Genomic DNA, 144,179 nt, shown 5'->3' on the forward strand with positions numbered 1-144,179 from the left:
GAAAGGGGGAGTCAATGAGGCCAAGTTGCAAATTCTAACAAGTAACAAAATTTTGGTGATAGCAAGGAGTGCTAACATTGTGGTCAGAAAGGCCGCATTTTTAAAAATTACTTTAAAAAGAAGGCTAAATTTAGAAATGGAAAAAAGAAGCAAGGTAATTATGCATCTAGTAACAATAGAAACAATGATGACAGCTATTGGTGGTGCATCAAAGAATGATGTATGCTATGTAGATTTAGGTGCCTCTAACCACATGACTTCTTATAGAGAGTGCTTTAGAGAGATGTGCAATCTAGAGTCTTTGGGCTATGTGGAGGATGATACTAGCTCACTCCATTACTTATGTTTAAATATTCATTTGGGTATGCAAGATGGTAAAACTAAGTACTTGGTTGATATGCTACATGCGCTAAATATTACAAAAAACTTGCTTTCTATTGGTCAAATTGGAGAACAGGGATTGCAAGTTCGGTTCACATCTAATGGTTGCTATGTAAAAGATCTCAAAAATAATTGCACATTGATTGCAAAATGAAAATGTGTTGGCAAATCGTTTACTCTCAATGCAAGTCTACCTGAAATAGATGCTGCCATGTTTGCACAAGGTTTAGGTATTGTAGTTGATATTGAAATTTGGCATAAGAGAATTGGTCATGTGACTGTGCAATGACTGAAAGACATATAATCAAAACAAATTGTGGATGGCTTGCCCAATTTTAGGGTTGATGGGATGTATAAAGTATGTGAAGCATGTCAAGTTGAAAAGGAAGCAAGACATGCACTCCCACATGAAAAGAATATATGTAAGAAGCTACTTGAATTGATACATTTTGATGTGTGGGGTCCTATAAAGGTGCAACTTTGAGTGATTACATGTATTATGTTTCCTTCATTGATAATCATACTCGCAAAGTCTAGGTATACATTCTGCATGAGAAAAGTGAGGTGTTCACTCGCTTTAAAAGATTTAAGACTTTGGTTGGGAACAAGACATGGTTGCATATTAAATATCTAAGGTTGGATGGAGGGAGAGAATATCTTTTCGACGAGTTTTCTAATTTTTTGCATAAAAATGGTATACAAAGACAATATACATGTAGATATACTCTGTAGCAAAATGGAGTTACTAACTAAAAAAATAAGCATATTGTAGAGGTGGCTCATGCATTGATGTCAAAAGAAACTTGTCTCGTTACTATTTGACTGAAGCAATTGCTTCTATTGTATACATTGTGAATAGGACACCCATTGCTATTATACATGGTATGAAACCTAAATATAAGTTTATGGATAGAAAGTCAAATCTATGTCATTTGAAAGTATTTGAATGTATTGCTTATGTGCATATTCTTGATGAGTTGTGCAATAAATTGGATTCCAAAGGAGAAAAATGCATATTCGTTGGATATTCTCTTGAACAAAAGAGATATAGATGTTATAACTTGGTTACATGTGAGTTGAGAGCTAGTAGGGATATTATTCTTTATGAAATGAGTAGTTGGTAGTAATGTGAAGAATGCAGTTGGGGTTGATGACCATGAGTGTGGCTATGCAAAAAATAGGTTAGTAGTCATAAACATTAAGTGGACTACAAGAGTATCCTAGTCATGGTTCTGTTGATAAACCTTGGAGTAGCAAATTGAGGTCGTTAGTTATCCACCAAGTAAATCATAGATGCCTTCATAAAGAGAAAGTTGAGGGCTCACCTATTATGGCAGATGTATCATTAGGTTTCTCTCATGTTGATGCTTATTCAAATGGCTTTGAGTGGAGCTTGGATGAGGAGTTTGGGATTTCATCTATTTAAACACCTGGTGTGCGGAAGGCACAAGAGGGTGCTAAAGCACTTAGTAGTGATCCAAGTCCATGCAAGTCAAACAGAAAGCCAACGCAACAATTGACATATGATAGCTATGTAGCTCATCACTATGCATACATGGCTAAGGTTATGGAGGGTGTGAAACCCACTTGTTTTGAGAATACAATGGATAATGATTATTAGGATCATGCTATGGATGAAGAAATGGTTGCACTTATGGATAATGACATGGGAGTTGTTACCTTTACCTAAAGGCAAGAAAGTTATTGGTTTTGCAAATGGATTTACAAGGTCAAAGCATAAGTCAAATGGATCTATTGTGCACTATAAGGCATGGTTGGTTGCCGAAGGATATGCGTAGACTCATGGTATTGATTATGAGGAGACTTTTGCTCCAATGGCTAAAATGGCCACTATAAGGGCTATTATAGTAGTGGCTACATCAAAAGGTTGGATTATAGATCAAATGGATGTTAAGAATTCCTTCTTACAAGGGGAGTTCTGAGAGAATGTTCATATGGAGTAGCCACCTAGTTATGTGAATGAGAATCATCTAGATTATGCATGTAGGGGCTTCATAAGGCCTTATATGGGGCTGAAGTAAGCACTGAGGGCATGGCATGATAGGATTGCAAAATACCTTGTTAGCATTGGATTTTATAAAGTGTAGGCTAATCACTCACTCTATGTCATGGGAGTGATACATGTATTATGGTTATTATAATACATATGGATGATTTGATCATTGTGGACAATAGTGAGACAAAGATTGACCACATAAAGGGTCTCCTTAAGACTAAATTTGAGATGAATTTATTTTCTCTACATAGATATAATCAGGACTCCAAAGAGTATATGGTTGTCACAGAGATAGTATGCATTGGATATGTTAAAGAAGTATATTATGGCTAATTGCAAGCCTGTTTCTATATCTTTGGATGTTAATGCTAAGATAAGTGCACATGAGGATGAATTGGTTGAGGATGTCATTATTTTTTAGAAGATTGTGGGCATCTTTATCTAGAGCTTCTACGGAAGCCAAATTTGGATGTAGTGCAACGTACATTGCGCTATGTCAAGTCCATATTGGACTATATATTATTCTATGGTATAGGTATACCATTGGACTTGCATGGCTACATAGATACAAATTGTGTGGGTAGTATTTTAGATAGGAGGTCTACCAATGGTTTTATGTTTTCCTTTGGCACTGCTGCTATTGTTTGGAGCAGCAAGAAATAGCCAACCATTGCCTTGTATAGTACAAAGGAGTACAAAGGTACTGTAATTGCAACATGTGAGAAAGCTTGGTTATACAAGTTACTTGGTGATTTGGGGATGCAGGTGGATAAGAAGGTTATCATTTACAGTGATAACCTTAGTAGCATTCAATTGGCTAAGAACCCAGTCTATCATGCGTGGACTAAACATATAGAGGCCCATTATCATTTCATAATCAGAAGTGGGCTCTAATAGATGCTATTGACTTAGTTTCTGTCAGCATAGAGAATCAATCTACAGACATTTTCACCAATGCATGGGAGCTGAGAAGCTTCAACGCTTTAGGACGATGCTTGGAGTTCATGAGCTCATGTTGAGCTTAAGAGGGAGTATTGAGATGTCGAGCTCTACATGAGCTGGCATCCACTACATGCCTTGGTAATCTGGTAGGATATTATTCACTAGCATGCTAGGTGACCGACATGAGGATACACCAATGATTCTACAATTGGACTATACCCATGTAGTCCATCCTTGATTATGGCACATTCATAGTGCCACATTTCTTTCCTTAATAGGTTCACACTTAGTGAGACTGCATGTACATATGTTGTGGTACTTTCATATTAGTATTTTATCATGTTATAGACTTACTTCTTTGTGTGAAAGAAGAAGAAGAAGAATATTTCAACCCTATCTCTATGTGCTATCGATTCTATATTGCTTTTGTGTGTGTGTACCCTTGGGTCCTTTACCTCTCTCCTCTCTTGTATATTTTCAAGGACATACTCAAGCTGTTGCATCGAACATACACAATACACACAAGAAGAAGCTCATTTAATAACACACAAAGAGAGATAGAGGTCAAAATTTTTTCTTTCTAGTTTCTTCTTCTTCTTTTCACACACTTTTCAATGTACACAAAGTATAGATAAGATACAACATAAATAAAAGTGGCTTATTAAGCCAAATAATACATAACATACCATATTAATCAACCGATACTATAACTATGCCATTTGTAGATAGGTGTAACAAATCAAATATAATAAGTGATAAGTCAGTAGCCATGTAAGAGTCACAATAACCACCAATGTGCTAAGTATAGATGTGTAGACCCATCTAACCAGGTGGTCCATCATCAATGTTCGCACGTGTTGAGCTTGCCATCTCAACACTCCCTCTTAAGCTCAACTGCATCTCTACAACTCTAAGGAAGCTTTGCAACTTTCATACTTGCAAGTACCTTCCCTCTCATATAGTGGTAATGCACTTCATTATGTTTTATCCTAGCATGGAGCATAGGGTTTCTAGCCAATTTTATGCTACTCATGTTGTCACAATGAATCACAACTAGACTATCTACTTGCACATTCAAATCACCCAATACCTTCTACAAGCATACCACCTCACATGTTGCTATAGCAATACCTCTATACTTAGCCTCTATACTTGATAAATTAATGATAGATTGCTTTTTGTTGCTCCACATAAATGTTGCATTACTAAGAGAAAACATGAATCCGTTTGGTAGATCTTCTACCCAAGATGCTACCAACCCAATTTGCATTTGTGTATCCAAACACCTGTATATCCTTGCCCACCTCATAAAAAAGCCTATAATGCAAAGTGGACTTCACATACCTCAATATGCATCTAATTGCACCCAAACGAGGCTTTCTAGGCATCTGCATAAACTAACTAAAAAGACCAATAACATAGCTTAAGTTTGGCCTTGTAATAGTCATGTAAATCAAACTCCCTACTATCCTCCTAAACATAGTAGGGTCTCCTATCTCATCCCCAACATTAGCACTCAACTTTACATCTTGCTACAATAGCATTGAAAGAGGCTTACATGTTGTCATACCATACTTGGATAATATTGAACCGAATTGATTATGCTCTTCATATTCCTTATAGAATTCATTAAGAAACCATAAAGATACAAGAGTATACACCACATACCAAGAAAGTATCTTAGCTCACCCAAATCCTTCATCTCAAACTTCTTCTTTAAAAGGTCCTTGACTTCAGCAATCCCACTATCACCTATAATAATCAAGTCATCCATATAGATGATTATAACAACCAAACCTACATCTCTCTTTCTTACATAAAGTAAGTGATCAACATCAAAAACATAAAAGCCAATATTGACAAGATACTCTTTGATCTTGTTAGACCATGCTCTAGGTACTTGCTTCGGCCCATACAATACCTTCTTTAACTTGCACACATATGTGGAATGCTCTAAATCCTCATGACCTACCGACTGCTTCATATATTATCTCTTCTTGCAATTCACTATGCAAGAATGTATTCTTTACATCCATTTGCTACAAACTCCAAACTTTGGTTTTTGCCAAGCAATCACAATACGTGCTAACAAACCCATCTACATGATACTTGATTTTATAGACCCACTTACAACCAATAGTTTTCTTGCCCTTAGGCAATAGTACTAGATTCAAGTCTTGTTGGCCTCCAATGTAGCCATCTCCTTATCCATTGCTGCATCCCAATGATCATGACCAATAGCATCCTTAAAATAAGTGGGCTCAATGTCCTTAGCCACCTTTACTATATAAGCATAATGGTGACTTGCATAACTTTCAAAACCAAATCTTTTAATAGGGTATCTAACCTTGCTAGACATGAGTACTATTAGATCACTTAGTAGAGTCTTTACATTAATATGTGCTCTTTGTAAACCTAGTGTCACGACTAAAGGAATACCTCATCATCCAAGCTCTCTAAACCATTAGAATCTCCATTGAACCCCAAGTGCTAGCAAATGCATCATTTCCATCCAATGCCTTCTTCTTCCCTTTGTCTTTACCTACAATACTAATAGATATAGCTGAAGATATAAGACTACTCATTAGTCTCCTAGACCAAGGGCTGACTATAAATCTAGTACCAAATGATGTTTTTAGTCCACTAAGAAATTGTGATTTTTGCTTTTCTTTTTGCACATGACTACCATCATCATCATCATCATCCAATGCATTACCACTATATGCCCATCTTATCAAAATAACATCCTAACTCACTCTGAACTCACCTATGATAGGGTTATAATAGTGATACCCTTTTTGCTCTAAAGAGTATTCAACAAAAATACATATTTCAACATTTGGATCAAGCTTATTTTGTAGTTGTGGGATATACGTGTAAGCAAAGTGTCTCTTTATCCCATGAGACCTAAATAAGCCATTGAACTCATTAGAGAGGTACTCTTCCCCTCCATTTGACCTCAAGCACTTAACTTTCAAGTCTATTTCTGTTTCAACAACATCCATGAAAGTTTTAAAGTACTCAAATACATCACTCTTTTCCTTCATGAAATACACCCACAACTTTCTTGAACAATCATCAATAAATGTGACAAAATATTTACTCTCACCTAGAGATATGTTCTATATAGGTCTCAAAACATCTGAATACACAACATCAAGTATATTCCTACTCACATCTCTATCATACAAAAAAACTTGCATGCTTACTAAACTAACATGCTTCACACACTTTATGAATTTCTGCAACTCTAAAAGTGGACAACCTTGTAACCAACCATTTGGATTGCATTAATTTTAACCTTTGTATATTTGTATGTCCAATACATTTGTGCCATATTTTAATGTTTGTAACTACTCCTTTTCCTTTAATGTACATAGCAACATTGTTAACCCTCAGACAAACAAGATGGAAAATCCGAAAAATCTAAAGCAGAGGACAAGGCCAAGGAAAAAGTGAAACGGAAGACAAAGGCACAAAAATAAGAAGTGTAGAAAAGTCCTAAATCAAGGAGAAAGGCACACAATAAAAAGCGCAAGTCAATACTTTTGTAAAAGAGCCAAGACGCACCATGATTTATTTTAAGAGCGCGGGCTCTCACCTGTGAAAATTATAAAGATAGATAGGCAGTAGGAATGAAGCTAGGAAGATAGGAGGACAATGGGAAAAAGAGCCTACTCCAAGGCCGGCCATGTAAAAAGGGGATAAGGGGATGACCATCCAAAAGGGATTTAGGATTTTGTATATAAATTTGAAAAGTGAATGAGAAGCTCATTCTTGTGTGTGGTCAAAAGTAGCTCTCCTCTTCTTCTTCTTCTTATTCTTGCTTGCTTGAGCTTGTGCTTGAGAGAGGGAGTGTGAGAGTGTGAGGGAGTGAGTGTGTGAGGGTGAGGGACCATGGTGGAAAAGCTCTCCATCTTCTCCTCTCTTCTTATCTTCTTCTCTTCTCTTGTCTTGCTCGCGACAATGGAGCTTGGAGCGTGGAGCTTGAGGATGGAGCTCGCTTGAAGCTTGCACTTGAATCATGGAGCTATCGGAGTGCTCGAGAGAGGAAGCAACTCGATCGGGCATAGAGGTAAGCTCACTACACTCGTAGAGAGAGATAGCGTGTTAGCTATGATGTGAGAGATAGCCATTAGTGCTCGACTTGAAACGCTTGAACAATAAGCATTCCGTGGGTCTTGGCAGTTGACTCGCCCCTACATTTTGGTTCCGTTGTGCCGAGACCAATGGATTTAAGCCTTGAGTGCTTGCGCACTTCGAATCGAGCTTGAAGTAAGGTTTTCCTCGAACTAGTGCTTGAGGTAGATAGGTAGGAAGCGAGGGAGTTTGAAGAGGTATTTGATCTCCTTAGCAAGCAAGTTTTTAATTTTTTGGATTTGGAAAAGCATGTTGGAGTAGTGTAGATAATTGCTTTGTGAATTGTATGCATTAGGGTAGGAAAAAACAAAGAAAATGAAGGAAAACAAGCATTGGGTTTTCTGCTGTCATAACAAGGAAAGAGGGTTTGATTTGTTTGTCGATTTGCATTTTTAGAGTTTATTTGCTATTCCAGATATATACAACTCTTCCCCTCTATCCATAGCTTTGATCTGAAGGTGTGTGCGATAGACCATGACCTAAATCGTGTGATTCGGGCGATTTATTGTTGCATTAGCCAAAATCGTGCCGTGTCCTGTATTCAGCCATTCGGCCCACTACCACTCAGACGCCCACCACTTGGCCCATCTAAATCGACCATTCAGACCAACTTGGCATTCGACCCACCTGACTCAGCCCTTGGTCGTTTGGCCTGAACCCATTCGAACAAACCTCTTGGCCCTTAATCTGGTCGATTTGGCCCACTATCGTTCGGTCATTCGGCCCTTGGACAACCACATTCAGACTGTCCAAATTCAACATTCAGACCAATTGCATTTGGCCCTTTCTCATTCAGCCCCCTCGACCAACCCTCGACCATTCGGATGGGCTGAATCGGACATTCGGCCCCTACAATTCAGACCTGCTAGGCTGAATTTGGATTTTTTTTAAATTTTAACTTGTAGACCATGAAACCAACCCAGAGACTATATAGAGCCAAAAGCATATCATAGATCTATCACTAGATTGAAATCTAGAGCAAGTAGTTCAAAACTTGGCTACGAATGGTCCTTCAAATTGTGCATGGTATTTAGCGTAACAGCCCTACGGGCTGGGGGGATTGCTCCCCCTCCCCCCCGTGGACCCCCGCAGAGGGGGCTCTACCCCCTCCACACCTCCCCCAAGTAGGCTGGAGATAAAACATGCATTGTGATAGGTCCTCCAAATAAGATCGTAGTGTAGTAATGACTCCACACAAGCATAGATTCTCGCTTGCAAAACATAAACTAAAAGCCTATACCCAAACAAAGACAAACAGAGACCCTAGAACCTCAATGGGCCAATCTAGCCAACAAGGCAAAAAGGCCACACCACAAAAACATGTATATGTTGCATTTGGACTGCATCTAGTCAAAGTGGAATGCAACAACGTCAAGCAACAACTGTGAGGATGACTAGACATGAGAGTCCTGAGGATAGATGTGCCTTGAACGACACTGCTACACAGACGACCCAAGGCATGAGTGGAGAATCCACATCTATTTGTGCAATTGGGGACTCAGAAGCATGCATTAGAAGGCTTGAATTTATAAGCCAAGACCCGGAAGATGAAGACATAGTACCGCCTGCTTATCTTAGGGTCAAACTCACCGCAAAAAGAGAGCACTGTGTCGATACTCTCATTAATGAAGGAGTTGATTTTAATATCTTGATCTATGAAGCATGGACTCTACTAGGCCAACCAGAGCTCACATCGACTAATGCAACTCTTAGTCCTTACGAGGGACAGCCACAAGCACTTATAGGGAAGTGCAAAGTCCTTGTAACTATTAAAATTGAAAGCTTACATATCCTATTCCATGTTCCTCCGAATAGTGCTAATTGTGGAAAGAAAACCCTCCTAGGAAGACCCTTCAAAAGGGCGACGAAGTGTGAGGCCGATTATGTAGCACAGAGGATACACTTGACACTATCAGGTGTGAGGATAATCACAACCTTTAGCAAGGGTGACCTCATCAAACCTCGAGGAAAAGACAAGGAATATTTTGACATACCATGCAAGCCTAGTAACAAGAGCAAGGACTTGTTGAAAGAGTTGATACAAGCGCATGTTGAACAGAGAGAACCAGTGAATGAGGCCATGCTTGAAACAATAAGGTTAGGAGACAATGCCAAGGATAGGCTTTGGACTCACAAATATTGTAGAAGACCACAAAAAAAGCCCAAGCCTTATAGATGAAGGTATCAATGGAGAGCCAACACAACACCGCGATGGATATCCAAAGCGTTGCTATGTGCTCAAGGGTATTATGTAGGTAACCAATGGATTTGGGTACCAAAACCCCCTGCTAAACCACCTCTGTCAGCTGAAGGCCAAATCGTATCAAAAGCAAAGAAGCGCAAGAGGAAATCTAAACAAAAATCCAAGTCTCGAGTCAACAACATTGGAATAACTGAGCTCTTCACGATTGAAATCAAGAAACCAAACATGACTATTCGAAAGGTAGATCCTCAGCCTAGCATACTTGACAAGCAAACGTCCGATGTAACCATCGAGTATGAACATAGACCATTGGTGCCCAATGAGCCTTTGAATTGCCAAGAGGATAATAAGCACCACAGGTGCAACACTGCTCATGATAAGGCTGATTGCTCAATAAAGCAAATGGCAGAATCGTCTAACAGCCACAAGCAAATCTTCTAGCCAGTGCCAAGTCCACCTAGGAGTTCCAAATCTCCTACACCCTCTTTCTCGAAACGGACATAGGAAGCACAATAGTAGTCATCAAGTACATCTACTCAATCCCAATCTCTATCTCCATTTGAGCTTCCAAATGTCCAAGATGTGGGACATGACACCACCCCTAATTCTCAGCCTAAGGATATGCATGTGCAATCCATCGTGACTAGTTGCTCGATCTGCACAAGTGAATTTGCAAAGGACAAAAAAAGAAATGACCACTTCTGATCGGCCTAAGGACTTGACACTACAATCCACCAACAGTAGCCAGTACATTGAACTAACTGCTACTACTTCCAATCAAGGATCACAACGGTTATAACCTTTGGCCATGACGACGCCCCTTGCGGAACGTGTCCTTAGCAATTCACCTATGGAAGAGGTGTCATAACAAACATCCTTGACACCTCCAATACTTCTGAAGCACCTAAAGCTTAGGCTTGAGGAGAAATCTCTCGTAGATTTGGCCAAGGAGATGGCACATATGACCAATGAACTAGGTATGAAGTGCTCGGTGAAGCTCGATCACAAGCTAACAACCATCACGTGTGCATATGTCCATGTGGACATTGGAAGGTCAACATCGTAGCGCACAAAGCTCATAGCCGAACCCCTGAGGTGGAATGAGTAGCAACATTTTTGCCCCCGCTATGTAGCTATCGCTGAAGAAGTCATAAAGGATATTCCAAAAGCCACAACTAGAGAATTGCACTTGATATCCTCACTCTATACTACTCAATGTGAGACAAACAAGGAAAAACTTGAAGCAATCAAACGAAAAGGGAAAGGACAAGGTAACTTTGTGGAGAAATGGTACTCCAACCATAGTTTGGCAGCCAAAATTGGCCATTGATTAATGACGCTTGATGAGCAAAGGAAAGCCGTTTGGACATCAATATATGATCCCACGTACGTTACCCCGACCTCATTAAGAGTATTGGCAACGGTCCATGATGTCCAACTTTTTGCCACTGTCCAAAAACATCCCTTGTATGATAAACTGCTTCTAGAAGAAGATCTACATGTGGCTAGCGGGTTTGGAGTAGGGAGCATGGTACTTGATGTTAGCACATATGTCTTCTACCTCATTCAAGACCCTGCAATCCTAGATCTCTATGCTTCCCATCAATACAACCCTGACTTCTTCAGCTGGTTTCATCCAAGCCTATGTGAGAGAAACCCTAAACCATCTCTCTGTTCTACACTAGAGTCACCCAAATCTCCAGGGCAAGAGAAAAATAGCTCTAAACACAACACCCGCTCTGATAAGAAGCAATGGAGGCATGTTCCAATGGGTAAGGACAAGAGTCTAAAGCAGATGCTTAACCAGGAGCAACTACCAATGCAATCAAATGAGCAAGTAAACATAGGGGAATTAGTTGAAGAGCTAAACTCTCCAAAAAGAGAGGTAGTTGTACCCTCATAACCTAATGAGGCTATTCAGCAGGCCGCGGCTATGTCTCATGAGGACACACCAGAAAAAGAGAATATTGAGGCCCAACCAAGCACATCAATGGCTGACCTAGTTCAAGGTCCTAAGTCTTTAAAGGATATACCTCAGTTGCCCAAGAAAAAGAGGAGAAAACAATGAAAACAACAACAGTTGCAAGTGGTGATAGACGCCAAGAAGATTGAGACCAAGGGTGCTGAAGAACTGAGGAATGAAGCATAAAGTCCACCCTTGAATGAACCCATTGCCATCTCTCCTAACAACAGTGAAACCTCAGACACATTCGTGTGTTCTGATTAGTCAAAGAAACCATTACCATCAACAGTTGTTGCTGGCAATACTCAATCCATCGACAACAACAGAACTTGCATTGACCAATCAAGAGTGGATACAACACTGTCACAACAAGATGACAAAAATATATCAGTCACATCTGAGGAGAACCATGGGACAATAGCAGCAAATCCTCAAGAGAAACATGAAAACCCTGAGGACATAAGCAATGCTAGCATTGACCAATCTTGCTCATATAGGCTTGAGGCCCCAACTATGCTAAAGCCTAGGAAAACTCCAAAAACCTTGCATGAGATGGCAACTGAGCAAGCCTTCATAGAACATAGAAGTGTCAAAAAGTGCTTGACCGAGTTGGAGGCTAAACTCAAATTATTTGCACGTGCTTACGTCCTTGCGGACATAGGCACATTCCCTAGGGAGCAGCTTGAGGAATATTTATCATATCCGCTATTCTGGGAAGAGCAAGAATATCTTAACAAGCACTATGACAAGCTCCTATATGAACACATGCAACTCATCTTAAACGAGGAAGCTGACGAACTACGCTTAACAGTGACATTCAACAAAGTTCTTTGCCAGCCAAACCTCTTTGAGATAGAGAAACTAAAGCGACAATCAGAGGGTCGAAGTTAATTTGAAAAACGTTGGTTTGAAAATCGTGCTACAATGGCCGAACTTGGAGCCCAGATTATGATAGTCTTAGAGAAGCGTTTGACCAAATGGCTGTCTCAAAGAGACCCAACCTATGTGGCACCAACTTCCTTTCGAGTACTAATTGCCATTCGGGGTATGGACTTAGCCGGAGCTAGCCAAGAGAACTCTTTGATTGAGAAAATTCTCATTGAGAAGAAGCTACATGTTGCCAGTAGTAGACTCGGACAAGGTACCATCCTACTCGATGTTGCAAAATATTTGTTGTTATTGAGTAGGCTACCACGAGTGCTAGATACATATGCCACACTCTAGTACAATCCTAAGTTCTACAATTGGTTTTTATCCTCACGAAGTGACATGGATTTATAAACGTGTATATAAATAAATAATGTGTTTTGTGACTGTGTATAGATAATACCAAAAAAGCAAAGCCAGCACACACACAAGCAATGATAATCAATTGCAGGTGATATGCATCGAAGTCAACACCACGGGATTTAGATAACTGATGCCTCTCTGAGCTGTACCTATTCATTGTGGTTGAAGCATATGACTTGCATATACTCTCACAAGTTGTCAAGTGGATACATGATGATACAAGTCTCTGTACGAAAGCGTTCAATGTCCAAGTCACCACAATACCACCAATCCCACAAAGAGCCATTACAAAAAGCAACATAAATACCGAGAATAAAGAGCCATGATGGAAGCCCCACTATTGGAATAGAAAATCACCCTTGCAAAAAAAGCACACATTACATTTGAGCATAGCCCAAAGCATAGTCTTGGCTACTCTCTCTTTCTTAGCCAAACTCTACATCTGGCTAATTGTAGTTGCTACCTCAATTGTACCGATGTCTCACATGTTATAAAGAGGTTTGCAAAATCTCAAGTGTATCTCTCCATCTCAACAACTGTTCCTCTAGCATCGAGGCTAGTAACACAATCATCCTTATCCATTTTTCACAACCTTTGGATCTTGACATTTCTCAGTCCAAATGAAAGGCTGATAGCCTCAATGCATTGCATTGGTTGTATTCATTTTATTTTATTTTTAAGATGAAAAAGAGGGAGAGAGAGAAAAAAGAAGAGAAAGCAAAAAGAAAAGGAAAAAAAGAAAGAAAAAAACTCACGATCACATCACAAAACCTAGGGGTCCTCAAATTGGGTACGTCCAGTGACCTTAGTCGGTTGGCTCTGTCCCTAATCCCCTAGCCCTTTACACCCCCCCCACAATTGTTCAGGGCACATCAAGGGCAGGACATACCTAGGGAGCTCATCTCGCCTATGGTTAGACTTGTCACCCCGAACCATTTGCACAATTCTTTTTCGCACTCCATCTCAATGCCTTTGTAATCAACAGTGGTAAGAAAGGCATGGAAGACCATGGAAAGTATACGGTACTCTTCAACTACTATAAGTAGCCACCAACTACAAAAAGCTAAGGTGTCAATGAGCTCAAGTATGCTACGTCACGTTGTCAAAATCGCAAATGATGTCTCAAGAAGCCTTTAAGTGTACTTCTCCTCAACATCAATAATTTTTTCCACCCAATTGAACCCTTGCTTCATCCATGGCAAACCACAACTTCTCCATGGCAAACCACATCAGTCCCTTTTAACCACGTCTTTGGAGCATGCCAAAGCCTGCTATCTACGACAGAGAGTGCCATGGGACTGGCACTCATCTAGGAGGGGGGTGATGTTAATCCTCAGATGAATGAGGTGAAAAATCCGAAAAATCTAAAGCAGAGGACAAAGTCAAGGCAAAAGTAAAATTGAAGACGAAGGCACGCCAATAAAAATAAGAAGTGCAGAAAAGTCATAAATCAAGGAGAAAGACACACAAGAAAAAGCACAAGTCAATACTTTTGTAAAAGAGCGTAGGCTCTCACTCGTGCAAATTGTAAAGATAGATGGGCGGTAGGAAGGAAGCTAGGAAGATAGGAGGACAATGGGAAAAAGAGCCTAGGCCAGGGCTGGCCACATAAAAAAGGGAATAAGGGGATGACCGCTAAAAGGGATTTAGGGTTTTGTATATAAATTTGAAAAGTGAATGAGAAGCTCATTCTTATGTGTGGCCAAAAGTAGCTCTCCTCCTCCTCTTCTTCTTTTTCTCCTTCTTCTTATTCTTCTTATTCTTCTTGTTCTTGCTTTCTTGAGCTTGTGCTTGAGAGAGGAAGTGTGAGGGTGAGGGACCGTGGTGGAGAAGCTCTCCATCTTCTCCTCTCTTCTTCTATTCTTCTCTTCTCTTGTCTTGCTCGCGGCAATGGAGCTTGGAGCGTGGAGCTTGAGGATGGAGCTCGCTTAAAGCTTGCACTTGGATCGTGGAGCTATCGGAGTACTTGGGAGAGGAGGCAACTCGATTGGGCATGAAGGTAAGCTCATGACTCGTAGAGAGAGATAACGCGTCGGCTATGTAAGAGGTAGCCATTAGTGCTCGACTTGAAATGCTTGAACAATAAGCGGTTTGTGGGTCTTGGCGATTGAGCTTGAGCTTGCCTCTACAAACATTCATAGCAAGAATTTCATTATCTAAAGTAAACATGTGGCCAACTCTACTTTCTTTTGCGACCAACCTGCACTTATCATTAAAATCTTTCACAAAATAACCTATTGCATTAAATGGAACCTACAGTCCTTGCTCTACCATTTGACCAACAAACACTGAATTTTCAGTGATCATGAGAGAGACCAACTCATCAAAATAAAAAAATGGCATTCATACATACACAAAAGTAATGAACGATTTTCAAGTCGTCTCATTATTAAGGCCTCCCAAAGTAGATGGTACCAAATCATCATCATTAGGCATTGCATCAATATGTGCTAAGGAATTTGCAATGCTTTTCACCTTCAAAACATACTCATTTACAAATATATATCCTTTTATTAAGGTATTCAACTCTTGGTTGAGTTGAATCTTTCGTGTCTTTGTATTTACTAAAAACATATTCTTGAGAAGATTGTCCAAGTTGCATATGAAGTTTTAGCATTTCTGATATGCTTGAGCATAGTATTATCAATGACTATATATAGCCAATACATTACCTTTTTGCCTTTTGCATTCTATTTTTTCCATGGATTTCATTCTTCTATAGTCGGAGGATTACTCAGCTCTAGTTCATTTTCTTCACTTGAAACAAACTCGAAGATACCTTTTTCAATAAGAATGTTTGTCACGTAAAACACACTGAGCAGCATTTTTCACTGTGACTGCTGAACAATATATGTAATATGCAACCTATTTGCAGATAAAACTTGTGTTTGCCTCTTAATAAACACCTAAGAACTTGTAGATTTGAAATCTATAAGCTGTGCATCCACTTTTGGTCAACACAATCAAAGTCACAATATACATTGAAATTGTTGTCTGCATTTTGATAGAAATAAAGCATTCTACTTGATAATTTATTTGTCTCTTCCACGCTCCATAGTGTGATCAGGAATGTAAATAGTGGTAGGGGTTTAGAGTTGTACTCAATTTTATGAAGTGTGCCTTGCTATGTGAAGTGTCCTAACTATTACTAAGGGCCCAATTACCCTCGCAGGGGGGGGGGGGGGGAGAGTGGAGGACATTTCCCCTAGTCACCCCTAGTGCGATACAGAAGTGACGTGGGTGAGGAGGATTATCTAAACCCTATCTTTCCCCATTAGCATTGATATAAAACAAGGTTTTAGTAGTGTGCTAACGGGGTTAACCCTATCAAATGATTCCTATTAGTCCCTGAATGCTCCTTTCAACTTTTGTGTTAACAACTCATACCTATTCACCCAATCATAGGGTCTTGTTTGACAACTTGCATTGCTTGTGTTGGAGTGTGACCACTTTGTTTGTAGGGGTAAGATAACCTACAAAAATACATTTTGTTCACTCTATTATAGTTGTTATGTGACCTGGCCCCAACATTGGTGCAAAGCATAAGGAAAATAATGTGTGATAAGAGAATCTAGGCACAGACTGCCTAGTAAGATTGTAAAATGAACATAGATGAAGCGAAATTGCTATGCAGTGCGGTTGACAATCCATTTCTCCTATTTCTCTATCTTCTTTTCCCTCTTTATTTCTAATTTGTTTCTTCTTCTTCCTCTCTCTCTCTCTCTCTCTCTCCTCTCTTTTTTGCCTCTCTAAAATTTTTCAAAATGAAATTTTCTCTCTCCTTTTTTGTTTCTGTCTCCTATTTTTGCCCTCTCTCTCTCTCTCTCTTCATTTCTCTCCCCCCTCTTTTTACCTCTCTCCCCCCCTCCCTGAGAGAGAGAGAGAGAATTGCACATATGTCAGGGAGAGTTTAAATTCAAAAATTTTCAAATAGGTTTGGGAAAGTGTTGTAGGTTCAAGAGGCCTTCTACAAGTTTGGGGTCTCCCCAACCTACAACAAAAATAATAGATGAAATTAAATTTAAATAGATTTAAAAAAATGTTGTAAGTTTGAGAGGCTCTCTAAAAGTTCGTGTGACTACTAAAAAAATAATAGATGAAATTATTCACATTGATGATTGCACAGCCACATTCTCAAAATAAAAATTTGCAAAAAGCCTGATTGCACGTGTCGTAGAAGTTGTTTCTCTCGACAGACACAAATGTTGGATTAGCGCAAAAGCAAGGTCCTTACATTATCTCGAGAGCTCTCTCTCTCTCTCTCTCTCTCTCTCTCTCTCTCTCTCTCTGTGTGTGCACATCGCCATTTTTCTCCAAAAGGAGGAGAAGAAGACGAATCTGTAGAAGTAGAAAGAGAGGAGGGATGGAGGGTTTGCTTTGTTAACCCTCCTTCATTTCAACCTTTCGGAACCTTCCTACCTGTATGCCTGCCATGTCTCTTGTTTGGCGCTCTTGCCTCGTGTCCTTGGGTCAGGAAGGCCGCGGCTGTTGCTTATCAGCTCTAATCAACAATCACAACGCTTCGCCTCTGATCCGGACTAGCAAGTTTGCAGAATCGGCACGAGTCAACTCATCGTTTACACCCCATATCCCCGCACCTCCGCGGAAAAGGATTGTCTCCAACTGCGCGCCTGCTGAGGGTCCTGTAAACGGCTCATCTCCATCCTCTGCAGCTGATGGAGCTTCTGTGGTAAGTGCTGTTGACTCTTTTGGTGTACCTGTCACTCGAACTGCGTGCAATGCTTTTCCAGATTTTCATCGTTAAAAAGTATTGTCAGATTCCTCGTGGCGATACATAGCATTCTTGCAGTGTTGGGGATGATAGCTAACATAACACCTCTGAAAAGAGCTCATGCATGCCAGTGTCGCTAACCACGTCCAAACGGCATATTAGCCATCTCATAGCATTTTGCACGTATCAACACACAGTCTGATTACTTGAGGGAGAGAGATGGTGGGTAAGGAGGGGGGTTGTTGTGAGGATGGAGAGAGTTGGAAGGAAAGTTACGTCCAAACTTACCTATGAGACTTAAGAGCTATGGTGCTGTTAGATATAGTTATATTCAACAAGCCAGAACATAAGAGGGACAATAGAGGAACTTCAATCCAAAGTGCCCTGGTCCAGGTGCTTTTCATCCACAACCATATGTGAGAAGCTCACGTGTCTTCGTAGTACATCTAGATCCGAAGTTGACACATTTAGAGTTGGTAACAAGGTCAATGATTGCATCATGTGGTGTGCTTAGGCTCCTTATCAGATTCACTTTTCAAACAACATCGAATGAACACTCTTTGGGCACAATAGAACAAGTATAACACAATATTTAATCTAACTTTTGTTCGCAACTTGTGTTTTTAGTGTCTTATTTTTGAGGTTTCATCAGATGCATACAATAATAATCTTTCTTTGATCACACAATCATAGCGTTCATGTAATGGATAAGTTGTAAGAGGCCCGGTGTCCTAATTGCAATTGCCTCTACAAAGTGCTCAATTATTGTCGCTTTGAGTTACAATGATAAGTCCACATTTTTGATCTGGGGACTGAGTATGTGGCACAATGACTAAACATGTCATTGATACTACTTATAGGAAATTTGACATTTAAAGATGTAATGCTTCTTTGTCTCCAATGTGTTTTAGAATTGGATATGGTTAGCATTTTGTATATCATGCATGCTATCTCTTGGTTGTGAGCTCCATTAGACTTTGATAGATGTTAGAGATTGGTCAGTTCTTGTCTAGTCGTGTTGCACATTTGGTCAGTTTGTGGGCAAGATGGCCATTCATTTTTTTGCTGCAGCCATTAGTATTGTATAACTTTATTATTTTATTGTTATTATATGGCAAGTGAGCCCATTTTATAGGTCCAACCTGATGTTGGTTTGCTATATTTATTGCTTGTAGTTGTGTGGTTCGTCATTCAGTTAGTCTATGAGAGATTCGGATGGTTGGTGCGAGGTCTTCTACTAGAGATATAGAAACACATACCCTGATACATATTCTGCCTTCATTATTGAGTATTCTACATTCATATTCTGCCGGACAAATTGCTCGTACACTGTGTTTGTTGAAGATGCCCGTTGACTGAGAGGAATAATGAAATAATGCCCTCCAAGAGTACCGCCGAGAGAACTGATTGCACCAATGGTAACCTGTCCCTCAGAACTTGGACGTGGCATAAGGCTCACGGATCTAGAGTGTTGTCGTAGAAGAAGCTGAGGAAGCGCCTTCGTAAACAAATTTGCAAGATTATCCTCCATCTTGCAGTAAACCACATCAATGGTCTCATCCAAGATCTTCTGCGGAATGAAATGGTATTGAATCTCAATGTGCTTTGACGTAGCATAAAACATTGGGTTCCCTGCCAAAGCAATGCAATTCTCATTATCACAATGAAGTGTTGTAGGACCTAGCTAAGGACAGCCAAGCCCCCGTAGTAATCTTCGAGGCTCGTCTCACATGTGGTAGAAGACATTGCTCTATACTTTGCCTTTGTGGAAGAAAGGGCAACAGTGGGCTGCTTCTAGCTACTCCATGAGATAACACCTGTACCCGCCCCTAAAGTAAAACAATATCTTGTCGTTGACCTTTGGTGGTCAACATCTTTGGCCTAATTTGAATCCGTTCAGCTTGTAAGAACCAAAGGGGAATCTCGAGTATCTACTAGATAATAAATATCAAGATCGAGGGTCCCCTTGATGAACAGCAAAATCCTCATAGCAGCCTGCCAATGTACCATCTTGGGTTTACTCATGAACTCGGCCAATAGACCTACAACAAAGCACAAATCAACCCGAGTGTTAAGAAGCCAAATCAACGATCCAATCAATTGTTGGTAGCGGGGAGTATCCACTGCTAGAGAATCAGCATGGGTTGTAGCCTTCTAGTTCGGATCCATAGGAGTAGAAATTGCCTCATATCCCTCCATCTCAAACGTGGCCAAAAGCTCTTGCACATATTGTTGCTGGGAGATGAAAATGCGCCTTGGAGTTTGGTAAATCTCATGGCAAAAAGAAAACAAAGAAGGCACATATCCGTTAGCTCGAACACCTTGTGAAGTGCCACCTTAGTCTCCTTGACTTGCTTGGCATGGCCATCTGTCAAAATAAGATCATCCACATAAAGCACAAACAATGCGTATCCTCCAGCTAAGTTATGGACATACAATTGGGGATGGGAAGAGGAATGTCGATACCCCAACTTCCCTTGGAGGAATGAGTCTTATCTTCTCGTTCCAAGCATGTGGAGCCTGTTTGAGGCCCTTTAACGAGGAAGAGCTAGGAGGTTGCTCAACATATATCTTCTCCTTCAAATCACCATTTAGGAAGATAGATTTCACATCAAGATGATAAACTAGCCATCTTCTATGGTTGGCTAAGGCAAGAATGGCTCTAATGGTAGCCATCTGAGCTGTAGATGCAAAGGAGACGTGGAAATCCACCCCTGGCCATTGTGCGAAGCCCTTTGTAATAACGAGCCGTGCCTTGTGCTTATCCAAAGTACCATCACTGTGCTATTTGGTCTTGAAGACCCATTTTACACCAATCACCTTCCTATGAACAGGTCGAGATACAAGATCCCAAGTGCCATTCTACTCAATAGCATCCAACTCCTACTCCATAGCCTTCTTTCAATGCTGGGACTGCAAAGTCTCCTTCATGGAGGTGGGTTCCCTATCCTGTATGGCATGGGTTATCATGTTAGCCTGCTCGTTATCATTCTCAGTCTGTCATCTCCTGGTTGTGAGCTCCTGTCAGAGTCTGACAGGAGACAGAGGAGCTCTGTCAGTTCATTTCGTGGCTGTCTTTGTCAGCCCAAACTGGGCTGTTTTTCAGCAGTTGGCCCATTTTCTGGGCAGGTCGGCCAGATCTGGCCAAAGTCGGCCAGATCTGGCTGGTCGGCCAAATCTGGCCAGGTCGGCCAGATTTGGCAGGTCGGCCAGTTTTCTGGCCTGGGGGCTATATATAGCAGCCCCCCCAGTCATTCCAGCATTGTGCTCTGCAGGTTCAGCACTGCCTCCGACATCTCCGTCTCCGGCATTGGTGCTGCCATTGCTTCCAGTCTGTTCTGGTGCCCTCACTGACGTTCCGGGCTGCGTGCAGGGACTGCTTTGTCCATTTCAGTGTATTCAGCATTCATCTCAGTCAGTGCAGACTTTCTTCCTTCATTCTCTGCTTTCTCTCTCCTCTCCTCCGTGTTCGTGTTCTTCCGTTGCGCACTCTCACATGGTATCATCGCCTGATTGAGAGCACGGAGGACATACCCTCAAGAGTGAGATACCTTACTGCTGTTGCCATCTGATCAACAACTGCCAGGCGACTTCTTCAGGAGGCCCTTCAGCCTGCGTTTTGCTGCCCACGCTGCCTGCAGAGGCTGCCACGTCATCCAGCAACGCAGAAACCCTGCGTTTACCACCAGGCTGTCCCTCCTTCTGCTGGGCGACCTCCCTACAGGCTGCGTTTTGCTGTCTTGCTGGTTGCTTTCACTCCAGGCGGCACATTTCCTGCTGGCGACTTCTTTCCTGGTGCTGGTGGTCTCTTTCCTGGTGATCGACATCAGTTATCTTTGCGTTTTGCAGAGCCAGGTTTTTTTAGGCACTCTCTGCCTGCGTCTTGGTGGTTGGTGACCACATCGTTGGTCCTATTTCGACAGCGGCACAACTTTCTTTGGTATTTTGCAGTTTGGAAGATGTCTTACCAGTTTTCAGGCTTTGATGACTCAGAGGATGAACTTCTTTCTCATCATTCCTCTGAGCGGAGGTGGGATTATCAAGAGGTTCGACGTCGGGAAGAACCTCCTCGCACTCGTCCTTCTTCAGTCCATGCATCTCAGAGGGTTCCATCTACTGCGAAGGTTTCTTCCGTGAAGACTGCTTCAGATGTGCGGATGCCTTCCCTGATTCCCTCTATTCAGGTGCCGATTCTCCCTTCCTTTCCGAAGGAAGATAAGTTGGATGGTTCCAACTACTCCCTATGGTCATGCAAGGTGGCCTGCATCCTCGATACCTTTGACCTTTGGGAGCTTGTTTCTTCACCCATCGACCGTCCCCCCGTGGATTCGTTCGATGGCACCTCTATGGACCGTGCAGCCTTATGGGATAGGCTCAACGCTCGAGCCCGTTCCTTTCTTTTTATGAGTCTCCATGATTCTGTTCTTGTACATGTTCATAGGTTACAGACCGCGGTGGAAGTGTGGAAGAAGCTTACGTCTTTGTATCAGCACAAGACATTTGCAAACAAGATTTACTTGGAGAAGAAGTTGCGGATGCTCAGTCTTGATGGTTCTCCTTCCATGAAGGAGCACATCACGAAGATGGAGGATATGCGAGGCGAGCTAGCCTCTCTTGGTCGTCTGATATCGTCTGAGGATATGGCGATGATTCTGTTGACTCAGCTGCCATCACCCCGTTATGATGTCTTCTACACCAGCCTCATCACTTTGAGGACCCGTGAGACACTCCTATGGGAGGAACTTTTCCCGCTTGTCTTGGAGCATGACGAGCGACTCCAAGAGGTGGGAGCCAGTGGCTCCACCAAGGCATTTACGGCCGGCACAGGTGGCGGCAAGAAGAAGAAACAAAAGAAGGAGAAGGCCAAGGACAAGAAGGAGGAGGACAAGAAGGATGCGAAGGAGAAGAAGCCCAAGTGTCCCCATTGTGGGAAGGGCACTCATCCCGAGGAGAAGTGTTGGCAGAAGTATCCCCATTTGAAGCCTAAGGAGAAGGACTCGAAGGCAGCCCCAGCCACAACAGAATCTGCGTTTGTGCATGTCTTTGTTGAGGAGGATACAGCCCTAGCTTCTACCACACAGGGGAAGCCGTGGCTCGTCGACAGTGGAGTATCTTCACATATGACCTTCCATCAGGATTGGCTTCAGGATCTACGTTCCAGAGGGGGTACCGTCACCATTGGTGACAATTCTACAGTCCCTGTTCGAGGTGTGGGGACTTTACCTATATTTTCTGACAGGCGGTCTTCCTCCGCCCAAGTTCTCTATGTTCCTGATTTGGGTTTTAACCTATTATCTGTGCATGGCCTTACTCAGCTTGGTACCCGAGTCGTTTTTACGCAGGATGCAGTCACAGTGGAGGATGCTTCTACAGGTGATGCTCTTTGGACAGGTACACAGGAGGGTGGGCTTTATACGCTCACAGCCTTGGCTGCATGGACTTTCCATGAGCTTGGGCTGCTTTGGCATGCTCGGTATGGTCATCTGAACCTCGATTCTCTTTGTCGGGCTTCTAGGAGGAAGATGGTGGAGGGACTTCCTGATTTCCCTCCTCTTTACACTTTGTGCCCTAACTGCTTGAGGGCAAGCAGCATCGGCAGCCTCACCCACAGGTTGCCTCAAGGAGGGCTACTTCTCTGCTTGAGTTGGTTCATACCGATCTTTGCGGACCTATGGGCACGGCCTCCCTTGGGAAGGCCAGGTATTTGATGCTGATTGTGGACGACTTTAGTCGTTATGTGTGGCCTTATTTCTTGGAGTACAAGAGCGAGGCGTACTCCCGTTTCTGTGAGTGGCAGGTGTTTGTGGAGACCCAAACAACTTCCAAGGTTCGTGGCGTTCGAGCTGATCACGGTGGCGAGTTCACTTCTCACATTTTCTCTCAGTTTTGCAAGGATCATGGTATTCGGGTGGAGTATTCCCATCCGAACACACCATCAGAGAATGGTGTGGTGGAGCGTGCGAATCGGACCATGTTGGAGATGGCCCGATGTATGCTGGAGCATAGGAGTCTTCCTCATTTCCTTTGGGGTGAGGCGGTGGCTACAGCGGTGCATATTCGCAACCGCTCTCCGACTTCGGCATTACAGGACATGACTCCGTATGAGGCTTTCTTTCGCAAGAAGCCTTCCGTGTCCCATTTTCGCATCTTTGGGTGCGATGCTTTTGTCCATGTGGACAAGAAGAAGAGGAAGACGAAGTTCGACTCTAAGTCGCGAAAGCTTATCTTCGTGGGTTATAGTACGACCACGAAGGGATATCGGCTCTACGATCCGACGACGCGGAAGGTTGAGGTGAGCAGGGATGTGATCTTTGATGAGGCTTCGGCCTCTGAGGATCCGATTGATGGTTCCATTATAGATGTTTCTTCGTCATCGACGGACCCCCCCCCCCCTTCTCTCCCTTCACTTCCTTCCAGGATACCCCTTAGCACTCCCCCTATTCCTCCTCCTTCGGCTTCCCTTTCCCCTTTGGTGGATGTGACTTCGTCTTCTACGAGCTCTTCCACCGCCCCTTCGGGATCTTCCCGGGATACACAGCCTTCTTCTGATGCGGAGGATCTACCTTCACTCGGTGAGAAGGAGTCCCTCTCCGATTTGGGTGCTTTGCAGGTTCCGGAGACCCCCCGGTCTCCCTCACAGCCGCAGGAGTCTCTCAGGATTCCTTTATGGTATCGCCGGCTCATGCAGGATTCAGGTGTTACTCACTTTCCTGCCTCTTCTGCAGGACCACGTCGATCAGCACGTTTACAGGTCCAGCGGGATAGTTCACTATGTGTGAACTATGCTCTTATGTCACAGATTCTTCAGGATTCCGAGCCTTCCACTGTGGAGGCTCTTGCACAGGATATTTGGAGAGAGGCTATGCAGGCCGAGCTCGATTCCATCGAGCGAAACCATACATGGGAGCTTGTTCCGCATCCCGCGAAACGGAAGGTGATAGGTGTGAAATTCTTGCAGATGGCTCCTTGGACAAGCATAAGGCTAGGCTTGTTGCCAAGGGTTTTGCACAGCATGCAGGCTTGGACTACTTCGAGACTTTTGCTCCTACAGCCAGGATGTCCACCATTCGAGTTCTTTTGGCTCTTGCTGCTCACCACCGTTGGCCTGTTTATCAGATGGACGTCAAGTCTGCTTTCCTGAATGGCATTCTTGAGGAGGAGATTTATGTTTCCCAGCCTCCTGGTTTTCTTGTGCAGGGGAAGGAGGATCATGTCTACAGGCTGCGGAAGGCTCTTTATGGCCTGAAGCAGGCTCCTCGTGCTTGATACCAGCGGATTGACCGCTTCTTTCTACAGAGTGGCTTTGCGCGCTCCGCTTATGATCCCAACCTCTACTTACGGGTTGTGGATTCTCTTTCAGTGTTCCTTATCTTGTATGTGGATGATCTTATCATTACAGGGAGCGACACTCAGCAGGTGGAGCATACATGGTCCATTCTTTAGCAGGAGTTTGACATGACGGATCTAGGGATCCTTCACTTCTTTTTGGGCCTGGAGATCTATCAGATGGCACAGGGCATTTTTATCTCGCAGCACAGGTACATCTCCGAGCTTCTTTCGGAGTTTGATATGGCTGAGTGTCGGCCTATCTCATGCCCCATGGACCCCGAGTCCAAGCTTTTGACAGCTGGAGTTCCCCTTCCAGATCCCACCCGTTACAGGTGCCTTATCGGCTCTCTTATCTGGCTGCTTCACACTCAGCCGGATATCTCTTTTGTGGTGGCTTTATTGTCTTCTTTTATGGAGACTCCTATACAGGATCATCGGCAGGCAGCCTTGCGGGTTCTTCGCTATTTACAGGGGACTCGATCCTTCGGGATCATGTATGGAGATGGGATTACTCTTTCTGGATGGAGTGATTCTGATTGGGCAGGTGATGTGGATTCGAGACGATCCACTACAGGTTATGCTTTCACCCTTGGATCTGGTGCTGTCTCTTGGAGCAGCAAGAAGCAGCCTACAGTGGCACTTTCTTCTACAGAGGCTGAGTATCGGGTCCTATGTTCGACCGCTATGGAGGCAGTTTGGCTCCGTCGCTTACTGGCGGAGATTGGCTTTTCCCAGACCGGACCTACGGAGCTGCGCGTGGATAACCAGAGTGCTCTTGCTCTGGCCAAGAACCCGGTGTTTCATGCTCGCACGAAGCACATTGAGGTTCAGTATCACTATGTTCGAGAGCGGATCGTGGATTCGGAGCTGGTGGTGGTCTATTGTCCTACGGCGGCCAATGCAGCTGATCTCTTTATGAAGCCTTTGCCTCAGGCTTCTTTGCTTCATCACATGCGGTTCTTGGGTCTTCAGACTCTCCCAGGATCTGAGAGGGGGTGTTAGCCTGCTCTTTATCATTCTCAGTTTGTCATCTCCTGGTTGTGAGTTCCTGTCAGAGTTTGACAGGAGACAGAGGAGCTCTGTTAGTTCATTTCGTGGCTGTCTTTGTCAGTCTGCAGCCTCTAGGTGTCATACAGCCCAAACTGGGCTGTTTTTCAGCAGTCGGCCCATTTTCTGGGCAGGTCGGCCAGTTTTCTGGCCTGGGGGCTATATATAGCAGCCCCCCCAGTCATTCCAGCATTGTGCTTTGCAGGTTCAGCACTGCCTCCGACATCTTCGTCTCCGGCATTGGTGCTGCCATTGCTTCCAGTCTGTTCTGGTGCCCTCACTGACGCTCCGGGCTGCGTGCAGGGACTGCTCTGTCCATTTCAGTGTATTCAGCATTCATCTCAGTCAGTGCAGACTTTCTTCCTTCATTCTCTGCTTTCTCTCTCCTCTCCTCCGTGTTCGTGTTCTTCAGGTATCCTATTTCAGCATCAGGCCTTGCGTTTGGAGCATCTTCCACTTGTTGTCACCATCATCTACTTGGTGTCAGCACCCTTTTCCATCAGGCTTCACCTTCACCTGCGTTTTTCAATCTGGAGGCCTTCTCCTTGCCTGGCGTTATCATCTCTAGCTTGGCGTCAACATCCTAGCCTCTGGCGATAGTCTACATCATCGAGCATCAGTGATTTCATCACAGGGGATCATAGGGGTTGTTAGGACCTACTTTTTTGCAGCCTAGCTCCTTTTCCATCACTTTGTGTCACTCGTCTGTCACACAAAGGTTGCTGGGACTTGCATTTTTGCAGCCCGACTCATCTTCCATCATTTGGCGTCATCATTATCCACTTGGCATGAGCATCTGAGCTGCTCTCCTTGCGTTTGACAGCTCCGGCACTCTAGGATTTGTGTTTTGCTGCCCAAGTCACTCCTTGGCATCAGAGGATTGCGGATCGCTCCCTTGACAGCTGGTCATCTTCCACATCTCCGACAGCAGCAGTCAAAGGATTGCGGTTCACTCCCTCGACAGCCGTCCTTTGTCTTCCATTGATTACTTCGATAGCCCATTGCACGGAGAATTGCGTTTTGCTCCTTTAATTGTGTAGAATCCCACAGGTGCTGTCGCGTGATTCAGATAAGGCAATGCAATTATCTTTTGAGCTTCGGCTCCGTTGTATCAGCTTTTCTTCTCATAACATGATTTAGTGCATCATCACCATATTCTTATGTTTCTGAGTTTCTCCTCTCTCAGTGTTTGTCGTACACACTCTATGTTACTTCCTGCAAGCCCTACTCTCGTTGCACCGTTGCTTATTTTGACATGGTATCAGAGTATACCTGTTATTTTTGAGATGGTATCATAGTGCAAGAGCTCAGAGAGCTATAGACCCTCTTCATTAGAGAAGACAAAGACATGTTGCGGGTTCCATATCATCTATTGATTTCCCCTTTCATTTCTACTGCATCACCATGAGATATAGATACCCTACTATTCCTCTCCCCACCCACCCTCCCTTTTATAGGTTGACACTTTGGTGCTATGACTTCTCCATAGGCAGATGGATAGACCACTGGGTGCTCCTCTTCGGGCATCACTGGACCCCACTGATGCTTGCCGCCCTGAACCTTTACTCCCTATACTGTCAGAGTATATGTGTCTATCCCTAGGCACACGTTGTGCCACCCATCCCTTTTGGGCCATAGAGTTCACCTCAGCAGTTCGCTTCTTTGAGAGAGAATGATTCTTCGACCCCTTATATTACTTTGGCTCCATTATCCGCTTCATTGAGAGACGGTGACTGTTGCCCACTCTTGGCTCCACATGAGCTTCACGTTTCCCCACCCTTGACTACTCAGGTTCCAAAGGCCACCTCTAGGCATTTGACACTTGAGATACCTTCTTTGGCACAACCGGCGGCACTTGCTTTGTCATCAGATGATTTGGAGTCCATGATCCATGAGTTTTTAGATTCCCTCTCTCTCATAGAGGGGGATTCAGAGGGGGCTATACTCTCTTTGCCCTTAGAGGGGGCTGCTACTTGTTCAGCTTCAGAGGAGGGCCTTGCACCTCCATCCTCAGGGGGGGCACCTCCTCATCATGATATTCGTTACATCTTCACTCTTCTAGGAGGGTTGTCCTTGAGCAATCATTTCTCCTATTGATACCCAAGATCTTCACAGACCGCCTAGATTGGGGCCTTGGAGGTTTAGCTGCGATTGTTAGAGTGAAGCGATGTAGAAGCGTATGACCAAGATTGAGAGTGAACAGAGAGAGAGACAATGGAACTCAGAAAATTTGCAATGAAGAATGTTGTATAAGAAAGCATATATGTACATGGGCACAGAGTGTACGTCTGCGTTTGTCTCCACCTTGAAGATCTCACGGGCTGTGAACCTCGAAGTATGTACAGCAGTCTCCACGATTAGCAATTTGGAAACCTGTGATTAGAAATGTGTGCAGCTGGTTTTGAAAACAGGCAATAAATAGCCTGAGGAAAAATGATGAAAATATGCTGTCGGTTACATTTTGTTAGCAGTCATGTTTGTCATGCCTTGTCATCTCTTGCTTGTGAGCCTCAGTCTGAGTCAGACGAGGACTTTAGGAGCTCTGACTTGTCTATCACTTGTTTTGATAGAGGAGGTAGCTCATTGTAGAGCACTTAGTTTATTGCATTTTAGTGCATTTTCTCCTCTAGTCGGGATTTTATGTACATTTCGTGGGGCAGTTTTTGCATTCTTCAGCCTGCCTCACCTGTTAGACATTGTCCACCCTTTTCGGGAATTTTCTGAGCATCAGGCATTTTTACTAGCATTAAATGCTGGTGGGATATATTTTGGGCCCCAAATTTTAGGTCAGCTAGTTTTTGGGATTTTTGGCTATTTGTAGCAATTTCCCACTTGGCAGTTATTTAGATTATCATCCTCCGTCCTTCCTCGGCAGATGCACACTTCGACTCTGTCATCTTCCTCCATCTTTGGTGCTACTGTCATGATCAACTTGATTTGGTGCCCTCACTGACGTTGTGGGCTGCGTGCAGGGATTGGTCAGTCCTTCTCTATTCAACATTTGTTCCTTGTTCAGAGCAGGTTTCTTTTCTTCCTCTTTTGTAGATTGTCTCTCTCTTCCTGTGTGTTTGAGTTCCTTCTTCTGTAGCGCACTCTCACATGGTACTAGAGCATGGTATCATTGCGTTAGAGTGACACATAGCTGACTTCTCGCAGAAGAGACGAACTCAGACTGCTAAGCGGCCTTGCCACATCGGTGTTTTGCTGAAAACAGAGCTTTTTGCTTGGAGGCGTCAACTTTTCTTGTACAAGGTACCTGCTTTGCTGCCCACTTCCTCTCCTACAGGAGGCGATAGGCTTCCTCAGTCAAGTGATAGTCTTTTGCTGCAAACGCAGTGTTCCTTGGTTAGGCAACAACTCTTCTCAGCAAACGCACAGTCCTTGTGCAGGCGACAGTCTATCTCCCCTAGGGAGACCCTCTACATCGACTTCCTTGTGATCCTGTAGTTGTTTCCTCTTGTTTCGGGGTTGTCTACCGCCAAAACGCAGATTTCTTGTGGGTGTCTTGCAGGATATGAAGATGTCTTATCACTAGTTCTTTGCTGACTCAGAGGATGAGGTATCTGTTCCTTCCTCTGAGAGACAAAGAGATTTTCGTGCTAGTTCATGCGACTGACTGAAGGTCACCTAGCCCGTTTGTACGAGATCTCTCTCCTCCCGGTTCTCTCCATGTTTCACAGAAGGCTCGTTCTGCTGGCCTTCATATGCCTTCCATGGTACCCTCTATACAGGTGCTCGTACTCCCTTCTTTGCCCAAAGAAGACTGGCTTGATGATTCCAACTACTCACTTTGGTCATGTAAGGTGGAGTGTATCCTTGATACCTTCGATCTTTGGGAGTTTGTTACCCACCCTATTCCTCATCGCCAACAGTGGAGGATCCCACCGTTGGATCGTGCGGCCTTATGGGATCGACTCAACTCAAGAGCTCGATCTTTCCTCTTTATAAGCTTACAGGATTCTATCCTAGTGCATATGCACAGGTTGTGGAAAGCAGCGAAAGTGTGAATAAAGCTTGCTTCTTTGTACCATCAAAAGACATTTACCCATCGGATTACTCTCGAGAGAAAATTATGGATCCTCAATGTTGACGATTCTCCTTCCATGAAGGATCATATCAACAGGTTGGCGGACATGAGGGATGAGCTTCTGTCCCTTGGCAGGATGATCTCTTCAGAGGATATGGCCATGATTCTTTTGACTCAGATGCCATCTCCTCGGTTTGATGTCTTCTACACTAGCCTTCTTACATCAAGGACCCGTGAGAAGCTTCTATTGGAGGAGCTTGCCCTGCTTGTTTTGGAGCATGACGAGTGCGCCAAAGAGGTAGCTAGTGGATCTACCTCCACCAAAGCTCTTGTTGTAGGTTCAGGAAGGGGGACACAAAAGAAAGGGAAGTCACAAGCCAAAAGACAGGAGAGTTCTTCAGGTTCTGACTCCGACTCGGAGAAGCCTAAATGCCCATATTGTGGGACGAGGACACATCTTGAGGAGAAATGTTGGAAGAAGTACCCTCACCTTCGTCCAAGAGCAAAGGATGGAGCTAAAACATCCGAGCCTTCTACCTCTACTCCGACAGTTACCCATGAGTCAGTGTTCCTTCATATTGTTGACTTGGAGGAGCCTTCTTCAGTGGTTGCCTCATCTTTTGAGAGGCCTTGGCCGGTCGATAGTGGAGCTTCTAGTCATATGACTTGACGAGGTGATTTGTTGCAGGATCTATGCCCTTTCGAGGGTTCAGTCATCGTTGGTGACATTGTTTCGGTGCCTATTTGTAGTGTTGGCACTTTGCCTTTATTTCTTGACCGCGCATCGAGCTTCCTTTCACAGGCTTTTTATGTTCCGGACTTGGGCTTTCCACTCCTCTCAATTTATGGCCTTACAAGGCTCGATACCCGGGTTGTCCTCATCGAGCAGGCCCGTTTGTATTGAGGATTCTTCTACAGGTGCTATTATCGCGACAGGTTGGCAGGAGAGCGAGCTTTATAGGCTGCATTCCCCTTCTCTTGTGCAGGGCCCTTCGAGGCAGTGGTCTATTGCTACACCCGATTCCGCTTGTGCACCTACTTTTCCAGAAGTTTCTTCCAATCCCCTACCCTCTCCTTCGGTGGTTCCTTCGTACCCCCCATTCCTTTTAAAGGGGGACGATCTCGGTGATGCGGCTGTGGATTCTTGGCCCCTACTGTTTTAGAGGGGGCTTCCCAGGATTGTGAGGAGTTTCTTCATCGGCAGTCTTCATCGACGGACTTCATTGACATTGGCATTCCTCTTACCACTCCCTTGGCCTTCCACCACATCCAGGATCTGAGAGGGGGTGTTAGCAGTCAATTGCCATGCCTTGTCATCTCTTGCCTGTGAGCCTCAGTCTGAGGCAGATGAGGACTTTAGGAGCTCTGACTTGTCTCTCACTTGTTTTGACGGAGGAGGTAGCTCATTGTAGAGCACTCAATTTATTGCATTTTAGTGCATTTTCCCCTCCAGTCAAGATTTTATGTACATTTCCCGAGGCAGTTTTTGCATTCTTCAGCCTGCCTCACCTGCCAGACATTGTCCACCCTTTTCGATAAATTTTTGATATTTTTACCACCATCAATGCTGGTTGGACATATTTTTGTCCCCAAATTTCAGGTCGACCAGTTTTTGGGATTTTTGGCTATTTGTAGCCATTTCCCACTTTGCAGTTAGTTAGATTATCATCTTCTCTCCTTCCTTGACAGGTGCACACTCCGACTCCGTCATCTTCCTCCATCTTTGGTGTTGCCGTCATCATTAGCCTGATCTGGTGCCCTCACTGATGCTGTGGGCTGCATGCAGGGGGTGGCAGTCTATTTGTACTCATGCCATGTAAGTTCATATCAACACTGTCTATCTCCCTCTATTGCAAGCTGTCTTGAAGACTTCAGAGCTAGTCTAGGATATTGGTCTTTAGGGAGCTGCCATATCCTTTGGCAGAAAGTAATTGTTTGGAATAATGCCTCAACTACCATGGGTGCAACGCCCAATTCTGCCTAGATGATCTCTTGTGGTACTGAGGCTTTTGCCCTTATCATATATGCTATCATCATGACCAGCGGTCTTTCCATGTGTTTCGAGCCATCATAGTGTTGTGCTTCCGGTCCATGACAGTCAAAAAGCCACAATTTGGTACGAGGCTGTTGAAACTGTGTGCGCGCACACTGCCGGTCTAGAGTATCCAAAGTTGCATATGCTCGTGCAAGGCTAGCCTCTGAAGTCTCCTTCCATGAAAACTGTGGCCCTTTGAAAGTGACCCCGAGATATACATATTGTCTAACCATTTCCACAGGTTGACTGTCATACATAAAGTGGTGCTCTGAGCATGTCACCCAAGTTGCTGAGGTGTTAAAGACTATAATTTTAGTCTTTCCAAGATTAACCTTGAGACCTTTATCTTCACAAAACACATGCAATGCATCCAAATGCCGTTGTAGTCCCTTTGGTGAATTTGAGATAAGCACCATATCTTCAGCATATAACAAAATTGGTATCAATACCCTAGCCAAGCTGGCTCCCATACCACCCCATCGGTGCATGTAATCAAAAATCTGTTCAATGTACAATCCAAACAGCAAAGGAGAGAGGGGACAACCTTGTTTTACACCCACCGTGCTAGACACTGAGTTTGTTGTGCCTCGAGGCACTCGTACTCTCCCTGTCACAGTTTCATACAATGCATAAATACACCACTGCATATCCTCTAGGACCTCAATGACTCGGAACCTTTGCATGAGTCTTGCACGTGGCACAGTATCAAAGACCTGCGGAGGTCCACAAAACAACAATAGATTTTTTTGCCTCCGTGATTGCTCCTCCTCAATCAAAGCCCTTAGCATGAATATATGGTCTAGCGTATTGTATCCGTGGCAGAAGCCAGCGCGTCGTGTAGACCGCATTTTCTTTGTTTCAGCCGCCCAACTCAACTCATACTCCACAATAGAGGCATACATCTTTGCTAGCATATGGCCAATCATAATAGTGCGGTAGTTGTTAGCGACCGATGGATTTGCACTCTTAAAAATTGTCACTATTGTGTGGTCACACCAACTTATTGGAAACCCCTCACATATGGCTCTATTAAAGAGATTTGCCAAGATAGGGGCCAGTGCATAACATGCATGTGCAAAATGCTCTACCATAAGGCCATCTTGATCATGTGCTTTCCTATTCTTCAACCTCCAAATGGCATCTCTCACCATCTTTTCCGTAAAGAAACCACACTGTTGGCCTAGAGTTTGATGGACAAGGTATCTGCTCTTGTGATGGAGAGAGAGAGAGAGAGAGAGGGAGGGAGGGAGGGAGGGAGGGAGGGAGGGAGGGAGATGTTAATGTCTACAAAATGCCAAATTAGTCTATGAGACAAAAATAGATACTGCGAAGTTTGAGGAAGTGTTATGCTTTCCAAGCACAGTAGAGAAAGCGTAATCTAAAACAGAATATCTAGCTAGGAAACACCAGATAACTCTAGATACTAAAAAAACACTAGAGATGTAAGGCAATCCTAATCTAATATGGATATTAGTATCATCCTAAGGTCTCTCTCATGGGTCTATCCAACAGGGTTAAGCTAAACGGGATAAAGTTGCTCAATGACATACTAGTATTGTCCATATCTTCCTGTGGTGCTAGTGCTCATTGGTGCTAGCATCACCACAGCCTGGTGGTCTCATGTAGCAATTTGTGATGCTACTTGTTATGCTCGGTATTTGGCATTCACTTAGCTTGGATAAATTGTTACTTCCCCTGCTAATGTTTGCCCTCATTCCATCCCTAGTAAGGCACCTTGGAGAGCTAAAGTTCCATTAGAGTTCATACAATGGATTTGTTTGAGCCCATGTGGCAAGAGTTTCTAAAAGGGAGCAAGTATTTCACACTCATTCTTGATGATTTTAGTAGGATTGCATGGGTTTTGTTTTAGTAGCAGAAGTCATAGACATTCTTCCATTTTCGCAACTGTTTGATCTTTAAAGAATGCAATTTGGATGAAAGCTGAAGGCAATTAGGGTAGATAAAAGTGATGAGTTTACTTTCCATGACATGGCTTGAGTTTGTACGGATCAAGAGATTCATCAACCAACCCTTATTAAGATGTATTGGCTCAATGTTTAAATTAATTTGATGCATGTAGAACTTGAAAAGTGATTTGTATTTGTATTTTAAAAATTTGGTTAAATGTTTATCTTTTCAGTGAAGGGTGACCAATGGCTAAAACTCCTTGTAATTATATTTGGGTTGTCATCGACAAGATGCCCAAGAGAAATCAAAAGTTTAGTTGGGTAGTCAGATTGACTAGAAAGCCCAAATGACTAAGAATGTTTCTCTCAAGTAGTCACATTGACTAGAAACCCACATGATGATTTGAGTGGTTTTAGAAAGCAAAACTAGATGCTCATGATCAAAGAATTGGTGAACATATATAATTAAGCTCTCCAGAATCCAAATTTGGCGACTCTTAAAATTTAGGAGTACTATTTATGAGAGTTGCTCAAATGGAAATTTTTGTTCACATCAAAGGCTTCGGAATTTCGCAAGGAATAAATTTATCTTCAATAACTATCTCAAATTGTTAACCATTTGAGATATTTTAGAGTAGAAAGTTTAGAAGCCTCTTTCTCCAAACATGTGGCATCTAGAATAGAACATGTGTCATGTTGAAAGTTGCAAGTGTCCCCACACTTGTCATTTTGCTCAACACATTATGATTTTCAGGAAACACTTATCATTTATAAGCTCTACTTTTCACTTTTGAGCACCCAAGCCCCATAGCTATATATTGGAGGTCTCTCTCTTAATTTAGAATAAGCTCTAATATTGAAATTTCGGCCACATGCTTTATACTTTTCTATCTATTACTCATTCAAAAAGCAATTTCTACTTAGCTTAATCAAATCCAAGCATTGTAGAATAAAATGAGCTTATTGCTTGAAGTATACTGAAATTAGGGTTTTTAAACCTTGCTTTTCAAACTTGTAGCAAAATCAGTGCATTATATATGGTTCAGGCATTTGGTGCCTGTGGTTTGTTTCAATAAAATTCGGTAAGATGGAGGGGTTGGATTCCCTCTTAACGTGGTGTTTTCTCTCTCTCTCTCTCTCTCTCTCTCTCCAAAAAAAAAAAAACATGGACTCTATCTTTTTAATGTGAATGATGGAGAGCTCTGATGCCACAAAATACTAGTCAACCAAACCCTAAACTAGCGCAAAAAACACGTTAGCTAGTACAATAAATATCAGGCATAAAACCAAAAATGCACGCAATTGCATAGACTCACATCTATGAGATATACTCTTTCTAAGAGATGGATCCAAAGGTCTCACAACATTTGTTGTGGGATACAACTCCTAGTCAAAGGGGTATTGGCTATATGATCTAGAGTCTTGTGCCGTCTACGCTAGCAAGGACGTGTGCTTCATTGAGTTTCCAATTTCAAAGGGGGGTGAGGAGCACCCTGTTCTTGGAGATTGAGGCAACAAGTGGTTAGCGTAAGAGTATGCAACGGAAAGAGAAAAGTGAACATAGAGAGGAGGAGAGAGAACGAACAATGTGACTACAATGGTTGAAGGTACAAGGCTACAACAATCAAGCTCAACATGCAACTCTATACCTTAGTTTGGACGTCGGATGGTAGCAGGGGGGATGAGAGAATGAGGGGGTTGGTTGATCATGAAGGATCAATGATGGATAATGAAAGTGGGAGGGCAGGCCGCCTATATATAGGCAAAAAAGTGGCAAAACCCTAAATAGGGTGAAAAGTGCCCAGAAAGAGATACATGGATGTGTCTCTATCTGAAGTGTCTAAAACACATAATTTGATACACAAATACAATGTCACAGCTCCTAACATCCTCGTCTGACAAGGCCCACATGAAGGAGATGATCACACAAGACACACATGATTGCTTACACCCTCTCTAAGATCTTGGATGTTGCGGAAGGCCAAAGGAGATATGGATCTAAGGGTGGTAGGAAGAGTGTCAATGCCGATGGAGTCTATTGATAAAGAAAGCCAGCCAAGGGGCTAGATTCCCTTTCTGTAGAAAAATCCAATCAAATGGAAGGCCACCAAAGAATAATGAAAACGGAGAGGCCTCAAATAGATCACTCTTGAAAACTTTATTTGGGGATGGGTGAGTGAAGCCTCGAAACCAACTAGGAGACGATAGTGAGGTTCTATCGAAGGTGCCATAAGTTGCATAGAAACAATAGGGACCAAGGGCCAAGCGGCATGGGATGGTGGCTCAATGATGAAGAAATGAGATAGCTGTATAAAATAAAGGCCCAAAATAGAGTGAAAAGCCTAAGACAACTCCTTACGATCATAGGAAATCCCCTTTGAAACACAAAGGGCTAAGAAATCCACAGCCATATCATCAATGTCATCCCCCTCTGAAATGAATGAGAGGTACGAGTGAACCATGAGAGGAGATGGTGGGGGATGGGATGGAACTTGTGGGATAAATGGTGCATAAGTGGGAAGAGGTGCTGCAATAGAAAACTATCTTGGAGGGCCTTGCACAAGGGAAAGGAAGTGGAGCATAAATAGTCTCCTCTTGGCGACCTTTCACAAAAGTGGCCTCCTGTAGAAGAATCCTCAACAAAGACGGCTGGCTCCGTTAAGACAATGTGGGTCTGGAGTCTTGGAAAGCCAAAAACTAAGAGGAGAGAGAAGCCCACGTTTGAAACATGTAGAGCCTTAGAAATGGAGCTCGATGGATGGTCAAACAATAGAGGCAAGGTGTCAACACCACTAATACGCATTGAAGAGATGTCACTAGTAGTGACGATACCATTCGACGGATGGAGATCCTACAACAAATCACCGCGGGGAGTCATACGATGCAATGCATCGCTATCAATGAGCGAAGGCTACTTAGAAGATGAGATAGTCGAAGAAGGCTCCTCTACCTGATAAATGTATAGAAACACGGACTTAGTGGTAATAGCGGGCAATGAAGTAGAGGTAGACGAAGGCTTCGATGTAGATCCACCCTTCACTCTTGGATGAAGGTAAGGGTATATCCTCTAGCACTTCTCTACAGGGTGAGAATATGTTTCATTGTGATAGTGTATCTTGCTCAAGCACCAATGTGACTAGCTCCTCCCAAGTGATAGTCTCTTGGCTACCAGAAGTGAGAAGACTGGTGTAGAACACATTATATGTTGGTGACGGAAAATGTGAGAGAAGTGTCACAGTTAGGTTCTTCGACGAAATGTCCATACTAAGGGATGCAAGCTCATCTCGAAGCTACTCCATCTTGTGGATGTGATCCCTTATCCTACGGGAATGATGCGATAGAAAGTTGTCATAGCTTCAACTTGAGATAATCGATGCCCAAATGTTTGGATTTGGAAGAGATGCCAATCTTTGCCAAATGTTGTAGTTTCAACTCGAGATAATCGAAGACAAATGTCTAGATTTGAAAGAGAGATGCTAATCTTTAGCAAACCTTTGCAGCGGTGTAGATATGTTTAAGATGCATGAGCACAGAATCTACACAATTAAAAAAGAGAAAAGAGCGGCTATGGCATTCAACCGATCCCATAAAGTTGTTGAATCTGTGGTCACACCATCGTGAGGATCCACGGTAGGTCAAGGTATAGGGACAGTAACAAAATCCCAAAGGTCACAGTCGTTGAGGAGGCACTCCTTATGGCATGACCATAGAGGGTAGTTTGTCCCATCCAGATTGTTGAATGTGGATAGAGAGGAACAATTGATATCTCGGGTCTTGGGTCGCACCCTGTGAAATAATTAACTTGCACCTCACATGTGCAAGTTGCATTAGCACATTTGATTAACTTTTAATCAAATGCTAAGCAAAACAATAAATTTTCATATCCTTGTGATAGCTGCCCAATTTTAGATGGTCGGCTAGGTCAAAACGCAAGTTTGCCCTGATAAATGCAGCCTTAGAGTGCTCTCCATCTCCCACGCGTGGTTTGCAGCACGTAAGGAATCAGGATGATGCCTGGCAAGTTTCATTTCAAATAGCATGCTTCTCTTCAAGATCTCCATCTCCCACGCGTGGCTTTGATACCATGTGAGAGTGCACAATGGAAAGAGGAAAGTAAATAGGGAGAGGAAAAGACAAAGAGAACACAAGAGAGAGAAAAAACAATGTGACTGCGATGATTGAAGGGACAAGGCTGCAACAGTCAGCCCCAACACACAGCTCTACACGTCAGTGTGGTGCGAGACGGTAGCAGGGGGATGAGAGAATGACGAGGGCTGGCTAATCATGAGGGATAACGAAAGCAGAAGGGCAAGTCACCTTTATATAGGCAAAAAAGTGGCAAAACCCTAAATAAGGCAAAAAGTGCCCAAAGAGGAATGCAGTAATGTGCCTTCTATCTAAAGTGTCTAAAACACATAAAATGACAGACAAATACAATGTTAGTGCTCCTAATGCCCCTGTTTGACTCAGATTGAGGCTAACAGGCTTGGAGATGTCACGAGGACGTGAAATTTTATTGCGTTGCTTAGCATTTGATTAGAAGTTAATTAAATGTGTTCATTTGGCTTGCACATGTGAGGTGTAAGTTAATTATTCCATGGTGTCAGACCTAGGACCTCGAAATATGAGTTGGTGCCAGTGGCAAAAGTGTGGGAGATTTAAGAGGCCAGCCAACCAATATCAGATTTGGGGCTAAATTTGTCTTTCAAGGAGTAGGGTGAAGGCCAATCCCCAAGCAAAGCAAGGGGTAAGTTAGTTTGAAGGCTTGTTGATCATTTGTGACAGCAAGGGGCATTTGGATTAGTGGACTGAAAGGGGCACTAGTTTTGGGGTCAACAAGGTGTCCAATGTCCAAGATTAAAGTGGTAACATTTGCATTTTCAGTTTATGTGAATTTTATGCTTGCTGTATTGTAAAATCATGTCATTACCACTCTCTCTGAGGAGGAAGGCTGGTTTTAGAGATGACCACACAGGACACACATGATTGCTAACAGTTACAACCACTAGTGTAGCATGAGCTTGTAGAGGATGAGGCTCAGGTTGAGGATAATTCATTGCTTCTAGTTGCACACTTGGTATAGTTTGAGATTTAGATCTAGAGATAGAGGAGCAAGAGCTTCGGCCTCCTTGATGGCCTCGTCACACCCTCAAAGACGTAGACATTGAGGGTATCTAAAAGAGTGGGAGTGGTAAGATGGCCCACGACAATCTCATTGGTTTAAGCTCATTTTGGAGTGTACTTGCACACAAACACCCGTGCCATGGCAGATAAGGACTCGAGTTCCATCAGAGAACCTATGTGCCACAGGGTCATGAGTTTTAAATTATTACTTAGGTTTAGTTATGTTGTGCACATGTGCCACTTGGCAGAAGGTGAGAGAACATGCTATGCAAGGTTGTCAGATGCCATTGGGGGACTGGCTGAGAGTTGAGACTTAGGGAATGTCATTCCAGGCTGGCTGATTGCTGTCAGTGAGGTTTTTAACTATCAAGGTGGACTGTTTTTGCAGGCCAGAACCATTTTGGCTCCTCATCAGGAGGTGACAGCTGATTAAGGACTCCTTGGGCATTAGGCCAACCATTCTCTCTCTTCTACCAAATTTCTCTCTCCTCAGCAGTTTTGAAAGTATAGAGCATTGTTTTGCTGTAATTAAACTCAATTATTGCTGTAATTAGGGTTTCTCAGCCTCCTTGAGAAGGGTGCCCACTAATTGAAGCCTTGAGATCAAGAAGATTGCTTGTAGGTCTAAAGAATTTGCTGCAGATTGGAAGGAGATTGCCTGTCTACAACTTGGGAACCCACAGACAATTGTTTAAGATCCAATTTGTGCCCAATTGTGCTTCGATGCTGGTTGCATGGATTAAGGACTTTGAAGGCTATATGAAGGCTTTAGGGTGAGGGTCTTAGTGTAGAAGGGGGGATGCAACATTGAAATCTTGTTTGGATGTGGCAAGAAAGACAATAGTTTGGGTGGTTTATGATATGTATAGCACATGTACCAAAAAGTGCGCTTAGCTAAAGGGATGTCCCAAAGGCTCGCCAATAAAATGCACATGTAGGAACATTTGATGTAAAATTCTCTGCTTATGTTTACTTCTGGCTAAAGACCATGCCAATGTTTGTGCCCAGACAGTAGATAACAGGTTAGTTGTTGTGCTTTAGCTTTTTGATGATTGTCCTTTGAGCTATACCTTTATGCTATGGCCAGCTGTATCTCATTTTGAATTTACTTATATTTGTGTTTTAGTTGCTTATTATATAGTATTTTTCACTTCTTGGGTTTGACATGCTTTTGTCTTCATTTTGTACAGTATACACACACAGCTTGCATATTTAGTGGGTATCTTCGTGTTATCCGAGAGTAACTGTTATTTGTATAGTTTGAGTCATCATATCACTTTGTTTTGATCATGACAACTGTGTTGTCTGCATGATTCTGAGAGCAAGTTTTCATATCAGAGCTTCGTCTTGACACTCACCATGTGTAATGACTGTTGGGCATAGCGTATGCATGCACCCTGCAAGCTGCCTTAGAGCAGACAACTGCCAAGGCAGCTCTCTAGGTGGGCCACAATTTCAGAAGCCTTGCTGTTGAAGATTGGGATTTCTGTAAACAAGGCCCATAAGAATTTACATTTCAAAGCTGAAATTTTTAATAGGGAAAAATTTCACTTTTATGTGTTTGGTTTTGGCAGTCAAAAAGCCGAAGGGATATGTTATTGGAGTATGTAAAGACTGTTCAGCCAGAGTTCATGGAACTTTTTGTGAAAAGAGCCCCTCAACAGGTTTTCTTTCTATAAATTACAAAGTTCTAGACATTTTATAATTTCTTCTGAGTGTTTCTTTTTGAACTTGTGCAACTGGGTTCAAATTTATTAATGTCTTGGTGGCAGGTTGTAGAGGCTATGCGTCAAACTGTGACAAACATGCTGGGGACCTTGCCACCACAGTTCTTTGCAGTTACTGTTTCGACTGTAAGTTGGTAACTAAGTAGGCGCTTTCAGTTAGTTAGATTATGATCATCATGGTATTTGTAGTATTATTACTTTTTAAAAATTTTCTAAAGTTAAAACCCCCTATTCCTTTTCTTAAAATACCCATTAAAGTTTATCTAAATCCCTATTCCTTTTCTTAAAATACTCTAAAATGTGATTTGTAAGATGTAACAATAAGCACTGAATTTGCCAGTAATAGCTTGCATCTGTTCCTGAACTCAATGGTCAAATGTTACTGATCATCTCACAACTCAATAACTATAAGTGCCTGTTATTAGCTTTAATGAGCTTCAACAGTTAATGTTAGCATTGATGTGCCATTGTTTCTCTGGCAGGTGGCAGAGAATCTGGCTCAACTTATGTACAGTGTGATGATGACAGGCTATATGTTCAGAAATGCACAGTTTCGCTTGGATTTGCAGCAGAGCCTCTCTCAAGCTGCACTTCCGAGTGGGAGTTCAGTGAAGGTGCTTCCTTTGAACATGTAAATCCAGACTTATGAATTGCCTTCTTTTCTGTGAAAGTTAGATGTACTATGAATGACTTCACATTTTTCTTTGTTGAAAGCTGGATGCCAAAGTAAGCATGCCTTGCCATTCTTTCATGATCAATATAACATATGCTAATCACTGCATATGTATGTTGAAATGAGAGCTCTGCTTTTCTAGTACGCTAGTACAAGATTTCTGTTTTGGGTGGATTATTGAGATAGTAAAATGTGATCATTCAAGCATCAATTTTACTTTATTGAGAGCTCTGCGATTAGGGGGCCAGGGGAATTGAATCCTTTTTGCAACTTGCTAGTTTTGTGGCTGTCTCCAATTCTCTTTATAATGCTTGATCCTTTTGTTCTATTCACAGTACTTGCAAAAGTAATTGTAGGATGTTAATGGGTGGAGTTCCTTTGCAACCTGTTAGTTTGTGAAGTTAACCGGAAATGATTGCAGGATTTTCTTCATGATGGTAGCTTGAAACAATTGTTTCTTGCTTTTGAGAATATTATAGTGTGCGGTCTTGAGGATCTTCTAATAATAGAAAGAGTAATGGCATTTGGCAATTTGAATAGAGAGGCCTCAATAGCTAATACAAGGAAAATAGTAGAATCTAGTCTTTGAGATTCAGCCATTTCATTATTCCACTGGGTGGCTGTGTTTATGGCCGACCTATTGGGCACTTGGACATTGGCTGATCTGATCCTCTGGGGTCTCCCTCACTGCCGCCTTACATATAGGCTTGCACTCCTATTTACATCATCATAGCATTGCTGGAGATCTTTGGAGAGAGGGAGATTGTGTTGTTTTTGTATGTATCATGTGCTTCAGGCATTGTGCTTATCCTTCAGTTGGGTGCTGGACAGAGGCAGCAGGGCGGCCCATTTTAGAGTTTCTTCAGCTGTCTCGTGTTCCACCCTTGGGCTTTTAGGGTTTCTTCACTTGTCTTGCATCTTGCCCCGAGGCTTTTATATATGCTCCACATTACTCTTGGTGGTTGTATCGCATCACCTGCATCCTTGAGGGAGGCTGGAGGCACTATGGCTGCTGGTCATCATTGTGCCAGTGCCCTACTGGCATTGTACTGCACATCTTGTGCTTCATCTTATAGATTCCATTGCCTGTTTGTTCTGAGTTTCTTATGTTCATGCATTCTTTTCTTTCTATCAGTGTTCATGCTTTCCTTTTCATGCTGTGCCTTGGGGTCTCTTTTGGCTTGAGTTGAGAGGGGATGTTAAACTACAAAAGGTTAATCCACTTTGATCTCCTTTATAAGCTTATTAAAACATACCCAAAACTCAAATATTAAATGTCCCAAAAGTGTCAAAGCACCCACTTTAAATCTCCTAAAAGCGTTTGGGTGCCACCTTGAGAGTGCCAGGCACCACCCTAGAGAGCTGGCTCATGTGTCTATAAATAGGGATTTGTCCAGCCACTCTACATATCCTTGCATGCATCTGTTGCACTCTCACCCTTGCTGTCTACTTGCTGCTGGCTTACCCTTGCTGCCAAATTTGCTGCCACCCCCAAATTGGCTGTGTTTGCTGTCCAGCAGGCCGTCTTGTTGCTGTACAGATGGTGCCTTGCTTTTTTGGAATCCTAAATGCAGTGACCTGTTTGGAGCCATTTGTCCAGTGTTTCCAACGTTGGAACAGCTGCTTTTTGGTGCTGTTCTGACTGACCTAGCTGATGTCATCATCGGGACAATTTGCTGCTTGCATTTTTTCATGTTGGTGCTGGTTCTTGCTTCCGGGATCATCCAGACAGCTGTGTTTTTCCCCTAGGATACTGCGTTTGCTGCTGCCCACATCTTTGGGATTGCTACACCTGCACTTTCTTCTTCTCCAACTGCAATGTTGAGCTGAAAAATGCATTATAAACTGATTAGCTGTTTAATACATCCCTAAAACATGCTTATTGCTGAACGTTTGTTAGATTACCAAATTTTCCTAGGGAGAGTCTTTGTTCCATAAGCGAAACCCGAATTTGGGAGCATCCACATCTATAAATAGGACTTTGTCCTTCCACTCAGTCTATCTCATCCATTGCATATTCTCCTTCAATTGATGCCTTCTCTCCACTGCTGTCTACATTGTGCTCATACCTCCCATTCCTTTTAGTAGGGGATGATATCGATGATACAAGTGTGGATTCCTTGGCCCCCTAGTGTTTCAAAGGGGGGTCCTAGGATCCCGAGGAGCTTCTTCATTGGTAGTCTACATCGACAGGCTTCATTGGCATTGACACTCTTTTTGTCACCCTTGGGTCGGCCTCTTCTTCAATCTTCAACCACATCGAGGATTTGAGAGGGGGTATTAGTTTTCATGTTTGTTATGCAGAGTGTCAGCCTTAGTCTGAGTCAGATGGGACATTAGGAGCTCTGACATTTAGTTTGTCATGTGTTTTGATGGAGGAGGCTGCTTTTTCTAGAGCATGCATTTTCTTTTTAGTCAAGTTAGGTGTGTTCACATTGTGCAGTGCAGGTTTCCAGCTATTTTTGTGGGCCGCTAGCCTAGGACATTAGTAATTTTGCTCAGGTCGGCCACAATTTATACCACGTTAGCATTTTTGTCCCTTGTGTGTGCTCGTCGGCCAGTTTTGATGAGGTTGATTGCATTATTTTATTATGCAGCTATTTGTCGGCCATTTCAACCACTTTTGGCATTGTATAGCTATCCCCTGCAATTTGGGCAAATCATTCTACTTGGCCATTCTTCTTTGTTATTTGCAAGGATTGTTGACTGCACACTCTGTCGCCAGCATTGTTATCATATTCATTGCCATCATTGTCTCTGGTGTTGTCATCATTTTCTAGCTTAACCTAGTATCCTCATTGAAGCTTTGGGTTGTATGCAGGGGGAGAGAGAGAGAGAGAGAGAGAGAGAGAGAGAGAGAGAGAGAGAGAGAAGGTTGCTGATCAGAATTTGCTGTTGTGGAGACATTTAGGAGGCTGCTAATTGCTGCAAGAGACCTTGGTGATGTAGGTGACAACATTTATGATGCCTATAGATGCAGTTGATAGCATTTAATGCAGGTGACAACAGCAGGGTTCTTCCCTTGCTACATGCGACAGTAACCTGGGCTGATCAGAGCAGGCAACAATCAATTTCATCCATTTCCGGCATGGAAATCAGGAATTTCTCTCTTCTTTGGCCTTCTCTCACATTCTCTAGTCAATTCTCAAGAGATCTCAGCATTTCTCAGCCATATTTGGTGGAAGTAGAGGGATTTTTTGCTTTAAATTCTAAATTTTTGTAGAAATTAGAATTTAACAGCCTCCTTGGGACTCATGCCAATAGGAGAAGGCATCGCACACTAAAATCAGCACTTGCAATTTTGTTGTATTGTCAGGGATTTCAGATGCCCAGCTATTCCATTGCAAAATTGGGGTAGCATTTGACCAGTTGGGGTTGAATTAGAGCAAGTCCTGGGTGAAATTCAAGGGGCGAATTGCCCAATCTGTTTGTTGATTGTTGGATAGTAGGGGGATTTTGGATTAACCAAGGAGATTGTGGAATCAGAATGCGGGGAAACCGATTTCCTCCGAAGACATGGCGATCACACTTTTGTCCCAGTTGGCGCCACGATTCGGTGCTTTCTACTCCGCCCTTATTGCTTCGGGGCGAGAGTCTACTCTTCGGTGGGAAGAGCTGGTTCCTATGGTCTTGGACCAAGAGGAACAACTGAAGGGACAACATGCTTCCAAGTCGGAAGCTTTGACAGGTCAGGCCTCTCAGAAGAAGGGGAAGGATCAAAAGAAGAAGGAGGACAACAAATCAAAGAAGGACAAGGACAAAGAATCCATATTTGTGGAAAGACTGGCCATTGGAAGAAGGATTGCCCTGACAAAGACAAGGAGGACACCAACAAGAAGGACACGAAGGATTCTGGAGCGGTGGCTTCACCCTCATCAGTTGCGTTTCTTCATCTAGCTGTCATTGAGGACTCTACATCGAATGCTTCTGATGCTGCGATGACAGCTCCCCAGTCTCGAGAGTGGATCGTTGACAGTGGTGCCTCCCGGCACATGACTCCTTCATCAGTTGTTGGTGTTGCCCAGTTGCGACCTTCGCGTGGGTAGATTCTCATTGGAGATAGCTCTTCGGTGTCTATTGCAGGACGGGGTGAGATGCAGCTTATTCCAGATGGATGTGGTGGTACCCATACCTCGGAGGTCTTGCATGTGCCAGGTTTAGGGTATTATCTACTTTTGGTTCATAAGATTTGTTCCCTTGGACTTTTGGTGGAGTTTGATAGTGATTCGGTGCGAGTCCTTGATCGTGCGTCAAGGAAGGTTCTCTCATCAGGATATGAGGAGAACTGCATCTACAAATTGATGTCTTCTACCGCCCTCCCTACTCTTCTTCTTACCTCTCAGACACAGTCAGAGCTATGGCATGCTCGGTTTGGTCACCTCAACTATGATTATCTTCGGAGGGCGTCACGTGGTCAACTTGTTCGAGGGTTGCCGGACATAGTGGTGAGCCAGTAGCCATGCGTCTCCTGCATTCGTGGGAAACAACATAGGGATGCGATTTCCAACAAAGCTTCGCGGCGGTCTACTTCACCGATGGAGCTTGTATCTACGGATCTTTGTGGCCCTATGAGGAACGAGTCCTTGAGAGGAAGCTCGTACTTCATGTTGATCGTAGATGACTACAGCAGGATGACTTGGGCCTATTTCTTGGCGTTGAAGTCGGAGGCTTTCTCCCACTTCAAGGATTGGCTTCTCTTTGAGGAGAACCAATCAGGCCGGCGATTGAAGACCTTGCAATCCGACAAGGGTGGTGCATTTGTTTCTAATGAGTTTGCTCGTTTCTGTGTAGATAAAGGTATTCGCCAGGAGTTTGCTAATACCAACACTCCTCAAGAAAATGGCATTCTTGAACGGAAAAACCGAAGTGTGATCGAGATGGCGCACACCATGATGGAGCACCGATAGACACCTCAGTTTCTGTGGGCCGAGGCTGTGGCTATTGCAGTCCACATCCTTAACCGTTCCCCCACTTCGGCCGTTGATGGGATGACACCTTTTGAGGCATACTTTGGGACTAAGCCCGATGTTTCTTATTTTAGGGTTTTTGGGTGTGATGCCTATGTTCACATTCCCAAGGCTCATCGTGATAAATTTGAAGCAGCTTCCCGAAGACAGGTGTTTGTTGGCTACAGCTCTCAGTCCCATGGCTATCGTTTGTATGATCCCGTCAAGCGGGATGTGTACACCAGTTGAGATGCGCGGTTCGTGGAGGTTCCGGCCATAGCAGCGGGTGAGGAGCATCCCGTTTTTGGAGATCCAGGGGAGAGTTGGGCTCCCGAGACAGTTTCTTTGGAGCCAACGCCTTTTGATTCCGGTTCTGTTTCCGATACAGAGTCTACTGTTCCACCGGTCATCCCCGAGGAGTTACCACCGGTGGATCTCCCAGAGTCTTCAGCTGATGGAGAGAGACGAGGAGAGGTCCGGCCTCCTCCTCGTTGGGCCTGTGACACACTCCGTGATTCAGGGATCGAGGGGGTCCCTGAGGAGTGGGGAGCGCAGGATGGTCCGCGGCGGTCACGGAGGCACCAGGCACATTCTACGGAGCTTGTTTGCTCTAACTATTGTTTGATGGCCCGTGTTATGCAGGATCAAGAGCCCACCTCTGTGAAGGAGGCTTTACAGTCCGCACCATGGAAGAAAGCTATGGAAGCCGAGTTGGAGGCTATTGAGAGGAATGGCACTTGGTATCTCGTGCCTTGCCCCCCGAATAAGAAGGTGATTGGCGTCAAATGGGTCTTCAAGACCAAGTACCTTAGCGATGGTTCTTTGGACAAGCACAAGGCTTGCCTTGTTGCTAAAGGTTTTGCACATCGCCCAGGGATTGATTGTCATGACACTTTTGCCCCCACTGCTCGTATGGCGACTATTCGAGTTGTTCTTGCCTTAGCTGGCCATAGGAGATGGCGTGTCTACCAGCTGGATGTGAAGTCGGCCTTCCTCAATGGTGATTTGAAGGAGGAGATCTATGTCGAGCAGCCTCCTGGCTTTGGATCTTCAGATGGGAAAGTCTACAGGTTGAAGAAGGCCTTGTATGGCCTCAAGCAGGCTCCGCGTGCATGGAACGAGAAGATTGATTCATTCCTTCAGTCACAGTTGGGATATCGGCGTTCCAAGGCCGATCCGCAGCTTTATGTACACACTTCCGAGGCTGGTTGTGTGCTTTTTGTGTTGTATGTTGATGATTTGATTGTCACAGGTGATCATGCACAGAAGGTCAAAGAGACAAAGACAGCTTTACATTAGATGTTCGGGATGACGGACTTGGGTCTACTGCATTTCTTCTTGGGCCATGAGATTTGTCAGTCTCAGAGGGGGATTTTCATCTCTCAGCAGAGATATGTACAGGAGCTCTTGGTTTCTTTTGCGATGGAGGATTGTCGGACCATTTCTACTCCTATGGATCCGAACTGGAAGGCCACTTCACATTTAGCTTCTCCCATGGCGGATGCTTCCCGCTATCGTCAGTTGATTGGATCATTGATTTGGCTCCTCAACACTCGTGTTGATCTTTGTTTTGCTGTTGGGCTCTTGGCGGGGTTCATGAGTGAACCTCAGACGGTGCATTGGCAGGCTGCCCAAAGGATACTTCGGTATTTGAGGGGGACATCTGACTTAGGGATTCATTATCTAGCAGGCATAGGTGGTTCAGATCTTGTACTTGCAGGTTGGAGTGACTCGGATTGGGCTGGTGATGTGGACCACAGGCGGTCTACCACAGGTTACTGCTTTACCTTGGGTGCAGGTGTTATCTCATGGAGTAGCAAGAAGCAGCCCACGGTAGCCCTTTCCTCTACTGAGGCGGAGTATCGGGCCGCGTCTTCCACCACATGTGAGGCTGTGTGGCTTCGAAGATTGTTGGAGGAGCTTGGTTGCCCCCAGACTCGTCCTACTTTGCTGCAATGTGACAATGAGAGTTGCATTGCCTTGGCACGGAATCCTGTTTTCCATGCCCGGACGAAGCACATAGAGATCCAGTACCACTTCATTAGAGAGAAGCTTCTGGATGAGACCATCGCGGTGGAGTACTGCAAGACGGAGGACAATCTTGCAGATTTGTTTACGAAGGCGCTTCCCCAGGCTCTCCTTCGGCGACATGCCAGATCCCTCAGGCTTCTGCCCCGCCCAGGCTTTGAGAGGGGATGTTAGCGATGTCAGATTCTGGTCTGGCCAGTCGGACTGCCACGTGGCAGTCCGACCTGTTACTACACCAGTCGGCTGCATTTAATGCCGCTGACCCGTCTTTTCTGGCGCCTATTCTGTGGATATTTATAGCCGATATCCAGCAGTCTTCTCCCACTACTGATCGCAGATTTCAGGCTGGAGGCTCGTGCAGATTACATCTCTGTTTGTAGATTTCAGGTTGGAGATCGTGCAGACTGCAGCGGACTTCGAGGTGAACAGCAGGTTGCATCGTTGAGGTGGAGATGCGCAGTCCCACGCATTGTGCCCATGTACATATCTGCATATCTTTGTATATAGCACACTTTATACAACAGATCTTCATCTTCCACTGTCTCTCTCTCTCTTCTCTCTGCGTTCTCTCTCTCTCAGTCTTGGTCCCACGCTTCCGCATCGTTGCACTTTGACGGTTTCATGTACAGCTCTTCTTCTAGATCACCATTTAGAAATGCAGTTCTAACATCCGTCTGATCAAATTCAAGATCCATAGATGCCACAATGGCAAATAACACTCGAAGAGTGGTCATTTTGACAACAGGAGAAAACACTTCTTGAAAATCAATGCCCTCCTTTTGTGTATAGCCCTTAGCCAAAAGTTTGGCTTTGTATTTGGGTTTGCCATCCACACATTTGATTTTATAGATCCATTTGTTAGGAATGGCTTTTCTATCCTCCTTGGGCAATGTAACCAAATCCCAAGTATCATTTTGATACAATGACTTCATTTCTTCCTGCATGGCTAGCTCCCACTTTTTCTTTAATTCACATGATAAGGCCTCTTTATACGTAAGAGGCTCACCTTCATCTGTGAGCAAAATGCAGTCCAAAGAAGGATCAAATCTTTCTATAGGTCTTCTGACACGTGTAGACCTTCTTACCCAATGATTTGTGATATCAGGTAATGGATCCACATCCAAGGGAATGCCAATGACCTCATTGTTTGGATGCTGAACTGCATGTTCAGGTTGCTGTAATACAATTTCAGGCTGCTGTAATTCATTTTCAGCATGCTGATTTTGGTGCTCAAGCTAATGTTCAGCATCCCCTTGCTGCCCATTTTCATTTGGCTCAATAATGATATGCTGATTGTCATAATCAGCATCAAAAGGAGCTGAGTTTTCAGTGGTTGATGGCTGTTCAAGTAACTGAACATGCTGAAATTTAACTTTCTTTTTGTTTGAGTCATTAGATGTGACATTTTTCACCAGCTTTGACTCATTGAATACCACATCCCGGTTGCGTAGCACATTTTTTATGCTTGGAACCCAAACTCAATAGCCCATTTCACCTTCATCTCCATAACCCATGAAGATGCCTCTATGAGATTTCATGTCAAGTTTGGTTCTGCTATCAACAGGTATATGTACATAGCATTCGTAGCCAAAGACTCTTAAGTGGTCACATGAAGCAGGTTTGCCAAACCAAACCTCTTTAGGGATGTCACTTTCAAGTGCATGATGTGGAGATCGGTTGCAAATATGCACTGCGGTTTTAAGTGCCTCTCCCCAAAATGATTGCAAGAGATTAGCTGTGGACAGCATGCTTTGAATCTTCTCACATAACGTGTGATTCATTCGCTCAGCCGCACCATTAGATGATGGATTGTAAGGAGCTTTAAGCTCTCGTTTAATCCCATTGTCATCACGAAACTTATTGAATTTTTTAGATACATACTCTCCCCCATTATCTATTCTTATGCATTTTAACTTTAAGCCTTTTTGAGTATTAACAAATGCATAAAACCTTTTAAAAGCATCCAATGCCTCACTTTTCTGCTTAAGCAAGTAGATCCATAGCTTCCTAGAATGGTCATCAATAAAAGACACAAAATAATGGAAACTACTATGAGTTTTTATTGGCATGGTGCAAACATCAGAATGGACTAAATCCAAGATACATGCCTTCCTAGAGGCTCCATGAGAGTATGGACTCTTTACATATTTACCAAGAACACAGTCATCACAAAAGTCAGGCTTTGAGCTTTTCACATCAACTCTTCCAAGCGAAGAGAGTTCTTGCAAACCCTTTTGGCTCATATGTCCAAGACGCTTGTGCCATGTTCAATAACTCCATGTGTGATTGTACTTCAGCAACTGCAACAAACGCTGCAGGAAGTGCCTTGCAATAGAGATAATACGGTCTCCCCTTCTTACCACCTCTAGTGACTAGCATAGATTCTTTTGGATTTTCCATATACCACCACCAAAAGTAGTGAAGTAATCTTTGCTGTCTAGCTACCCAACAGAAAGCAAGCTTTTCTTGATGCCAATAACATACCTAACATTATGAGAATCAATTCCTGACCATTTTCTAGAGCCAAGTGTATGGTGCCCATTTCTTCAATATCACATGCATGATTGTTGCCAAGGTAGACTTTTCCAAGATTACCTTCTGCATAAGTAGAAAAACACTTCAGAGATGGAGTTACATGAAAAGAAGCACCGCTGTCAACAATCCACGATTGTGACAAATCATCATGAGTTGACAACAAAGCATCTATCACATCAGTTTTAGTGACATACATGTCCTCCACTGTCATAGCAAGTGGATCTGAAAATGCAACCAGCAAATCGGCATCTTTATCATCTTCTATTTCCTCAATAACAACACTAGATACCACATTTACTTTTTCTATCTCTTTAGGGGTGGAGTTGCCATTCTTGTCATTCTTTTTGTCTTTTGCATTAGCCTGCTTCTTACGTTCTTGTTCCTTGTTAAAATACCTGCAATGGGGCTTTTTGTGCCCTTTGCGACTACATTGATAACAAGTTACATCTTGCTGTTTTTCCTTGCTTTTGCTGCGATTTTTGTTTTTATTTGCAGCATTATATCTTTTTTCAGTTCTTCCTCTTACATTGTAGGTTGATTCACTGTTTTTCCCACTTGCCTTGTGTCTAATCTCTTTATTCGGAATAGAACCATGCACACCATCAAATGCCAAGTTGGGGTTATTGCTCAATGACACAACCAATGCTTCCCATGAATTGGGCAAGGTCATGAGCAAGAAGATAGCCCTCAATTTAGGATCAAAAGCTGGCAAACTTGCATCCTGTAACTGACTCAAAATACTAGTGAAAGCATTCAAATGCTCTGAGTGAGATTTGGACTCATCAAGCTTCAAGTTGACCAACTTCCGCATGAGATGTACGTAATTGACAGGAGTTGTATTCTCATAAGTAGCCTTGAGTTTCTCCCAAACTACATAGGCAGTATCAAGCCCCTTTATATCAACCAAGATATCATCTGTGATGGCCATTTTAATGTAAGTAATGGCCTTTTTATTCATTTTAGCCCAATCCTCATCTGACAAAGCAATAGTCTTATGTTCTTCTAAAGCATCCTTTAGAAAGAGTATACCTTGCATACGATCTTTCCAAAGATCAAAACCATTTTCGTAAAATTTAGGAATCTCAAAGAGATTCTTTGTGTCAGATGTAGATGCACTGCTAGCCATCTTCAGCAATACACAACTGCAATAAAGGGCTGAATGCTTTCAGCCAATAGCAAGGTTTTTGAATTGTAACAACAAGTACACACTCTTGTACTTCCAAGGTGTCCAAGAAGCAGATGTTTAACTGCAAATTTCAGTCTCAAGTACTGATTACAACATATGCACGAATCAAGTTTGATATCTTTGCATTAGGGATAGCTTCGACTTCAGTAGTACATCACCAAAATTCCCAAATGCAATGACCCAAATGCTGTATTTACCACTGTTTCACTCCATAATGAGTATTCAGCAATACATGTACCAAGAGAAGCTGCCCTTTTTCAACATTTGAAGCATCCAAAACTCTAAAGACTCCCACTCAGCAGTGAATCTGTTGCAAATTTCACTGTCCAGTCTCAAAATGACTCAAAAATACATCAACGATGTAAAAAGCCCCAAAATTTCTGCAGTGAATCTGCTCCAATTGCATAAATACATCTTCCCGAGCATCAAGTGCGGGCTAATGTTGCAGAAGTTTCATGATTTCTGCAAATCCCCGAATTTTGGGATCCAAGAGTGCACAATTTCCAAGAAATTGACTCAACCAAGCAAAAATTTCACTTGCATTTGAGAATCCCCAAAAATTTCTGAGGCTTGTGCACTCAATGTATGCAATTTATGGTCCAGAGGTCACTGCAATATGTGTCAGGCACCAAATTTGGGAAAAGCCCCAAATTTTAAGAAACAAATTTGCACTTTGTGCTTGTATGTGTGAACACCCGATAGAGAGGGGAAAATAAGATGAAGTAAAATAAAGAAAAATAGGCCGTTGATCTTCTGCCCACGTCGTTCATGCGACGTGATGACCTGTCGACTGTCACATGACAGTCTTCCGTCGCGCTGCACGCCTCCAGTTCCGTCGCGCAGCAGTCGCCTCCAATCCCGTCGTGCAGTAGTCGCTTGTCAAGTTGCCTGACACGCTGTAAGCTGTCACGCGCCTGACACACTGTAAGCCATCACGCGTGCAGATTCGTCCGCCTGCATCGTTCGACTGTTGACACACTGGCCTGTTAGCTGCACCCGACCAGTCAGTCGCTTGATACCTGATCGCCTACTCCTCAACGGCCTGACAAATCGATTGCTTGCTTGCGTGAGCCATTGGCTTTGATACCAGTTTGCAGAGTTGAAGCGGAAGCAGATAGAGAAAGAGAGCTGAGAGCAGGCACAATAATCGAGGAGTTCAATGACTCAGAGCTGAAGAGTGTTGACAGTGATAGTGTGAGAGTGAGTCGTCGGATAGGTGTGTACCAGTGTGGTACACACAAAGAAGAAAAGAATGTATTTATACTTAGGGTACAATACACTTACACTTGTTAGGGTGGGTTCACATGTGTGAAGTAATATATACACGGGAGAGCCCATAAAGGGCCTTTACACCCAACAATGCGGACCTTGAATCCCAACAAGTCTTCTTCGATGCGGGAGCATGTGAAGGTCTCACTTGGGGGATCAATATTCTTTGGTTGTTTTGAGTCTTGGGGGGGACTGAATGCACTGAAGTGTTTTCTTAGTTAATTGCGCAACTTCAATGGAGGGGGCTTGATGAGACATGGTTGGCTGGAAAGCAGTGGTCAAACAAGATCAAGAAGTTTGGGTAAAGGTTGTTTCTATGATTGGGAAGAAATTTAGATTTTCCATGAGGGACGTAGACCAAAAAACAGGGCAAGATCTCCTCCCCATGAAAAGGAGCAGTTTGGATGAAGAGGCAAATCCTTCCAGTTCCAATCACCTTCCTTCTACTAGGGAAGGCCTCTCAGGTATAACAATAACAGAGGAAGATGATAGAAGAGATGGGAGGCTAAACAATTCATTGCATTTGGGGTTTTGAATGGGAGGGATTTGTCAGAGTGCAGTGATACGGAAGCATATGACTGAGAGAGAGTGAACATGGAGAGAAGAGAGAGAGAGAGAAAGAGAGAGAGGAACTCAGATCTGCAATATGAAGAATGCTGAATAAGGAATGCAGATATGTACATGGGCATAGTGCGTATGTTTGCGTATCTCCACCTCAATGATGTCTCCCTGCTGTACACCTTGAAGTCTGCTGCAATCTGTCCGATCTCAGCTCGAAATCTGCAACTGCAAGTGATGGGAGTGTGTGCTGGAGCCACGCTGTATATAGCCAAAAGAAAAAGACAAAAAAAAGTAGGTCGGCTGCATTAAATGCAGCTGACTGGTACCGCACCCTGTCCGACTGGCTGCTTGCCACTTGGCAGCCTGCAATCTGCCACACGTGCCTGCTGATGTGGCACACCTGTCGCCTGTGCTGACGTGGCACTCTGCTGCCTGCGACTGCATGCTGACATGGCACCTGACAGATCTGTCAACAGATCTGTCCACCTGCTCTGCACACGAAACTGCTCTTGAATGGCTGCCTGGCAAGGAAATGCATATGTACACAGCCTCTCTTTGAGAAATGCCTGTCTAGGGGATGACAATTGCTAACACCCCCTCTCAGATCCTACACGGAGCATAAGGTTGAGGGATCTAGAGTGCTATCGGAGTAAAGCCTGGGGAAGCACCTTCATAAACAAATCTGCTAGGTTGTCCTCTGTTTTGCAGCAGACCACATTGATCGTCTCATCCAAAAGCTTCTCCCGAATGAAATGGTACTCTATCTCAATGTGCTTCAACCTAGCATGGAACTCGGGGTTTTGGGCCAAGGCAATGTAACTCTCATTGTCACAATGAAGTGTAGTAGGACTTGTCTGTGGGCAGCCAAGCTCCTCCAATAACCTCCGAAGCCACATTGTCTCACATGTGGTAGAAGATGCTGCTCGATACTCTGCCTCAGTAGAAGATAAAGCAATGGTGGGTTGCTTCTTATTGCTCCAAGAAATAGCACCTGCATCCAAAGTAAAGCAATATCCTGTCGTGGACCTCCTGTGGTCCACATCACTAGCCCAATCTGAATCACTCCAACCTGTAAGTGCAAGATCTAAACCATTTGTACCTGCTGAATATAAGATCCCTAGATTGGGGGTCCCCTTTAGGAATCGCAAAATCCGCATAGCAGCTTGCCAATGTACTTTCTTGGGCTCAGTCATGAACCCAGCCAATAAACCTACGACAAAACATAGATCAATATGAGTATTGAGGAGCGAAATCAATGACCCAATGAGTTGCATGTATCGGGTAGCATCCACCAAAGGGGAATCAACATGGGCTGTGGCCTTCTAGTTCGGATCCATAGGAGTCGATATGGACTTGCATCCCTCCGTCTCAAACGTAGCCAAGCCTTCTGCACATTCTTCAACTTGTATACCTTACCATCTGACGATCCGAAGCCAGTAGGCTGCTCGACGTAGATCTTCTCCTTCAAATCCCCATTCAAGAAGGCAGACTTCACATCTAGCTGATAGACTGGCCATCTCCTATGGCTAGCCAAGGCAAGAATGGTTTGTATGGTAGCCATTTGAGCTGTAGGTGCAAAGGTATTATGGAAGTCAACTCTTGGGCGCTATGCAAAACCTTTAGCAACAAGGCAGGCTGTGTGTCATCGTTCAGGTCGTTGTGAATATTCAATCATGCAATGTCCCCAATTTTGGGGCATTTCAGATCAACCATTGCCCCAGATTTGGGGCTTTATTCAGCAAGGATTTGGGGCATGGAATTAGCTGCAATGTCCCCAAATTTGGGGCATTTCAGATCAGGGATTGCCCAAAATTTGGGGCTTTTTCAGTAAGGATTTGGAACATTGGACTTGTTTGCAATGTCTCCAATTTTTGGGCATTTCAGATCAAGCATTGCCCCAAATTTTGGGCTTTTTCGGCAAGGATTTGTTGCATGGAATTGGTTGCAATGCCCCCAAATTTGGGGCACATTGAAATGGGGCATTTTCAATGTGTTGACCGAATTTTCTTTATATTCCTGGTAACTATGGTCCTGCCTGCCTCTATTATACAAGAAATCCTTATTAATAGATTTGCTAGTAGAGGTAGTAATGCTTGGCTTGCCTCAAGTGTGCAAGAAATCTTGTTGCAGATTCGCATGCAGCATCGACACAAGAAGATTAAGCCTATTTATTTTATGCTAAAGGTGCGCGCACTTGAGGCAAGCCAAGCATTACTACCTCTACTAGCAAATCTATCAATAAGGATTTCTTGTATAATAGAGGCAAGCAGCACCATAGTTACCAGGAATATAAAGAAAATTCGGTCAACACATTGAAAATGCCCCAAATTTGGGGGCATTGCAGTCAATTCCGTGCCCCAAATCCTTGCTGAAAAAGCCTAAAATTTGGGGCAATGCTTGATCTGAAATGCCCCAAAACTGGGAACATTGCAGCCAAGTCCAATGTTCCAAATCCTTGCTGAAAAATCCCCAAATTTTGGGCAATCCCTGATCTGAAATGCCCCAAATTTGGGGACATTGCAGCCAATTCCATGCCCCAAATCCTTGCTGAATAAGCCAAAAATTTGGGGCAATGGTTGATCTGAAATGCCCTAAAATTGGGGACATTGCATTCAAGTCCAATGCCACAAATCCTTGCTGAAAAAGCCCCAAATTTGGGGCAATCCCTCATCTGAAATGCCCCAGATTTGGGGACATTGCCACCTGATTTCAGGGAACGGCCATTCCAAATAGGGAATGGCTGTTGGAATGGTACAGAAATGGGGTTGGAACAGGCAACAACATTCCAAGTGCGTTTCATCTGGTAGACACATGCTGGAACACGTTAATCCGATCCTAAGGGCTGGAATGGGTGTTCCATGTTTCTATGGGTAAGACAGACATTACTATCTCTACTAGAAAATCCTTGCACGACAAAACCTATTAAAACCAGCCATCTATTGAATTGAAATGCAAAAGTATGTTGTGTATGCTACCTTGACTTTGTTTCCTGGCTTCTGAAAGGTGTTGGAAGCGATAGGGACATAGCTTGAGCCGGAGTGAACTAGTGAGTGTGACGACTTGAGAGAGTGTGAGCAGAGTGAAAGTACGAGACGATAAGAGTGTACCAACAATGTGTTGGTACACAAAGAATAAAATGTATTTATGCTTAGGGTTAGGGCACGTAAATGGTGCGTTCACACATACAATGTGCGTGTTCTTAAGATGATGTGGAAGCAAATGCTATGAAGGGAGTTCCTTATGCATCAACTTGTTGCTCTGTTATGTATGCTATGGTTACTACTCGTCCAGACATTGCTCATGCAGTGGGAGTTGTTAGCAGGTTTATGTCAAATCCTGGCAAAGCACATTGGGAGGTTGTCAAGTGTATTCTTCGATACCTTAAGGATACAGAAAGAAAAAGTATTTGCTATGGGCAGGGCACACTTAGTTTGTAGGGTTATTGTGATGCAGACATGGCAGGTGACTCGGACACACGTAGGTCCACGAGCGGGTATGTCTTTACTGTTGCTGGTGGGGCTGTTTCTTGGTGTTCCAGGTTGCAAAATATTGCTGCACTGAGTACCACTGAAGCTGAATACATATCAGCTACTGAAGCTTCTAAGGAAGCTATATGGTTGAGCAGACTTGCAGATGATCTCGGCATGTCTATGGGTACTACAGTTTTGGGATGTGATAGCTACAGTGTTGTGTATCTGGCTAAGAATGCCATCTATCATTCATGCACAAAGCATATAGATGTGCAATATCACTTCATCAGACAGATTCTGGAAGATGGTCAAATCACATTGACCAAGATTAAAACACAAGATAACCTTGCAGATGTTCTCACTAAAAGTCTAAGCAAAGCTCAGTACGAGCATTGCATTCGACTAGTGGGAGTTGGTTAGCTAGAGGTTCATATCGGACCTTTAAGTGGGAGGTTGTTGGGATATAAAGGCCCAGTAACCTCCGTGTATAGTACACGCACATTGTACATGTGAATGCATCCTTTACGTGCCCTAAGTATAAATACATTTTATTCTTTATGTACCAACACATTGTTGGTACACTCTTATCTGTTGGGTATTTGACTCACGCCTCACGCCTACGCTCATATGGGAGTGTCGGTGATCAGTAGGACACTGGGGCACTTTTTACTCTCGGTAGGAGAGGTTTTTCCCCCAGACTTATAGTCTTATTTTCATATGTGCTTATGTACTTATGTTACATACTTACGGGCACTTACTGTGTTCGGGTGTGAATACCCCCTACAACCCTAAGGTTTAAGGGTTGTACTTTGTACTTTCATTACACACTCTTTCAGACTATTCTTTTTGGGTGTCGTGCTTCACTCTGTCGAACACACTCACATTGTCTACTGCACTCTCAGCTGCACCCCGATTCTCTCACCTCTCACATTTGGTATCAGAGCTCAGCTCTGAGCTCAGCCACTTGTCTGCAGTCTGTCGCCCCCGATAGTACCTTTTGTCCCTCCAGCCGTCACCAGCTGCAGGCGCCGCCACCAGTCTACAGGCGCCGCCAGCTCTGCTCTAGCCGCCAGCTCCCGCCGCCAGCGGCGCCGCCAGCTGCAGGCGCCGCCAACTCTACCCAGCCGCCACCTGTCAGCGCGCGCCAGTCCTGACTGCGCGTGCCACCTGTCCGCAGATGCCGCCTCCTGTACCTACAGAAGCCCGCCACCAGCTACCGACTGTGCAGATCCGCCCCTGTTTCTGCAACCAGTTGATGAGTGGGCCTCTGTTCGCCAGCCTGTTCCTGTGCGCAGACATTGCTTTGGGATCAATGCCCGTCGTCAGTCAGCTGCAATCATTCTGCAAAGGTAACATTTTGCATTTTTTTATTTCAACACAAGAGTTCGTGCAGCAGCAGGATCAGTTTTTTGCATTGGGACACGTGCTTGTGTCCGTGTGACAGAGACACATTAAATGCACATCTTGGGGTATTTGTGACAGAAATTTTGGCAGAAATTTTGGGGATTTTGACATTACAGTGTTGCTGAGCACTGTTTGCACCTTGGGAAGCGTGCATTAAAGACAGTTCTTGACAGAGTATACCCTTGCACATTAATTGCAGAAGTGTGCTTGCTGCAATTTCTGGAAATTTGCAGATTTCCAGCCCTTACTGCTTTGACATTGCTCATTTGTCTTTGGAAATTTGTCATCATGGCAAATCAGGGAGGTGATGTATTTACATATGTATCCAAGGAAGACAGATTGGATGGAAACAATTATTCGCTATAGTCATTCATGATGAAGAATGTATTAGTGGCTAAGAATTTATGGGATTATGTCAGTGGAGAGGAAACTAGACCGGGAGTTGTAGCTCCCGCTACTCCTCCTCAAGGGGGACATGGACAACGGGGACCTCAGCCCGCTCCACCTCAGCCACCTCCTCCAAGAACTGCATCTCAAAAAGCTTGGGATACACGAGATGCACAGGCTTTGTCGCTGATTGCTTTGGCAGTTTAGCGGTCCATCATCCCTCACATTCGTTCAGCATCTTCTTCACGAGATGCATGGCTGACTTTGGAGCATATGTTTGCAGGAAAGAATGAGACTCGAATCTCTTTCTTGAAGAAAGAGTTAGAGACTTTGAAGACGAATGAGGGTGATTCTATGCAGGATCACTTGAATAAGATTTAGGACTTGCGGGAGCAGCTCATGAATGTAGATGAGCACTTTTCGGATACACAGTTGATATCCACCACCTTGAATTCCTCACCTCTCACATGACTCCTTCTTCTTCTCTTTGGCGATGCGCTTCTTGCACTCAGTGATATAGTGGCCTGGCTTCTTACAATAATGACATTTTCCCTTTTTAGCTTGCGTGCCCCCTTGTGTCTGATTCTGTGATGTGCCAGAAGTACCAGAACTCTGTGGAGCATTTTTTACCTTGCTGTTTTTGCCTTTCTGTCTTGCCACAAAAGCTTGCTCAGAGACTATAACATCCACACCACTATTTTTCCCTGTTTGCTCCTTCTCTAGAAGCAAACTAACCAGCTGAATAAAAGTGAGTGGGTGCTCGGCAATCCTCATGGTGAGGTTCAAGGCAGTATGAAAAGACAAGTACGAAGGAGGTAAGGAATGTCTGTTTCTACTACTCCTTCCACTGCTAGTGAGTTCGCGTCCTTTGTTGTAGAAAGGGACTATTGTTTTTACACTTGCAGTTATGACATCTCTTGGGTTGATAGAGCACTTAGCTCTACCGAAGATGCTGACACTTGGTTCTTTGATAGTGGTGCTTCTAGGCATATTACATCTCGCAGAGATTTGTTTGCTTCAGTTAGCGCACCTCCCGTTGGGAAATTTGTACAGTGTGCCAATAATGCATCATACCCTGTTCGTGGTATTGGGGAGATTCAGCTCACAGCTATTGATGGCTCTATTCTCCGCCTGCAGGATGCTTTGTTTGTGCTTGGGATCAAGAAGAATTTGCTATCTATTTCTTCTTTGGCACGTTGTGGTTTGCAGGTCACATTTGATGATGACCGTTGCATGGTTAGAGATAAAGAACACAGGACTTTGGTCTTGATAGGATCTTTGTGTCATGGTTTGTATGAGTTGGATGCTCTTTTAGTAGATCAGTCAGCATACTTGACATCCACTCTTACTCGTGCTATGATACAGGCGGAGTTATGGCATGCTTGTTTGGGGCATGTAAACTTTGGCAGCTTGATGCTTTTGCAGCGTACTCAGATGCTGGATGGCTTACCTCTCTTGGAGAGACCTCCTGAGCACTTATGCGAGGGATGCATTTTGGGAAAAATGCATCGTTTCTCATGTCCCCGTGATGTTGCTTTCAGAGCAACAACCAGATTGCAGTTGGTGCATTCAGATGTTTGTGGGCCTATGCAAACAATGTCATTGGGCGGTTGTTACTATTTTGTGACATTCATTGATGACTTTACACGTTTTTGTTGGGTCTACTGTTTGAAAAAGAAGTCAGAAGTGTATGATGCATTTTTGGCTTTCAATGCAAGAATCGGTCACTCATGGAGATGGCCAGATGTATGCTGAAGGCAAAGAGCTTGCCTCATAGTTTTTGGATGGAAGCAGTCATGTGCGCTTGCCATATTTTGAACAGATGCCCTACCAAAGCCTTGAAGACCATCACACCTTTTGAGGCTTGGAACAGCCGTAAACCCTCTGTTGGCCACTTCCGTACCTTTGGGTGTCTTGCCTATGCCCATATTCCACAAGTACTTAGAAAAAAGTTGGACAACAAGGCTGTTAAGTGCATTTTTATGGGATATAGCAGTGAGAGCAAAGGTTACAGAATCTATGATCCCATTGCAAAGAAGGTTTTTGTCGGCAGGGATGTTGTTTTTGATGAAAAATCAGAATTATCCTTGGTTGGTTTGGACACATATCAGGCTGCCCGTGATGTTTTTGAAGGGCTGCTGCCCATTACTTTTGGTGATTCAGTTGGAGCTTCAGAAAATGAACCTAATGTTCAGCCAGCTGCTCCTATGGAAAGTGCAGAAATTCAGCCATTGGCTGATCGGAATATCCAGCATAATGCTGAAACTGAAATTCAGCAAGAGCTTGCACACAGTCAGGAAGCTAGACAGATACCTAGATGGTATTTGCAGACTATGCAAGATAGTCATTTGGATGCACCCATGGCTGGTCGTACTAGAAGGCAAACTCGTTTGCATGATTCAGCACATACCATGGAGTTTGTTATGGCAGCAAGTACTTTTGATAATGAAGAGCTTGAATGTTTTGAGGATGTATAACACAGAGTGCATTGGATGGCAACAATGCTAGCTGAATTAGATTCTATCACTAAGAATCAAACTTGGGATTTGGTGTCTTTGCCATTTGGGAAGAAAGCCATTGGAACGAAATGGGTCTACAAACTGAAAAGGAAAGCAGATGGATCCATTGATAAATACAAGGCATGGCTTGTAGCTAAAGGCTACGCACAGAAAAAGGGCATTGACTATGAGGAGACATTTGCTCCTACTTCTTGTATGACGACCATCAGGTCTATGATTACTTTGGCTGCACATTATGGTTGGACAGTGCATCAGCTGGATATCAAGACAACAAGCCTAGCCTTATGACGACCATCAGCTGGAACTTCAAGAGGAACTTTATGTACAGCAGCCCATTGGTTTTCCAGTTGAAGGCCCAGAACATTTGGTTTGCAAGCTCAAAAAGGCACCATATGGTTTGAAACAAGCTCCTAGAGCTTGGTATGCAAAAATAGATGCTTTCTTGCTTGGTCAGGGGTTTCTAAACAGCTCATTTGAGTCTACCCTTTACGTATGTAAAGAAGGGGGATCTATGCTGATTATATGTCTTTATGTTGATGACCTTTTGCTCACTGGAACACATGCTGATCAGATTTCAGCATTCAATCAAAATTTGCAGCAAACTTTTGACATGTCTGACTTGGGAATTTTGCATTACTACCTGGGCATCCAGTTCATACATGATGCTCACAGTATTGGGCTATCACAGTCAAGGTATATTGGGCAGCTTCTTGAGAAGTTTGGCTTACAGGATTGCAAGCCAGTTTGTACCCCCATGGAACCTGGACTAAAACTGTCATTACATGATGACAGTGACTTGTTTGATATACATACATATGCTCTAGTAGTTGGATGTCTTATCTACCTATGCAACACTAGGCCGGACATACAGTTTGCAGTTTCAGCCTTGAGTAGGTATATGCATCAGCCACGTATGTCACATTGGCAAGCTGTCAAGCGTATTTTTAGCTACTTGCAGGGTACTAGATCTCTTGGGTTGCTTTATGCCAAGGGGGGACCACTGCAGTTACATGCTTACAGTGATTCTGATTGGGCTGGTGATTATGATTTACGTCACTCCACTAGTGGCAATTGTTTGTTTCTTGGCTCTTCTTGCATTTCTTGGCTTAGCAAGAAACAATCCACTGTTGCCACATCGTCATGTGAAGCTGAATACAAGGCAGCTTTCACTACCACAGTCGAATGCGTATGGCTTAGACGCTTGCTAGCTGATCTGAATGTATCTGTTACAGAGCCTACTCCTTTGTTCACTGACAGTCAGAGTGCCATTGCAGTGGCACGGAACCTAGTGTTTCATGCACGCACGAAACACATTGAGATCCATTATCACTTTGTCAGAGAGAGGCTACATGCAGGTGATATCAGCCTTGTCTATTGTCCTACCACCAGTAATGTGGCAGACATCTTCACCAAAGCTCTTCCTCGTGACAAATTTGAAGCATTTCGCGATGCTTTAAATTTGATATCCTTTGGTGGCGGATGATCCTTGTACTCTTGATCACTCTTCACTCCAGGGGGGTTTGTTGGGTATTTGACTCACGCCTCGTTTACGCCTACGCTCATATGGGAGTGTCGGTGATCAATAGGACATTGGGGCACTTTTTACTCTCGGTAGGAGAGGTTTTTCCCCCAGACTTATAGTTTTATTTTCGTATGTGCTTATGTGCTTATGTTACACACTTACGGGCACTTACCGTGTTCGGGTGTGAACACACCCTACAACCCTAAGGTTTAAGGGTTGTACTTTGTACTTTCATTACACACTCTTTCAGACTATTCTTTTTGGATGTCGTGCTTCACTCTGTCGAACACACTCTCACACTGTCTACTGCACTCTCAGGTGCACCTCGATCCTCTCACCTCTCACATTATCGTCTCGTACTTTCACTCTGCTCACACTCTCTCAAGTCGTCACACTCATTGGTTCACTCCTGCTCAAGCTGCGTCCCTATCGCTTCCAATTCCTTTTGTGCATAACCTTTGGCTACTAGCCTTGCCTTGTATTTGGGTTTCCCATCAACTGTCTTGACTTTGTACACCCATTTGTTTGGAAGTGGCTTCCTTTCCTTTGGCAATGACACAAGATCCCAAGTATCATTTGCATATAGAGATTTAATCTCTTCCTGTATAGTTAGCTCCCACTTACTGCTGAACTCACATGACTTGGCCTCTTTGTATGTAAGAGGCTCACCCTCATCTGTAAGCATCACATAATGCAAGGAGGGGTCAAACCTACGTGGTTGCCTTCTTACACGTGTAGATTTGCATACCCAATGATCAACATTTTCAGGAATTGGGTCTACATCTGGAGGTATATTATTTTCAGCATTCATTTGCTGCGGTAAACCATTTTCAGCATGCTGTTCATGCTGTACAGCACCTTCATCTTCATTTCCAGCACTTGCATTTTCATAATCAGCAAGCCTATCTTGCTGTCCATGACCTCCTTGTGCTTCTATTTGGTGTCCATCATCATTTGGCTCAAAAATAACCGGCTGTATTCACCAACTTGCGCATTAAATGCACTTGATTAACAGGTGTGGTGATCTCATAAGTAGTTTTCAGCTTCTCCCATATTGCATAACCTGTGTCTAAACCCTTAATGTCTGTCAAAATGTCATCAGTGATACCCATCTTTATGTAAGCCACAGTCTTTTTATTCACTCTGGCCCAATCTGCATCAGACATTAGTGCGGGTTTATCTTCCTGCAAAGCATCCTCACAATCCTTTAGGAACAAAATGCCCTACATACGGTCTTTCCAAAGGTCAAAGCCATGACCATCGAACCGTTTGATGTCCATCAAACTCTTGATGTCTGAACTGGAAGAAGTTGCAGCCATTTTATCATGAACACAATAGTAAATGCACCAATATGCAAAAAACACAGCTGTACCAGCAAAATGCACTGTTGTTCTTTCTCAACCAGAAGTAAATTTCTGTTGTTTGTACATGAACTAGCCAACAAACAGGCAAAAGATGCAAAAATTTACCAAATTCTTTGCAAATCCCCAAAATTTGAAGTCCAAAATTGCATGAAAGTCAGCCAATCTGACCTAACTGAGTAAAGCTTTGTCAATACATGAAAAGCCCCAAATTTTTGGGATCCAATGTCAGGAAATTTTGCCTAGAAGAGTGAAAATCCGACAAATTTGGTAAAATCCCCAAATTAATTTGGGTCACCTCCCACAATGTCTGCAATTTTTGACTCAGAATTTATTGTAAGGCCTAGATGGGATCAAATTTAGGAAAAGCCCCAAATTCTCTGGCCTGATTTGCACAGATTTTGAAACTGTGCCTGTGGTGTGGGAACACCCGCCAAGGCAAGTGGTAATTGAAGAGATTGAAGGAAAAATTTTTGATTAAAAAAAAACAGACAGGGGGTCCGTTGACCGTCGTGTTACTGACAGCCGGTTGGGGTCCGTTCCATGCGCGTGTCTCACGCCCTGCAACAGTTCTCCATGATGGCCCCCTCCTTCGCGACACGCCGTCTCCTTGCCAAACACGTCAATAGCCTCACGTCTTCACCGCGCGCAGTAACATGCGCTTGGTCCACGCCCGCTGCCCAATGCCGCCTGGTTGGTACACGCGAGAGTAGTTGCCGCTTGGTTGTTCCACGTTCCCGACGACCTGTTTGCACGTCTGCTACCAGTCGACTCTGCCTGTCGCTTGCCTGCTGAAGGTCGCCTGCCTGTTCCACGCTGCGACTATTGCCTACTCGTCGCCACACGCTCAGCACCTTGACTGATCCTGGTCTCGCTTGGTCCTTCACGTCGACTTGACGGCTGCGCCTAGCTCTTGTCAGCTAATCTTGTCAAGTCAGGCCAGACTTGTCAATCTTGGGAAGCGCGTGGGACCTGATGCTCTGATACCAATTGTTGGAAGTGATAGGGACGCAGCTTGAGCAGGAGTGAACCAATGAGTGTGATGGCTTGAGAGAGTGTGAGTAGAGTGAAAGTACGAGATGATAAGAGTGTACCAACAATGTGTTGGTACACAAAGAATAAAATGTATTTATACTTGGGGCACGTAAAGGGTGCGTTCACATGTACAATGTGCGTGTACTATACACGGAGGTTACCGGCCTTTATATCCCAACAAAAGGGCAGCAACAACATTGCGTACTGCCACAGGATCAAGGTCCGGGTAGGTTGTAGAAATGGCATTGATATTTTCCTCAATGCTGAACCATATTAAAGCTGGCATCTCTTCAGCAACCCGAATACCCAACTTTACTATATTTCTGTCATGGTCAGAGAATTCAAGGAGATTGCTCCTCACATCGGCAATGACAGCCAGTGTCCTGTCCTTTGACAGAGAAGAGTTAGATGACTTGGGCTAAAAATCTTCTGAGTTCTGTCTTTTATTACCCCTCCTCATGACCAACGACCAAGCTACATTAATGAGACTTGCTCGGTCCAAATTGCGAACCATCGAGTCCACCGAAACCTGATTCTTGGCCTCTTGCTGAATCACGAGTCTTTTGGATTGTCACCTAGCAGAGGAGATTGGCGATTGGTCCATGGGAGCCACCACAACCAGAGCAAAGAACAGGCATGGGAGAACATTAAGGGCATACGTCTGTGCACACAAATACTTTCCATTATCCAACATTAGGGGCTTAATGGTAGCAACCCTCCACAACTTGAATTTTCCTCCTACACATCTTCGTCTCAAAGGGTTTTCCCTTACATCATTGAAGCTAAAAAGTACTTTCGGTCAAGACTAAGAAGTGGATTAAGAGTGTTGAACTAAAAGTTCTTTGGGACAAAATCGAGAAGTGGATTATGAGTGTAGCAAATTTGATCAATGTGGAAAAAGGTTTTTTGAGGGGGGATGACGTGCCATGTTGTGGTGGGGGAGTAGGGTCTTTTGGGGTTGGATGGAGCGGGGTTGTTGGGAAGGAGGGGGGAAGGGGGTGTGCCATATCGTGGGGCGGTGTTATTTTATCTTCGTAGTCAGCTTCACAATACAATATCGGAACTTCTATGACAACACATATCGAATCATTCAAGAACATTATCAATCAGCTTGTTGCTGTCGGTGATGGTATTCCATGAAAGCAATTGGTAAAACAACTTCTTGATACTGTAAAGGTTCTTGCTTATGATAATATTGTTACCATATTATCTAACAAAGATGGGATTAATTTTGATCAAGCTTGTATATCTTTGATTGAATATTCATAACGACATGAATGACGACACACAAACCAAGAAACAATCATGATCTCATAAGAGGACACATAGTCAAAACAAATCAGCCAAAGCCTTACTTGCTCAAAGGTGTCCCTTTCCACGCTCTACACGTAGGAGTCGTCGTGGTGGTAACTTCTCTCGTCTCAAGTTTCCTAACAGACATTGTTCTTATTGCAATAAAAATGGTCATGCTATATATGATTGCCTGGGCCATGGTATTACAAATAAACAACCACGTTTATCTAGAGATTATTCTCCTTGTGACTACTGCAAAAAGAGTGATCATCCAACCCATCTATGCTTCAAGAGGCGTTTTGATTTAGATTATAATAGAGCATATGCTACTACACATGACAACATTACTGAAGAAGCAAATTGTGTGAGTTATTTTCTCTCTCCTAAAAGGATACTTCATGTTCGTGATGGATCTCTTTTTATTATTGTTTCTAGTGTTACAGGAAACATGACATATCAATGCCAATGGTTGCATAATTATCATTCTATTCCTGTCAAGAAATTGGTTTATCTTGCTGATGAAACAACTTGCCAAGTCAAAGGTATAAGTGATTTATATCTCGGTACTCTTTCTTCAACAAGAATTTTGCGTGGAGTTTTACATGTCTCAGATCTTCAAAGGAATCTTCTTTCAATTACAAAACTTGTGGATCTTGGTCTCTTTGTCGGTTTTGACCATACCAAGTGTCGATTGAGAAAGATGGCCAAACGATAGCTGTTGCTCCTCGAAATGGTAATCTTTTTGAGTTATCTTTAAATGAAGATGTTGCAAATGTTGTTACAGCTCTTGACAATCTTAACAACAAAATATGGCATCATCCTTTGTTCACTTTGATTTTTCTAAGATGGTCAATCTTTATTGGCATGACCTTGTTCAAGGTATGGAATTCAAAGCTCATCCTCATATGGGTAAACCCTTTTTCATTTCCACCACAACTCATTCTAGAGTTTTGCTTGATCTTATTCACACTGATATTTTTGGACCCTTTTCTCCATTAAAATTTCAATATCGATATTTCATGGCTTTTATTGATGACATAAATCAGATGCTTTGTTATCTTTTAAGCAATATCAAAAAGCTGCAGAACTTCATATACTGGTCGTCACATCAAGAAACTTCGCAATGATAATGGTGAAGAATACATTTCAAATGATTTTGATGATTATTGTAATAATCAAGGTATTCATCATGAATATATGGTTTCCTCTCAACAGAATAATATTGCTGAACGTGAAAACATGACTATTCTTAATACCATGCGATGTATGCTCATTCATTCTGGCTTATCTTGCTGTTTTTGGGTTGAAGCAATCTCCTCTTAACTGCAGTATTTGTGCAAAATCATCTTTCTACAAGTGCTCCTTTTGGTAAAATACCGATTACTACTTGGAAAGGTGAAACTCTTCCTGTTTCATATTTTTGAACTTTTGGATATATTGCTTATATTCATGTATCCAAAGAGACTTGCAGAAAATTTGATCCTCTTGGTTTAAAAGTTATTTTCATTGGATATTCAACTTTTTCTAAGGGATACAAGTTTTATGATCCATCTTCCAAGAAGGTAATCATAAGTCGTGATGCTATTTTCAATGAGCAACTTATGGGCAGTACACACTTCTTTTTCTTTTGTATATGATGATGAACCTCCTTCACGGGATAATATTGACTCTTCGAATCAGGATTCACAACCTATATCTATTATTGCTGATGATGACCTTGGCGTTGATCTTTATGTTGATCTTCCAATTGATAATGATCATGGTACTTGTCATGTTTATGATGGTGATATTATTGAGAATGCTCTTGATATTTGTGAAGACCTTGTCTCTTATAGTGATGCCATGTCATCCCCACAAAAAGGAACAATGGCAAGAGACCATGGAAGTGTTAGATATGCTCAAAGCCCCACCCTCATCAGGTGCCACCAATGATCCATGGTGCTCAAAGTTGTAAGGCCCCCATTATGAGGAGAAGCCAAATGTGAGCTCGGACATTGGTTGAGTCTTGACTTGTATATTAGATGAGGTCTATGTGACCGGATGGCAAAAAGGTGACCATTGTGGGTCTAATCTTTGGGTTGGACCGAGTAGTCAAGCTGGTAGCAACTCGAGGCACATTGCATCGAGTTGCGGGGTAAGGGAGTTAATAGGGGCCCCTATTTTGGGGTCCGGGGGCCGCGGAAGCAGCCCTTGGCTGGGGGGTCCCAGGGGGGACCAGCGGCCCTCCTGGCGCGGGTTCGGGGGTAGCGCCCCAGGCCCAACGGTAAAGGGAATATTCCCTGGCCGACTAGTGGAGGCTCATATGGTAGGTCAGTCATGCCGACCTAATCGTCTTCACGGGCTATAAAAGCTAAAACCCTTCACCCAATCAGAGTTGTTCCAGCTAGCCTTAAGCTCTTCACCTATCTTCTGTGTAGATTGCCATCTAAGCTTCACTATGGAATTGCACGGGTGGACAGAGCCATCTCTGTATCAGTTGTTTGGAGTTAAATAAATTTTCTAATTTTCCTCTTATCTGTTGTGTACTCTCTATCTCTATCTCTTTCTCAGATTCTGTTCGCTGTGCCGTGTAATTTTTACAGGAAGTTGAGTATGAATCTCTTCTCTCTAAGGGTAAATGGGTTCTAACAGAGTTACCACCTGGACGTACTGCTATAAAATGCAAGTGGGTTTATAAGACTAAAACAAAAGCAGATGGAACATTTGACTAATTCAAAGCAAGTCTAGTTGCCAAAGGTTTCTCACAAATTGCAGGAGTTGATTATCAAGAAACTTTCTCACATGTTGTTCATATTACCAGTATTCTGGTCTTGTTAGTTTTTGCTATTGAGTTTGATTTGGAGGTTCACCAAATGGATCTGAGAACTGCTTTTCTTAATGGTGATTTAAAGGAAGAGATATACATGGAGCAACTAGAGGGATTTGCAGTCAAACATAAGGAAAATCTTGCTTGCATACTTCATCGGGCACTCTATGGTCTCAAACAATCTTCACGAGCTTGGTATCCAAAGATTGATCTCCTTCTTACAAAACAAGGTTTTATCTCTTGTTCTTTAGATCATCCTAACTTATATGTCAAGCTGCAATGATAGTTTTATTATTCTTGCTCTATATGGGATGATACCATACTTGTTTTTAACAATCTCAACTTCCTTCAACAAGTAAAAAAGGTTTTATCTTCTGCGTTTGAAATGATCGATCTTGGAGACATACACTCATGTCTTGGTATTCAGATTCAATGCTATATCGAGAAAAGGGTGTTTTATTACTTCGTCAAACAAAGTTCATTGAAGATATTATTCAGAAGTTTGGTTTGGGTTCTACACATCTTGCTAGTACTCCTTGTCTTGTGAGCTCTACCAAAAACTCTCACTTTCTGCAGAATGATGGACAATTAGCATTACATCAACCTTATGCTAATCTTGTTGGATGTCTTCGATTTATTAGCTTAAGTTCTCGCCCTGACATTCTTTTTGCTGCAAATTTTCTTGGACAATATCTTAGTTCTCCATGTCTTAAACATTGGACTGCAGCTAAACACGTGTTGAAGTATTTGAAAGGCACTTAAGATTTTGGGTTGGTTTATCGGCGCTAACAAAACTCTGATTCTCTACATTCACTTTAACTTTTGGATTATACAGATGCAAATTGGGCAAGCTCTCACTTATCTATGTGTTCTACAAGTGGAAATTGTTTCTTTATCAATGATTGTCTTGTTTCTTGGACTAGCAAGAAACAACGTTGTGTTGTTATTTCCACTAATAGAGGCTGAATATGTAGTTGCATCTTTAGCGCTCGAGAGTTAGTATGGCTTTGACAAGTTCTATTAGATATTGGCCATCCTCCTCTCTCCAGCGCACACCACTTCGATGTGATAACCTAAGTGCTATTAGTCTTGCTAAGGCTATGTTCAACATAATAAGTCTAAACATATTGTAGTGCATTATCATTATGTTCTATATGAAGTAAAGAAAGACACGATCATGATTGAACATTGTCCAAGTGATTAGATGACTGTAGATATATTCACTAAAGGACTCAATGAAGCACGGTTCACTCTGCTACTGTGCTCGAAACTTGGAGTTGTCTCAACTTCAATCTGTGGGAATTAGTCTACTATGACATTGTAGTGCCATTGTACATACTCCTTGTAGGCACTTTACACTTCACACATGCACATACACCTCAGAGCTCTTCGCCATCTTTGTACATACATATTTAGTCTCACTTCACATGCACGGATTGTCAAGGTATATTCTCACTAGCTTTAATTTATGATATACTTTAGTTGAGTATACTCTTGCTAAATTGGTGTCAGGGTGTAGTCTTGTCACTGTGGTGTTAGGGTATACTCCCGTTAGATGTGCATGTGTATGCTTTGAGAGTAAAGGTGTAAAGCTAGGAATCTCATTTGCTTTTCACTCTTGGTTTGAGTCATAAAATATCTCAAACTTTGATGGTCCGTTCTTAGGATAAAAGGAGTTCCCAAAACAAATAGTGCTTCCAGGCACTCAAGGCATGAATTGATGCTGCTAATAACTCCTTTTCATAGACTCCCAAAGTCTTTTCTTGCTCATTGATTCTCTAGAAACAAGTCTTAGCCTTCAAGCCATAGAGGGCCTTTTATAAGCTGTAAACATGGTCCTCCTTCCCCTGCAAAAGAGAATCAGGGGGCTTCGAGACATATATCTCCTCGTCTAGGATGCTAAGGCAAGCCTGGCTTCTACTAGAAGATAGACCAACTGAGGATGGGATGCAAGAGCCAAGATAGCTTGAATCGTAGTAGACATCTGAGTTGTTGGTGCGAAAGTCTTGGAATAATCCAACCCTACCCTCCTCTGAGCAAATCCCTAGGCAACAACAAGCCTAGCCTTATGCTTGTTCAAGGAGCCATTAGTTTTTGGTCTTAAAGATCCACTTTACACCAATCATCTTCCCTTCCGTTGGGATGTTTGTGGTGATTTACATGTGAAACGATCATGTTGTGCACTTGTGTGATAAGTGCTAGTAGCATTGACAAAAGGAAACAAATGTGTGTGTGTGTGTGTGTGTGTGTGAATGCTTGCATGTGCATGGCTATGTGTGAGGATATGCCTTGAAAGCGTTATCCTAATAGGCCCTCAAAAGGAACAAAAAGAAGAGGATTGCCGAGCTGGTAATAGAGGATTGGTCCACACTCCCCACGAACGGTTATGAAAGTTCCACCGCTTATGGGGTGAGGGAATGGATACCATGTTTGTGGGAAGAGTTCCCACTACCACGAGCGAAGGCTTGTGGAAGAAGCAAGAGTTGTATAAGCTGTAAACATGGTCCTTATTACCATGCAAAAGAAAATAGGAGGCTTTGAGACATAAATCTTCTCCTCTAGGATGCCAAGGCAGACTTGGCATCCAACTAGAAGCTGCCTTGGCATCCAACTAGAAGATAGACCAGCCGGGGATGGGATGCAAGAGCCAGGATAGCTCGAATCGTAGTAGACATCCGAGTTGTAGGTGCAAAAGTCTCAGGATAATCCAACACTGCCCTTTGAGCAAATCCCTTGGCAACAACAAGCCTAGTCTTATGCCTGTTCAAGCCTAGTAGTTGGTCTTAAAGACCCACTTCACACCAATCATCTTCGTTTTTGTTCGGATGCTCATGGTGATTTATATGCACTTTGTAAGTAGCATGTTAGTTCGTGATGATGCCAAGGTTTATCATTTAGCATTGAGAACCATGGAGCTCGATGTTGCCACACCGATGAGGCACATGTTTGAGGCACCACATTTCTCTCCTTAACGCCTAATGGAGACACAGGTTGACCACCATGACGCAACGCCCTCACAAGTATTCTTCACATAAGTCCGTGTTGCAAGATGATTGGAGGGGAAAAGATCTTTAGCTCATCATGGTTCATGATTGTAGCATGTGATAGTTTATGATGGTAGCATGCGATGATTCATGGTTGTTAGTTCCTGATGAATGGGATGCAAGAGCCAAGATAGCTCGAATCGTAGTAGACACCCGAGTTGTGGGTGCGAAAATCTTAGAATAATCCAACCCTACCCTCTTAGCAAATCCCTAGGCAACAACAAGCCTAGCCTTATGATTGTTCATCGAGCCATCAAATTTTTGTCTTAAAGATCCACTTCACACCAATCATCTTCCCTTCTGTTGCGATGTTTGTGGGGTGATTTACGTGTGAAACGATCATGTTGTGCACTTGTGTGATGTGCTATTGGCATTGACAAAAGAAAACAAATGTGTGTGTGTGTATACATATCTAAATGCTTGCATGTGCATGGCTATGTGTGAGGACATGCCTTGAAAGCGTTATCGTAATAGGCCCTCAAAAGGAAACAAAAAGAAGAGGATTGCTGATCTGTTAATAGAGGAATGGTCCACACTCTCCCCCACGAACAGTTATGAAAGTTGTCACCACCGATGGGATGAGGGAATGGATGTCATGTCTGTGGGAAGAGTTTCCACTACCATGAGCCAAGGCTTGTGGAAGAAGCAAGAGTTGTATGAGCTGTAAACATGGTCCTCATTACCTTGCAAAAGAAAACAGGAGGCTTTAAGACATAAATCTCCTCGTCTAGGATGCCAAGGCAGACTTGGCATCCAACTAGAAGATAAACCAGTCAGGGATGGAATACAAGAGCCAGAATAGCTCAAATTGTAGTAGACATCTAAGTTGTAGGTGCAAAAGTCTTGGAATAATCGAATACTGCCCTCTGAGCAAATCCCTTGGCAACAACAAGCTCGTCTTATGCTTGTTCAAGCCTAGTAGTTGGTCTTAAATAAAGACACACTTCACACCAATCATCTTCGTTTCTGTTGGGATGCCTATGGTGATTTATATGCACTTTGTAGGTAGCATGTTAGTTCGTGATGACAAGGTTAATCATTAGCATTGAGAACCATGGAGCTCGATGTTGCCATTGATGAGGTACGTGTTTTTGAGGCACCAGATTTCTCTCCTCAACGCCTAATAGAGACACATGTTGACCACTATGACGCAACGCCCTCACAAGCATTCTTCACATAAGTCCTTGAAGACGATTGGAGGGGCAAAGATGCTTAGCTCATCATGGTTCATGATTGTAGCATGTGATAGTTTATGATGGTAGGATGCGATTATTCATGGTCATTTTAGTCCTTGATGATAGCATGTGCTTGGGTCTTTATTTTGTTCATGTTAGTCTAGGGTTCATGGTATTTAGTTTATGGAGCCACTAAAAGTTCCCATCCTCACGGCGGAAGGAGTCTTGCATGACCCTCGGTGCTCCTAATAAATCATGCCATACTTTTAGATGAACCAAGTGCTCAACTGCATTTCATGCTTTGAAGATAATGCACTAGGGATCCATGCCATGCAGTCTAACACACTATGCCCACATGATCTGTAGGCTCGAGGATGGAGAGCTTTGGAGAGGGAGTTTCTAATTCGAGGGGGCGACCTGTTTGATGAGAGAAGAGAGCAGCAAACTATGTGGAGAGAGAAGCTGCTTGCTACTACAGAGGGGAGCCTATTGGATTTGAGGAGGAATTGCAAGCTTTGTGTTTTTTGTTTTGTTCCATTTATTATCATTGGAGATCTCTTGATTATGGGAAGCAGCTGGCTCAAAGAATTGTCTGAAAGTCGGCATGAGGAGGTTGAACGCAACTATTCCAAGAGTGCCATAGTGGCTTCTCTTTTTGGATAGCCTTTGGTTAAGTGAACAGAGGCCAACAAGACTTTACCAGTTTGTGGAGGTAGGGTCATCATGCTATGTAGTTGGTGGTAGCGAGCTTAATGAAATTAGACCATGCTGCTTTCGAAGCACATGATGGGGATATTCAAAAGGTGGCAACTTTCTAAAGAGGGCTCTGCCGAGTCATGAAGTTTGGTGAGGCAGAGAACAGGAGGGAGGAAGAAGAAGATAGCTGCAACACACCATGAGGACTGCGTGTTTCTGATGGTGGAACATCTACTTGAGGAGGCCATCAACAACAGTTATAGTAGCTATCGTCCACTGAAGAGAGGGTCTGCAATCATCATATCTATTCGAAGATTGTATGTACTTGTGAAAGTCATGAGGCTGGCCTATTGTTGTTTGAAGTCTTTGGCAATAGTCCCATCTTGTTAAGGATTCCATGGATGGAGCATTGATGGATCGAACAATCTCGCATGTGTTTCAACATCAGAAAAGAATTTGCAAGATGCAATGTACCATTTCATTCGAGAAGATCTTGGATGAGACTGTGGATGTGGTATATATTGCAAGACACAAGATAATCTAGCAGATTTGTTTTTACGAAGGTGCTTCGTCAAGCCGTTCTTCGACAACACTCTAGATCCCTTAGCCTCATGCCACGTCCATGATTTGAAAGGAGGTGTTGGAGATTTGGTCATCCCTTAGATGTGCACAGGCTGTGTACATCAGATTTGGGCAATTTTCCATGTATTTCCTGTTAGTCTGGGCACTTTCTTGTAGTCGCTTAGCATGTATTGTGGAGTTAACTATTTCACATTTAAGTAGATCCAGTATTGTGTAGTTAACTATTTCACTTTGTCCATCTGTCTGGGGATGATATGCCAAGGAAAAATTAAGCTTAGTCCCCACATTCTCAAACAGTCCTTTTTGAAAGAGACTTGTCATCCTTGGATCTCGATTGGAAACTATGGTCTTAAGGAAGCCTATCTCCAAACATCCTATGCAAGAGTCTCGTCAACAGTAGAAGGCTTAGAATCTTGAAGAATCTGAGACATAAGAGCATAGTTCACACAGCGAACCATCCCGTTGGGCCTGTAATCAGACTGATTTGTGTGGACATGAAGGAGTAGCAGGAAAGTGAGTAACACTTGAATCCTGCATAAGCTGCCTGTACCATCGAGGAATTCGAAGAGACTCCTCCTGCTGCGAGAAGACTGAGTAGCCTCCGGAACTTGCAAAGAACCTGTTTGTGAAAGAGACTCCTCCTCACCAAGAGATGGTAATGAAAGTTGTCACCGCCAACTTGTGGCCTCCTTGAGAGAGCATCTGCCACAGGATTTTGCTTACCAGTAGGTACATGAGCTATGTGAAAATGAAATTGGGACAAGAAGTTGGTCCATCTCATTTGCTTTTAGGATAAAAGGAGTTCCCAAAACAAATAGTGCTTCCAGGCACTTAAGGTAGGAATCAATGCTAATAAATCCTTTTCATAGACTCACAAAGTCTTTTTTTGCTCATTGATCCTTTGGAAACAAGTCTTAGACTTCAAGCCATAGAGGGCCTTTTATAAGCTGTAAACATGGTCCTCCTTCCTCTACAAAAGAGAACTAGGGGGCTTTGAGACATATATCTTCTCGTCTAGGATGCTAAGGCAGACTTGGCTTCCAACTAGAAGATAGACCAGCTGAGTATTGTGACACTATTAGGGCCTAGCATTAGTTAATTAATGAATGCCAGTTTGAGGGTCAATAGAGATTGGGGACCACTCCAGGTTGCAAATGGCCTAGCTAATTTAATTGTGGATGGGTACATTTAATTTTGGGAAGGGTTAAAAGGGCCGAAATTGATTTTTAGAATCATTTAATTTTAAAAATTAATTTAATGGTTGGATAATGCTAAAATATGGGTTTAGAAGGCTGCCACTTGGCAAAAATGTCCATGCAAACCGGAAAAATGCACTTTTTCCTTTGACATCTCGTGATTTTCTCGGGTCCGGGGCTCGTAAATTTACTCTAACCCTAGTTGCACCTGACATGTGTAACATTTACTTAATCATGTGATTAAAAATTAATCCACATGTTAAGTGAGGTTTCAAAAATACATGTCCTCATGACATTTCCTTCTCATGTCGTAGCGGAAATAGGAGGGAATATGAGTGTTGTTGATTCCACAACATTCATCTTCACTGATGACGAGGAACTTTAGCTCTTTGAGCACCTTTGCTCTGATACCATATAAAGAATCGGTAGTGTTTGCAAGGAGAAACACAAGAGTGTACGGCAAACATTGTGACAAAGAAACTCAAAAACATAGAAGAAGAAGAGGGAAGAATGATGAACATTGAATCATGTTGATACAATGGAGCAAAGGTCTGCGATGATTGCACTATTGTGGCTGATCATGCAACAACACCTGTAGACAATTTACATTGTGAAGCGAGCGAAATGTAGTCCTCTGGGGAGTAGGATATTGAAATAGATGTTGTAGAAGGAAGGAGAGTCAGCTATAGAGGGAGCGAAACAGAGTCCTCAGGGGCTGTGGGAGTGGAGAAGATGATCACCAGAAGTAACTATGTACTGCTAGGGGTGAAACAATAGAAAAGCTTGCTAGGATGTAGGGCTCTCGTAGAGTGTCTCAAGACTGGCTAGGGGGTTGTACATCATGTCCTCTCTATCCATCATCGTGATCCCACACAATAGGTGGATCTTGAGCCACTACATCATCACCAGCTGCATGCTGTCTAAGTGGGGCTAGTTGTAATGTAATAGGAGGCTCCTCTTGAAAGATTACCCTCCACACCCCGATCACCAGCTATGGTTGCTTATATAGCTGCAGCAGGGTCTAGTAGAGCAAAACACAGATTTGCGTAGGGTGTAAATTGCCTGTAGGAGCCACATGTGATACTGGGAAGCAGCTGGGACAGCAGAATGCAAATCTGCCAGCTGAATGGTCTCCAGCAACAAAACAGAGGTCGCCAACATGGAGAAGAGGGTCGCCAGTCAGTCAGGGGTGGAATGGCAGCTGGGTGGTCAGATCTGCCATGTAAATGCAGTCTGTTGTAGAGAAAATTGGGCACCAACAGCAGGCAGCATCATAGAATCCTCCATGAACTGCAATGTCCTCTGTGTTGGGGTGTAGGTAGAAGCAAAGAGGCTGAGGAATGACTGGGAGAATGAAGTGGAGAGGCTGAGGAATGAAGGCAAGAAGAGTGTGTTCGATGAAGAGAGTGTGATATGAAGGATGTGTAATGAATGAAGTGTGTGCCCTAATTATAGGGGTTGGACAGTCTCGGGTAGTGCCCCAGAATATGAGGACCCAGGATGTAAGTGTGAAACCAAAAGGGAATCAAGGTAAAAAGTGCACTTAATGATTGGGTTTCTCAATAGGTGGTGGAGGATGAGGAAGAGGTGGAGTAGGAAGAGATGGAGGGGGAAGAGGTGATGGGGCAAGCCTGGAGGAGGCCATGGAAAACATGCAGATTGTAAAAGAAAAACGGCTTGCACCTTGTTTTAGTAAAAGAAAACCTTGAAATAACTTTTTTTTCTTTGCGACCTCATTTCATGAAGAAATTGTGTAGGAAGAGATGGAGGAGGAGGCGATTAGGTGCACAAGGAGGGTGTGGAAAAAACACGAGTTGTAAAAGATAAGCAGCCCACATGTTTTTTTTAAATATAAAAGAAAATGCTAATAATTTTTGTCATTTGCGACTGGGCTTCATGAAACGAAATGAAATGTTTTGCATGTATGTTGGTTTTGTTTTTGTAGGTTAGCACAAGTGAAGAACAATGGTAATTTAGATATTGAAAATTTAACGATTCTCCCGAGTGAATGCTTGTTGCTATAATTTGATGGCACCAGCAAAGCTACCTTCCAGGAATCTTAGGTGCTAAGGTTCTTTTTAGCAGGACCTTCCTCATATGGTCATTGTGTTGGTTGTGTTCAGTCTATTTAGCTTAGGATACAAGGGCATTCAAATAAATTTATTAAACATACATATCTAAAATGGCTGCCTTCACAGTTGGGGCAAGACAATCTGTCACAAGCATCATGGGTGTTTTTAGAATAGTATCCACTGTATCATCAAGGGATTTAAGTGCATCCATTAACTCCTTGAGTTTGAGGTCCATTTTGTCCTTTACTAAAGTTTCTTTTCAAACGTTCCTCAATATTTAAACAAGTCATCAATGTTGTCCTCAAAATGTTGATATAGGGTGATATTTTGCAGATTGAGAAAAGTAAAATTCTCTCTCTCTAGTCTACCATCTCATTAGATTAGCTGGCACTGAAGATGGAGTATATGTTGGTGTGTTGTGTGGTTTGTTCATTTATAGCTCAATATTGGCCACTGAGCTTGTAATGTTTTCAATATCAACTTCTGCTGGCTGTCCATTGTAGATAAATTGGGTCAAGGTGGATGTGTTGCATGAGCAGTGGTGTAACTTACATGTTTACTGTGCTTTGTGTGGCTACTTTTAGGCTGATCCTCATTATGCACCTGGTGTTCAAAAGAAAGTAAGTGGGGAAGTAATCAGATGGCACAATGAAACTGGTCCCGAGTCAATGGAAGCATCTAAGTACATAGAGCTGCTAGAGAATGAGGTTATTCAACTCCAAGAGCAGTTAGATCGAAACATGAAAATTGCAAACGGTGGAAATGAGCTTCTCGATTATTTGAAGTCCCTTGAACCGCAGAATTTACAGGTGATAGTTTATTTAGCTCCTTACTTTCTGTTTGTCTAGTGTAAAGCACCTGCCACTTGCTTGCTTTCCTTGCAGTTGTTGTGTTGATAATTGTAGTCAAAGCCAGTATGATCAAGAATTGCTTGTCAAAGAATGGTGGAATCTGGATACTGGAACAGTTACCAAATCCCATTACTTTACATGGGAGGCTATACATGCTCTCAGAAACAGTGACCATCACTAGAATTTCTAACCTAATGAAAATTGGCAGGTGTTTTATGGTTTTGGTCTTTAGTTATGGGTTGAACTGTTAAGTGGTAAGTATCTGCTGCTGTATTTTTCCATTTATGTTACTTGATAGTACATAGCAGTATAAAATACTTCCATAAAAGGATATTGTATCTAACTTTCAAACAAGTGTTTGGTTAAAACTGATGCTGAAAATGGTCTGATATATGGAGTTTCACTCGGACTATTCTTGAAAGGTTTTGCTTAGTTTGCATGTCCTCCTGTTGTATGCCTTTCCTATTTTGGCTGCTAGTTTGTCTTTGTTAGTGAAGTGTAATAGTGGAGAAACTGTCCGATTGGCTTAATTTCTGAAGTTGATTGAATTGAGGGTATGACTCTTTAAACCAGGAATTGACGACCAGTGCAGGAGAAGATGCACTTGAGGCCATGAATACCTTTATTCAGCGATTGGTTGGGATATCTGATCCTGTACAGTTAAAGGTAACTTGACATTGCATCCATGGCTGTTACAATATGCAAATGTAGCTGTTGTAACGTGCTTTGTTTTTTCAGATTGCTTTCGTAGCAACCTTTGGGATGAACAAGTGTTTTGGCAATAAACTGATGCTTGTTTAGTTTTTCAGCACGTTTTCTTTGATGGTGTTTGGCTGTACATCCTTGCTTAGTGCATTGGCAAACCAGGAAAAACCCCTTCCCTGCTGTTCCTGGTGTCATCTCCCCAAAAAAGAGAGAAACTAAGATACCAACATCCAAGTGTGGTCTAAAAGACATGTACTTGGGGTGTTAACATCCCAGCTTCGCGAACTTTTGTAGCTTCTTCCATCATCAAAGTCACTGATCTACTAGATGTAACCGATGCATCTTTTAGGTAGCCACTGAGTGCTCCAAAGACATCCATGCTCTAGAACCTTGTGAAGGTGGGTAGAATGGCACCCTTGTAGGCCCCGGAACCTGTTGAACAAATAATACTGCCCTTCCAAACTGTAGGCTGAATGAGGTTGCCCTTCTGACTATCGTGTAGATGGAAGGTGCAACTGCTGTGGAGTCCTGAAAGGCCAAAAGCAACTGATCAGTAACCATACCTTAATTCCGCCGAAGACACATGCATGTGGAAACTCAAATATTTCACTTGCACTAGAGCACTGCCAACTAGAGATAGACCTGGCTGAGGAGATGAATAGATAGGGTATCATTGCCATCTGGATCTTATCCGCTGCCTGAATCTATGCTTTGTATTGTCAAGGGCATTTTCAAACATTAAGTAGATAGCACCTGGTCAGACCTCTCAAGACCTTTTAGTTCAAGTGGTGAGCACTTGATCAGACCTCTAGTGAGTCTGAGCGAGCAATTTGTTAGCCAAAAGTAGATAATCAAAAAAATTTTGAAATGAAAATTCAATTGTGGTGTTATTTAAGTGTTTGTGTTCCTCAAGTGAAGGGATACATATTTTTTCTTTCCCAGGAAAAGAAATTTCTATTTATGACATGGAGGAAAAACTTGAGGTAAAAAATACAGCATGAGGAAGGCCCTGAAAAGGTAGTTAATTAGGTCATAAGTTAGCTGTCTTATGAAATACCATCTTGAGTGCTCTCATCCATAACCTCCTGAGCTCTAGGACAGTCCCATGATGCCTTTGGGTCTTGCAAGTGCCATTGGTACCTTGCCATAACTGATCCATGGACCAATTGCCAACCTCCTATGAGCTACAAGGCATAGAAAGAGAGAGATCTTTCTAGGCTGAAGTGTCCATGTAATGCCCTCTTAAAATCTGCCAAGAAGGGTCTTAAGTTACTCTATCTGTCCCAATGAGGAGTGGCTATTGGCTTTGCCTTGATCTTTACCCATGTGTGTCCTCCTCAGCCTGGTGGTATAGCTAAAGAAGGCCACATTGCATGGTTTGCTAACGAGTGGAACTCTTTAGACCCTCTCTCTTGGGTCCCATTGTAATCTCTGTAGGGGCATCATCTAATAGGCATAGTGTTTCCATCCATCCATTCTAGGTTCAGGTCTAGGTACCATCTCCTATCATAGTGTGCAACTACTCTGATCACCTCAAAACTCTTTCCTAGCTCTATGGTCCTGACCCCTTCACAAATCCATGGATGCCAGGCTGCCATCATCCTTGCAGTGCAGGTGTAATAGACTATAACCTCCATATCAATAGTTGCTCCTGAGGCTCCTCCACTCGAAGAGCTTCACTACTAAGGCTCTACTCTAGCTGTCTCAGCATATGATCCCCAAACTATCTCCTGGCTCTAGTTAAATAATAACATCTCAAGCCACCTTTGCTTGAACCGAGCTTTTCTCTCCTGATCAAATGTAGTTCTTGATGAGACACTCACTTAGCCAATGCAAGACCTTGAGAATGGACAATAGGGAGTAATATATTTCATGGTCACAAGTGATTGGCAACTACCACTCTCCTTGCTAACAAGAGCTTGCTGCTTTTTGGTGCTCAAAGAAAGAGCTTTTGCCTTGATACTCAAGAGAAGAGGTGAAGTGCTGCTCTAAGGTAATGTCAATCGCCACATGACATCCAAGGTATCTCACTATGGTCTCGTGAGGAACCGAATTGAGATCCTCATGAGGTTTGGAGTGTGGTTGTCTCGTGTCATGTAGCAAAAAGGGCCATGAAGTTGCTCTCATCCCTATCCAAATAAGTTGCTTTGTCATCTACAAACTCCACATCGAGGAGCTCCTCAAACTCATGGTTTTGTTTATCCAAGAGAAACACATGGCCTCCGCAACAAATAAAACAAGGGGGACTAGTAGATGTCCTTGTTCATTGATATTTGAAATCTAAAAATCCTCTAATCCTAACAAGTACTTGGCTATAGGTTGAAGAATAGAGAGCTATGACTCCTTTGATCTATTGATCTGGAAATCCCACTCCCTTGCATGGCGCCCTCAAGAACTCCCAACCCACTAGGTCATACGGCTTCTTGAAATTGGGAAGCACAATGAGATCTTGGTTCCTTGGATGGGCAAGAGTGGTGACTCCCAAAGATGGAGTTGCTGTCCAAGATGTTGCACCTTTGAATAAGACTTAATTGAGCAGGATGAATAATTTCAGGCATCAAGGGTGGCTATGGAAGACTGATTCCTTTGCAAGGATCTTAGAAGTCATTCCAAGTGAAGTGACCAGTCTTCATTGTGTAATTTCAATTTGTTGCATGTACTTTTGCGAATGAGATGAATCAATCATTTGGATAGTCTCTCTAGCATGTCCCTTGAGGTTATGATCTCTTGAAAAGCTCTGATTAGGCCTGTACTAATAAGATCCCGATTGCTAAAAAAAAAGACTTGTCCAATCCATCATCTCCTGGACACTTGCTTGAGAGCAAGGCTAGGAGTGCATTCTAAGTTCTCAAGCTCCTTAGTGAAAATAGCCATCAAATGCATGCTCATTCTATCAATGACCACCCTTTTGGTGCTTTGACAACCATCTCTCTCTCTCTCTCAGTCCGTAATAGGTAATTGTATTAATCATGAAAAAAGTACATGATCACAAGATCACAAGATGCAGGATGGCTCTGGACCATTGAGCATCATGAGATTATGAGATCGATCTGCATTCGCCATGTTACATGAGTATGTATATATATATATATATATGTATGTATATATATATATATGTATATATACACATATATATATATATATATATATATATATATATATATATATATATATATATATATATATATATATATATATATATATATATGGATACCAGATGGGGACCGGGTTATCACAACACACAAAACATTATATTATAGAAGGTTTTATCTATCTTATTAAAGCTACAGTGCATTGTGAAGGTTTGGACTGCTTATCAAAGTTCATCCCAAGATTATGCGGAAAACTAGAATTCATTCTTCTTATGGTTTGAGCAGAGAGATTTTGTCGATAATCTTGTCTTAGTATCTATCCTATCTATTCATCCTTTCATTAACTTCTATTATTTCTTTCTTAGTAACATATTTACATTATTACTTTCAAAACCAATTTTTGAGCAAAGTATCGACGTATCTACCTGGCGTAACTTAAAACCAAACGTCTTCTTGGTGTACTGCAGGTTGAAGTCTCGCGACGCGCTCCCCTTTCCGCGATAGACTTAGTCGATACGCACCACAATCCTTGATTGATTTCTTTACACAAGGATGTACTCGGTTCCAAGAGTAACAAGGCAGATATATTTCTAATCCAGAGAAAATAGATACAGAAGAGATAAAGGACTGAATATAAGGATAGATGACTAAGGGATTATGACTATCTCCTTGCTAGGTAGGGACTAGCCTGACATTATGAGGTTATCTCCTCAGAGCTTCCCCAGAGTGTTGGTGTATCACTCCTTCGTGCTTGAGGTCTTTGTTCTTCACAAGCTCCCAAGAGTAATGGTGTGTTACTCTCTCGTTCTTGTGAGAATACTCTTCCTCCGAATACCTCCTTGTGAAGGTATGAGGCTCTTATATAGGCTTTGGATGAGAATATATGACTCATCACTTTACAAAAGTAGATTTGACGTTTATGCGGTCCATAGTTATAAGGGTATGGCCGACAAACTTTTTACATTATTGGATCCTGGGACCCGTGGGTTACATTTCAAAAGGCGAAATGCGATGGATGCAATTTTTGCAATCCTTTTTATGATTTTCTTTACAGTAGATTTCTCTACACTTTTCCGAAGATTCTTTGTTTTCTTCGATTTCTTTTATAATGTCGGAAAGTATTTTGATGTCTCTTTCCGTCATTGGTGAGAGGTCTTGTATTAGGATTGTGACATCCGCTTGGTCGTAGACTTTGCTTACAACCTTTCCTTTTTTCTCTTCGAGTATCTTTTTCATCTGACGATGAATCACTTTTAATCCTTGTGCCCGTTTGAAGGGTAAATTGAATATTTCTAATTTGTTTTTACTGTATTTTATCTCTGTTGGGTTTATAGAGATGGTCTCAATTTTGTTGACTTCTCTTAAGATGATAAAATGATTTCCTCGATGCCATTGTTTTTCTGGTGTGGCATTAAAGAATTTGAAATTTAACTTTGCAGTTAAATTCTTCTCCATCACATAGTTTGCACTATAGATGAATATCTCTGGTAACTGTTGTAGTTCCATCAGGTCATTGCAGGTGTAGATCTGATCAAGGTATCCGAAGTAGAATAGTCTTCTAATCCATAGCGGATCAGATTCTGGTAGACAAATTACTCTTGGATACATTGCTTGATTTATCTTGATGCTATTATGTTGTCGAGGTTGAAGCTCGACCACTTCTTGTGTTATCTTCTGGTATTCTTGATTGAAGTCTTCAAATTTTATGGCTTCATATTTATCTGCAAATGAAATAGGATTAGCATTATCTGCCACTCGTTTGGTCGGCAGTGAATTATAGTCTGGACCTTTCGGTCGAGGCTTGGTTATATTTTCCGTCTTTTGGACTGGAAAATTATTATAGTCTGGTCCTTTTTCAGGACGAGGCTTGGTTATTCCTTCCGGTTTTAAACCTGGAAAGGTCTTATCCGTACCGAGGAGCACCGGTATGACAATCTCCTGCTCCTTGTCCTTCGTTCGCTTATTGAAATCTATTATAATATCCTCTAGCGAGGTTTTTAGCTTATTGACTTCTTGTAGAAGTTTATATAGTCGAGATTCCATATTCTCCATTATCTTTCAGCTGCTTCTCTTGTCAAAATGTCAGCCAAAACGTTAGTAGCACTTTTAATATGAATTATATCAAAATCATAGAATGAAAAGAAGAGTTGCCACCTTTTCAGTCTAGCGAATTGTGGAAGGTTTTTGAGATTATTGTTTATTAATCCTCTTACTTGTGTGTTATCAGTTCTTATAATGAATTTTCTTGGTAATAAAAAGAAATTGAATTTCTCTATTGTCTTTTTTATTGCCAATACTTCCAATTCATTTATATGATAGTTTTTCTCTGTTGATGTGAATGTTCCACTTGTGTATCTACAAATATATTCTTTATCTTCTTTATCTTTTTCTTTCATCACTCCCCCCCAAAAAGCTTCTGAGGCGTCAGTTTCTATTATGAGTAATGTGTCTTCGGCAGGTAATCTTAGCCGAGGAAGATTTTTGCTATGTTCTTTTATTGTTTGCACACTTTTGGTGTGATCGTTTGTCCAATTCCATTTTATATACTTTTTGAGCAGTTTTTGCAAAGGATTTCTTATTTTAGCAAGATTTATTATGAACATCTCTGCATAATTAGCACATCCTAGAAAACGTTGTAATTGTTTTGCGTCTTCTATTTTATCTGGAAATGGTGCTAATTTGACAGCTATGTGTGGTTGTAATTCGATTCCTTTATTATCGATTATCAACCCCAAATATTCAATCTTTTCTTTGAAGAGTTCCATCTTTTTCAAAGATAGGTTGACTCCGTTATCTTTTGTTATTTGCAAGAATTTTTGCAAGTGTTTTTCATGTTGTTGTATATTCTTACTTGCGATAAGAATATCGTCAACATATATTATACAGAAATCTTGGATTTCTATATATGTCTTATCTAGCCATTGTTGGAATTCTTGTGGAGAATTCTTCAATCCAAAAGCTAGTATCATCCATTCGTAGTGTCCTTGCGGAGTACTGAATGCTGTATATTGTATGCTATCTTGTTCTAATTTTATTTGCCAAAATCCGCTCTTACAATCGAATTTTGAAAAGATATTTTTATATCTTATCTTGTCTAATAACTGTGATTTATTAGGCAAGAAATATCCATTGAATTTTGTGTATTTATTCAATGTCTTATAATTTACCACCATCCTTGCTTTTCCGCGCTTTTGCTCAGAGTGATTTCTGACCATAAAGGCAGGTGATGAATGAGGGCTTTTGCTATGTCGAATTATTCCTTGTTCCAATAATTCTTTTAATTGTTTTTCAAATTCTATTCTATCCATTTCTGAATAGATCATTGGTTTGCATCGAATTATCCTTTCTTCAAGGAGTTCGATTTTTGCTGTAGTCTTATGTTTTTCCTAAAAATGTAAGGGATTGTCATTACAAAGTTTTTCGAATTCTTTCATATATTTTGATGTTATATCTTTATATTTATTTTCTAGGTATTCTAGTTTTTCATTTTGAAATATGCGATTTATCCCATATTCCAATCTTTTAGTTTTGATTTTCTTTCTATCTTTGGAAATGAATGTTATGTGTGTAGAGTTTTGTCTATATTCTTGAAAAGAATTTATAAAATTATTTCCAAGTATAATATCAACTCCTGTATTGTTGTTTTCGTAGATTTCGTCCACGAATAGAATGTTTTGTTCTATCTCAATTTTGACATTGAGTGCTTTGTTTTTATATTGGGTTTTGTGACCGCCCATGTCTAGTCCAATGACTTTATCTTCTGATTGAATCCATTCATCGTAATGTAAAACTTCCTTTTTACATACTGATATGAATGAACCGTTATCTAAGAATGCATCAAACTCTCTTTTGATGTCCTTAGTGTATATCATGATTTTTATGTATATATTGTTATTTAGCTCTCCTAGGGTTTTTCCCTCTTTTAACATTTATGAGTTGTTACCTCTTGATTATTTATTTTTATAGTAAGAATGTTGTTTTCTATTTTATAGTATTGACAGTATTTTTCTAGGAATTTCATTCCTAAAATTATCGGATATTGTTCATCCGTTATTCCTTCGTCTATCAACAAAGGTATTTTGAATTGTAATTCTTCAATTTTTATTTCCACTTCTACTGCTTGAGAAGTTTCGTATGTTTTACTAGTCCATAGATGGACATAGTTTTGTTTTGCTATCAAATCTGTTGGGTACAGATTTCCTATATTCTTTTTCCTTATATAGTTATCTGAACATCCTGTGTCAATTAATATTTTTATTATTTTCCAATGTTATCCATTATAGTATTCTCCTTTTATTTTGAAATGTTCAATGTTATTGTATTGATTATATGATGTGTTTATTATTTCTTTTCCTTTTAATTTTTGGTTTTGATTTTGGACTTCTCCCCCAATTTGTGAATGAGCCCTTAGTATACCATGATCATCAAGGATGTGTCGTGGTTTTATGGGAATGAGTTGTAAATTTTCTTTAGGATTTAGATCAAGGTTCCAATCTTGATCATCCTGGATTAATGGTCTTTCTATTGTTGGCATCTCTATTTCCTCAAAAGAAGAATAGAGATCATCTATATGAATGATATCTTGATCCTTATATCGGACTGAGTGTACACTATTGGTTAGCGCGTAGCTAATCCCGTAGTGGATATTGAACACTTTAGTCCCTTTAAGGAAATTATTGAATCTTTCAAATTTATATGCTAATGTTAGCGTAGAATTTATGTTTTTATCATTGAGATTTATTGTATATTTAGGAAATAGATAGAAACCAAGTTGCTGGTAAGCTAGGTTTCCACGCATGATTCCTAACAATGAATCTTTTCTATCCACTATTCTATTGTCTAGAATAGCTAGTTTTATAGGAGTATCAATTCCTTCTCGGAAATGAGCCTTGATTAAGATATGGATTCCTCCAAGATGGAGAAACTGTATCTTATGTCTGTCATTTTGTTTGATTTGATTGATCTTTTCTAGTAGATCATTTTTGAGAAGCAATGGCAAGTTTACGTTACCTGATGCTTGCTCAATATCAATGGACTGTTCTTTGATTTTAAGTCCAAAGTATATTATGTTTTCTCTTTTAAACAATGTCATCCATTGTTTATAGAATGATTTACTGAACGCTTGTTCAGTTGTGTCTTGAATTTTATCTTTAGAGAGTTGTCTAAAGATGTCTTTATCAAAAAGTAATTGTCTTGAGAATTCGTGTGAATTCTCAATTTCTTCTTTGTATAAAGGATTTTCCATTTATTCTGAATCTACTTCAGAGTCTGTTTCAGAGTTAATTATATAATATTCATCTCCTGATGAACTATTATCACTTATATATTCTTCTAGGCTTAACGAGTACAATTGGTTGTACTGTGTTGCCTTTTTCCTTTTTGGGCATTCATTGGCATAATGCCCAATTTCTTGACAAAGCCAGCATTTACATTTTTTAGCTTCTTTTTGTTTTCTTGGTTTTCTCATTATCCTTTTGTTTCTGAATTTTGGTATGAACCTTTTATGTATTTTCTTTGGAAAATATCTTCTTTTAGGTATGTATTTGTTTTTTCTTTTCTTATAGTTTTTATTGTATGTTCGGACTTCTCCAAACACCAGTTTTTCGCTATTTTGCGGACAGCAAAGTCCATAGCTTACATGTTTTCTTATCAAATATTCTTGCTGAGCATTTATACACCATTTGTTTATACTATTTCTAGTATATCTTATTCTAGCTCCAAGTGTATCTGTTTTATCCTTTAACCAAGCTTTGTATCCTAGGCTTAGTCTTTGATTATATGGATATGGTAATTTGGCAAAGTATAATTCCTTAGCATTTGCCAATCTTTCATCTCCTAATCCTTCATAGTAGAATTTGGAGAAAGCACATGTGTAGGCTTCAAATCCACACATCGTTACAAGTTTTAATCGTTGTATATTGTTATAAGCATTATCCCTTTGGATTTTTTGCTCTTCTTCTCTATGGGTTGTCCATTCTTCCCCTTGGAATTCTTTTCTTATAGCATTTTCGAATCGTGTTAGGATTCTTTTTGCTGTATCTCCTGCTGTGACTGTGTCAGTAGCAGCATTTCCTGTTTTTATTTCATTTTTTATCTCATCTTTTTGTTCTTCCCACCAATTTGCAACATTTCCTTGGAAGGATGTTACAATGAATGATGGAATGTCTTCTAGTTCTATCTTTTTGGTAAGTAAAGCATGATTCATGTTTTTTACCCATGTTTCTATAGCTTTATCTACATCTTTTTTGCAATCTAGATTTAACCATGTTCCGCCGCTAGGGATTTCAGTCATGTTCTCATAACTGTATTTCCATGCTTCGGATGGGTCTTTGTATGATGCATAAGATGTTTTAATTATGTTCTTTTGTCTTTTTTTGCTACTGCTACCTCTGTATGGAGGTGCACTAGGTATATATGTTGATTCTAGTGATTGAGGATATCTACTAGTCAACTGTTCTATGGCACTTATAGCTTCTTCTAATCCCATTTGTTCCGTTAGAATTTTTATGGGATCATTTGATGCTCTTGATGAACTAGGTTTCCCTGAATTCATCAATGTTTGATTTTGTTCATTTTCTTGATCTGAGTTATCAATTTTGTCTAAATCTATCTCCCCCAATTTTGAGGAAAGTTCTTCTTCATAGTCACTTGAAGAATAATCCATTTAATTTTGACCTGGTAATTCGAGATAAAGATCTCGATATGAAATCATATTCCGAGTTCTTCGGTTTTCGTATGTGAGTTTATAAAATATATAATCTTGTCGCAACGCAGTTTTAATGTTGCGCAATGTTCTTCGGTCTATGTAATCTCTTATGGTATTATTGACATATCCTGCAAATGTAGCTAGATTGGCCAGATACCAAACAAGATTATTTATATTATGGTAAGAAGGTTGAAAACTTTCTTCTTCAGTAAAACATTGGTTATACTCATTGGCTATACGCGTTTGTAAGCGCGTTACATTATGTCTTTGATATGAATCAAAGAGATTATTGAGATATGAATCAAAGAGATAAAACCTTCTATAATATAAAGTTTTGTGTGTTGTGATAACCCGGTCCCCTGATACTAGATGGGGACCGGGTTATCACAACACACAAAACTTTATATTATAGAAGATTTTATCTATCTTATTAAAGCTACAGTGCATTGTGAAGGTTTGGACTGCTTATCAAAGTTTATCCCAAGATTATGCGGAAAATTAGAATTCATTCTTCTTATGGTTTGAGCAGAGAGATTTTGTCGATAATCTTGTCTTAGTATCTATCCTATCTATTCATCCTTTCATTAACTTCTATTATTTCTTTCTTAGTAACATATTTACATTATTACTTTCAAAACCAATTTTTGAGCAAAGTATCGACGTATCTACCTGGCGTAACTTAAAACCAAACGTCTTCTTGGTGTACTGCAGGTTGAAGTCTCGCGACGCGCTCCCCTTTCCGCGATAGACTTAGTCGATACGCACCACAATCCTTGATTGATTTCTTTACACAAGGATGTACTCGGTTCCAAGAGTAACAAGGCAGATATATTTCTAATCCAGAGAAAATAGATACAGAAGAGATAAAGGACTGAATATAAGGATAGATGACTAAGGGATTATGACTATCTCTCTGCTAGGTAGGGACTAGCCTGACATTATGAGGTTATCTCCTCAGAGCTTCCCCAGAGTGTTGGTGTATCACTCCTTCGTGCTTGAGGTCTTTGTTCTTCACAAGCTCCCAAGAGTAATGGTGTGTTACTCTCTCGTTCTTGTGAGAATACTCTTCCTCCGAATACCTCCTTGTGAAGGTATGAGGCTCTTATATAGGCTTTGGATGAGAATATATGACTCATCACTTTACAAAAGTAGATTTGATGTTTATGCGGTCCATAGTTATAAGGGTATGGCCGACAAACTTTTTACATTATTGGATCCTGGGACCCGTGGGTTACATTTCAAAAGGCGAAATGCGATGGATGCAATTTTTGCAATCCTTTTTATGATTTTCTTTACAGTAGATTTCTCTACACTTTTCCGAAGATTCTTTGTTTTCTTCGATTTCTTTTATAATGTCGGAAAGTATTTTGATGTCTCTTTCCGTCATTGGTGAGAGGTCTTGTATTAGGATTGTGACATCCGCTTGGTCTTAGACTTTGCTTACAACCTTTCCTTTTTTCTCTTCGAGTATCTTTTTCATCTGACGATGAATCACTTTTAATCCTTGTGCCCGTTTGAAGGGTAAATTGAATATTTCTAATTTGTTTTTACTGTATTTTATCTCTGTTGGGTTTATAGAGATAGTCTCAATTTTGTTGACTTCTCTTAAGATGATAAAATGATTTCCTCGATGCCATTGTTTTTCTGGTGTGGCATTAAAGAATTTGAAATTTAACTTTGCAGTTAAATTCTTCTCCATCACATAGTTTGCACTATAGATGAATATCTCTGGTAACTGTTGTAGTTCCATCAGGTCATTGCAGGTGTAGATCTGATCAAGGTATCCGAAGTAGAATAGTCTTCTAATCCATAGCGGATCAGATTCTGGTAGACAAATTACTCTTGGATACATTGCTTGATTTATCTTGATGCTATTATGTTGTCGAGGTTGAAGCTCGATCACTTCTTGTGTTATCTTCTGGTATTCTTGATTGAAGTCTTCAAACTTTATGGCTTCATATTTATCTGCAAATGAAATAGGGTTAGCATTATCTGCCACTCGTTTGGTCGGCAGTGAATTATAGTCTGGACCTTTCGGTCAAGGCTTGGTTATATTTTCCGTCTTTTGGACTGGAAAATTATTATAGTCTGGTCCTTTTTCAGGACGAGGCTTGGTTATTCCTTCCGGTTTTAAACCTGGAAAGGTCTTATCCGTACCGAGGAGCACCGGTATGACAATCTCCTGCTCCTTGTCCTTCGTTAGCTTATTGAAATCTATTATAATATCCTCTAGTGAGGTTTTTATCTTATTAACTTCTTGTAGAAGTTTGTATAGTCGAGATTCCATGTTCTCCATCATCTTTCAGCTGCTTCTCTTGTCAAAATGTCAGCCAAAACGTTAGTAGCACTTTTAATATGAATTATATCAAAATCATAGAATGAAAAGAAGAGTTGCCACCTTTTCAGTCTAGCGAATTGTGGAAGGTTTTTGAGATTATTGTTTATTAATCCTCTTACTTGTGTGTTATCTGTTCTTATAATGAATTTTCTTGGTAATAAAAAGAAATTGAATTTCTCTATTGTCTTTTTTATTGCCAATACTTCCAATTCATTTATATGATAGTTTTTCTCTGTTGATGTGAATGTTCCACTTGTGTATCTACAAATATATTCTTTATCTTCTTTATCTTTTTCTTTCATCACTCCCCCCCAAAAAGCTTCTGAGGCGTCAGTTTCTATTATGAGTAATGTGTCTTCGGCAGGTAATCTTAGCCGAGGAAGATTTTTGCTATGTTCTTTTATTGTTTGCACACTTTTGGTGTGATCGTTTGTCCAATTCCATTTTATATCCTTTTTGAGCAGTTTTTGCAAAGGATTTCTTATTTTAGCAAGATTTATTATGAACATCTCTGCATAATTAGCACATCCTAGAAAACGTTGTAATTGTTTTGCGTCTTCTATTTTATTTGGAAATGATGCTAATTTGACAGCTATGTGTGGTTGTAATTCGATTCCTTTATTATCGATTATCAACCCCAAATATTCAATCTTTTCTTTGAAGAGTTCCATCTTTTTCAAAGATAGGTTGACTCCGTTATCTTTTGTTATTTGCAAGAATTTTTGCAAGTGTTTTTCATGTTGTTGTATATTCTTACTTGCGATAAGAATATCGTCAACATATATTATACAGAAATCTTGGATTTCTATATATGTCTTATCTAGCCATTGTTGGAATTCTTGTGGAGAATTCTTCAATCCAAAAGCTAGTATCATCCATTCGTAGTGTCCTTGCGGAGTACTGAATGCTGTATATTGTATGCTATCTTGTTCTAATTTTATTTGCCAAAATCCGCTCTTACAATCGAATTTTGAAAAGATATTTTTATATCTTATCTTGTCTAATAACTGTGATTTATTAGGCAAGAAATATCCATTGAATTTAGTGTATTTATTCAATGTCTTATAATTTACCACCATCCTCGCTTTTCCGCGCTTTTGCTCAGAGTGATTTCTGACCATAAAGGCAGGTGATGAATGAGGGCTTTTGCTATGTCGAATTATTCCTTGTTCCAATAATTCTTTTAATTGTTTTTCAAATTCTATTCTATCCATTTCTGAATAGATCATTGGTTTGCATCGAATTATCCTTTCTTCAAGGAGTTCGATTTTTGCTGTAGTCTTATGTTTTTCCTAAAAATGTAAGGGATTGTCATTACAAAGTTTTTCGAATTCTTTCATATATTTTGATGTTATATCCTTATATTTATTTTCTAGGTATTCTAGTTTTTCATTTTGAAATATGCGATTTATCCCATATTCTAATCTTTTAGTTTTGATTTTCTTTCCATTTTTGGAAATGAATGTTATGTGTGTAGAGTTTTGTCTATATTCCTGGAAAGCATTTATAAAATTATTTCCAAGTATAATATCAACTCCTGTATTGTTGTTTTCGTAGATTTCGTCCACGAATAGAATGTTTTGTTCTATCTCAATTTTGATATTGAGTGCTTTGTTTTTATATTGGGTTTTGTGACCGCCCATGTCTAGTCCAATGACTTTATCTTCCGATTGAATCCATTCATCGTAATGTAAAGCTTTCTTTTTACATACTGATATGAATGAACCGTTATCTAAGAATGCATCAAACTCTCTTTTGATGTCCTTAGTGTATATCATGATTTTTATGTATATATTGTTATTTAGTTCTCCTAAGGTTTTTCCTTCCTTTAGCATTTACGAGTTGTTATCTCTTGATTATTTATTTTTATAGTAAGAATGTTATTTTCTATCTTATAGTATTGACAGTATTTTTCTAGGAATTTCATTCCTAAAACTATCGGATATTGTTCATCCGTTATTCCTTCGTCTATCAACAAAGGTATTTTGAATTGTAATTCTTCAATTTTTATTTCCACTTCTACTGCTTGTGAAGTTTCATATGTTTTACTAGTCCATAGATGGACATAGTTTTGTTTTGCTAGCAAGTCTGTTGGGTACAGATTTCCTATGTTCTTTTTCCTTATATAGTTATCTGAACATCCTGTGTCAATTAATATTTTTATTATTTTCCAGTGTTGTCCATTATAGTATTCTCCTTTTATTTTGAAATGTTCAATGTTATTGTATTGATTATATGATGTGTTTATTATTTCTTTTCCTTTTAATTTTTGGTTTTGATTTTGGACTTCTCTCCCAATTTGTGAAGGAGCCCTTAGTATACCATGATCATCAATGATGTGTCGTGGTTTTATGGGAATGAGTTGTAAATTTTCTTTAGGATTTAGATCAAGGTTCCAATCTTGATCATCCTGGATTAATGGTCTTTCTATTGTTGGCATCTCTATTTCCTCAAAAGAAGAATAGAGATCATCTATATGAATGATATCTTGATCCTTATAACGAACTGAGTGTACACTATTGGTTAGCGCGTAGCTAATCCCGTAGTGAATGTTGAACACTTTTGTTCCTTTAAGGAAATTATTGAATCTTTCAAATTAATATGCTAATGTTAGCGTTGAATTTATGTTTATATATACATATATATACATATATATATACATATATATATACATATATATGTATATATATACATATATATATCTATATATATATACATATATAGTTCAGTTTTTCCATCTCAAATGAAACCCATTTCTAATGATCTACAAAACTTGTAAGAAACCTATGAAACCCATTTCAACCCTCTCGTTTTAGAAACCCTTGGCAATTATGGCCCTGCGTTGTGGATCCATCAGCACTATTGATTCTTTGTACTCCTTGCCCAGAGTAGGTAGATCCCCTAGTACAGAATAAATCTCTATTAACTTTGTCTTCAGATAAAGTCCAGAAGGAAGCTCTTGCATGGAATTTGTACTCCTGTATAGCTTTCTTCATGACATCTGTATTTGTTTTGGTAGATAAATTCTCTAAGCTATTCTCATTTTGCAGCCTGGATGCCTCTCCTTCTCCCTCTAGAGTGCTGCATGCAATGCTTTACAGTCCTCTCCCTCTCTAAAAGGCCTTGCATCCTCATGGTCTTCTCTTTGAAGTAGGAATCGATTTCCCGGAGGCTCTTGTCTAAGTCCCTAGCTGGCCCATCCAACTGAAAAAGGTTCAGATCCCCAAATTTGTGTGACTGACTCGAAGAATCTTGTGGTGGTTCAAGCCATCTGGAATCTAGACACCATAGTTGGGTCTTCTTACTCTCAAAAAGAACTAATTGAACCAGAGAATGGTCAAGAGTAGTACGCTGTGCCAAGGATGATACCTACTAGGCCATCTTTGTCACAAGTCTAGTCATCCATATAAGTCACGTCAAACTTGGAAAAGGCCCTAGCTCCTATTGCCTTGTCCCTCCTAGATAACTGAAGTGAGTTGCGGATTTACCAAGCTCTATTGTGAACTTTGAATTGCATTGAACTGTGTCCTTCAGAGAAAAATGTAATGTCTTATAGCCATTGTCTTTTCTGCATTAAAGTTGAAGAGAGACCTTATGTAGAAGGCACCCAAAGCATAGCTCCAAGTGCTATCACAAATGAGTACACAAACAAGTAGTTGTGATTCACGGACATAAGAGATGCCATTGGCACCTTGACCATTGATCATAGGACATTGAGGCTGCCAAGGCGCATAGGGCTGGTGTGAACTGAATGATCTACTTGGTAGAGACCAATTGAAGGTAGTCTAAACCTGTCTCCTGTCACACTGGCTATGTGAGGCATAAATGGTCAACAGACCAATAAGTGCATCATCCAACTCTTAGAGCAGCCCAAGGCTCTCCTTGGAACCAGGATGCTGCAGTCACGTACTACATAAATCCACTGTCCTCCAACAGAAGCACAAACTCTTGCCGAATTCTCTGTGGCTTCCAACTGTTGCGCCCAAGAAGTGTAGCTTTATCCTAGCAAAATCTTCCTGTAGCATCGGAATATCCTCACTATTGAGAGGCAGTGCTCCTATACCATGGGAGAATCTAACCGACTGACGACTAGTTCTGTATGTAGGTCTTATCTCATACAGCTTCTGCCTTGCTTGAACAATTGTGCACCAAAGTCTTGCACTGTCCAGGAGAATCCTCATGGGGAGGTCTGACTCTTTGGGACCAGCGTGACTCAGCAGGCCATACCTTACTCTGTTGTCTCTTGAAGTATACCTTGTCAAAACTCCTCTCTGCTAGCTCCGCCCCCTTATGCAAGGGAGAAAAGTCCTCAGAGTCGAGTGAGTCATCTGAATCATTCATCTCTTGCTTTTAGAGTATATCCTCTCTCTCCTGTGAGGTAGTTGCTTCTCACGCCTTTTGAGTGGCAGGGACCTGTGAAGTTATCATGTAAGAAGTTGTATCCTTTGGGGACTTAATTGTAGGGGCCTGCAGAAACTAGAGTCGCAGGACCTCTTTAAAAATGGGGGTGTGGCATCTCGGCTCCTGGGGGTTGCTGGTGAGGGTTGGGAGATCTCTAACACCTAGGACTGTGGCATTTGTGCCTCTTGGAGGTCGCTAGTAAGGATTGGGAGACCTTTAAAACATTGGGCTGTGGCATTTCCTGCTCCTAGGGGGCTTGAGGGATGCAGGCTAAAGCCGCAGGGTGGCTGAAGTGGTTCCACTAACTCTTGCGCAAGTGATGTAAGATCTCTAACTACTCTGTATTGTCCCTCAGCCTGCCTTTGCTGCTCCAGGTCTCTCTACTCCTGTCTTTGGCAATCGTGAGTGCATGATGCTTTACACATCTAAATAACTAATTTGTTTGGTATCACAGAATGAAGTTGTTTATTGTGTTAATAGCTTTGGCCATCATTGAACATTAGTAGGGATATGTTGAGCTTGCAGTTTTAATCACTGGTTTTGTTTTTTCCTGTGCCCTTAAAAGAGAGCTGTGACACAAACGACCACAGCAGACTTGGCAAAGCTACTTTACTGGTTGATGGTGGTTGGCTACAGCATCCGGAACATTGAGGTGAGATATGACATGGAAAAGGTTCTCGGCATGCCAGTTAAATTCGCAGAATTGCCACCTGCTGAAAATGTGTAAACAAAGCCCATTTTTTGTCAAGGTTGCTGAAGATGTGACTGCACCACATTCTTATATGTAAAGGTAGTCAGTTCATTTTCTTTGGAACACTTTCAATCAATTAATGTGGACACTTGCAATTTCAATCAGTAGTCAGTTCATATACACCAGACTGCTCATAGCAGAATGTAGTTTTTAGCTACCCAAAAGTGAGTGGAGCCACTCAAGGTGATGCAGAATCTATCTCTTGCACTCTAGATTTGCTCCATTTAGATGATCTCATTGTACAAGGTAATAGTATGGACAATGTAGATTGTTTAGGATCAACTATGATGAAATTGGGCATTATGTGGAAATTGGAGACAATTTTGTAAGAAAGGTCTGTTCACTCCAGGTGATCCTAGAACAACTTGCAATGTAATCCATCCTAGATTAGAGGGGGATCAAACACTTAATACGAAGTCTAGAGACAATGTTACAATGTAGGTCTTGCAATCTTGCATGTTTACAAATGGTCATACAATCACTAAATGTGGTCTAATAATTGTCTCTTGTGCTCTAAGTGCTTTGAATATGTGAAAGATACTCTAGTTCATGTTAGATTCAAATACTCAGTTGGGATTTTAGAGACATTCTATGAAGTGGACAATGAGTTGTCTCACGAGTTTAAGTTTAGTCTTGGTTCATAGATTTCTTTTGGTAGATGTTCCTTGATCAATCAATCACTTGCTCTCTAAGTTAGCTTAGATGATGTAGATAGGTACTAGAGGTGATTTGTAGGTTAATCAAGGTGGTTTTGATTAGTTTTGAGCTTAGTCAAGGTGAAAAGGAGTCAAGTCGTAGTGTGTCTAGAGTTTATGACTTGTCATATCCAATTATCATTGGGTTCTCTATAGCTTGTTTGGATTATAGATTGACTTGACTATGTTGATAGGTTTCTATATGTCCATTCGTAGCAGTTGCTTGCTTTTTGAGAGTTGGTTGAAGTGATGATTGGCCTTCCGAGACGCAATCAAGGTGATGTTATGGCAATGGATTTACACATTTATGCATTGCGAATTGCCATAGATGCTTATGGGTGGCAAGATCTCAATTGTTCAAGAACCAAAGTGTGGATGCAACATGCAAGATTGGACAATTTAATGTTAAGAATATGACCTTTTAACTCAACATTCTATAGTGCATATCAATCTAGAGGTAGCATACAAGTAGTTGAGGTGATGCTTTTTAGTTAGGATGGCTTCAAATTGATGCGGATGATCGATCTGAGATGCGAGTTGTCAAATAGGTGAATTTGGTAGCATGTGAATATGCTTTTGATGTAGCCAAAGCAAGGATTTCTTATATTCAAGCAGGTTGGGAAACAATTGAGGTGATGCATGAGACATATAAGATGCAATTCTTGGTTATTATCAACATATGCAATCTATTCTATACACATGCAACAAATTTGAGACACACAAACTAAGCAATCCAATAAATTTCTTTGCTTCAATTCAATCCTTCAACAATTTGTGATTGGGAGGTATCCTTTAAGAGTAGAGGCTTTGTTGATGACGTGTATGTAGATGTGATAAGATGAGGATCTCTTAGATTTCTTCGATGTTAAAAAAAATAAAATTGGGATGCATCTTTCAAGAGTAGAGGCTTGTTGATGACGTGCATGTAGATGTGGTAATCTGCAACTTCTGGGCTTGCTAGATCCTACTTCTTTTACCTATCTTGATACAATTGTGATGACCTTAGAGGTCCTTACTATGATTTCATGTAGCTTCTCAATCCTATGCAAGTAGTTCTGATATGTAGGAGAGGGTCTTTGTGCATGTAGCTTTTGCCTTTTGATTAATCTCAGCTCTCCTAATGAGTTTTTAATGAGTCTAGGTGATGACATGGTAGTTTAGATGATGACAAGACAAGTTTTGGGATCTCTTTTCGGGTTGTTTTGTATTCGAGGTTGCAATGTAAGGTCAAGTCCTATCTTAGGTCAATGGGTCTCTTTGTTGAGATATATTGGAGGTTATAATTTTGAGTCATTGATCATGTATTTACTATTTTTAGTAAATTTTTTGTCTATTCAAGGTGTTCAATTGGTCTTGGGCACTTTTATGGCTGTTTTAATTGATGGTATTTTCGAGTTAGTTTGCAAACTAGCCATGTCATGTGGAGAATAATCTTCGGAAAATCCTAGCATGAGGCTTGTTCTTGTGAAAACAGTATGTACCTACTGGTAGTAGTAAAATCTCTTGCACATTGGGACATAAGGATGCCCAACCCTAATGAAACTCTAATGCCTATATACGTGTAAAAATGAATCAAGAGCTCATTTGTATGTGTAAAATATTGAGAGCCTCTTCTTCTCCATCTTCTCTATCTTCTTGGCTACTTCACCATAGTTTGAGAGTGAGGAAGGGAGACTAAGCATGATGGACTCAAGAAAGAGTTCTGCTATAGTTTATCTTACTAGAATATTGAGAGCCTCTTCTTCTCCATCTTCTCTATCTTTTTGGCTGCTTCACCATAGAGAGTGAGTGATGAGGACTCAAGAAAGAGTTTTGTTATAGTTTATCTTGTAGAGGAATTTGGTATATTTGATTCTTCTTGTTAAAACATCCATGAGATCACCAAGGAAGGGAATTAATGTGGGGGAATGAGGAGAGAGTGATGGAGTATGAGGGAGAAGTCTCTCCTCCTTTTCTATTCTACTTTATCTTGTGACAACTTAGGGAGAAGAAGCTTTATAGTTAGAGAAAAGAGCACATATTCAAATCATGAGTCCATTAATCTCAATTTTGTAGCAAGCTATCATGTGCACTTGTTTCATGCTACACTGCATCATAAAATAGGCGTAGTCTAATGTGGATTTGACATAGCACAATGTGTGCTGCACATCATCCAAATGTGGCTTCCATGGAAGCTGCATAAACTGACTCTTCAAACCAACTGTGTAGTTTAAGTTTGACCTAGTGATTATCAAATGGATAAGGCTATCCACAATCTTTCGATGCATAGTAAGATCATTAATCAAGTCACCTTCATATACACTAAGCTTAACTTTAACATCCAAAGGTATAGAAATAGGCTTGCAATCATCCATACCGTACTTCTTTAACATATCCAATGCATATTGTTTGTGACAACCATATATCCTCTTGAGTCTTGATTATCTCTATACTGAGAAAAGAGCACAATTATCCCAAATACTTCATCTTAAATTCAGTATTGAGGAGACCCTTTACATGGTCAATCTTTGTCTCACTATCACCCACAATGATCAAATCATCCACATATATAGTAATAACCACAATACTTGAATCACTTTCATATACATAGAGTAAGCAATCAACATGTGCTCTACACAATCCAATGCGGGCAAGGTATTCCACAATCCTATCATGCCATGATCTGGGTACTTGCTTCCCATACAAGGCCTTATAAAGCTTGTATACATGATTTGGATGACTCTCACCCACATAACTAGGTGGCTGCTCCACATAAACTTCCTCTTGCAACTCCCCTTACAAGAAGGCATTATTAACATTCATTTGATGCTTGATCCAACCTTCTGATGGAGCACTACTATGATAGCCCTTATAGTGGCAAATTTAGCCATTGGAGCAAAAGTCTTCTCATAATTAATACCATGAGTCTGCACATACCCTTTTGCAATCAATCATGCCTTATAGCACTCAATAGATTCATTTGACTTATGCTTGTAGCCAATTATCCCTTATAGTGCTCAATAGATCCATTTGACCTTGTAAACCCATTTGCAACCAATAGCTTTCTTGCCTTTAGGTAAAGGTACCAACTTCCATGTGTCATTCTCCTTAAGTGCATACATTTCTTCATCCATAGCATGATCCCAATATTCATTCTCACTGCATCCTTAAAATAGGTGGGTTTTACATCCTGTACAATCTTAGTCATGTACATAGTGATGAGCTACATAGCTATCGTATGTCAATCGATGCATTGGCTTTCTTATCCTACTTGACCTATGTAGATCTGAATCATTACTAGGAACTTTAACATCCTCTTGTGCTTCCGCACACCAGATGTTTTAATAGATGGGATCCTATACTCCTCATCCAAGCTTTGCTCAAAAGCCATCTGAATCAACATCAATGTGAGAGAGACTTGATGATACATTTGTCATACTAGGGGAGTCCCCAACTTTCTCTTTACCTTTTCTTGATATCTATGATGTACTTGATGGAGTAATCTGTGATCCTAATCTATTACTCCAAGGTCTATCAACGGAACCATGACTAGGAGACTCTTGTGGCCCACCCAATGTCTATGACTACGGACTTGTTTATTACTCCAAGGTCTATCAACGAAACCATGACTAGGAGACTCTTGTGGCCCACCCAGTGTTTATGACTACGGACTTGTTTTTTGCATAGCCACACTCTCATGCTCATCAAACCTAACTGCATTCTACACATTACTATACGAGCTACTCATTTCATAAAAAACATCTCTGCTAACTCTCAGCTCACGTGCAATATGGTTATAACATCTATATCTCTTCTGCTCAAGAGAATATCCAACAACACATATTTCTTTGCTTTGGAATCCAATTTACCATGCAACTCATTAGGGATATGCACATAAGCAATACATCCAAATCCTTTCACATTGGATAAATTTGATTTTTCATCTATAAACTTCTCTTTTCGGGTATCATACCATGTACAATAATAGTGGGTGTCCTGTTGATAATGTTTACAATAGTAGCCATTGCTTCAGTCCAATAATAATGAGGTAAGTTTCTTTTTGACATCAATGCACGAGCCACCTCTACAATATGTCTGTTTTTTTGCTTAGTAGTCCATTTTGCTGCAGAGTATATCTACATGTATATTACCTTTCTATACTATTTTTCTGTTAAAAAATAAGAAAACTCATTGGAGAGATATTTTTCCCCTCCATTCGACCTTAGGTATTTAACATGCATCCCTATCTTCTTCTCAACTACAGTGATTTGGCAAAACAAATGTATCACTCAAATCGGTTCACTTCTTCGTTGAGTCAATCTCAACAACGCCACTTGGCCCTCGCCGAATAGTTGCACCTGCTAAGCCTCAAAGCTTTTAAAGTGAGCGAACATCTCACTTTTCTCATGCATAAAGTAAACCCATACTTTGTGAGTAGGATCATCAATTAAAGAAACATAATACCTGCAACCCACTCAAAGTTGCAGTCTTTATAAGACCCCACACATCAGAATGTATCAATTTAAGTGACTTTTTCGTTTACATGCTTTTCATGTGGAAACTCAAGCCTTGCTTACTTTCCAAATCGACATGCTTCACATACTTTATGTATCCCATCAACTTTAAACTTGGGCAAACCATCCAGAGCCTGTTTTGATTGCATGCCTTTCAATTGCTGCACATTCACATGACCGATTCTCTTATGCCACATTTCAATATTAGCAACAATACTCGAACCTTGTGGAAACATAGTAGCATCCATTTTCAAACAGACTTGTATCATGAGTAAATAATCTGCCAGCATGTTTTCCTTTTACAATCAATCTGTAATCATTCTTAAGATCTTCTACATACCAACCATCAGATGTGAATTGAACCTATAATCCTTGTTCTATCATTTGACCAATAAAAACCAAGTTTTTTGTAATATTTAGTATATGAAGTACATCAGCCAAGTATTTAGTTTTACCATCTTGCATACTCAAAGGAACATTTCTAACATGAGTAATGGGGTGAGTTGTATCATCCTCTGTTTCCACATAGCTTGGAGACTCTGGATTGCACCTCTCTCTAAACCCTTTATGTGAGAAGTCATGTGGTTAGAGGCACTTGAGTCTAAATACGATACCTCATTCTTTGATGAACCATCAATAGTCATAGTATTCATAAAGTGTTTCATAACAAATAATTGTTCACTTCTGTCATTATTGTTTCTGCTACTACTGGATTCACAATTGCCTTGCTACTTTTTTCCATTTTTAATTTTAGCCTTATTTTTGAAGTACTTTTTAGAAGTGTGGCCTTTCTAACCATAATGCCAGCACTCTTTGCTATCACCATAATTCTATTTCCTTATCAGAATATGCAACTTGGTCTCTTTTACTCTCCCTTCCTTAGGACTGTCCTCCTCTACTTTGTTGTGTATCATAACTTTGACCATGGCCACCACCTTGGCCTCTGCCATGACCTCTACCTTTGTTAGTAGAGTAAAATACTTACTTGTACTTGTTCTTGCTTTGAGAAGTTAGAGTATATATATATATATATATCTCAGCTAGGGGGTGTGTAGGTTGGGGAGGAGTTAGAGAGGGAGGGGGGGAGAGAGAGAGAGAACCCCCCCTCTTACTCTCTCTTTAAGGAGGCTACGAGGGCATATAGGTTCATGAGGAGAGGATCTGTCTCTATGTGGTTGTTGCATTACTTGAGCTCAACATTGGGATTGATGGACCCTCTCCTATTATTTTAGGAGTCCCAACCTACAAAGTACTTAAGCTAGGTCTCATCTAGCCACTCACATGATCTAAAAACATGAAAAGTTACTTTTAGTGAGCTTGCTACCATAGAACGGCCACAAACTCCATGATTCAAGTGCACACCCCTTCTCTTCCCATCTCTTCTTACTTTACATGTAGAAGAGAAGGCATAGGAGAGAAGATTAGAGAGCTCCAAGAGAAATGGAAGGAACTTCACTTGCCATTGTTCCTCACTCCAAACACCCCCCCTCTTCCCCCCCCCCTCTCTCAAGATGTAAAAGCAAGAGCAAGAAGGCATTAACAAAAAGTTTGCACGCACATAAATAACTTGTTCTATTCTTTCTCATCCTTTAAAAGACACATTTTTGGGGTTAAGTTTTTCCCCTCCCCCTTGGGCAACCAACCCCTTTTTGTGGCCAAGATGAGTGACCTCTTATTGGATGCTTTTGCTATGGCAAGAATAGAATAGAACCCTTTCTATTTTGCCCCAAGAGCCTACACTACCATACAAATATTTACATGGCAAATTAATAAAATTAATGTAATTGCCATTTTGTGTACATTGCAAACAATGTTCCTTGAATTGTTATCCTACAATTTGAGAAATACATTCCATTTGTGCCAACATATTATGCTACTTATTGGTGCATTTCTTCTTATGTTTAATAGTGGTGAGGGCCTTCGAGGTGGCAATATATCGCATAGAGAGTTGGTCCACCATTGTCTTCTTCCTTCCACATGGTTAGCAATGGACAAGAGGCAATGTGTAATAATCATTAGCCCCTCTCTTTATCAAAATAGTAGAAATTTGGAGGAGCTATCCTAGTCAATGTTGAATTTTTCTTTACAATGTTCTTACATAAAGAATCATATGGTCCTCTATTTACATTCACATGGATTGCAAGTGACCATATCCAAAAAGAGGAGTGTGATTTGGAATGCGGATTGTGGGTGGCCATATCCAAAAAGAGGAATGTGATATGGTAAAGTCAAGGACTATTGACGAACATGGAGGCATTTCAACTAAATAGTAATTCATCATGGGATAATGATGGCCAACTTGAACTCACACTTATCTAATTTGATAGATTCAATAGGTGCAACAAATTACAAGGGCTAACTAAGATAATGGTTTAGCATGAAAATGAGATGCATATTACAATTGCTAGTTAGGTAGAAGAATGCAACAATATTAGTACTATTGATCTATAGCCACATGCAAGAGGAGGATGAGAGCCTAACCTACTATATCTTCCTTAGGCCTAGCCATGATGAACCCCTAAGGAGCTATTATGCCATTGTAGGAGTAACTCTAACCCATCAATGTTGATGAATTTGAAACTGGATGTTTTTTGGTTCACCTAGCATCCATCAACTACAATGAATGCTTACCTCAAAATACAATTGGCAATTTTGATTGAATGATGCTGCTAGTAGCTTTGCAAGCATATCTATGGCACAATTGTACCATTAGCACCTCTTCTATAGATGATGGTTTTCTTAAATTCAACTCAAAGGATGTTACTAAAAATATGTATGAAGTCTACCTCATAAATAATCACAATAGCATAAATATTAAGTTGCAAAATAACAATACCAGGAAAGGCATTGTTTCTACAAATAAATAGGAGTGAAGGATCAAAGAATGGGTAGTTAAAAATCCATGGATGAATATAAGTAGGGTTATGAATGAGAATGTAGGATCATGCTATTACAACTATGGTATTGATATCAATATAGAGTAGATTGCTATCATCACTTTACTAGGTAGCTTACCTTTTGAGGAGCTTTGGCAAGCCCCACTCTTGAGAAGATGGAGTCTTAGTAATGTGCAAGTGGAAAGGCATGATACAATAAAAAGATAGTTGCAAGTGGCCACATAAGGGGCATAGTTATTTCTTTGATATTCCACTTGTGAATGTTGAGGTGGGCTTGTATTTAGGATGTTTTAAAAAAAAGTTGACATGTGAAATCGGTACAATTTTGTGGGGTGAAGGGAGGGGTGAATTGCCTTTGACCATATCAAACAACTAACGTTTCAATGCAACAAACATGAATCAATCTATCCCACTCTAGGAGATTGTTAGCTCATTATAAAGCTTAGAAAATATAGATTAAGTTTGAAAGATCTAGGAATATTAAGTCATGGGATTGTCACGCTTAAATGATTGATAGATTCAAGTAGTTGAACCTCAATATCAATGTTAAGGATGAAGCATTATAAGTGAGAAAGAGATATCTAGGACATGCATGCATGTTTTAAATAATATGTTTTAAACTAAAGCATATGCAATTTTCCATTTAGTTTGGAGCTAAAGGAGCTAGAAATATGGAAGAAGTGCACTACAATAATGGGATGCTCATGTTGAGTTAGGTTGGTTACACACTGCTTGACCTACCTTGAAGATTGAAAAAAACTAGTGGGTGCAATTATCTTACACACCAAAACACCCAACCCCCACTCAACCAAGTACATAAAGTCATATATGTCTTATTGGTTTAGCCAATGGCCTTGTAAAGCTTAGGTGAGAGTTCAAATCTTACCTAACACAACATTTTGGAATTGAGGTTATTGTTTGTCTTGCACACCTTGCATTTGGATGATGTAGATTGGGTTGGGGGTGGTACCCACACATATTTGTTTGCAGTTTGTAAAAAGCAGAACCAATATCTTTTTGCCACATGATAACATGATCCTTCATTTTTTGGGGTGGACAATGGTTTTCTCCCTATGTGTAACTAGCCTTACATATTCTAGGTGTTACATCATGCAAGCCTAATGTTTCCAAACTGTACAATTAGGGAAATGTCAAAGAATTGGGCCTCAAGAACACCTACCATTGTAGTGTAAGAAGAAACCTTCATGCCCCCATTTAAACATTAACTACCAAACATGACTAGCACCCAGTCAACTAATACAGCCTCTCTTCTCTTATGTATAATGTGGGACATCATGGTGAGATGCCTATGTTACATGCCACATAGTCCATTTCATATTAAGTTGTGTGCTTCAAAGATCTTCCAAGCAAGACTTCCTTGCTAATCTCTTCTTGATTTGGAAGCACATAGAAAATGATGGGTATGCTTTCAATATCTATAGTCAAGATAATTTTGCATCTGCCTAGGAGGGAATACAATGATCCTCCATAAGGTTTGATGGCTACATTTGTTGTGATGAGTTCAAGTTGGTTGATCTCAGTCCATACTTCATAAGTTAGAATGTCATAATCCAAACCTTCATAAGTTAGAATGTTGTAATCCAAACTTTCATTTAATGAGAGCATCAATGATGAGCTTGTTGTGCTTGGCAATTAGTTTGACCCTATGATATGCTGGACATATTAGCTCTTCGTCTTTGAGGAAAATATTTTTGGCTTAGACCTTTTAGATATTAGGCTATGTAGACCTGGTTAGGTACTACTAGATTCCTTGCGTGTTGGACGATTGCAATACATTTGAGTGATGCCACACTCAATGCATCTAAGGTTAGTGTTTGTGAGTTTAACTATCTCCATTCGGCCCACTAGTGTGACCTAAGCTCTTGTGTTGCTAGCTTTGCTATGTAATCAATGGATAATTCAATGGGAATATTCTCTTTGTGTTGTTGACTTAGAAGATTTGAGGACTTGTAGACTTCCTAGTCTAGTCCATTGTCTAGCACATCAACAAAGTGTTAGGTTCTCAATAGTCAAATCACAAACTCTTTGACTCTTTTTGTAATGACAAGTTTGTATATGGTCTCTTGTTTGAGATTCTCTTTGGATATCTCAACTTTGTCAATTCTTCATTGTCTCTCAATTTTAGCTCTTTAAGCTCTTATTTCTCAATTTGGTCTCTTTGAATTGTTGATTCAATGGCCTTCTCTTTGGTCAAATTTCCTCTTGATCTTGCAGTTAGTATAATGGTCCTTGGCCTTCTTTTAATTTCTTTATCTTTAGATGACCAAGCTTCTTGGGAGCTTGCTCTTTTGACAACTTTGGATCCCTTGGAGTTGCATTCCAATTGACCCAACTAGCTTAGACATGTTTGTTTCTAGACCTTACGGTAAGGAACTAGCTTTTTAGTTAGAATGGGCCAAGGAGCAACCCAAGGTGTTGGTTTCTTGTCCTCCTAGGGCCAAGTAGCAATGCCTATGGAAAGCTACTTTACAACTCTTGGTCAATGAAGTGAGTGCAAATCACTTGAGTTTGGCTTAAGAAGAATAAGGTAATATCAATTGGGTTCAGCTTGGAAATCACAATGCAACACTTTGGTCTTAAGGTTTGTTGATGTTGAAATTGTTGGCTTGGTAGTTGGCTTATCCTCTTAGTCTTGTTGTCTTGGTGCACTCTTTGAACATGACTCTGAACGACTTAAATTTGGCTGAGTACACTTGGACACTTGGTCAACATAGGGTTGCACTTCCCAACTTGTGCCAAAATGCCTAATGGTGGTGTGGAATGTAACACTTGGACACTTTGTCAACATAGGGCTGCACTTCCCAACTTGTGCCAAAATGCCTAATGGTGGTGTGGAATGTAACCTAGTTGACCTAGGCATAGTGGTTTTGTCTAATGTGGTTTGAATTAGATCCTAGGGGTATAAACTTAGGAATGTTGTGCTTAGAGTTAGGTCTAAGGATGTGAGGACAGTTAGTACTTGTGTCTAAACATGCGCATTCTCTAAGGAAAATTGCAAGTAGCACCTAATAAAAGTGCACTTGCACACTTGTGGTGCTAGCTAAAAGGGAATGTGGCAAGTCCTACAAGTGGTATACCCTAAGGGTGAAGCTCTACCTATATGTGTAGATGATAAGGTTGCCATTGAATGAGTGTTAGACACTCATAGTCAGAATCGATATTGCATTGATCCAAACGAAAGTCTTAAGGGGTGAAAGTGCAAAGAGGATGCAACTTGCATTTAATACAAGGGATTGGGATCCTATTGTGGCCATAGGTGGTGGATAATCTAATGTGGGAACTAACCCTCATGGTTTATGCTCACGTGCCAAGAACCTTGTGCCCTTAAGGTGAAAGGTTCATGTCCTTAGCAAAAGGAGGACGATCCTTAAGAAATGGGGTATAGGAACGCAACGACCAACACAAGAATGTTAGGACAAGTGTTGAGTAGAGGGTGGAGGAGTATGCATAGGAGTTGGAGTTAGTGTGGAAGCAAGGTTAGTATGGGAGTGTAGTGTGGAAGTGCAAAGGTATAGTGTGGAAGTAAAGCCCTAGAAGTAAAGTTCGATTGTGGAAGTAGTGTGGAAGTGAAGTCCTAGAAGTAAAGTATGATTGTGGGAGTGGTTCTAGTATGGGAACCCTAGTGTGAGAGTAGGATAGTGTGGGAATGCTAGGGTTCTAGTGTGGGAGTGGTTTTAACATGGGAGTAGGATAATGTGGAAGTGAAATGCTAAAGTCCTAGTGTGGAAGTGAAGTGCTAAGGTCCTAGTGTGGAAGTAGTGCCTAGTGTGGAAGTCGTGTGGTGTGTGGGGATAGGTCTCATCTCGTGTGGAAGTCTTAGAGTGGAAGTGGTAGAGCTAGGAGCGATTTGAGTGGTGGAGTGTGGGAGTGAGTCAAGCGTGGGAATAAGATAGTGTGGGAATCCTCCTATTGTGGGAGTAGGATAGTGTGGGAGTTGGGCTAGTGTAGGAGTGATTTGAGTGTGGGAGAGGGATATCATGGGAGTGCTAAGTGGCTGATAGTTATGCATGCCAGTGCAAGGGTACTTTGTGCAACCACGAGTGCCTAGTCCAAGAGTGAAATTTCCTAGTGCAACAATGGACTTTTAGGGCAAGAGCGAACTCTAAGAGTGATCTTTTAGTGTAAGAGTGACCTTTACCTAGTGGAAGGGTAAACTTTTAGTGCAAAAGTGAACTCTAAGAGTGATCTTTTAGTGCAAGAGTGAACTTTTAGCATAAGAGAGATCGTTTAGTAGAAGAGGGCAATTTCCCAATGCAAGCCTAATGTGAGAGTGGTAGTTCTAGTGTGGATACTATGGGTGTTAAGGGAGTGTGTTTATTGGGTGTGTTTGGTGTATTAATGTGTAAGTGTGTGGGGATGGGGTGTCTAAGTGGTGGATTAAGTGTGCTAAGTGTGGTGCATATGTGGGCTGTGTGTTTGTGTGGTAAAGAGTGTGTAAGTTTATCAGTGTGCATTTTTAGTGCGTTTAATGTGAATAGTGGTGTGTGTTTGAAATGTGTATGAAGTGTGTTAGTGCATGATGTGCTGGTAGAGTATAGGGTTTGTGTATGGGGTGTAGGTATTTCTGTGTGTAGAGAGAGAGTGTGTATGGAGTGTGCATTAGAGTGCACTTAGGAGCGAGAGAGAGAGAGAGAGAACTTGGGTGAGTAGGAGTTGTGGAGTGTAGGATAGTATGTGTGTTATAGTGGTGGGGGATTGGGTGCGCATGTGAGTGTGTAAAAGTAGGTAATGAGTGCATGCAAGAGTACACTAAATCAATGTAAGTGGTATGTGGAGAAGCGGGTGTGTGAAAGTGAGTATAGTGGGTGTGTGTGTGTGGGTGGAGGTGGGTGCATATAGTGGGGTGTGAAAGTGGTAGAATGGGAGAGTACTTAAGTGAGCGAGGTGAGAGTTTGTGCACAGAGATGTGTGAGTGGTGGATAGTGTGTGCATAAATTAACCCAATGACCATGCGAGTGACTATTCTATGAGCTATGCCTAAGTGTCTTACCTTATAACCCATGTGGCCAACGATGACTGATAACGTTAAAACTAATTGTAGACTACGATTGGGCAAGGCACAACGTGGACTACCGTATATAACATATGACCTATGGACTACGTAAGGGGGTCGGGGGACTTGACTCGACAACACCGAGGGATCTTGACCATGAGAGGGAACGATGACAAAGCAGGCACGCAAGCCTGAGCAGGCCGCCGCCAACAAGACAAATCGTCAGTGGAGACAAGGATGCAGCATGAAGTGTTGCCCGGCCGCCTAGCAAGCACGTCATGCACAGAACAGAATGTCTTCTTCTTCACAATCAGCAGCGCAATGCAAGCCAAGACTTAAGCATGATGGCAAGGTGGAGCACCAACGCTACATTCTCCAAGACATGGGACTGACAAAGTGCCCAGCCAAGGCAACCCAAGCCAAAGGATGTCGCCTGTCCTCCTCCATTCTTCTAAGTTCTCACCCTTCAAGACGCTTCCTTCACCTTCTTTTCTTTTGGAAAATCAAAAGAAACTCAAATCAAAAGAAACTCACAAGGAAGTTGAGTGTCTTCACCCCTTCACCTTATTTATCCCCTAGTTTCATAAGAGAGACTAGCCTTATCCCCTTCTCAATAATAACACAAGGCTCCTTTTCCTTAACGCTTAATCATGCCTTGCATACACAAAGCCTTACCCTTGGATGTCTAGTTTCATAAGAGAGACTAGCCTTATCGAATAGTTTTCTTCGTTGGAATGACAAAGGTTGAAGGTTTTACACAAGATAATACTATCCGAGTAAGAGAACGATGGCTATGTATATGTACTCTGAAACTTTGTGTCAAGCACTCATGATGATAAGCACCATGCAACCACAATCCACAATGATGTCACGTAGTTTGTTTCAACAGGAAGAGTTTGAGTGTTGAGTTTTATGTCTTACATTTTTGTGTTTTTTAAAAGTTTTATTTTGTTTTTGAGTTTGAGTTTTGTGTTTTCTCCTATTCTTTCAAATCCAATCTTCCCAATCTCAATCCAAAGAACTGATTCCTTTTCGATTTGGCTCTCCTAAACTATCCACATGTGTTTAGGAGTATGCAAGTTGAAGTGCAGATGATCGCTGGCCTATCGATCCTATCCATACTCAAGCAAACAAGCCTCCTATTCCCCCACACAATAGGAGTGTGAGAACCTCGGGAGTTTGCACAGTCCTTGGTGCTGGCAATGGAATCAAAATGCTAGGCCAAATGTACAACAATCGGGATATTGGACAAACTTCTATTCTTTTAGAAGCTACAACTCGCATTGGTGACGATCTCTCACCTTGTTTTCTTGACATTGCACTCTAACTAACCATGCATCCTTCTTTCTATCCCAAGAAAGTAAGAACATAAGGCTAGAGATGGAGTGAACTCACCAACTTACCTTCTCACATTGTAGTCTGAAAGCTTGAAGTCTTCAAGATAGTTTCACAACCCAAGAAACACGATAAGTCAAAATCTTGCAAGACTTTGACCCATCTTCTTTGCCTCATGTTGAGATCTAGCTCAGTGAAGGTCCATTTTAGGCTTTTATGATCGATGATGAGGGTGAATCTGCGAGATGACTAAGTAAATAGTGACACCATACTTTGAGAGTAGGATGACTGTTAGAACCTCCAGATCATGTGTAGCATAATTCTTATCGTAAGGGTTAAGTTTCTTGAGAAGAGTACTTGAACACCTTGGAAAATGACATTTTGTAGGGTCCTTTTGCCATTGCTTCAATTCCTAAGGTTAATTTTATCTCATGATCTACTTCTTGGCTAGGAGGAATTTTTTATATATTCAAGAAACATATCAATATATTCACTAAATCATGAAGGTTTTTCAGGGTTCGTGGGGTGGTTCTACGTTATTTAATTTGATTAAATAGATGGGTAGTATTTTCCTTAGATCCTTAATTAATAGACTTGCTTTTACTAATTGTAATCTAGGTTTTCTAGCCTTTTTTTGAGCTTGGACTAAGGTTGTTTTGATATTGTTGAAAGTAATTACTCCTTTCCCATAGAGGACACTTGCCTGATCGAGACCTAATTAATTGTCATGAATCATGTGGCGAGGAGACTCGCTTGAGCTACTATGCTAAACACACACCATACACACAAGAGGAATCTCACTCCAGAACACAAGAAGAGAGATGGAGGGTAGTATGGATAAGATACAACATAAAGGAAAGTAACCTACTACGTGCAAGTAGTGCATAATTGACTATACTAATTGACGGGTGCTATAACTATGCTAGCTGTAGGTAGATGTAACAAACCAAATATAATAAATGATAAGTTAGTGGTAATGCGAGGATAATAATGACCATAGACGTGCTAAGTGTTGACATGCGGACCCATCTAACAAGGTGATCCATTATTAATATCTGCACGTGCTGAGCTTGCCATCTCAAAACCCCCCAAACCACACCCCCCCCAAGGTGAACTGTATCTTTGTAACTCCAAGTAAGCTTTGAAATATTTGAAGTTTCTTTGTACCCAATGCCTTTGTAAAAATGTCAGCTATCTGCTCTTGTATATTGACCTATATTAAGTCAATCTCTCTTACAAGTACCTTCTCTCTTACAAAGTGGTAATGTGCCTTAATGTGTTTTATTCTAACATGGAATACTGGGTTCCTGGCTAAGAACATCTCCTTGCATATCCAAATCACCCAATAACTTTTGTGTCCATACCACCTCTCGTATGCTGCCATAGCAGCATCTCTGTACTCAGCCTTTGTACTCAACAAAGCAATTGTAGGTTGCTTTGCTGCTTCATGTAGCTACTATAATACCAAGGGAAAACATGATTTTGCTGGTAGATCTTCTATTGGATATGCTACCCACCTAATCTGGATCTGTGTATCCAGACACCTGTATATCCTTACGTTGTCATGATGTTATGAGGACACAGTGTGAAAAAGTATGAAATGCATCATCATCCGACTTCTCTATTGATCTAGAGAGTCAATGTGATCTGAGCCATTAGTACTAGTGTGAGTTGCATGGACTATCCAAAAATACTAGATTTTTGGATAATTTTAGTCTATTTTTGATATTATTTATTGTAAAAATATGAAAAAGTTAAAAAAAGCTTCTAGATTAGGATGACATGCAAAAAGCTAGTGGCTTTTTCAGCCAGTTAGGAGATTTTTCATAAAAAAGACAGATTGACGAAGTCGTACGCATCGCGATCGCTGCAAATAGGCTGAAAACTGTAGATTGAACTGAAAGAAGAAGAAGGAGTGTTCTGGGAGATCTGTGACCAGGTGTTCAAGTATCCTCGGGGTTTACCCCCCTTTCAGAGCCAACGAAGCCATCAGATTTGGGTTCCGGGCAGCAGAGAAAGAGCTGATTTTTCTGGTCCACGTTTTTGGTCTATGAAGGAGCTCTAGGAGAACTAATGCCTGGAGATTGCTTCTGAGTAGTGCGAAGATTCCAGGTTCTTTCAATACATATTGATTCAATTCATTGTGATTTGTTTTTGTCATGTTTACCACTTGGGTATTCTCTATCTTCTCTTCCATCTCCTATCTCTACTTCCTTCTACTTCTTATCCCCGGTGGATTCGACCTTTCGACAAAAATGCCTCTGACATTGGTGAACCCCATGTGAAAGGTCTTCAGAAGAAGGAAAGACAAGATGGGAGAAACTTCGAATACATTCTCCAGTGATGTTTTGCAACAGTTGGTGCAAAATATAAATATGCTTATGCATGTACTGTTGGGGTAAAGGCGCCTCCGCCGTGCCGCCCTGTGTATTACTACACTGACAGTACCCGCCACTGCACACTGCAGGTGGCGGGCGCCCGTCGCGTCACTTTATTCTTTACATTCATTTTAGTGACTAGTAAATAAAGGAAGGCTCGGTCACACATTGTGACTGTTGGAGTTCCCATTTCTTGTCTCTCTCTTTCTTGCTCTTGCTCTCCCGCCATAGCTCGTGTGCAAGCTTCGATCCTTCTCACCTTTCAACTGGTATCAGAGCTTGGCTTCCTCTTGCTCGAGCTTGACTCGGTGCTTGCTTAGCTTCGCATTGACTCCCTTCTTGCATTGGATCTCCATCCCGGCAGCCATATTCGATCTCCCCGAGCTCTCGTCACTCCCCGGCTTCCCGAGCACCTTCTCGGCCTATTGAGGCACCTTCAAGGCATTGGTACTGAGGTATTTGATCATTCTTTCAGGGTTTTATTTTAGTCTACAAGTTGCAAACAGCAAGGGCAGCCATGGCTTCGAACCCTTGAAGCTTATTCCCCTCATATTGTGCCTTACACCTATCAAGGCTCAAAGAGGCTTGTCATAGACCTTTGATAGGCCCTTCTTGAGCCCCCCATTACCCCCTTTCAGCCCACATGGAGCAGCAGCAAGTTCAGCACCAACAGGGCAAATTGCGCTATTTTTCCAGGCTGTTAGCACTCATCTACTTCAACTCCACACTTGGCCATTGCTTGTTGCTCTCTACCTTGATCAAGAGGGCTATTAGACTTCATGTTTGATGTCATTCAAGCTGTGGGCATTGGTCTTGATCATTCGGGGCTGATTTCTTCAGATTTGGGACTGTCATAAACTGTCATAACAGGCTAAAAATAGGGCAGCAACATTGGCATTAGCATTTGTTGCTTACACTCCATTGCGGTTGTGCTATTTGATGCCCCTATGCGGCCTACTTGATGCCCGAATGTCTTGGGAATGTATGCATTCGATTTGCCCATGATTTGGCATTGTTGTTGGGCTGGAAATTGACAGTTTTGGACTGTTTAGAGCTGTTGTACATGAGCGGGCTGAAGCTCATTTGTTACATGTATTGCTTCTCTATCGATACCGGATGTATGCTATGGATTATGTCATGATGTATTACACTTTGGGGATCGACTTCGAACTCATGATCGTGATTCCGGAATGCTTTTGAGCATCGCATTTGCTCCGTTGTTATTGGTTTGTCATTGGCAGTTTGGTTGACTTGACTTGCATTTGGGCCGCTTATGCCTATTGTCTGTACTTGACGGATAAGCTCTATGCATTACATGCTTTGGTCCGTGGTTGATGCCTCTTAGTTCGTCCATGCTTGACAGATATTTTGGAGCTCCGATTTGGATGTTTTGAGCACTTTCGACTCACAGGGATATTGAATTTGGCTTGCTACTGGATGTATTGACTTGACAGAGATCTTACCATTGGGATTATGTCTTGCTTAGTGGTTGCTACGACAGTTGCTTCATGTATGTCATGCTCTCTTGGATGCGTTTGACGCATTGACTTGGTCACTTGTCATCACTGGTACTTTGTCTTGGATTGCTTGAGCCCTTGAGCTCGTTTGTATGCCTTTTGTGCCAGTGGGAGTATCTTGCATGCTTACTTGACCTTGAGCAGGGATTACATGCTATTGGTGCAGTTACATGTATTGGAGCAGTCTATGTCATTGAGTAGTTACAGATGTATTGAGACTTTGGGATTATACTCCGACAATTGGATGTTGCATTGAGTATATGTCTTGGTTCACAAGATGCTTATGAGCTGAGTCTTAGTTTTGGATCCGCTTTCTTTTGAGTAGACACCTATTTGTGTCAGGTTTTGGCAGTTGCAGGTACATTTTGCCTAGATTGTCTGGGGGTGTGCCTCTTACTGGCAGATGCTATTTGACATCTCTCGGTGTTATGCTCATGTATTTTCACTGTCATTTGGATTTGCTTTGTCCTCTTTATGCTAGCTTTGGACCTAGCATTGTTTAGTTGACATTAGATCCAGTTTTGGGACAGTTTGCTCTCATTATTGCAATTCTAAAATTTATTACAGCAAGCATTTATTGGTGGAGTGAGCACTATTTTTTATGCTGAAATATCCTGATTTGGTATACCGCACCTAGTACTAAGTGGGTAGCATCTTTTGGCACACTTTTCTCGCCAGTTGGAGCTCATTTCAGTGGATTTTGGGCATTTTCTGCAGTAAAACAGCCAGCAGTTTTACATTGTCTGTGCATTTCCAGCCTGCATTATGGCATCCTCTTCGACTGATAATGCCATATTTAACATCACAAAGTTGGATGGTACCAACTACTCTTATTGGAAGAGTCAAATTTGGGAGGTCTTGGTGCAGAAATCTCAGATTAAGCCACTTTGATTGAGCGGGGAGCACCCTGAAACTATGGACAATGACGACTGGCTTGAACTTGATGAGCTATGCAAGTTCACGATTGTATTGTCTCTCACTGAACAGGTACATTATAATGTATTTGAGGAAGCACAGAGTGCATGGGATCTATGGAATAAGATCAAGAATCTTTATGATAAGAAAAGTTCGGCGAGTCAGATGTACTGGTTGAAGCAGCTTATGGATCTGCGCATGAAGGATAATACGACTATGTCTGCTCACTTGAGCCAATTCCATGCTATACTGAAGAACCTGACTTCGCAAGATATCACCTTTGGAGAGGAAGTAATTCCTCTTTTCTTGCTTGGGACTCTGAATGAGTCATGGGATGTATTCGGCACTGCCCTATGTGCCTCTAGTGCTACTCTGAAACTGAATGATGTTGAGAGTGCTCTTCTGCAGGAAGAGGTTAATTGCAAAAACTTGGATGCCTCTCGTGTTTCACATGCTTTGATAGGTAGAGGTAGGAATGATAGGAATGAACGTGGGAATGGCCGTGGCTGTGACTCTCAGAAGGGTCGGTCTAAATATCGTGGAAAGTCGTGTAGTAAGTCGCGTGGGCGCAAGGCTAATGTCACTTGCCATCATTGTGGGAAAAAGGGCCATATCAGACCACATTGTCATGAGTTGCGCAAGGATAAGGGGAAAGAGAAAGTGCAGGAGAAGTCCTTTGATCGCAACATAGTACCTGCGAAGTCCAATGTCAAGATTGAAGAAATTAATGTCATGCAGACCGAGGATTCCAATGGTAGTGATGAGTTCATACTTGCAGCTAGTTCTTCTGATGCCTCACACTTGACTGAGACACCTAGTATGTATGCACAGTGCTGGTTATTGGATTCAAGTGCGTCCTTCCATGTGACGCCTTACCGCGAGTGGTTTCACTCTTACGGTACTGTATCTGGATCAGTCAGACTTGGAGATGACAGGTCTCTTGATATTGTGGGTTGTGGAGATATTCAGTTGCAGTTTTCCACTGACAGTTCCTTTTTGCTCAGGGATGTACGTCATGTACCTGCACTTACGCGCAGTCTTATGTCTACAGGACAGTTGGATGATGCCGGGTTTCATGTCTGTTTTGGGGATTCTGCCTAGAAGATTACCAGAGGAAAACTTGTGCTTGTTAGAGGTGCTAAGGCTGGCAGCCTCTATCGTCTTGTTGTATCTGGATCTTCTGTAGACCATGTTTTGGCAGTGGGTTCTATCCCACATGTATCACTTTGGCATGCCCGTTTGGGGCATATGTCTTTGAAGGGAATGAAAATGTTATCTGGTTTGCAGTATCTTCCGCCTTTGGACTATGCACGTTTTGACTCGTGTGATCATTGTCTTTATGGTAAGCAGAATAGGTCTACGCATAAGAAATCGGGTAGGCCATGCATGAATGAGCCCTTGACTTTGGTGCATTCAGATGTTTGTGGGCCCATGCCGTGTATGTCTATGGGTGGCGCGAAGTACTTTGTTACCTTCATTGATGATTTTTCTAGGAAAGGGTGGGCTTATCCCATAAAGCAAAAGTCTGATGTCTTGGCAGTCTTTCAGCGTTGGCTTGCTCTTGTTAAGAACCAGACTAGGTATAGGCTGAAATGCCTTAGGACTGACAATGGGGGAGAATATGTCTCACGTGCTTTTGAGCAGTTTTGTGATGACAGGGGTATTAAGCGTTAGTTGACCACTCCTTACGCCCCCGCCCAGAATGGTTTGGTTGAGCGCATGAACAGGACTATTCAGGAGCATATCCGCTCTATGCTTAGCCATGCAAGCCTACCACATAGATTTTGGGCTGAGGCAATTAGTACGGCAGTGCATGTCAAAAATCGATCGCCTTCCAGTGGATTGGATTTCCAGGTTGCAGAGGAAGTTTGGGCTGGTAAGCCACCCTCTTATGCGCATCTCGGTGTCTTTGGATGTGAGGCATTTTTCCATGTGCCCAAGGACAAGAGGAGTAAGTTGGATCCAAAGAGCATTAAATGCATCTTTCTTGGTTATGGTGATTCAGGAGAGATGGGCTATCGCCTATGGGATCTGCAGGCATGGAAAATAGTACGCAGCCATGATGTAGTCTTCCATGAAGACAAGATGCACATGCAGCCTGAGAAGGTGGTTGAGATCCACAGAGTGATTTTTCAGGAGGAGCCTAGAGCTCCTACATAGCCAGTTGGACAGCCTAGAGCTGTAGCAGATGCTCATGGTCAAGGTGTTGGACAGGCAACTGGGCAAATAGTAGAGCATGCAGTAAGACGGTCTGCTAGAGACAGACGTCCACCTGATAGATTTCAGCCCTCTATGCATTATGTTTTGGTTACAGATGCAGGAGAGCCTTTCACTTATGATGAGGCTAAGCGCAGGGATGACAATCACTCTTGGGAGAGGGCTATGTAGTGTGAGATTGACTCCTTGCATAAAAATGAGACTTGGGATTTGGTTGCCTTGCCTAAGGGCAAGAAGGCTTTGCCATGCAAGTGGGTGTACAAGCTGAAAATACCCCTGGACACCCCAAGCCGGCATACAAGGCTAGATTGGTAGCAAAGGGTTTTAAGTAGGAGCATGGTGTAGACTTTGATGAGATCTTTTCTCCTGTGGTTAAGATGACCACCCTATGCTTGGTCTTGGCTTTGGTTGCTCAGCTTGACTTAGATCTATATCAGATGGATGTCAAGACGGCTTTCTTACATGGGGACTTGCATGATGAGATCTATATGGAGCAGCCTAAGGGCTTTGCAGAACCTGGCAGGGAGCACCTAGTGTGCAAGTTGAAGAAAAGTCTTTATGGCTTAAAGCAGGCACCTAGGGAATGGTATCATAAGTTTGATGCCTTTATGTAGTCACAGGGCTACAACATGAGTGCTATGGATTCGTGTCTTTACACGAAGAAATCCCGTGATGGTTCATTACTTATTTTGGTACTCTATGTGGATAATATGCTGATAGCAGGGAAAGCTCATGATGAGCTAGATGCTCTTAAATCTCAGCTGAAGAAGAGCTTTGAGATGAAGGATTTGGGACATGCCTCTCACATACTTGGTATGTGCATTAGACGCGACAGGCATCAGGGACTCCTCTACTTGTCACAGAGGGAGTATATTCATAAAGTCCTTGAGCGCTTCCGCATATAGGACGTAAAGCCTATTAGCTGTCCATTGCCTTCTTATGTGAAGGTATCACAGGCCGATTGTCCGCAGACAGATGAGCAGAGGGCCGAGATGGCCCAAATCCCTTATGCTTCAGCCGTGGGCAGTTTGATGTATGCCATGATCGCCACTCGTCTAGATATTGCCTTTGCAGTTGGTGTTGTGGCACGCTATATGGATACACCTGGCATGAAACATTGGGATGCCGTGAAAGGTATCATGAGGTACTTGAAGGGCACAACAGATATGTGTATTTGCTATGGCAGCCAGGATATAGGGGTCATGGGGTACACTGACTCCGATTATGCAGGATATACATATAGTAGGAAGTCCACTTCTGGCTATGTATTCACCTATGCTGGAGGTGCTATCTCTTGGATGTCTAGGGTTCAGAAGTGTACGGCTTTGTCTACCACTGAGGCCGAGTATGTTGCAGCCATTGAGGCTTGCAAGGAGGCCATATGGCTAGGCCGTCTAGTTGCTGACCTTGGGATTGATGCTATACCTACACTGCATTCGGATTCTATGAGTGCCATTCAGTTGGCTAAGAATCCGGTCTTCCACGCGAAGACGAAACACATTGAGGTGAGGTATCACTTCATATGTGGTGTTGTGGAGGACAAGTCTGTTGACCTTGTCAAGATCTCTCCACTGAACGAGAATCCTGCAGATCTGCTCACGAAAAGCCTCACTACTGAGCGCTTTGCCTTCCTCAGGAGATTGATGGGTGTTGGATGAGATGTTGCCTTTCCTCATCCCTTGTACCTATGTACAGTTGTACTGTCTTTTTCTTTTCTTTTCTCTCTCACTGGGGCATATTCGCCTTTAAGTGGGAGGTTGTTGGGGTAAAGGCGCCTCTGCCATGCCGCCCCGTGTATTACTACACTGACAGTACCTGCCCCTGCATACTGCAGGTGGCGGGCGCTCGTCACGTCACTTTATTCTTTACATTCATTTTAGTGACTAGTAAATAAAGGAAGGCCCGGTCACACATTGTGACTGTTGGAGTTCCCATTTCTTGTCTCTCTCTTTCTTGCTCTTGCTCTCCCGCCATAGCTCGCGTGCAAGCTTCGATCCTTCTCACCTTTCATATACAACAACAACAACAGGTGATGCAAGCTTTAGCTCAAACAGAAAGTGTTGTGATGAATGCTTTGCAAGTAGTTGAGTGTGAGGTGAAGTTATTCAATGGCAGGAATGTATTTGCATATGTACATACCTATGCTCAGAAGATGGAATTCTTTGGAGTGGCTCAATCTCCATGGAGCCGGTATTTTGTACGTGTTACTGTTCATGAACTGAAAGCACGGATTTCTGAATTATACTTGCAGGATGCTGACTAGGTAGTACACTCAAGGAAGAATTTTACATTGAGGATACCGGTTTGATTACACACAAGACTTTTCACGAGTGGGTTATACAACCCAATAAGGGTCTTGTGGCTATGGAATTGTTAAGAGAATTTGAAAGTCGATTTGAGCAGTTGGATCTTATAGAACAACAAGCTCTTGCAAGTCAGAAAATTGAATTGTTTCTACAGGCAGCTGATCTTGAGCTTCATGAGAATCTTGATGATTTGCTGGAGGATCAGACTACAGAGACAGGTTTGAAAACATAGTGGAGATATGTCAAGGAAACTGTTACTGCGCTTTGAAGAAGCATAGAAGAAGAGAAAGATTGCATGTCTCTAGCTTGCCCACTGTTATGGGTAAGACAGTTGAAGTATCCAGTAAGCCACTTGCTTCTATGGCTAACCCTATGGCTGTACCTGCTATTGTTCCCTCTGTTAGGGAAGATGTCTTGGATGAATTGGTCAAAGGGATGCAGGATCTTCAATTGAAGGTTGCAAAATTGGATGAAAAAGGACAAGAGGAATGGGGACGAGCAACAGTCCCTAAGCTTGGAAAAAGATGTATGTGGTGTGACAGTTTGCAGCACAAGAGAAAATATTGTGCTGCCTATCAGGAGGCCTTGGCACGACAGTTTATCTTTTGGAAAGATGGCAAGATCCATGCACAAGAAACGGAATTGCCTCTTGCTTTGAATTTTGGAAAGGGAGGTATGTAGAAGTTGTTGGAAGACTTGGCTGTCCGAAATGCTTATGCGACGGTACATGCTTCTACTTTTGGTCTACAGTTGGATAGAATGCATGGCCAAGTGATGGTTGGTCCAAAGGCTGAAATATGGACACATGCTTTACATGCAGCTGAAAAGAGAAAGGTCCCTGATAGTGAAATGTCTAATGTAGGGCAAGACATTCGTGGCATAACTGGTTGGGAATCACCGGTAGATGCATATTCAATGTATGCATATTTAGCAAAGGTACAAAACACAGATGTACTTGTGGAAGAAAAACGAAAAAGAGATGAAGATATTGCAGGGACATCTAAAAGAATGACAAGAAGAAGTGTAGATTAGCCTAAAGCTACAAATCAGCCATCTCCCGAGTATATTATGGAAGAGGTCAGTCAGAAGCAAAAATAGGATAACAAACAAGAGGGCAAAAAGAAGGGCAAGCAGCTAGGATATAAGTTGCAATTTGACATTGAGACAACCACATATCTTAAGAAGGTACTTGAAGAATGGATCTTAAACAGTCGGGTGGAATTTACCTTGGGAGAGGTGCTTGGCATTGCCAAGCGAGAATTTCATGATGAGATCATTGACATAATTAAAAGGAAGTGTCAATTTCTTGGTGATACCACTAGTGCATTGCTGCAATTTGAAGAGGAAACTGGTTTGTTGGGTATTCGGGCTGAATATGAGCATGAAGTAAGTACAGGATTGTCTATGCAGGATGCTACTAATCAATGGAAAGCAAGTGGGAAATAGAAGAAAGTGGCTGAAAATGCATTGTCTTGTAGCAATATGCATGGTGGAGTAAGGCAAATGCAACAATATGGAGAAGATACTCTAGGATTTATTCCGTAAAGTCACTACACAAGAAATCATTGCGCTAGAGCTACCATTGAAACGGTAGTGAAAATAGGGGAGCGTGAAACTCCTTGTGTTGTTTTACTTGACCATGGGTCTGAGATAAATGTCATTGAGCGCGGTGATTGTATGAAAATGGTGCATGGCCTTTGGACACTGATCATGGTTGGCGTATGAGGGCTGCAAATAATTCTTTAGGGGAGCTCTATGCTACATGTCCTAATGTAAAAGAGACAATTGGTGATGTACAGGAAGAGAAATACTTGTTTGTACAAGATAATTTCTCATATATAGTGATTTTGGGACATCCCTATATTACAGGTGTACGTATGGAAACAAAGGTGCTTGATGATGGTTCTGCTTATGCAAGAGTCGGAAGCAAAGATGGGAGGAAAGCAGTCCAATTTCTTACTGTTTGTGTTAATCATCCTAGAAATCGTGATACGCTTCGAGACTCTCCTTTGGTTTCAAATGCAAGGGAATTCAATGACCTGGATTTTCATTAAGCACTGCCATAATGTGGGGCTACAGTAGTGTTGATCAGAGGGTGTACTCGCCTCTTGATGAAATGAAGCATGTATTTACTGTTGGTAATTCTCAGTTTACAGTAAACAATTCATGTTGGTTTAATCCTATGGAAGCTATGTGTAGGGATGAACACATATCTATGAAACGGGCTATTAAGAAACTGAGATCATTGGGGCTGTTAGTTGAAAATGATGGCATTTCAGGCATCTTTTGTGGGCTGAATATTACTGACACTATGGCTGAAATTTTAGCAACTATACATGTAGAAAATGAGGCTGAAAACAGAGTGTTGTCAGTATGTTCTTTGGATATGTATGATGTTATAGCATTGTTTGCTCAGCAGGAATGATTACAATGGGTTGAAGCACTTGTGAAGACAAAGTATAAGACAATTGACAAAAAGGTGAAACCAATTGCTTTGCCACTTCCACCAAAGAGTGAGGGTATGTATGAAAAAGTGTCAAGGTAGCCAAGCTTACGGGATCCTAAAGATATGGGTTATCAGTTTACATTTGAAACATTATAGGAATTGAAAGTTGGTGCAGAAGGGTTTCTTTTGCCTGCTGAGAGAAACTGTTTTATGCAGATGTTGGACATGGGAAGGCATTTGCGTTTCAACCAAGTGAAATAGGTTGTGTGGATCCAAATGTTGTCTCTCCTATGGTCATTTTTACTGTGCCACATGTACCATGAAACTTGAGGCCTATTCTAGTGCCTAAAGCTTACTTGCCAAAGCTGATGGATTTGCTAAATGAAAAGATTTGCATGAAGATCTTGGAGCCTTCTTCAGCCTCGTACTCAAATCGTTGGTTTACTGTGCCCAAAAAGAATAGGGCTTTGAGATTTATTCAAGACATGCAACCGGTCAATAAAGTGACCATAAGAAATGTGGGTGCAGGTCCTGTGGTTGATGAATTTACAGAGGCTTTTGCAGGTAGAGCGATCTATTCTTTGGGTGATCTTTACTCGGGTTATGATCAGTTTCAGCTTGCAATTGAAAGCAGGAATATCACAACCATAAGAAATGTGGGTGTAGGTCCTGTGGTTGATGAATTTACAGAGGCTTTTGGAGGCAGAGCGATCTATTCTTTGGGTGATCTTTACTTGGGTTATGATCAGTTTCAGCTTGCAATTGAAAGCAGGAATATCACAACCATGAAGACTCCTTTGGGGTTAGTACGGATGTGTACTCTCCCACAGGGTGCAACAAACTCAGTGGCACACATGACAAATGCTATGAATATGGTACTCAGAGATTTTATACCACAATTGACTATTCCCTTCTTGGATGATGTTCCAATCAAAGGGTGTGCAGTGGATGAAAAGAATCAAGAGATGGATGCTCATGGATGCAAACAGTTTGTTCCAGATCATATTGTGGATTGTGAGAGGATTTTGACACGTCTACAAGAGGTGCATTTAACTCTTTCTGGAAAAAAGTCTGTCTTTGGAGTTGAAGAGGTTTTGATTGTTGGGCATATGTGTGGGCCTTATGGGTGAAGGCCATCACCAGCAAAAATAGATGGGATTGATAGAATGCAAGAAGTATGCACGTGGGTGCATGTGTGTTCTATTTGATATGGATTCCTCACTTTGCACATGTAGCCGATGCTCTTTATCAGCTTCTAAGGAAAGGCCAAAAATTTCATTGGGAAAGGAAGCATCAGAAAGCAAAGAAGAAATTAAAGCAACGCTTAAAATCTGCTCCAACGTTGAGAAAGGCTGACTATTCACATGGAAAACCTATCATTATTACAGTTGATACAAGCCCAATCGGGATTGGATGGGCAATTGGGCAAGATGATGAGGAAGGGCAAAAGATATGCAATACACTTTGGTGCAAAATTATTGACTAAACAACAGAGAAGATATCCACAGGTTAAAAGAGAATTGTGGGGAATTGTGACAGGCCTTAAATGTGATAAGGAGTATTTTATGGGTGCTCATGTAGTCATTGGGACTGATTGTTTGCCGGTGTTGGGTATGATTACTAGTTGTGCTACCCCAGACATTGCTATGCTCCGGTGGATTGCATACATCAAATCTTTGAACCCTGAATTTCAGCATATTGCAGGAAGAGATAACCCAGTGGTAGACATGTTATCTCGAGCACGCTATGAGAATGAAGATGGGATGATGGATGAGGAGGAAGAACATGACTTTCTTATGGTTGAAAATGATGTTGCAAGAGTGAATTTAGCAATGCAAGGTGTTGCTATAGCATTAACAGAAGCTTGGACAACAAAGAGAAGACACTTTAGATGTTTTGCATCCTGTGCAGAAGAGTTTCTGGAAGACAAATATGCAGGAGAGTGGCTGAGAATTGGTCAATATCTCAGTACATTAACAAAGAGAGATAAATGGTTAGATGAGGAGTTTAAGAAGATCAAGAGGAAAGCCTATGGATTTTTCTTAAAAGATGGATACTTATGAAAACATGCTAAAAAGAAATAGGGTATGCCATTGTGAGTTTTGGGTGACAGAGCTTCACAAGTAAAAGTAATGCAAGAATTTCATGAAAGCTTGTGGCTGGTCATAGAGGTGTTTGGGGTACTTTTACAAAAATCAAAGAAAGATATTGGTGGCAGGGTATGTATAAGGATGTTGCTCACTTTGTGGAAACATGTACGACATGTCAAATGTATTCAACTGTGAGACACTGGGATGGATTGGAACCCACATATCCATTGTCTCTTCATTTTAAGTGGGTGGTGGATTTGGTCACAATGCCTACAGGTCTTTAGTTTAGCAAATGAGGTATCTTGTGCTTGCTTGTGAAGACTTGACTAATCAAGTGGAAGGGAGAGCTCTACGTACTAAGACGACAAATGCTGTATGTACTTTTCTCTTAGAAGAGATCTTTTGTTGATATGGCTGTGTGGGAAAAATTACAGCAGATAGGGGTGAGTTGGATGCAGATGAAGCTCATGATTTCTTTGCACGGTTGGGGATAAAGCTTTCTTTAACTTCAGCCTATAACCCTGAAGGAAATGGCAAAAGTGAAAGAGGTCATCCACCTATTGTGAAGGCATTGGCAAAAGCATGTGGAGAGAAGATAAAAGAGTGGCCACGATTGCTGCCTTATGCTTTGTGGGCTGACAGAACAACTCATAGTGCTGTTACAGGATATATGCTTGTAGAATTAATGTATGGTCAAAAACCTATCATGTCGATAGAAGAGATGACAGTCACATGGAGTGTGTTACCTTGGGAGGAGGAGTTGAATCGAGAGGAGTTGTTGGCCTTACACATTAGATAGTTAGAAAGAAAGTCAGAAGACATAGAGGCAGCAACTACAAAGTTAAGGGCAGCAAGGATACAGAACAAGAAACGGTTTGATAAAAGACATAGACTGAGACCAAGAACCATACAAGGTGGGGATTGGGTATTGGTTTATGATAGCAGTTTAGATAACCAGCATAGTGCCATGCGTAAAGTTTCCAAAAGATGGTTTGGACCCTATGTGGTAAGACAGATGTTTGAAAATGCTACTTATGCATTAAATGAGTTGGATGTGACAACTATAACACTTCCGGCGGTAGCAAGGAAAAGAATCAAATTCTTTAAAAGGCGGGAATCTACTGCCTATGAGTTGCCAAAATTGGAAGAAAATAGTGGCCATGATATAGGGGCTAGCCAGGAAGATATGGAAGATGAAGAAGTAAAGGATATGGTTGCAGAGGATGAGGATGACTCAGAATCCGGTAACTAGGAATTTGGCACATATCGGAGGATGTGTAGGTTCAGAGGGGGTGGATGTCATGATGTTATGAGGACACAGTGTGAAAAAGTATGGAATGCATCATCATCCAACTTCTCTATTGATCTAGAGAATCAATGTGATTTGAGCCATTAGTACTAGTATGAGTTGCATGGATTATCCGAAAATACTAGATTTTGGATAATTTTAGTCTATTTTTAATATTATTTATTGTAAAAATTTGAAAAATAAAAAAAAAAGCTTCTAGATTAGGATGGCATGCAAAAAGCTAGTGGCTTTTTCAACCAGTTAGGAGATTTTTCATAAAAAAGACAGATTGATGAAATCGCGCGCGTTGCGATCGCTGTAAACAGGCTGAAAACTGCAGATTGAAGTGAAAGAAGAAGAAGGAGTGATCTGGGAGATCTGTGGTCAGGTGTCCTCCTGGGGTTTTACCCCCCTTTTGGAGCCAACGAAGTTATCAAAATTGGGTTTCGGGCAACAAAGAAAGAGCTGATTTTTCTGGTCCACGTTTTTGGTCTACGAAGGAGCTCCAGGAGAACTAATGCTTGGAGATTGCTTCTGAGTAGTGCGAAGATTCTTGGTTCTTCCAATACATATTGATTCAATTCATTGTGATTTGTTTTTGTCATGTTTACCACTTGGGTATTCTCTATCTTCTCTTCCATCTCCTATCTCTACTTCCTTCTACTTCTGATCCCCGGTGGATTTGACCTTTCAACAAAAACACCTCTGACAACGTACCTCATAAAAAGGTCCATAATGCAAAGTGGCCTTCACATACCTCAATATGCGTCTAACTACATCTAAATGAGGCTTTCTAGGCATTGGCATACATTGATTGACAAGATCAACATCATAACTCAAGTCTAGCCTTGTGATCATCATGTAAATCAAACTCTCTACTATCCTCCTGAACATAGTAGGGTTTTCTATCTTATCTGCAACACTAGTACTCAACTTTACATTTTGCTCTAATGGTATCAAAAGAGGCTTACACACTGTCATACCATACTTATACAATATATCCAAGCCATATTGCCTTTGGGATAGCCATATATTATCATCACATTTGATCACCTTAATACAAAAAAAGTATCTTAGCTCACTCAAATTCTTAATCTTAAACTTCTTGTTTAAAAGGTCCTTAACTTCAGCAATCACCAAGTCATCCACATAGATGACTATGATGACCAAACTTGCATCTTCCTCTCTCACATAAAAGTGAGTGATTAGTATTAGAAACATAAAAGCCAATGTTGTCAAGATACTCTCCAATCTTGTAAGACCATGCTCTAGGTGCTTGCTTCAACGGGTAGAGTGCATTCTTTAACTCGCATACATATGTGGGATACTCTAAATCCTCATAACTTGCTGACTGCTCCATATACACCTCTTCTTGTAATTCACTATGCAAGAAGGCATTCTTTATATCCATTTGCTATAAACTCCAATCTTTGGCTACCGCTAAAGGAATCATACATCTAATAGTTGCCATCCTAGCAACTGGACTGAATGTTTCTTCATAATATATGCCATATGTTTGAGCATAGTCTTTTACAACCAGCCTAGTCTTATACTTGCTATTACGAACCATTTGCATTATGCTTGATTTTGTAGACCCACTTACAACCAATAGCTTTCTTGCCCATAAGCAGTTGTATTAAATCCCAAGGCTTATTTGGCCTCTAATGCAAAAATCTCCTCATCCATTGCTACACCCCAATGAGTGTGACCAACAACATCCTCAAAACAAATGGGCTCAACATCCTCAATTACTTTTACTATATAAGCATAATGGTGAGCTCCATAACCTTCAAATCCAAATCGTTTGCCAGGGTATTTGATCTTGCTAGGCCTATGTACCACTGGATCACTTTGTGGAGCCTTTACATTACCATGTGCTCTCTATTCACCTAATGTTTGATTGAATGAATGCTAAGCTCATCATCCAAACTCTCTCAAACCACTAGAATTTCCATTAAACCTTAAATGACTACCAGATCCATCATTATCATCTAACACTTTTTTCTTTCCTTTGTATTTACCTACAACACTAGTAGATGTAGCTGAAGATATGGGACTACTTCTTAATCTCCTAGACCAAGGGGGAGCTGTAGATGTAGTGTCAAATGATATTTCTAGTCCACTAAGGCTTTGTGATTCTTGCTTTTCTTTATGCACATAACTATCATAATCATCATCATCATCCAATGCATCACCACTAGATGCATACCAACTTCTCATCCAACAAAAATAAAAAATCCTTGCTCACTTTGAACTCATATGTGAAAGTATTATAATAACGATACCCTTTCCAATCTAAAGAGTATCGAATGTATTCCACATTCATCAGCATTTGGATCAAGCTTCTTTTATACCTCATCTTGTAAATGAACATATATAATATAACCAAACACTTTCAAGTATAACACATCAGGCTTCTTGTCTATAAAGTATTTTTGGGGGGTCATCCTATAAACTGCAATGGAGTTTTGTTCATAATATAGACAGTAGTATGAATAGCTTTAGAACAAAAACGTTTTGGCAAATTCTTTTCAGCCAATGCCCGTGAAACTTCCTACAATATGTCTATTTTTCCTTTTTGCAATCCTATGTTTACTATGGAATATACCTACAAGTAAATTGTTTGTTTATCCCATGAGACCTCAAGAAGTCATTCAACTCATTAGAGAGGTTCTCTCCCGCTTCATCTAACCTCAAGCAGTTAACTTTTGAGCCCGTTTCTATTTCAAAAGTAGCCTTAAAAGCGTTGAAGTGCTAAAATATATCACTCTTTCCCTTCATGAAATTCACCCAATCATAGTTTTCTTAAACAATCATCAATAAATGTAACAAAATGTTTGTTATTACCAAGAGATATGTTTTGTATAGGCACCCAAACATTTATATGCATAACATCAAGTATATTCTTACTCACATATCTATCATATGGAAAAGGTTGTCTTGCATGCTTACCAAATTGATATGCTTTACACACTTTATGAAATTCTGCAACTCTAAAAGCAGACAACCTTGTAACCAACCCTTTGGAATGCATTAATTTCAATCTTTGTATATTTGCATGTCCAATATGTTTGTGCCATATTTCAATGTTTGTAATCACTTCTTTGCCTTTAGCATAGATAATAACATTCATAGCAGGAATTTCAGTATCTAAAGTGAACATGTGGCCAACTCTATTCCTTTTGTGACCAACCTATACTTATTATTAAAGTCTTCCACAAAACAATCTTTTGCATTAAATCAAATCTATAGCACTTGCTCTACTATTTGGCTAACAGACACTAAATTCTTTGTTATTACAAACTCTCTGTTTGTAATGACTATCATCTAAATACAAGGAAAAATTTTCATTGTGTGAAATTGGGTAGTATGAATCATCGCCTGCCTGCATACAACCTAAGTTTGAAAATCTTGCATCTCTCTATACCATTCAACATGGCTTGTTATACAATTGAATCAATATACCATACATCATCATGTGTCTCCTTTCCTATAACCTCATTCATCATATGCTACATAACAAATAGACTCTCATTTTTGTCTTCATTTTGTTGTGAAGATGATATATAGTTTCCTTGTATAATCCTTTTTAGCATAAGACTGGACTATAATATGACCTATTTTGTCACAATAATGACAAAAAAATACTGGAATTGCTAGAATCTCTATTTTGCCATCCACCTCTTACTCCATAGCTCTCCCTATCTCTAAAATTTCAACGGCCTCTTGAAACCTAGATTTTATCAAACTATTGATTTAACCTTTTTTGCTAGTAATCACTAGTACGTCCCATACCATGACCTCTTGAAGAGGATTTGCCATGTCCTCTTCGTAAACTTGAGTAAAATGCTCAGAATCGTTAGAGAGGTACTCTCCCCCTCCATCTGACCTCAAGCAATTAACTTTCAAGCTTATTTCTATTTCAACACCAGCCTCAAAAGTTTTGAAGTACTCAACCGCATCACTCTTTCCTTCATGAAATACACCCACATCTTTCTTGAATAATCATCAATAAATATAACAAAATATTTACTGCTACCAAGAGATATATTTTGTATAGGCCCCCAAACATATGTATACACAACATCAAGTATATTCTTACTCACATCTCTATTATGTGAAAAAGATTGTTTTACCTACTTGTCAAATTGACATGCTTTACATACTTTATGTAATTCTCCAACTCTAAAAGTAGGCAACCCTATAACCAACCCTTTGCGGATTGCATTAATTTCGGCCTTTGCACATTTGCACATCCAATATGTTTGTGCGATATTTTAACGTTTGTAATTACTCCTTTGTCTTTAGTATAGATAACAACATTCATAACAGAAATTCCAACATCTAAAGTGAACATGCGACCAACTCTATTTTCTTTTGTGACCAACTTACACTTATTATTAAAGTTTTTCACAAAACAATCTTTTACATTAAATCAAACATATAACCCTTGCTCTACTATCATTAAAATCTTCCACAAAACAATATTTTGCATTAAATCAAACCTATAACTCTTTATCTAGCTAAGAGACACTAAATTCTGTATGATGGATGGAATACATATGATAAACTCTTTGTTTGACTATCATGTAAGGACAAGGAAACTTTTTCAATGTGTGAAATTGGGTGCCATGAATCATCACTTGTTTGCACATAACTTGGATTTTGTAAATCTTACATCTCTCTATACCATTCAACATGGCTAGATATATGATTGGATGTATTTGAATCAACATACCATACATCATCATGTGTCTCTTTTCTTATAACAACATTTATCATATGATACATAACAAATAGACTCTCATTTTTGTCTTCATTCTATCGTGAAAATGATGCATAGTTTCCTTGTTGCAATTTACCACTGCAAATATTATCCTTCTTAGCATAACAATAGGCTGCAATATGATATGTTTTGCCACAATAATAACAAACAACACTAGAATTAGTAGAATATTTGTTTTTCCATCCACCTCTTCCTCCATAGCTCTCTTGCTTCTAAAATTTCCACAACCTCTTAAAACTTGCATTTCATAGAACTATTGATTTAACTTGTTTTGCTAGTTATCACAAGTACTATGTCTCATACCATGATCTCTTAAAGAGGATTTTCCATGTCCTCTTCGTAAAGTTGAGTAAAATGCTTGGACTCATTAGAGAGGTATTCTTTCCCTCCATTTCAAGTTTATTTCTATTTCAACACTAGCCTTAAAAGTTTTGAAGTGCTTAAAGACATCACTCTTTTCCTTCATGAAATAAACCTATAGCTTTCTTGAATAATCATCAATAAACATAACAATATATTTAATGCTACCAAGAGATATATTTTTAATAGACCCCCAAATATTTGTATACAAAATATCAAGTATATTTTAACTCAAATCTCTATTATGCGAAAAAGGTTGTCTTGCCTGCTTACCAAACTGATATACTTCACACACTTTATGAAATTCACCAAGTCTAAAAGCAGAAAACCCTGTAACCAACCCTTTGGACTGCATTAATTTCAGCCTTTTCACATTTGCATGTCTGATATGTTTATGCCATATTTCAATTATTGAATGATAAAATGACTAGGTTTTTTGGTTGATTGTTGTTTTTGAAGGCTGAAGGGTTGATTTTTGATGGATTTTGAATGATGTTGAATTATTTTGAAAGTTTTTAAGAGTGTTTTGGATGAGGTTGATTTTGTTTTGGAAGCTCATGATGATTTCCAATAGAGATATGAGGCTCTGTTATGTTCTGATGTTTTCTGATAGCTTTTGTTTAGCTTCTCTTTTGTTCTGTTTTTCTTTTGTAGTATGAAGGATGGACTAATGATTGATGAAGGTTGAGAATGTTTGAAATTTCATTGAATGGTTTTTGATAGTTTGGAGTGGTTTTAGTATGAGTTATGAGGTTCTGATGCTTTTGATGACCTTTTGTAACCCTTTGTTGAGCTTTTGTAGATCCTCTGTTCATATTTTGTTCTATTCTGTATACCTCTGTAAGTGTTCTGTGGAATGTATGTGAGACTTTGGGAAAATTTTCTAGCCTTGGAAAGAGGTGAATGCAAGTTTAAAAGAGCTTAAGGAAGTGGAATAAGAAGCTGCTGATAAAGACTCAAGAGAAGACTGGAGTGAAGTGACAGTAATGAGCTGTGAGGAGTCACTATAGTGGCTCTGGTGACCTTTCATATTAGACACACCTCTTGCAAGAGGTATCCACTACCAAAGAAGGATTATAATGAGTAATTATTGAGTATTTTAGGAAGGATTTGATGTACTATTGTGATGAAGAGAGAAAGAGAGAGAGAGTAAGAGACAACCAATTATATGTAAAACAATGTATTTACATATGAGAGATTGTGAGAGAAAACTATGAATATAATGAAGATGAATATTTTGCGATTTTATTTCCATTAAAAGTGGTGTTTCTTTTGTGTTCACTTTTTTGGTTGACAAATTATATGAAAAATATGAAGAGAATGATCAATTTTGTTAAAGTTAAAGACGTGGGAGAATTGTTTCTATGATGCTGTGTGAAGATTTCTTGTTCGTGGTGTTCTTTTTCTTGTTGTGGTTCTCTAAAGAATGAAAAAAAAGCTTGTTGATGTTACAAGATAGATTTTCTTGCAGTAGAAATCCTATTTCCTTAAGTGTTCCTTTTGGGGATCAATTAATGTCCATAATCACTCCTTTCCTTTAGTATAGATAGCAACATTCATAGTAGGAATTCTAGTATCTAAAGTGAACATGTGGCCAACTCTGTTTCCTTTTGTAACCAACCTACACTTATCATTAAAATCTTCCACAAAATAACATTTTGTATTAAATCAAACCTACAACCCTCACTCTACTATCTAGCTAAAAAATACTAAATTCTTTGTGATAAATGACATATGTAATACATATGATAAACTTTGTTTGATTATCATGTAAGGATAATGAAAAATTTTCAATGTGTGAAATGGGTGGCATGAATCATCACTTGTCTACATATAACCTACATTTTTAAAATCATACATATCTCTATACCATTCAGCATGGCTAGTTATATGATCAGATGCACTTGAATCAACATATCATACATAATCATGTGTCCCCTTTCTTGTAACAGCATTCATCATATGCTACATAACAAACATACTCTCATTTTTGTCTTCATTTCTGTTGTGAAGATGATGCACAGTTTCCTTGGTGCAATTTACCGTTGTAGATACCATCTTTCTTAGCATAATACTGGGTTGCAATATGACCTATTTTGCCACAATAATGACAAATAGTACTAGAATTACTAGAATAGCTGTTTTGCCATCCACCTCTTCCTTTAGAGCTCCCCTTGGCTGTAAAATTTCCATGGCCTTCTAAAATCTACATTTCATTTAACTATTAGATTTAACTTATTTTATTGGTTATTACCAGTACATCCCATATCACAACCTCTTGAAGAGGATCTATCATGTCCTCTTTGTGAACTTAAGCAAAATGCCCAGATATATTCACCACTTCTTTCAGATGATTCACATTGCATGTTGATCTCTTCATTGATCACATGAAAGAGACAAACTCATTAAAAATCGGAAATGGCTTTCATACATATACAGAAGTGACAAATGATTTTTAGACCTTCTCATTATTAATGCTAGCCAAAGTAGATGAAACCAAATCATCATAATCAGACATTGCATCAATAGCTCCTAAGGCATTTGCAATGCTTCTCACTTTCAAAATATACTCATTTAGAGGCATCTTTCCTTTCCTCAAAGCATTCAATTCTTGCTTAAGTTGAATCTTTTGTGCCTTTTTATTTATTGAAAAAATGCTCTCAAAAGTTATCCAAGTTGCATATGAAGTTTTTGCATTTTTTATATGTCCCAACATAGTATTAATGATTGTAGATAGCTAATACACCACCTTTTTGTATTTTGTGTTTCATTCTTTCCACACCTTTAATTTTTGTGGTCACATAATTACTTTGCTATGGTTCGTTTTCTTCACCAAAAATAAAATCATAGAGGCCTTTTCCAATAAGGAAGTTTGTCACATGAAAGTTCCATGATGGATAGTTGCTCTTGTCTAGCTTCTCAATGATGGGTGTTTTCACTATTCTTTGGTATTTTCACAAAATTAATACAAAATAGCAGGCACGTCTTTTACAATCTATCACAACAAGTGTATAGCAACACACCAAATATGGTTTTCATTGACCTTTCAACTAAACATACAATCTAGAACTTGTTTGGAGATAAAACTTGTGTTTACTTCTTAGCAAAACACCTCAAAACTTATAAATTTGAAATCTGTAACATGTGGACTCACTTTCACCTGACACAACAAAAATTGCAGTATACTTTGAAACTTCTATTCGCAAACCTTGCGGATCTAAAACAAGGCATGACATAGCCTAATATGGCAAAAAAAGAAGCAGTAAGACTTAAAGCGCTTAGTTGTAGAATATATAATGATTTTCTTGTATAACAAATCTCACAACAATATGAGATTTTTTTCTTGGTCCTACTTTCGATACCTCCATAGGCACTATCCAAGAGAAAGAGTGAAAGAATGGGAGAGCTTCTTACCCGTTGCTTACTTGCTCAAATCCTTGTTTTTTCCTTCTTTTCAACCTTCAAAACCAGTCTCTCTTAGTGGCACTATTCTAATACCATGTGAAGGATTGGGTGATGGGGGAGACTTGGTTGAGCTACTGTACCAAACACACACCGTACACACAAGAGGAAGCTTACTTAAGAACAGAAGAAGAGAGATGGAGGCCAAAACATTTTCTTTGCTGGTTTCTTTTTTTTTTCTCACATAGTATAATGTACCATACACACAAGAGGAAGCTTACTTAAGAACAGAAGAAGAGAGATGGAGGCCAAAAAATTTTCCTGCTGGTTTCTTCTTCTTCTTTCTCACACAGTACAATGTACATAAAGTATAGATAAGACACAATATAAAGGAAAGTGACTTACTAAGTCAAATAGTACATAACTGACTATACTAATCGATTGGTGCTATAACTATGCCAAATGTAGGTAGGTGCAACAAACCAAGCATAATAAGTGATAATTCAGTGGCCATGTGAGGATCATAATGACCATTGATGTACTAAGTATATGCGTAAACTCATCTAATGAGGCGGTCCATTACCAATGTCCACATGTGTTGAGCTTGCGATCTCAACACTAATCCATTCTTAAGAGGTAGTCGTAAGTTCCTAAAGATAGAACCCAAAAGTTTATCCTTTTGTATTGATTTCCTAAGTATAATTCTATGTTTTGATTGTTTGGTTAGAGTATACTTCTTTTCCATTTGCTAGTTCTATACATGTTTTCTAGCAAGTTTGAGATCTAGACATAATTTCATTATACACTTAGGAGACATGGAGAAGTGAGTAGCACCACAATCAATGAGAATTTGAAATGATTTACCTTGGTGCTTTGTAGGCACTTGAAGGATAGTAAATTGGTGTCTAGCTTCTTGATTATCGATGGCCGCAGGAATGGGGCCTCTCTATGCTTTCTCATAAATGATAGGATTCCTTGCTTCTTCTTGTTTGGTAAGGAAGTAAGCTTGGCCAGTCGTCCCCCATTTGGCTTTCCATCCTTGTCCTCGGTTATTAAAAATTTCCCTTGTCGAAGGATTATGAGGAGGATTTGTATTAGTATTATTTGCATGGATGGGACATTGGGCTCTAAAGTGGCCTAGCTAGTTGTATCTAACACAATAGAGTTAGGATCCTTGGTTGGTATTTACAAGATGAAGGTTGTTGTTGTTGGTTTGATGGTTAGGGCCATTTTTGATAAGACTTAAGAAACCCTAGTTCCAATTTTCCTATTTGAAGGTTGACCCTTGCTCTTTTTGGATATGAGAATTCATGGTTTGGGAAGTATGAGGTAGCTTGAAAATTTCTTTCAGGAAAATTCCTATTTGAAGGTTGACCCTACTACAAATACTCTAGGAGGTGAAAATCTAAAGGATTACATGTCCAATTCAGTTGCAAGTATCAAGAAAGAGATTATGGATGTGATTACAGAACATCTACAGATGTGTTCTAATACATGGTACGAAAAGTGCCATCAAGAAGGACATTTAACCACCGAATGTACCCAAAAACCAACCATTCTTGGAGCCTTCTGTTCATACTGTTTGAGGAAGAACCTTATAGAGGATATTTTCTCTATGAAAGGGATGCATGAAAGAAGAAAGAAAGATGAAGATGCAAGATTCAACTTGCTAGAATCCAAAATGACAATGCATGACATTGGACCAAAGCCTAGGGAGTTTGGTCCTAATTTTGGTCAAAGGAGGTTTCCCTCTCAGAGTTACAGAGGATGTCAGATCAGAGGTGGAGTGTTACAAATGTGGAGAAAATGGTCATATCTCACCAAATTGTCCAAACCCTAGAAGGTCTGTGGATTACAAGCCCTTATGTAGTCGATGCAAAGGAGAAGGTCACACTGCAAAAGATTGTCCAAGTCTAGCTCCTGTGAAATCTACTCTTGATACACCCAATAGAAGATTCAAGAACTTGCTTCCAATTTGGTGGAATTGGAAGCGGCCCAATAATGTGTGCAAAGAAAGGAGAAAATGTAGCTCCAAAAAAGAGAACGTTCCCTTTGCCAAGACCGTGAAGTTTAACCTTCCTCGAGAAAAATAAAAAAGTGCACTACAAAACAATGTAGTACGGAGCACTATAGAGCCAAAGAGAGCCATAAAGATAGTTACAGAAGCAGGACCAGAGGTCCAGGACATAGAGGATGCCGAAGCACCTCCTCAAGAAGAAGTGCAAATGTTGTTGCTCTTAGAAGAAAAAGGGAAGATAATGTTGAGATATCGAGCTCCACTCGTGATATGCCAGGGTGACCGTTGTGCATTTATGTCACCGACTTGTCAGTTGTAGATGCGGTTGGTACACCGCCCATGAATAATAGCTACATGACAGCTATCCTTATCTACTCTAGTTCATGGCTCAGTTAGTATGCCACCTTAGTTAGTTGAGTTTGGTTTGAGACCCATATATAGGGTTCTTCTATTTCTTTGTACTAGAGTTCTTTTTGGTTTACACAACTAAGAAGAGGAAAACTGTTTTCAGCCTCCACCTCTGTGTGTATTCCCCCATTGTGCAAGCAAGAAAGCTACAAGTGAGACTCCTTCCTTCTCTCCCACAATCTTGACATGGTATCAGAGCCTTGTCCGTGGTAAGGAGCTCAAGAAAGCAAGCCAAGCTCGCGGTGTTTTGGTAAGAGGAGTAGTGTTGCTTTCATTTTCTGTTTTGGGAGCAGATCTCTGCAGGTAGCACAGCCGGAAATTGCAGGAGTGCATAGCCTCAGGTTGAGACGCCCTTCGCGGTGAAGCAAGAGGGCAGTATACGCTGCGGGAATGGGCTTTAGCCCTCGGCGACCCTGTTTTTTTGATTTGAGGCCATTTCGGGGCCTGTTTTGGAGGCGGAAGTTTTCTGCATGCACTCAGAAAAAGGCCCAGTTTTATGCTGTGCGACCACTGTTCTACAGGTCGGTGAAAAGTTATCACAGAAATTGCATCGTATGCTTATGTGCAGAGACATTGGGAGTTACAGAATCATCATTGGTTCCTGTTTATGCAAAATCGTCACTAGGAAGTGACTGTGTGGTCAAATACCACTTTCGCCAGTTTTGCAGATTTGCCCCTTGTGAGGGTGAAGCTGTGTTTTTTGCAGTGACAGAATTTTTTGCAGTGTTCTGTAATGGCGTCTGATTCTCTTTCACAGATTGTAACTGAAAAGCTTGACAAGAACAACTTCCAAGCATGGAAGTTTAGAATGACGAATTTCCTTATGGGAAAAGGATATTGGGAATTTGTTGCAGGAAATGAAGAAGAACCAGTTCTTCCTGATGTTCCCAATCAACAGCAAATGCAGGCATTTAAAGCATGGCATGAGAGAGCTAGGAAAGTTATGTACTGGCTGTCTATCAACATTTCAGACTCTATGATTGTGCATATTCAAGATGCAAGTACGCCAAAGGAGGCATGGGATACTTTGTCAAAAATGTATAGCACAAATACGCAAGCCAGGAAAATGCAGCTCAAGCAAGAATTGCACAATGTGCAAAGAGAAAATATGAGCATCAACGACTACCACATGAAGGTGCAGAAGATTGCAGATGCACTTGCTTCCATTGGGTCGCCAGTGGAAGATGATGATTTAGTTTCTATGACCTTGAATGGTCTAGAAAAGGATTATGCACAGTTTCGGACATCCATTTCAGTTCGTGAAAGATTTCCTGATTTTGAGGAGTTGATTGCTCTTCTAATTTCTGAGGAGCAGAGAAATGGTGGTGCATCTTCTTCAGGAGGAACTTCAAAAGAAGCTGCCTTCTACTCAAATGCTGGAAGAGATAGAGGCAGAGGTAGAGGAGGCCGATTTGGAGGCCGTGGTAGAAATCAGAATATGCAGCAAACTCAAGAAAACCAGTCCTATGGAGGAGGACGTGGTAACTCTAGAGGTAGGGGGAGCAGTGTGTGCTGATGGTGTTTCATCTTCGCATGAGCCAAGTGTAGAAGCTCGGGTTGTACTCCATTTGAGCATAATGGTCCATGTCGACAGGTTGTACACTTGCGTGGGTGAGGTAGGTGATGACATCCATTAGGAAATCATCGTCTAGTAATGTGTAACTCCTTGTTTTGCTAGTAGACAACTCACTGAAATAGAAATGATCTACTCCACAACAGAGAAAGAAGGGTTAGCAATGGTGTTCGCCGTAAAGAAGTTCAGACACTTTCTAGTGACACCCTTCGCCTTCTTTCTGGACCACCAAAAGTAGCATATTGCTCGACAATTACTCCTACTTTTGAAAATTTTGTTTATGGTGCAGTACATGAACAATTCTGTGACAAGTGCAGAAGAAAGCAACGATGTATGGTATGTTGACTCAGGTGCATCAAACCACATGACAGGTCATGCAGAATGGATGGAGGATGCAAGGAAAATGGAAAAACCAGGATTTGTGGAGACTGGTGATGATACTGCACATCCTATTGTGCAGATTGGAAAAATTCCCTTGTCTATGCAGGATGGGAAAAAGAAATACCTGTCCGATGTATTTCATGTCCCGAATATCACCAAGAATCTGGTTTCTGTTGGTCAAATGGTTGAGCAGGGCTTGCAGGTCAGATTTAATCCTCATGGATGCTTTGTTGAGGATATGAAAAATAAAGGTCGCTTGATAGCAAAAGGAAAGAAGAAGGACATAATGTTTACGTTGGATGCAGACATGTTTGAATTGAGTGCAGCAATGTTTGCACATGGGACCGGTGTAGTTGTAGATATTGATATCTGGCATAAACACATTGGTCATGTTAATGTACAACGACTTAAATCAATGCAGGCCCAAAATATTGTTGCAGGATTGCCTAGATTCAAGGTTGCAGAAATGCATAAGGTATGTGAAGCCTGTCAGTTTGGAAAACAGGCAAGGAAACCATTTCCTAGACATGTTCAAGAGAGTAAGAAGCCATTGGAATTAATCCACTATGATGTGTGGACTACTAAAGGTGCATCTCTTGGAGGCTGTCATTATTTTGTCACTTTTATTGATGACTATAGCAGAAAAGTTTGGGTGTATTTTATGAAAAAGAAAAGTGAAGTTTTTGGGCATTTCAAAACTCTTAAAGCTATGGTTGAAAAAGAAACAGGCCTGCAAATAAAATGCCTAAGGTCAGATGGAGGGGGAGAGTACCTCTCAAATGAGTTTGCAAGGTTCTTGCAGGAGCATGGCATAAAGCAGCAATATTCATGCAGTCATACCCCACAGAAAAATGGAATTGCAGAAAGAAAAAACAGGCATATTGGAGAGGTATCTCGTGCCATGCTCAATGAAAAAGACCTGCCAGATTTTTATTGGGCTGAAGCAGTTGCTACAGCAGTCTACATAATGAACAGGACTCCCACTGCAACAATACATGGAATGACTCCAGAGGAGAGGTATACTGGTAGGAAACCAGATATTTCTCATTTGAAAATTTTTGGTTGCATTGCCTATGTACATGTGCCAGATGAGTTGAGATCCAAGTTGGATCCAAAAGCTGAGAAGTGCATCTTTATTGGTTACTCTCTGCATCAAAAAGGGTGATGCTATAACCCTTCTACTCGTAAGTTTACAGTGAGTAGAGATGTTGTTTTTGATGAAATGAGTAGCTGGTATAAACCAGTAAATGTGATTGATGATGTAGATGCACAAAATGGTAATGCTGCACAGAATTCATAGCAACAGTCACAAAATATTAGTGGACCTGGAGCGTCCTCTAGCAGTGGTTCACATTCTTTGCCATGGACAGGCAGATTGAGATCAGGAGAATCTTCTCAAAGCAATGCAGATAGTGGTATGCAGGTATCACGAAAAGGAAAAGAGAAGGTTGATCAGCCCATGTTTGATGTGAATGCAGGTCACTCTTATGTGGATGGTGAATCCAGTAGCTCAGAACAGAGCATTGATGATGAGTTGGGTATTCCTTCTATTGTTACACCTGGAGTAAGGAAGACCAGGGATGTTTTGAGAGCACCTGGGAGTGAACCTATTTTGCGCAGGTCTACGAGAGCTAGGTATCCTGTGGATAGGCTGAAATATGATGGATTTACAGCCATTCACTATGCATATATGGTCAAAGTGATACAGGAACCAGAACCCACTTCTTTTGAGCAAGCCATGGGAAAAGAAAAATGGGAGAAAGCCATGGATGAAGAAATGGATGCCTTGGAAGCAAATGCTACATGGGAATTGGTACCTTTGCCTAAAGGTAAGAATGCAATTGGCTGTAAGTGGGTTTATAAGGTGAAGCACAATGCAGATGGCTCTGTGAACAGATATAAGGCAAGATTAGTAGTCAAGGGGTATGCACAAACATATGGCATTGACTATGAAGAAACATTCAGTCCGGTTGCAAGGATGGCAACCGTAAGAGCAGTCATTGCTATGGCTGCATCAAAGGGATGGTCTTTACATCAGATGGATGTAAAGAATGCCTTCTTGCATGGTGATTTGCAAGAAGAGGTCTATATGGAGCAGCCACTAGGTTATGTGCATGCTGTTCATCCTGAGTTTGTTTACAGGTTGAAGAAAGCATTGTATGGCTTGAAGCAAGCACCTAGAGCATGGTCTGACAAGATAGGACAGTATCTTGTCACTATTGGCTTTCAGATTTCCAAGGCAGATTTCTCACTTTATGTGAGAAAAACAGAGAAAGGTATCATGCTACTTGTCATTTATGTTGATGATTTGATTATGACAGGTGACAGTGATGAAGATATCCTTCATGTGAAAATGCTATTGAAGCAGAAGTTTGAGATGAAGGATTTGGGAGAGCTGCGTTATTTCTTGGGCATTGAGGTGATTAGATCACCAAGTGGGATACAGCTCTTGCAGAGGCAGTATGGATTGGACATGCTGTCCAAATATGGGATGACAGGCTATAAGCCTATTTCAGTTCCTTTGGAGCAGAATGTGAAGCTGAGCGCAGATGCAGGTGAGCTTCTGGAAGACCCTACTATGTACAGACGCATAGTAGGAAGCTTGATTTATATGACTATTACCAGGCCAGATTTGAGCTATGTTGTTGGATTGGTAAGTCAGTTTATGCAGGCTCCAAGGAAACCGCATTTGGATGCGGCTAGACGCATACTCAGGTATGTGAAGTCCACATTGCAGTATGGACTATTTTATGAGACTGGCGTTCAGATACAGTTGCATGGATACACTAATGCTGATTGGGCTGGTAGCATTTCTGATAGACGATCTACCAGTGGATATGTGTTCTCTTTTGGGAGTGCTGCAGTCACTTGGAGTAGCAAGAAACAACCTACAGTTGCCTTGTCGAGCACAGAGGCTGAGTACAGGGGTGCAGCAATGGCTGCATGTGAGGTAGCTTGGTTGCATAAGCTACTTTATGATATGCATAAGTCTACAGATGGGCCAGTTGTCATTTATTGTGACAACATGAGTAGTATACACTTGGCAAATAACCCAGTCTATCATGCCAGAACAAAGCACATTGAGGTGCATTATCACTATGTGCGGGAGAGGGTTTTACTAGGTCTTATTGATCTAGTTTATGTCAGCACAGAGGATCAGGTAGTTGACATATTTACGAAGGCATTGGGCGCAGAGAAGCTGCGCAAGTTCAGAGACCTGGTTGGTGTGCAGGAATTGGGATTGAGCTCGAGGGGGAGTGTTGAGATATCGAGCTCCACTCGTGATATGCCAGGGTGACCGTTGTGCATTTATGTCACCGACTTGTCAGTTGTAGATGCGGTTGGTACACCGCCCATGAATAATAGCTACATGACAGCTATCCTTATCTACTCTAGTTCGTGGCTCAGTTAGTATGCCACCTTAGTTAGTTGAGTTTGGTTTGAGACCCATATATAGGGTTCTTCTATTTCTTTGTACTAGAGTTCTTTTTGGCTTACACAACTAAGAAGAGGAAAACTGTTTTCAGCCTCCACCTCTGTGTGTATTCCCCCATTGTGCAAGCAAGAAAGCTACAAGTGAGACTCCTTCCTTCTCTCCCACAATCTTGACAGATAAAAGTGGGTGTGGCCCCATTCCCCAACCAATTAGAAAAGCCTGTGGATCCTATCAAAGAGTATGATTTGGTCAAGGACCTAGACACTTTTAAATCAAATTTAACATTCAAACAGTACTGATATTGTCTTTTAGCTGTCGAAAGTAATTCAAAAGCATACTAACAAGAAGAAGAGGCCTAAGAATTTTCCCCTCCATGACAACCAAGTCCAACAGAGCCTCAGAACCAGGGAAGGTAGAAGATGTGGCTAATGCCTTCCTTGATACGGGAATCCTAGAGATCGGCATATGGATTGAAGGATGCTTCATATAGATGCATTGATTGATGTAGGCTCATTAGTAAATATAATGATGAAGGTAATAATGAAGGATCTAGGCTTGCAAGGAATGAAACCTACGTAGTGGCTTATTAGATTGGGAGATCAAAGCATAATCAAATTGTTGGGAATTCTCCCATTCGTAAAGACAACTCTTGTAGGAAGAGACTATTGGTTGACATATTTGGTGGTTAAAACCAAATTCCTACAGGACCTCAAACCCTCTGTTGTTGGAAAGACCTTGGATTTTCGAAGCAAGAGCA

At 41.2% G+C, this 144,179-nt stretch overlaps 1 protein-coding gene across 1 annotated transcript; it reads left to right on the plus strand.

The window, feature by feature from the left end:
- The first annotated feature begins 17,148 nt into the window (after positions 1 to 17,148).
- LOC148039475 (uncharacterized) lies at positions 17,149 to 97,929 on the plus strand. The gene is made up of 7 exons (XM_087691058.1): positions 17,149 to 17,626; positions 40,712 to 40,801; positions 40,910 to 40,990; positions 41,347 to 41,478; positions 79,209 to 79,433; positions 80,049 to 80,141; positions 97,283 to 97,929. The coding sequence occupies exons 1-7, from the start codon at positions 17,360 to 17,362 to the stop codon at positions 97,442 to 97,444; spliced, it is 1,050 nt and encodes a 349-aa protein (XP_087547184.1). The 5' UTR covers positions 17,149 to 17,359; the 3' UTR covers positions 97,445 to 97,929.
- Positions 97,930 to 144,179: the final 46,250 nt, after the last annotated feature.

Source organism: Lygodium microphyllum, chromosome 2, assembly GCF_053477565.2.
Source record: "Lygodium microphyllum isolate KBCC chromosome 2, Lygodium_microphyllum_v1.1.10, whole genome shotgun sequence".
NCBI lineage: Eukaryota > Viridiplantae > Streptophyta > Polypodiopsida > Schizaeales > Lygodiaceae > Lygodium > Lygodium microphyllum.

What these genes read in the sequence shown, in the direction of transcription:
- LOC148039475 (XM_087691058.1), top strand. Translation starts at nt 17,360, where the DNA reads ATGCCTGCCATGTCTCTTGTTTGGCGCTCTTGCCTCGTGTCCTTGGGT. An exon ending in CAGCTGATGGAGCTTCTGTG is followed by an intron (nt 17,627 to 40,711) that starts GTAAGTGCTGTT and finishes TGGTTTTGGCAG; the next exon opens with TCAAAAAGCCGAAGGGATAT. An exon ending in TTGAACCGCAGAATTTACAG is followed by an intron (nt 79,434 to 80,048) that starts GTGATAGTTTAT and finishes TCTTTAAACCAG; the next exon opens with GAATTGACGACCAGTGCAGG.